The 144,179-nt window shown below is 42.9% G+C and overlaps 4 protein-coding genes across 9 annotated transcripts; 3 read left to right on the forward strand and 1 right to left on the reverse strand.

The window, feature by feature from the left end:
• The first annotated feature begins 1,562 nt into the window (after positions 1 to 1,562).
• On the forward strand, positions 1,563 to 16,446 carry LOC120018134 (protein FAM118B-like). Of its 3 annotated transcripts, none has more exons than XM_038961141.1 (8): positions 1,563 to 1,606; positions 6,875 to 6,979; positions 7,183 to 7,486; positions 11,099 to 11,326; positions 14,167 to 14,295; positions 14,464 to 14,761; positions 15,029 to 15,094; positions 15,421 to 16,446. In XM_038961141.1, the coding sequence occupies exons 2-8, from the start codon at positions 6,882 to 6,884 to the stop codon at positions 15,432 to 15,434; spliced, it is 1,137 nt and encodes a 378-aa protein (XP_038817069.1). In that variant the 5' UTR covers positions 1,563 to 1,606; positions 6,875 to 6,881; the 3' UTR covers positions 15,435 to 16,446. The 3 variants fall into 3 exon arrangements, with proteins under 3 accessions (XP_038817069.1, XP_038817068.1, XP_038817070.1); XM_038961140.1 differs by having other exon boundaries at positions 1,580 to 1,845; XM_038961142.1 differs by having other exon boundaries at positions 1,580 to 1,845; positions 7,234 to 7,486.
• Positions 16,447 to 17,949: 1,503 nt separating this feature from the next.
• On the reverse strand, positions 17,950 to 27,564 carry LOC120018135 (signal recognition particle receptor subunit alpha-like). Of its 2 annotated transcripts, XM_038961144.1 has the most exons (14): positions 27,201 to 27,564; positions 25,872 to 25,955; positions 25,562 to 25,725; positions 25,162 to 25,322; positions 24,821 to 24,983; positions 24,560 to 24,716; positions 24,199 to 24,314; positions 23,959 to 24,077; positions 22,878 to 22,964; positions 22,522 to 22,694; positions 22,052 to 22,265; positions 21,665 to 21,828; positions 20,807 to 20,905; positions 17,950 to 18,966 (listed from the first exon to the last, which is right to left on the reverse strand). In XM_038961144.1, the coding sequence occupies exons 1-14, from the start codon at positions 27,321 to 27,323 to the stop codon at positions 18,838 to 18,840; spliced, it is 1,953 nt and encodes a 650-aa protein (XP_038817072.1). In that variant the 5' UTR covers positions 27,324 to 27,564; the 3' UTR covers positions 17,950 to 18,837. The 2 variants fall into 2 exon arrangements, with proteins under 2 accessions (XP_038817072.1, XP_038817073.1); XM_038961145.1 differs by lacking the exons at positions 17,950 to 18,966; positions 27,201 to 27,564 and having other exon boundaries at positions 20,807 to 20,924; positions 25,872 to 26,000.
• Positions 27,565 to 43,356: 15,792 nt separating this feature from the next.
• On the forward strand, positions 43,357 to 49,112 carry LOC120018510 (toll/interleukin-1 receptor domain-containing adapter protein-like). Its single transcript, XM_038961737.1, has 3 exons — positions 43,357 to 43,525; positions 48,233 to 48,796; positions 48,934 to 49,112. Exons 1-3 carry the CDS (start codon positions 43,357 to 43,359, stop codon positions 49,110 to 49,112), a joined length of 912 nt encoding a protein of 303 aa, XP_038817665.1.
• Positions 49,113 to 61,199: 12,087 nt separating this feature from the next.
• On the forward strand, positions 61,200 to 100,289 carry LOC120018136 (CMP-N-acetylneuraminate-beta-galactosamide-alpha-2,3-sialyltransferase 4-like). Of its 3 annotated transcripts, XM_038961147.1 has the most exons (13): positions 61,200 to 61,504; positions 63,665 to 63,748; positions 74,159 to 74,216; positions 85,813 to 85,884; positions 87,009 to 87,081; positions 87,426 to 87,518; positions 91,281 to 91,378; positions 93,869 to 93,932; positions 94,372 to 94,467; positions 95,586 to 95,775; positions 96,083 to 96,220; positions 99,425 to 99,577; positions 99,742 to 100,289. In XM_038961147.1, the coding sequence occupies exons 4-13, from the start codon at positions 85,863 to 85,865 to the stop codon at positions 99,829 to 99,831; spliced, it is 1,017 nt and encodes a 338-aa protein (XP_038817075.1). In that variant the 5' UTR covers positions 61,200 to 61,504; positions 63,665 to 63,748; positions 74,159 to 74,216; positions 85,813 to 85,862; the 3' UTR covers positions 99,832 to 100,289. The 3 variants fall into 3 exon arrangements, with proteins under 3 accessions (XP_038817075.1, XP_038817074.1, XP_038817076.1); XM_038961146.1 differs by lacking the exon at positions 63,665 to 63,748; XM_038961148.1 differs by lacking the exons at positions 63,665 to 63,748; positions 91,281 to 91,378; positions 93,869 to 93,932 and having other exon boundaries at positions 61,201 to 61,504.
• Positions 100,290 to 144,179: the final 43,890 nt, after the last annotated feature.

Here is a 144,179-nt window from a genome sequence, read left to right on the forward strand (position 1 = left end):
ATATAAAATATATTTTGATTTGTGTAAAAAAAAAAGTGGTTACTACATGATTCCATATGTGTTATTTCATAGTTTTGATGTCTTCACTATTATTCTACATCGTAAAAAATAGTAAAAATAAAGAAAAACCCTTGAATGAGTAGGTGTGTCCAAACTTTTGACTGGTACTGTACATATATCTGTATCTGTTCTTTAGTTTTTTTAAACGGAGTCTTTTTCTACTCAAGTGCAGTTGAGAAATATAAACTACAGAGTCAGAGCATTTGTTCCAAGACCAATGCAGTGTGATTATTGTAAAGCTTTTTGACATTTTTCAAGTTTTTGCAGAAGGGAGAAGCCGAGATGTTCAAGTTGTGGAAAATATTGTATCATGTGTTTTAAAAGTGTTGAAAATGTGACCTTTTGCAATTGTGGTGGGAACCATGAAGCCACGTCTTTGGAATGCCTAACAAGGGTGGAAGAGAATGAGGTGGCCAAAGTCAGGGCTGTCCAGAGCATTTCATATGCAGCTGCTGTTAAAAGGGTTGATGGTTCGATTGGTGCTCCTGAAGAGTCCATGGTGGTGGATAGGCCTTCACTGAAGGCTGCAGGGGTTGCCGTTCAACAGCAGGACCCAGATATGTTAAAAGTTAAGAAGGTGGACTTTGCGGCCTTTATAGCTATGATGATTAATGGTACTGCCATTGTGGAGAGGAAGTCCAGGAAAATAGATATCATTGTGGCTGCGGCGGAATGGTTCCTGGGACTGAAAGACTTCTCGGCGGAGGAGTTGCATGGAGTATTATCACAAGCCGTACCACCCTCTCACGTCATAGAGCCTGAGAAGGGAAATATGGAGATTTGAAGGAAGGAGGAAGTGGGAGTTTTGGTTTTGTCAATATGTTTTTTATTGTTTTATTTTGGGTGGATTAAGTTAGTTTTCTCAGTCACGTATGGGTTTTATTTTTACCTTGTTTTTTTCAACCCTATCCAGTTGGTGGCGGTAATACAATTTTTGTGTTGTAGTCTGCCATAAAACCCACAGAAGAATAAGTGGGATTTACAGTAGTAGCAAAGATTTTTATAACTAAACTAAGACAGACCGCAGTCTGTCGTTTCAAACGGGAATAAATTAGTCATAGTGGGCAGTACAAACAATGAGACGAGCAGAGTCGAGCTAGATCCTAATTGGCGCGTTCATGATCATCTGCATATTTCAGTTAGGGAACGCCTAACTCTTTGAAGTGCGCGTGTGCAATAACTTAATTCACGTTTGTTCTCCTAAACAACGCAATTTTTTTCAAACTTCTGCAAAGGGTAAAGTAAAAAAAACTGTCCAATCTGTTAATAACATATTCTAGTTTAGGGAACAGAAACTGTATTGAAATCAAACGTCTCATCGATGTGCAGAACGTCAGTCAAAATCCATCTCGTTCCATCTTCTCCCACTGCCGGCCAGTGTGCTTCCTCTCACTACCATATTTGGCAATTAGTGGAACTGCCAACCAGAAGCTTCACATTTATACATCCGGTGAAATATCTGTCCCATTGTTCTATCTGTGGTAGTCGCGCACCAAGCACATCCCTTGTCCAACTCATCACGACACACACAGACCTCCAGCAGCATGTGAGTCGACAGGTTGTGTACACAGAGGAAGTAGACAGAAATGTTTATAGCTAAATAGATTTGCTAAGAATAATATCTAGCAGGCAAAGGCACTCAGACTACGCCATGTCAAGTACAACAATTGCAAATACCGGCTTTTAAAGCAGGATATGTCGGTAGACTGATTTTTAACTCGCAGTTGCATGCCAGCTAACTTAACGTTAACAAGACCAAAAAAGCAACCTGTTGGAGTTATCAGGGTAAGTGTAAATACTTGTGTGAATTTAACAAGCCAGTGTGTTATATTTCACAGCAAGCTCAACTTTAACGTAATTCTAGCTAGCCTAATGTACATTGAACTTTTACCTGCTGGTTAGCTAACGTAACGTTAGCCAGTTCTTCCTGACAGCGCACTTCACTTGCTTAGTTAGTAGCTAGCTAGCTATCTAACGTCAGTTGGCCAGTAACGATAAAGACAAAGAAGTATACAGTGTACTGTACAGTCAGCTAACTTTTGCTTATTGTTGTCCATTTTTTAAATTCAAATTTTGCTTTCATAAATGTACACGTCAACAACAAAAAAACATGTTTCCTTAGTTGAAGTTTGTCAGGAAAGGTCTCCAGACGGAGGATATGATCATTCTTATTTAGCACCAAGACTATTATTGCAATAAAGATACAATAAATAAGCCTCAAGCACGACTTTAGCTAGCTACCGAAGATTACGCTGAGACTCAGATGTATTACTATAAAATGCAGCTATACCAAACAAAACACAGATTTCAAAGTTTAACAAACCATAGAACTCTATGCACAATTTGAGGACTACCTTTAATGCTGCAATATGTAACTTTTTGGGCGACCCGATTAAATTCACATAGAAATGTAAGTTATAGATCTATAACCAATTAACGTCGTGACGTTTTTCATTACGCCATACGTCATTTTCACAGAGTCTTGCCCGCCACTGATCAGACAAGTTTTACATGTTTTTATTTAACTAGGCAAATCAGTTAAAGAACAGATTCTTATTTACAATGGTGGCCTAACCTAGCAACACTGGGCCAATTGTGTGCCGCCCTATGGGACTCCCAATCACCGCCGGTTGTGATTCAGCCTGGAATGAAACCAGGGTCTGTAGTGACACCTCTAGCACTTAGACCGCTGCTCCACTGGAGAGCCCCAAAAGTTGTGTATAATTAAACCAATATAGACCACAGCCCATTGTTTCAGGTGGGAACAAATTAGTCATAGTGGGCAGAACTAGCATGGAGGTGTGCAGAGCCAAGCATGAGCTAGCGACATCCTATTGGTGGGTCCAAGCATTTATTCGCACATTTCGGTTAGGGAACGCCTACTCTGAAGTGTGCGTGTGCAATAACTCTGTTTGCCTTTGCACCCCTTCTAAACAACGCCATTTTTAAAAACTGGCAAAGAATAACGTTTACAAAATGTAGTCCACTCTGTTTGTAACATATTTTAGTTTTGGGAACAGAAAATTGTATTGAGATCACAATTTTAATCGATGAGAAAATTTGCAGAATGTCGGCCAAAATATATCTCGTTCCATCTTCTTTTTCACTCACTACCATATTTGGCAGTGAGTGAAAAAGCTAAGCGGATGCTTTCGTGAAATTATCTGTCCCATTGTTCTATCTGTGAGTGTAACGTAAACTCACTCACTTTTGTACATCGCCTTGGTCCGTACAATTGACCTTATTTTAGCGCCCCAAAAACGTAATACTTCCAGATCAACTGTAATTTCAATACCATTTTAAAGCACAATTTCTCCCCTTTCCAACAGAATTCATGCCGAGACCTTCATGCTGCCCGTTTCTGCATAATTCAAGAAGGCAATGAGCTCCTTCGGGTCTTTTTAAAAATGGCGGGTGGGGAAGCAAAACTAATGCGTGATAGTGAGAAGGAGAGGAGATGTGTGAGAAAACGACTTTTTTTTCACTCGATCTGTCCAACTTATCACCTTACCGCCTCTAAAATGTAAATAAAACACTATAAAGAGTTTATATAATGTGTCATTACATACCTATTGGAAGGTTTGTGTCGAATTTGAATTGGGTTTTTAGGGCAGTGCTAAAGTGATCTTCAGAAGTAAACAGTGGCTTTGAAAGTCATGATGCTTGCAGTGATGACGCAAAAAATGCCTAGGTATCCCCCCCTTACCCCGTCACTGTCCATTTCTTGTTTTTAAACGATGAGAGAAGTGCTACACCTGGTGGAGAGAGATTGTAAGACAGAAATATTTGCTTTATGCGTGCTGTACGTTACAGCATGACACGTCACGATGTAACGGAGGGTCAGTTTTCTCTACTTTTCTCCAATACTATAGAGCCATTACCATGTCGATCAACGCTTGAATAGAAACTTAGTTCACACCCCAGATTTTGAAGTCAACACAGTAGCTACAGTCCCATTAGTTTTCTTTGTAGCCTCGTTTGAATGAGGCGCACATTTGTACGGAATGGGGTGAGTTTACGTTAGTGTTTGTAACACAATATTGAGAGCCTGTCTCTTCAGAGAGCATATTTATTTTGGGAGATATTACCTTTTCATTCAAGGATAAATATATTGTTTCAGGTGATAATAGAACATGTTTTGTTTAGTTACTTTTACCTCAACTAATGCAAGTCAAGCTAGCTTGCACTGCAGAGCAGCTAAAAGCTAGGCTAGGTTGAAGATACCGTTGTAGCTAGCAACCTCCACCTAACAATTATAATAAAAAACAAATGTCATTACCATCAAACTTAAATGGGAGGCAACAGTCATAATATAATTGGCTTAACAGCCAAAGTGTATTATCTAACATTACTGTTAAACTAGTACTTACTTATAGAAATGTGTAATTGTTTAGAAATTGCTAGCTATAAAGCCATCACCCGAAAACCACATTTTCATCTATTCAGTTTTTGTAACTTCCTGTTCTCCGACGGACTCTGGCTGGACTGAAGACCAGGCAAAGTAAAAAATAATAATAATAAAAAAAAATCTAAGTATCCACGGAACCTTCAACCGTAAGGGGGTGTTGTGTTTTCACTCCACTGTGGACGTCTCCATTGAAATGCATGACATCCTTTGCAATGTAACAGAGTGCTTATGGGTAATGTGAAAAAGGGTTAAGAAGCAGTAGTAATCTGTTCTATGTGCGCTATTTCTATGCTTCCTGTTCTGAAGTTTCGATTTTGCGTCTTTTACTTCTGGTTTTGTACACCAGCTTCAAACGGACGAAAATGAAATATTTTTGGTTCCTGAAAGTATATTTCACAGCGGTTTAAATGGGTCAGCGGTTTACATGGTACAATGATTCTCTACACTGTACTTGCTTGTTTTGTCACATAAACTAAAATTATGTGAACTATTCGAATTTTAGCAACCAGGAAATGGCGGAGCGATTTCCACATAGTGTGTCTTTAACAATTTCCATTAAAAAAAAAACATTTACAGGAAGAACTGTGCAGATACAAAGTCTGGTCACAGAATAAAATTGAGGGAGATTTTACCATTCTGTTACCAAATGTTGCATCTGCAAAGTTTATACTGTCTAAATTGTTCAAAGTAGTCATGGTGCATAGAGTTGTATGGTTTGTTAAAAATCGAAATCAATATTTTTTTTGTTTGGCGTACATTTTAAAGTGAAAAACCAGAGTGGAATTGCCCATAGTTAGCTATCTCACAGTACTTGGTGATTTAAATCTTCTCTGGGTTATCCCCATGAATGTTCCATTGTGTAAGGCTAGTGTAAGGTGAATCTGATGCCCTGCCTTCGGTAGCAATGGGGACAGTGGGATACTGCCCTGTAAGGGTGCTGTTCTATGTATGTTACAGTAAACCGAGATCATGACTCTCTGTGGTCCCTCCAGATTGCATTGCACTTAAGTTATTGCTTTGATTTGATGGCATTGTATGTACAGTTGAAGTCGGAAGTTTACATACGCTTAGGTTGGAGTCATTAAAACTTGTTTGTCAACCACTCCACAAATGTATTGTAACAAACTATCGCTTTGGCTAGTCGGTTAGGACATCTATTTTGTGCATGACACAAGTAATTTCTCCAACAATTGTTTCCAGACAGATTATTTCACTTATAATTCATTGTATCACAATTCCAGTGGGTCAGACGTTTACATACACTAAATTGACTGTGCCTTTAACTTCTCTAGGGTAGGGTGCAGCATTTGGAATTTTGGATGAAAAGCATGCCCAAATTCAACTGCCAGCTACTCATCCCCAGAAGATAAGATATGCATATTATAAAACACTCTGAAGTTTCTAAAACTGTTTGAATCATGTCTGTGAGTATAACAGAACTTATTTAGCACTCTCTTTTCAATGAGTTTTCATTGGGAAAACAGATTTCTAAGGGACCTGCTTGCAGTTCCTACCGCTTCCACTGGATGTCAACAGTCTTGAGAAATTGGTTGAGGTTATTCCTTTGTGTAATGGGGACAAAGATTGTACTTTTTGAAGAAATGTCCTCTGGTCTGATGAAACAGAAATAGAACTGTTTGGCCATAATGACCATCGTTATGTTTGGAGTGAAATGGGGAGGCTTGCCAGCCGAAGAACACCATCCCAACCGCGTAGCACGGGGGTGGCAGCATCATGTTGTGGGGGTGCTTTGCTGCAGGAGGGACTGGTGCACTTCACAAATAGATGGCTTCACAAGGAAGAAAAATTGTGGATATATTGAAGCAACATCTCAAAACATCAGTCAGGAAGTTAAAGCTTGGTCGCAAATGGGTCTTCCAAATGGACAATGATTCCAAGCATACTTCCAAAGTTGTGGCAAAATGGCTTAAGAACAACAAAGTCAAGGTATTAGAGTGGCCATCACAAAGCCCTGACCTCAATCCAATAGAAAATGTGTGGGCAGAACTGAAAAAGTGTGTGCGAGCAAGGAGTCCTACAGACCTGACAGGAGGAATGGGCCAAAATTCACCCAACTTATTGTGGGAAGCTCGTGGAAGGCTACCCGAAACGTTTGACCCAAGTTAAACAATTTAAGGCAATGCTACCAAATACTAATTGAGTGCATGTAAACTTCTGACCCACTGGGAATGTGATGAAAGAAATAAAAGCTGAAATAAATCACTCTACTATTTCTGACTTTTCACATTCTTAAAATAAAGTGGCGATCCTAACTGACCTAAGACAGGGTATTTTTACTAGGATAAAATGTCAGGAATTGTGAAACTGAGTTTTAAATGTATTTGGCTAAGGTGTATGTAAACTTCCGACTTCAACTGTATATTCAATCTCATGGTTGTCTTACAGGAGCTGAATGGCCTCTGTGGTGGCCTCTGTTGTGACTGTGAAAACCGAGAAGCGACCAGCTCATGCTGATACTCAGGATGTTGACTCCAACACCAAAAAACCCAGGTATCAAAAACTGATATGAGTAGCCTACATTTAGTACTCAGTTCCTCTTTATATGCCAAGGCATTATCAATATAAGACTGGTCAGGAACTTTTTCTCTTAGTTTCTGTTTCTAAACCCATTCTTTACCTTTTCAGCCTAGGTTTGAGTTAAACAGCAGCCAAGTAAACTTGCCATGATTTGTTTAACCTTCATGTTGTCTAAGGATTTGGGAACCATCAATGGAACCATCACTCAATCTCTGCCTGCCCCAAAGGAAACTGCTGCCCAGCCTGAAGACCAAGCGGGCGCCCGAGCTGGTCCTAGTTATTGGTACAGGGGTGAGTTCAGCTGTGGCCCCTCAGGTCCCCGCGTTGCGCTCCTGGAAGGGTTTGATCCAGGCCTTGTTGGATGCGGCCAACGACTTTGACCTCCTCGAGGAAGAGGAGAGTAGGCGTTTTCAGAAGAGCCTGCAGGAGGACAAGAACCTAGTCCACGTGGCTCATGACCTCATCCAGAAGCTCTCTCCGGTAAGGCTTCCCCGCTCCTGTGCGCACACATACAGCCAGATGTGGACAGCACACTGCCAATACACTGTCTCCAGCTGGTTGAGACACACCAGTGACTTTCATTGTAAACTTTCCTTTATTGGGATTTGTAATCATAGTGGGAATGACAGTGGCAAGGAGTCAGCATAGTTCAATGTTTTTATCTAAATTCTAAAACGTTTGATTCAGGTTTTTCAACCTGTGTTCTGTGTAAAAGGTGATGCCCTAACCTTAAGTACAGCACTGATGAATTACTACAACACGTCATCATTCAATTCCTTGTTTTCAAAGCCACACAAGTTGGCTCAACCAGTTCTGGCACTCAGGTTATTAAGGACTTTTAAGGCCTGTTATTTGATTCGCTAGATGAAGAAATCCCCCCAGTGAATAACCTCCCATTGATTTCTCTCAATAAGTCAACGAATCAGTGGACCGAGATTAAATGACGGAGAAATTCAAGGGGAAACATTTTTGGATTTCCGTACCGGCCCGTATCCCCTTCATACCAGGTCAGCTCAAACCATAACCGGTTGATGAGGCCTTAATACCATCTGCCTTCAGTGTTAGTCATGTCTCATCGCTCCTTTCAAATTGCTTAAACATGCTTTGTTTCAGCAGCCTGCCTGTTGTCACAAAAGGAACCAACTGCCCAGTGTGGGTTTATCCATCGCTTTTATTCCAGGTTCACAATCATGCAGATCAGGTGATTACACAGCCATGGACCCTGTGGCAAATATTTTTCTGTTCTTAGCAGGCGGTGGTGCGCATCTGATCAGAACGGGGCACGCAATTGTAGCGGAACATAAAACAATTGAATAGCGAATTATAGATGTATGGCGCTTGCGATATGAAGTAGCCTGAATCTCAAATTCTTTAGAACCTAGTATTAGAGGTCGACCGATTATGATTTTTCAACGACGATACCGATTATTGGAGGACCAAAAAAAGCCGATACCGATTAATCGGCCGATTTTTATATATTTGTAATAATGACAATTACAACAATACTGAATGAACACTTATTTTAACTTAATATAATACATCAATAAAATCAATTTAGTCTCAAATAAATAATGAAATATGTTCAATTTGGTTTAAATAATGCAAAAACAAAGTGTTGGAGAAGAAAGTAAAAGTGCAATATGTGCCATGTAAAAAAGCTAACGTTTAAGTTCCTTGCTCAGAACATATGAAAGCTGGTGGTTCCTTTTAACATGAGTCTTCAATATTCCCAGGTAAGAAGTTTTAGGTTGTAGTTATTATAGGACTATTTCTCTCTATACTATTTGTATTTCATATACCTTTGACTATTGGATGTTCTAATAGGTACTTTAGTATTGCCAGCCTAATCTCGGGAGTTGATAGGCTTGAAGTTATAAACAGCGCAATGCTTGAAGCACAGCGAAGAGCTGCAGGCAAATGTAGGAAAGTGCTGTTTGAATGAATGCTTACGAGCCTGCTGCTTACCACCGCTCAGTCAGACTGCTCTATCAAATCATAGACTTAATTATAATATAATAACACAGAAATACGAGCCTTAGGTCATTAATATGGTCAAATCCGGAAACGATCATTTCGAGAACAAAACGTTTATTCTTTCAGTGAAATACGGAACCGTTCCGTATTTTATCTAACGGGTGGCATCTCTAAGTCTAAATATTGAAGGTTGTGCAATGTAACAGCAATGTTATGTCATAATTATGTACATTTCTGGAAAATTAATTACGGTCTTTGTTAGGAAGAAATGGTCTTCACACAGTTCGCAACGAGCCAGGCGGCCCAAACTGCTGCATATACCCTGACTCTGCTTGCACAGAACGCAAGAGAAGTGACACAATTTCCCTAGTTAAAAGAAATTCATGTTAGCAGGCAATATTAACTCAATTTGCAGGTTTAGAAATACTTGTGTATTGATTTTAAGAAAGGCATTGATGTTTATGGTTAGTTACACATTGGTGCAATGACAGTGCTTTTTTTGCGAATGCGCTTGTTAAATCACCCGTTTGGCGAAGTAGGCTGTGATTCAATGATAAATTAGCAGGCACCGCGTCGATTGTATGCAACGCAGGACAAGCTAGATAAACTAGTAATATCATTACCCTTGTGTAGTTAACTAGTGATTTATGTTAAGATTGATTGTTTTTTATAAGATAAGTTTAATGCTAGCTAGGACCTTACCTTGGCTCCTTGCTGCACTCGCATAACAGGTAGTCAGCCTGCCACGCAGTCTTCTCGTGGAGTGCAATGTAATCGGCCATAATCGGTGTCCAAAAATGCTGATTACCGATTGTTTTGAAAACTTGAAATAGTCCCTAATTAATCGCCCATTCCGATTAATCGGTCGACCTCTACCTAGTATGCTGAAAGTGTAAAGAGAAAGAAACGCATTGAAAAGAGGACTCATGTAGCTTGAGGACTGTCGTAGAGTGTAGAAGGAGAAATTTGTCATGGCTTCACCTTGTTTAGTCTTTTAGTCACATTGTTGCCCACCATGCACAGACGTCAATTCAACGTCTATTCCATGTTGGATCAACGTAATTTCATTCAACCAGTGTGTGCCCACTGGGTGCTTGTTCACAGAACAGCTGAAGAGAACCTAGGCTTCTGCGAGAAGGGAGTGTCCATCTCAAGAAGGGATCAAATACTGGGTGGGACACAGCAGTTTAACCCAATGGTATTGGTGCTATAACGAGAGCAATCTAAACAATGTAAATAACTGTGGATTAGTGCTGTGTTTTGGCCCGTAATGTCAGTTAATGAGTCTAATCTGAAGGTTAGAATCAGCATGTTTGTGACCTAAATCCTTTCATGCTGTCGTTGAATGACCTAGGCAAAATACTAAGGACAATTATTATAACTTTCCCTGTTTAGGACCAGGTTAGTTGAAAACAACTCAACTTTAGTGTCTCATCCTAGGCTATATCAATCTCAGGATCAGAGCATGGTACTACTTTACCTTATTTAGTCATTATGTAAGTCCTCAAACAAAAGGAGAATGCATTCGGTGCAGAAGTCAACAGCAGGGTGAGTGTGTAGCTAGATGCCTGCTCTTGGTGATAATGACTTCCTTCCTGTGAAAAGGGATCCTGTTAGTTAATTAGCCCACTAGATCTCTAATCTCTGGACAGTCCAGCAGTTGGCCAGGCAGCTCGCTTGTGCTGTGTGCGCTAAGCTCGCTTGTGCTGTGTGCGCTATTCATAGCGGGCCAGCCCTTCTCCTTTGTTTTCCTACAGCCACTGCCAGGTAGAGTGTGCGTTCGGTGTAGCTCTGAGTAATGAGATTTATCCATTACAGACGGCCATAATCGCATGGCTACTCAAACAGCCTGCCCTCTAACTCTCTACTCCATAGCAATTGGACTCACCGTGTACAGCAACTGTTTACATGCCCCTGCTACTGATGGAAAAACATTTTCACCTTTCATTTACATGACTATAACAACCAGTCATAAATGCTTTATTGTACCTTTTAAAAACCTGAAAATGCTTTTCTAAATGGTCTTCCTCCTAGTAGTTAAGTACCAGCGGTATAATCTGTATAATCAATACACACCCACTAACCTCTATTAATTGTGCTCCTGCCATATCATTGCAGAGAACAGGCAATGTGCGGTCCACCTTCTTCAAGGACTGCCTGTACGAGGTGTTTGACGATCTGGAGTGTAAGATGGAGAACGCGGGGAAGCACCTTCTCCGCTCCGTACTGCAGTTGATGGAGAGTGGAGCGCTGGTTCTCACCACCAACTTTGACAACCTGCTGGAGATCTACGCAGCCCACCAGGGATCGAAGCTGGAGTCTCTGGACCTAACCGATGAGAAGAAGGTAAAAACGGATCCTTTTCCTTTTGGAAAGATCGCTATAGTCATGGCCTTGTGTGCTCTTTAGGGACAAATTCTAAATTGTGTGTACATAATTTTCACTGCAATAACACATCATGGATGGATGTCAATTGGGGATTTACCAGAAAATACACTATATGGCTAAAAGTATGCTCGTCGAACATCTCATTCCAAAATCATTGGAGGGGCCCCCCTTTGCTGCTATAACAGCCTCCACTCTTCTGAGAAGGCTTTCCACTAGATGTTGGAACATTGCTGCGGAGACTTGCTTCCATTCAGCCACGAGCATTAGTGAGGGTTGGCCGATTAGGCCTGGCTCGCAGTTGGCGTTCCAATTCATCCCAAAGGTGTTCAATGGGGTTGAGTTCAGGGCTCTGTGCAGGCCAGTCAAGTTCTTCCACACCGACCTCACTTTATGGACAGGGGCATTGTCATGCTGAAACAGGAAAGGGCCTTCCCCAAACTGTTGCCACAAAGTTGGAAGCACAGAATCGTCTAGACTGTCTGATTGCCAGATGGTGAAGCGTGATTCATCCCTCCACTGCTCCAGAGTCCAATGTCGGCTAGCTTTACAACACTCCACCCAATGCTTGCCATTGTGCATGGTGATCTTAGGCTTGTGTGCGGCTGCACGGCCAAGGAAACCCATGTCATGAAGCTCCTGACTAACAGTTATTGTGCTCACATTGCTTCCAGAGGCAGTTTGGAACTCAGTAGTGAATGTTGCAACCGAGGAAAGACGATTTTTACGTGCTTCAGCACTCTGCGGTCCCGTTCTGTGAGCTTGTGTGGCTTACCACTTAGCGGCTGAGCCGTTGTTGCTCCTAGACGTTTCCACTTCACAATAACAACTTACAGTTGACAGGGCAGCTCTAGCATGGCAGAAATTTTAAGAACTGACTTGTTGGAATTGTGGCATCCTATGACAGTGCCACATTGAAATTCACTAAGCTCTTCAGTACGGGCCATTCTACTGCCAATGTTTGTCTATGGAGATTGCATGGCTGTGTGCTCGATTTTATGCACCTGTCAGCAGCGGGTGTGGCTGAAATAGTCAATCCACTAATTTGAAGGGGTGTCCACCTAGTTTTGGTCATGTAGTGTATTATTTATGCAATGCAGGTCTAGGCTCTGTTGCAGAAGCCACACTAGCATACCACTTTGCTATGAAGCAGTTGGGTGTGAACATTTCAATTAAATTGGGATTATCGTTTTGGAAAAAATCCCTAACTGAAAAAAAAATCCCCACAAAATTAAAATCACAGTGGAGTTATCACAAAACTACCACTAACAGGTCCCAATCATCATCATCGGAGAGTGAGACAGGGACATGACAACCGTGAAGTCCTGTATGGCAATACTTAGAGAAGTTAAATGAGAAGGTGGTGAAATGCATAGTTTGTGAGGTGGAATTGAGCTGCAGTACAAGTACAATGCTTAACCATTTGAACCGTTGCTGACAGTAGCGCAGGCCCCCAACAGACATTAGACAGGCTCTTCACACCAAAGAAGTGTGATAAGGGACAGTGAGAAAATTATAGCGCTGATTACAGAAATGATTGCAGTTGATATGCAGCCATTGTCAATGCTAGAGGATGTCTGCTTCAATGCCCTGATGGCATAGCTTCAATGCCCTGATGGCATATCTAGAACCAGACTACAAGATGCCATGTCGAAAAACCGTGACGGCCTGGATGGAGAAATTGTACAATGATTGTTCTGCAAGTACAAAGTATGAGATCTAAGACACCCCATAAGTGGCATTAACAACATTGTTGAACATCTATGAACACGCTGTCATACATCACTGCAATGAGCCATCACATTGATGAGAAGTGGGACATGAAGTCCCATGTGCTGACCACTGAGAACATGGAGGAGAGGCACACAGCAGAGAACCTAAAAACGTCATTAACTACCATTTGTTGCTGAGTGGGTTGGGGACAGCAGTAAGATGAGCGCCGTATGGTAGCCGGAACTGCATTGAACCAGATCTGCGTTGTAATTCACGTCATTTAATGATTTTTATTCAGAATGTTTAAAGGATAAAGACAATTGCAGTTTAAACGTTAAATGTTTTAAAATTGTCATCTATTTAATAAGCAATATATTGGGCATGTATTCTAAGTGGTATGCAAGTGTGGGCATTGGAACATAGGCTTTGGCCCCCTGTGACTTTCAGATGCCATCAGAGGAAGTAGTTGATGAAAGACTGAGGGCATGACAGTTTAACTATACTACTGTCACAGGTTTAGGCTCACAACACAGGGAATGCTCTTGCACATAAAACATTTAAGGCTTATTAAAGGTGAATTCAAGGGAAAACGTTTGATTCAAAGACCAACATATGTCTTCTAATAGTGTTGCCCTTCTAATATGGTGTCCTTAAACCAGAGAAAGTGGTCAATGCATTGACCTGTGAAGGTCTTTTGTCTCTGACAGAAGTAGGATGTAGTTAGTATATGGCAAGGTCAAAGTTTCAAACTTCCAACTGTTGTCAACATTTATGGATTAATCAATATTGGTCTTTGATCAGAAATAGGAACTAACATGACAGAGATTTTTCCTTAAGCAGAACTTATAAACGCTCTTACCTTAGCAGGAACCCAACATGGATTGTTATTTATGTAGACTCGTTGAAAATAATTGAGTCTTCTTAAATGATTCACATGTATTAAGCCTGCGATATTGACCTTCAGGTGTGGTATTTATGCCCGGTCTCCATCAGGACTAATATCCCTGTCTGACATTAGCGGTGTCACTCCCTACCCAGTGAGAACAGGATTTGGTGTGACGGACTGTGAAATGTTTGTGTCCGTACAGGTCCTGGAGTGGGCTCAGGGGAAGAGAAGTTTGAGTGTTTTGCACATTCACGGCGTTTACACGAATCCCAGCGGTATTGTACTGCACCCTGCTGGCTACCAGAATGTACTGAGGAACACGGAGGTCATGGTGAGTGAGACAGGCAGCCTTTCTAAATTATACCCTGTAAATGTTTCAGCGCTTAGCAGTTGCCGTTTTACTTTTTTCAACCAATTTAAGACCCATCGTGTTGTTAAATTGTAGTGAAGTTAATTATGTCAGTGTCATAATGCAAACTGAACTCCTTTGGTTTGACAGAGGGAGATCCAGAAACTGTATGAGACCAAGTCGTTTGTGTTCCTGGGCTGCGGGCGCACGGTGGACGACACCACCTTCCAGGCTCTGTTCCTGGAGGCGGTCAAACACAAGTCGGACCTGGAGCACTTCATGCTGGTGCGGCGTGAGGACGTGGGAGAGTTCAAGAAGCTGCGGGACAACATGCTAGACAAGGGCATCAAGGTCATCTCTTACGGCAATGAATATTCCGACCTGCCTGAGTACTTTGAACGGCTGGCCAACGAGATCTGCAACCGCGACGCTGTCACTAACGGCTGGGGTAAAGAAGCCAGTTTCAGTGAAATTACTCACTCACTGTATATTTAGTAATCATACTGTATCCATTTCCTACAATGGATCACTTACTAGTTGGTGGTATGTTACTGAAGTGTAAATCGTAAAACAATTATCTACTTAGGGCTTGGATCTTATCTTACGGTGATGCTACTGAGGAATTCTATTTTAGTGAGCCGAGTTGCACATTAGCCTGTTTAAACATGAGTAGCTACTTTGTTTATTAATTTGTTGATTTCATTGATTTTCATAGGATCTCCCTCCGAAGAAGAAGAACAGGAAACCCAGAATGGCTTTCATTCACAGAAAAGCCTCCAAGGTTAGGATTGTGTGCTTCTCTTTGTCGGTGCTCGCATGCAAGAGGCATTTCCCAAAATCCACTTTTCATTTCATCCTGTTAGAATATACCTGTTTATAAAGCTTATATCCAGGCTTTTAGAATATACCTGTTTATTAAGCTTATATCCAGGCTTTTAGAATATACCTGTTTATTAAGCTTATATCCAGGCATTTCATAAGTGAAAACCTCCTTGGAATTCATACCCCTTTACACACAACTGGCTTACCTGTAATGCATGGCAGTCTGTGGTAATATACAGCTGTTGGTCCTCATATTTTATTTGTTTTCCCTCTCTTTCTGCCCAGACTATCCTTCTTGACAGGCACAAAACAGACAGGAGTATCAGTCATTTTCATCCACAGTTCCTTCAATCCACTTATACTCAGGTTTCATTAGATCTACTACTCCGCCAGGCAAATATGGGCCAGAAGAGACCCATGTTACTACTCTAGTCACCCGCTTATTGTTTTTATTTTCACCTTTACCGGTTGTCATGACAAAAGGAAAGACCCAGCCAAGGAGCTAACAGGAAAGTAAACTGTTAAAGCAGCTGGCAACCCAATCTAAGTGTTTCCCTACACCCTAACATCTGGAATAGGATGTTGGCAAGGGAAATGGAAGACTGATGGATGTGTGAAGTAGGGATGCCGTAAGGACAGGTCCCTGACCTGGATTCTCGCTCAACATAATTTGGAAATGAATCCTGTCCTGAATGAATGGCTGCAGAGTCCTGAGGACCTTGATATGCTAAAGACTCCCTGAATTTGAAGAGAAGCAGGCGTGGCAAAAATGTAGCACAACATATCCACATCAGAGGAGGCTGGTGGAATGCGCTATAGGAGGATGGCTCATTGTAATGGCTTGAATGGAACTGGGTCAAATGTGGTTTTCATATGTTTGATACCGTTCCATTTATTCCAGACATTAATGAGCTTGTCCTATAGCTCTTCCCATCCTCCCCTGTTTAGGATCAACTATGCGGTCCTCTTATGAAACTGTCAAGTCTCAAAGCATATAGCATCAATAGGTGTTAACTATGTAGTCTCTGAAAATAATGCATGACATGCTAACTTGAAAGCAGCTAGTTCAATCTGTGAAGCAGTTAAGGATGGTAACATGTTGAAAGGTTTTTGAGAATCTTGTCTGTAGGTTCAGCAGAGTGACATCCATTGAGTTAGATGAGGCATCTTTAACAATCACTTGGCCACTCGTGCTGAAAAAAAATAGTATACTGTCCTTTATAAGGCTTTTGGATTTTTAATACTGCATGTTTTGTGAAATCTGTAGGTATTTGTGCTATAAAAAAATAAAACATTTGGTATCATACAGTGCATTCGGAAAGTATTCAGACCCTTGACTCTTTCCACATTTTGTTACAGCCTTATTCTACAATGGATTAAATATTATTTCTACACACAATACCCAATGACAAAGCAAAAACAGGTTGACAATTTTGCAAAAGTACAAATAAACTTACATAGGTATTCAGACCCTTTACTCAGTGCTTTGTTAAAGCACCTTTGGCAGCGATTACAGCCTTGAGTCTTCTTGGGTATGACTCTACAAACTTGGCATATCTGTATTTCGGGAGTGTCTCCCATTCTTCTCTGCAGATCCTCAAGCTCTGTCAGGTTGGATGGGGAGTGTCGCTGCACAGCTATTTTCTGGTCTCCAGAGATGTTTGGGCTGGGCCACTCAGAGACTTGTCCCGAAGGCACTCCAACGTTGTCTTGGTGTCATTGGCCTGTTGGAAGGTGAACCTTCGCCCCAGTCTGAGGTCCTGAGCGCTCTGGGGCATGTTTTCATCAAGGATCTCTCTGTACTCTCCTCTGTTCATCTTTCCCTCTATCCTGACTAGTCTCCCAGTTCCTGCCGCTGACAAACATCCCCACAGCATGATGCTGCCCCCACACTTCACCATAGGGATGGTGCCAGGTTTCCCCCAGACGTGATGCTTGGCATTCAGGCCAAAGAGTTCAATTTTGGTTTCATCAGACCAGAAAATCTTGTTTCTCATGGTCAGAGTCCTTCAGCTGCCTTTTGGCGAACTCGAAGCAGGCGGTCATGTGCCTTTACTGAAGAGTGGTTTCTGTCTGGCAACTACCATAAAGGCCTGATTGGTGGAGTGCTTCTGGAAGGTTCTCCCATCTCCACAGAGGAACTCTGCAGCTCTGTCAGTGACCATTGAGTTCTTGGTCACCTCCCTGACCAAGGCCCTTCTCCCCCGATTGGTCAGTTTGGCTGGGCGGCCTGCTCTAGGAAGAGTCTTGGGTGGTTCCAAACTTCTTCCATTTAAGAATGGAGACTGTTTTCTTGGGGACCTTCAATGCTGCAATCCTGTCTGAGCTCTACAGACAATTCCTTTGACCTCATGGCTTGGTTTTTGCTCTGACATATTGTCAACTAGGACCTTATAGACAGGTGTGTGCCTTTCCAAATCATGTCCCATAAATTGAATTTACCACAGGTGGGCTTCAAGTTGTAGAAACAGCTCAAGGATCAGGATGCATCAATTGTCTCATAGTAAAGGGTATGAATAGTTATTCACACAAGGTCTGTTCATCTTTAAATTAGAACATTTCTAAACCTGTTTTTGGGTGTAGATTGAGGGAATTAAATCAATTTTAGAATAGGGCTGTAGAATAAAATGTGGAAAAGGGGTCTGAATACTTCGCGAATGCACTGTACACCAGTTGCCACCCGACTCTTCCTGTTGCAACACTTTTCCATGTTGCCAAGAGATTACATTTTGCCTTTGTTATCCAGACCACACTATCAGCATTTATGTTCCAAGGTTGGAATTGGAAAACGTATAAACACAAGCTGTAAGTTGCTACAGGTTATTATAGCAGCTTTATTTAGAAATGTTTACATTCTCAAATTGACATCTATATAGCACTACTGCAAATTATAGGGACTGGAAAAATGTAAGACTTTTTTTGACCCTTTGTTATTTTGTTTTAAAAATGACAAAGGGGTAGAAAGCTATTGCTCCAGTTGTCCAGAGACCTTTGACGTCTCTGGACTTTTAACCCCAAATGTAATAACCCATGTCTCTTCACCTCTACCAAATTGAAGGGGCATTGAACTCTCCAATTGCGGGGGCATCGGGGGGGTTATAGTGGTCCATCATGGAGAGCAAGAGAAACAAGATAGTTACTGGATGTAGTGCAGGCTTATTGATGTTTTAAGCAGACTGTCACCCCTGCAGTGGTGATGCTTCAGGGAGACGGGATAGGCACTATGATCACTAAGCTTTACTCAGGGACAGGGTGGCTGCTGAAACGTGTCACCTCCAGCAAGCATTCATACCTGACATTTTCTCATTGAAGTGAAGGGGAAAAAAGACACCAAATGCCAGGAAGTGAATTTGACATCCTCTATTTGATCGGATATAAAGTCAGGAAATGTCTTGTTTTACTTCACCACATAATTTTAAAGCTAAACAAAATTGAGGTACTTTTGAATTTGGACCAACAGTTTACAGAGGATGCAAGAGACCTTAAGCAACATTTAGAAAGCGAGAAATTGCACTAAGTCAACAACCGCCCCGTTCCCAGACGGAGCTGGGAGGAAGCCTGTGAGTTTTGCGTTTGGTGCCATGTGGAGGATCATAGTTAGGATGTGAACTGCAGGACAGGGTTAGCAGGACCGGACATCTCAAAGTGCAGTGTTTGGTTGGCTTTGTCACGATGGTGAACACAGATGCAGGCAGCAGCCACTCAGGCCTTCATAAGGGCGCCCACCACAGCGCGGGCATTGAGGCTCCGCAGGTCATTGTAGGTCTGGCCCGTGCCGACAAACACAATGGGTTGCCCTGTGATGTAGGTCATTGAGATAGCAGCGCCAACCTGAAGGGAGGAGTGACGTCAGCTTTGCAACCACAAACCACGCAGACTTCTGTTCCTACACATTCCGATTAGGACGTCATAAACAGCATTTAAAAGCTTTGACTAACATCAAACAATTGTCTCAAAACTCTGACATTTTGTTAACAGCGACTTCTGTTAACCCATAAGTCTAAGCTGGGCGGGGGGGGGTTGTTTATATGGAATTGTTTTAAGATGGTCAGACCAAGGATGAGTTTGAATTTTAAGACCCCTTGAAGTATAAATATATACAGTACCAGTCAAAAGTTGACTCATTCTAGGGTTTATTTTTACTATTTTCTACATTGTAGAATATTAGTTCAGACAAACTAATAACACATATGGAATCATGTGGTAACCAAGTGTTATTTCAGATTCTTCAAAGTAGCCACGCTTGGCATTCTCTCAACCAGCTTCATAAGGTAGTCACCTGGAATGCATTTCAAGTAACAGGTGTACCTTAAGTTTATTTGTGAAATTTCTTTCCTTAATGTGTTTGAGAATCAATTGTGTTGTGACGTTGTAGGGGTGGTATACAGAAGAGAGCCCTATTTGGTAAAAGACCGAGTCCATATTATGGCAAGAACAGCTCAAATAAGCAAAGAAAAACAGTCCATCATTACTTTAAGACATGAAGGTCTATCCATCTGGAAAATTTCTTCAAGTGCAGTCACAAAAACCATTAAGCGCTATGATGAAACTGGTTCTCATGAGGACCGCCACAGGAAAGGAAGACCCAGAGTTACCTCTGCAGCAGAGGACAAGTTAATTACAGTTAACTGCACTTCAGATTGCAGTCCAAATAAATGCTTCAAAGAGTTCAAGTTACAGACATCAACTGCATGAAGTCAGGTCTTCATGGGAAAATTGCTGTAAAGAAACCACTACTAAAAGGACACCAATAATAAAGAAGAGACTTGCTTGGGCCAAGAAACACGCGCAATGGACATTAGACAGGTGGAAATCTGTCCTTTGATCTGACGAGTCCAAATGTTTGGTTCCAACCTCTATCTTTGTGACGCAGAGTATGTGAATGGATGATCTACACATGTGTGGTTCCCACCGTGAAACATGGAGGTGGTGTGATGGTGGTTTGCTGGTTACACTGTCGGATTTATTTAAAATTCAAGGCGCATGGCTACCACAGCATTCTGCAGCACTCACAGTTACGCCATCCTATCATTTGTTTTTCAACAGGACAATGATCCAAAACACACCTCCAGGCTGGGTAAGGGCTATTTGACTAAGAAGGAGAGTGATGAGGACCTGTCCTCCACAATCACCTGACCTTAACACAATTGGGATGAGTTGGACCACAGAGTAAATGAAAAGCAGCCAACAAGTGCTCAGCATATGTGGGAACTCCTTCAAGACTGTTGGAAAAGCATTCCAGGTGACTACATCATGTAGCTGGTTGTGTGTGGAAAGCGCTCATTAAGCCAAAGGGTGGCTACTTCGAAGAAACTCACAATATATTTTGATTAGTTTAACACTTTTTTGGTTACTACATGATTCCATGTGTTATTTTATAGTGTTGATGTCTTCACTATTATTCTACAATGTAGAAAATAGTAAAAATAAAGAAACCCTTAAATGAGTAGATGTGTCCAAACTTTTGCCTGGTACTGTATATATTAGATTATTTTTGGCCTTACTGCTATTAGCCCATACAAATTGATTAAATAACAGACTCACAACATGGAACAGATAGTCCCAACAAAATAGAAAAATGAAGTTTGTTCTGAAGCGTCTGTCCTATATCTGAGGGATAAGAAAGATCAGGAAACTTTTTATTTTTACATGTATTTAATGGCATACAAACCTTGTCATCAATGGTGTCAAACTTGGTGAGAACGATCCCATCAATGAGACGTGGCTTATCAGACATGGAGTGATCAGCCAGCGCCTGGTTAAATTTCACCTGAAAGTAAAGTATCGCACTCGTTGTGGAGTGCAACAGACAGCTAAGCAAATCAACAAACAGTTACAGTAAGTGGCAGGTAGCCTAGCGGTTAAGCAGAGTGGGTGAGTAACGGAAAGGTCGCTGGTTCGAATCCCCGAGCGACTAGGTGATAAATATGTTGATGTGCCCTTGAGCAAGGGACTTGAACCCTAATTGCTCTTGTAAAGCACTCTGTATAAGAGTGTCTGCCAAATGACTTAAATGTAAAATGTGCCATCTGCACAACAACATTGAAAAATATAATCCAATAGCATAGCCCATTTCAACTTTCTAGGGTTGTAAGTACAGCTAAAGCTCACTTTTTTTATGCCATTTTAATCCTTGGATGGTCCGCCTAAGCGTTTTTTTTCAGATCACCTAAATCCAAAGTGTAAAAAAAGCTTTAGAAGTGAAACGTTCTCCACTCCATGACAGAATATGTAGAATTACAATAAATTAGTTTTAAAACTGAATAAAAAAATTCGCTTCGCTCCAATATTCAACAATTTTAGGAAATTGGCTTAGAAAATCTAAAATGTTTCTACACCACCAAGATGGAGTCCTCTTTTTGAGCCAGAAAAAATCTGAAGATATAACATAATCCAAAATATACTCAAGAGTATCCGAAACGGATGCGAATTTATTTGGCAGTCCGTTTTTTTTTTTTATCTTCTAGGGATCTGAGTGTCAGAGGCTGATTAAACAGTAGGATGTTATATGTTCTAAAAGGACTCTTACTAGCTGGTCCACAGCTTCGTTGCCCACTAGAGCCTCCCCCACAAACAGCACCAGGTCAGGCATGTTGACAGCTATCAGCTTGGCCAGGGCTGTCATCAGTGGGGTGTTGTCCTGCATCCGTCCAGCAGTGTCCACCAGCACCACATCAAAGGCCTGGTTACGGGCTGGACAGAGACGGGGAGACAAAGGAGGATTTCTTCACTTGGTTGAATGGATGTCTGGCATGGTCCGTAAACACAGTTTATATGTGATAAATTAAGAAGCATTCGTGAACCCCTCCTGCATATCACCATACAGTTAATTGAGATCAGACAACAGAGCAATTGCATACTATGGGGCTAAAATGATCTAATATATGAATGGCAAGCTGGGGCATGGTATGGTTACCATAGGCGATAGCCTCCATGGCGATGCCAGCGGCGTCCTTCCCGTAGCCTTTCTCATAAAGCTGCACTACAGGCCGTCCCCCGTCGTCCTGAGGGGGGTGCAGGGAGTTAAGGCGGCGCTGGTGGGTACGCAGCTGCTCCACGGCCCCCGCACGGAATGTGTCACAGGCTGCTATCAGCACGGTGAAACCGTTCTCGATTAGCCAGAAAGAGATCTGCACACAGAGGATGGAGGGTTTCAGCAAATAAAACAATATTTTCCCTGCTGGTTTTTCTGTGGTCTGAATGGGGACTTACTAGGTTATCGGTGGCCTATGTATCTAGGTCATAGTACGGCCACGAAAGTCCCAACCAGGACCTGGTTTGGTTAAATGGATGCAACCCAGGTTTAAAATCCCCAGCAATACCAATATTTTCAATATAATGGATTAACAGGAAGAAAAAAAACATTGACACACTGGTGGATCTAACCTTGGCGAGGTTGGTGGACTTGCCAACCCCGTTGACCCCACAGAAGGTAATGACGAAGGGCCTGCGCTGGCTCTGAGCCTCCAAGACGTCTCTCAGGATGTCCACACGCCGCTTGGGTTGCAGGATCTGTACCAGGGAGTCCTGCAGGGCCCCCTTTACTGTTGATGCCACAGCTAGAGAGAGAGGGGAGGGCTTTATCAGAGCAAGACGTATACTCTGAACTGTTGTGCAGTGTCTTCGCATCTCTTTGGGGGAGAGAAGTCCATCTAGTTCACTTCAATCTCTCCACAGGTAAACTCATTCTAATGTGGACTTATTCTATTCTGACTGGCTGGGTGGAAGACAGTTGTACTCACTGGTGAAGGTACCCATGACTTTGCCCTCCAGTTTCTTGGCTACAGAGTCACAGAGTTGGGAGGCAATTTCAGCTGCTACATTCTTAGCTGCAAAAAAAATTGATGACAGAAGTATTCATTGAATACAAGTCGACTGTGAAGCTTTTCCCTCAGGTGAACTAGGACATGAACAAATCAAGGTTGGCTAGTTATGTACACTCCCTTATGTATTTGGACAGTGAAGATAAAACATTTGTCTCTGTACTCCAGCATTTTGGATTTAAGATTAAATGTTTCATATGAGGCGACAGTACAGAATGTCACCTTTTATTTGAGGGTATTTTCATACATATCTGTTTAAGCATATAGAATTGAAAGCACTTTATGCATCTACTCCCCCATTTGAAGTACATGTGGATGCTACCATGATTACAGATAATCATGAATTAATCATTAATAATGATGAGTGAGAAAGTTAGAGGCACAAAGATCATACCCCCAAGGCATGCGGACCTCTCACCATTACCAATAAGGAGGTAGGGAGGTATGATATATATATATATCCCTCTAACTTTCTCACTCATTATTCACAATTCAGGATTATCCGTAGTCATGGTAGCATCCACATTAATGTATAAGTGTTCAAGAACATTATTATTTTCACCATAAGTGACTCCAAAATGACAATACATTATTTACCATTATTTTCTATTGTCAGCAACATAATCTGTAACACAACAAACTTTAAATGCAGCCAACAAGTTTGTAACTTGATGTCATTGCACGCTAGGAATATGGGACCAATACTAAACTTTTGACTACCCCACAAGTTAATTATTTCAAATACGTACGACACCTTCAAATGGAGGGACTAGATATATAGTGCTTTCATTTCTAAACGTTAAAACATATGTATGAAGATACCCTAAAAATAAAAAAAATGACATTCTGTACGGTCACCTGATATGAAACATTTGATCTGAAATCCAAAATGCTGGAGTATAGAGACAAATGTAAAGTTTTAGCTTCCCTGTCTAAATAAATACATAGGGGAGTGCATGTGTTAAACTGATACTGTAGTGTTGAACAGAGGAGTCCATACCAATGAGGTGGTCTCTCATCTTGTCCAGAACTGGCTCCATGTCCTCCTGGCTCAGACTCTTGGAACCCACCAGGCCCTTGAGCATCCCAAACATCCCCCCAAAAGTACCCTTTTTGGGGCTAAAAAAAATAAAATGGATACTTATGTCAGGTGCAACAGGGCACAACGTCCCATTCAAAGCTTCCATTGCTCAGCCATGCTTCTTATTATCTGACACATGTAATAATCTAAGTGTCTCACATTTGTTTGCTTGTGTCAGCAACTACCACCCTCTCCACCGCATCTTCCTCCTCATCCTCGCTGGACTCGTAATCCACAGCGAGCAGGTCTCCCTTCATCGAGCTCAGCTGCATCCCCTGGACAAGACACGACTTTATTAAGATGTGCAATTCCTATAAACTAAGCACTTCTACACCACATGGGCCTTATTTATTAAGGTACCAACAGAGCATCCCTGAAGGCTATTAGCTCTAGTCTGGTTAAACCAGTGACCACTACACTCACAATTGTTTCACTTTCCAAATAATGTGAGCACAGATATTCACTCTGGTACAACCAGGCAATATTAGCTCTGCTGCGCTCAAACCCAACAGGCACATACCGGGTCAGCTTGAGCATCCAGGACATGGTCCCCAGTAGCATGGGCACCGTTGCCATTGCGCTGGCTGTAGTCCAGTTCCTTGGTGCTGCTGCCACCCAAGGTCCACACCCGCTTCTCTTTCCCCTTGGTTTTCTCCTTCGCAGGTTTGGGGGACTTACTGGAAGGCAAGAAACAATGTGACTTTCAGTACTGAAACAACTGTCAGTAACATTCTGAATTAGAACTTTAACCACATTGTGTTCCATTCCTCCCCCTACTCACCTGGGCTTCTCCGCAGGTGCCCACATGCGCTTGCGTATAAACTCCTCTCTCTTCTTCTGAATGATCTCCTCCTGGGTCAAGCCCTGGTTACCATTCTCCACTGTCTTCTGGGCACTGGCTAGAGCCTTGGCTTGTTCCCCTTTCACAGGCTCAGCAGCAGGAGCTGGGGGGAAGATTTCAGAAACTAACCCCTGCCATACAAAACATTATCAATGTCCCCATGAAATTAAAACAAGAACAAAATGTGGGACTGGTTTCAAACCGAAATTGTGTAAGGAAGAACCATGACAAAGTGCTTGTATTCCAACAAAACCTCCATAATAACCACATCAAACCCTTACCTTCTTTTTTGGCATTCTTATTCTTCTTTCCACCCTGTTCCTTGCCCTTATCCCCTCCCTTCGTCTCGATCATGGACTTCACAGTTTTCTGGGATTTCAGGGAAGCATTGAAGCTCCTCATGGAGGTAGGACCTCGAGCTTTGCTGCTCTCCTCCGCCTCACTAGAGCACAACAGGACAGTAACAGAATCAAAGCACGAAGCATTTGACTTGAAGTATTGTGAAATTATATTTCATACAAGTAGCCTACTGGTCCTTGTAGACCTGTGGGCTGACAATTCAACAGCTGGTTGTGTGAGATTCAGCATAGCAAATTAGTTTGAAAGTATAATATTATCTCTTTATGCACCATTAGTTCAGCTCTGTATGCAGTATCAGCCCTAAGATGTAAAACTGCTTACCAAAGAAGCATTTTGAAGTCATCCTCAAATGCAAAACAGCTGCTCAACAGTGTACGGGCCCCCTTTTGCTCCAGCTCATTCTTATAGCGATCCCTGAAGTGGAGCTGTACGTCATCTATGAACTTGTCAACATACGACAGCGTCAGGATTTTTTGAAAACCCACCTGTACAAAAGAAAAGACAAACATGGTCAGTTGAGTCCATACCACAGACTGCATGAGAAGCTAACACTGCTGTATGCTAGTATGGTCTTTTCCTTCAGGAAATAGAACTACAGTGCATTATAATCACATTTCTATATGAAACTTACCACAAAAACCAGCTCAAACTCATTATCGAGTTTGTACTTAAGACTCAAGGCGTCATGAGTATAGGAATTGTTGCCACTGCGTTCCTGAAACAAACAAAAAAATCTGAGAAGCATTAACATTAGGCTACTCAATACTGTAACACAGATCAGAGGTTTCATCACTGATATGTAAACATTTGTCTTGAACATATGTTCTACACCAAACAAAAATATAAATGCAACATGTAAAGTGTTGGTCCCATGTTTCATGAGCTGAAATAAAAGATCCCAGAAATGTTCCATACGCACAAAAAGCTTATTTCTCTCAAATGTTTGGCACAAATTTGTAAATGCTTGTAAGCATTTCACAGTAAGGTCTACACCGGTTGTATTCGGCGCATGTGACAAATAAAATTTGATATCCTGAGGCCCATTGTTGTGTCATTCATTCGCCACCATCACCTCATCTTTCAGCATGATAACGCACAGTACACAATTCCTGGAAGCTGAAAATGTTCCAGTTCTTCCATGGCCTGCATACTCACCAGACATGTCACCCAATGAGCATGTTTGGGATGCTCTGGATCAACATGTACACAGCGTGTTCCAATTTTCGTCAAAATCCAGCAACTTCACACAGCCATTGAAGATGAGTGGGACAACATTCCACAAGCCACAATCAACAGCCTGATCAACTCTATGTGAAGGAATGTTGCACTGCATGGTGTTCACACCAAATACTGACTAGTTTTCTGATCCAGACCACCCCCCTACCTTTCTAAAAAGTATCTGGTACCAAAAGATGTATTCCCAGTCATGTGAAATCCATAGATTAGGGCCTAATTAATTTATTTCAATTGACGGATTTCGTTATATGAACTGTAATGCAGTAACATCTTTGAAATTGTTGCATGTTGCGTTTATATTTTTTGTTCAGTATAAATATTTGACATCTAACGTTAGCTAGCAACGTGGTAATAGCCTTGCATTTTGGGATAATCCCACTATGCTGTGCTATTGTCATGTGGCTGGCAAAATAATTTGTGTGCGTGTAACCCCCAGTTCCCAAATCCTCCATGTCATGTCTGTATTACGCAACCATATAGCTAGCTCACTCCTAGCATTAGGTAGCTAGCTAACAAGTGCGCTAACTTTAAACATAAATCGTATTTAGTTAAGACAAAGAATAATTTACATGTGTATCTACGAAAGCTACCTAGCTAAATTAGCTAGCCAGTTTGTTGACGAAGTGGAGACGCTCTGGTGCATACTGAAAAACAACCATACATACACACGGCTAGGCGGCACGGAAACATGACAGTTGTCACTTGATTTGAAAGCATTTCTCACCTGAAGGATCACGGAGCGGATCAGCGCGTTGACAGGCCCGGTGAAGGATTCTGTAACACCGGTTCCCTGAAAACACCACAACACTATGCCTCCCTTACTGAAGATGGTGAAGAAATCCAGCATCTTGCCACCATGTACACGAGAGAATATACCAAAGTAAAGAAAACAAACACTAACAAAAACGTGAAATGGAGAACCTTTAAAAAAAAAAAAAACGTAATAAATAAGTGAGCCGACGAATCTTTTAAGTGCCTTCCACCTCGAGAAGGAAATCTAATCCGACATACACTATCTAATGAAAAATGTCCTCCCAAGTCTAGCTACCTCCACTAAAACTGTTTTAGACACATCAGATGCAAGACCAGGAAATAGTCTTCTTCTTCGGGAGTTTAACAGCGGTTGGCATCCAAAATGTGGTAATTACTGCCACAAACTGGACTATAATTGAAATCCATTATACTTTGTGATAAAAAAAAATGTGAAAACGTGAAAAGACAATATTTTATAAAACAAATACACCCTTCCAACTAACCCTACAGTCATTAAAAACCCACTATTCCATTACTTTAACCCTATCTGCTCCTGCACCATGCCAACAACCTGGGAGGATGGGACACCACCACTCAACATACCCTTTTGCGCTTCTGAAGTCAAATCTCTTAATAATAATAATAATATCTTCTTCTTCTTGTTTTATGGCGGACTACAACCCCAAAAGGTGTATTGCCGCCACCAACTGGATGGGATGAACCCCCCAAATAAATAAATACAATTTTAAAATTCCATACGTAATAGTGAAACTAACTTAATCCACCCTAATAAAAATAATACATTGCCAAAACAAACAAAACTCCCCCTTCCTTCTTTCAATTCTCCCATATCTCCCTTCTCAGGCTCAAGGACCTGAGAGGGTGGCACGGCTTGTGCCACTATTCCATGTAACTCCTTTGCTGAGAAATCTTTCAGCCCCAGGAACCGATCCGCCACATCCACTATGATTTCTATCTTCATGGACCTTCTCTCCACCTTGTCAGTGCCATTAATTACCATAGCTATAAAGGCCACAATGTCCACCTTCTTAAGCTTTAAAATGTCAGGATCCTGCTGGTGAAAGGCAACCCCTGCAGCCTGCAGTGTAGGCCTATTCAGCACCATGGACTCTTCTGGTGCACCATTCAAACTCTCAACCCTTTTCACAGCTGCTGCATATGAAAAGCTCTGTACAGCCCTGACTTTGGCCACCTCATTCTCTTTCACCCTTGTGGGGCATTCGAAAGACGTGGTTTCATGGTTCCCACCGCAATCCTATGGGATTTAGGTCAGAGGAAGTTATGTGGAGTAGATTACTTTTGGGCACACAGGTTTGAATGCCACCTTGTTGGATGATAGGGAGACATGAAACAGGTCTGTGTCATGAGTGTTTAGTGGAGTAAATGGTGGAGCATGTGTTGATATTATGTGAACTGTATGACATAGATAGGGAGAGATGTGTGAAAGGGTTAGAGAGGCTGGATGGGGTTGGGGTTTGGGTGGTGTAGTGGGGGGAGGAAAGGGGTAGGAAGTGGTGTCTAAGGCTCTATTTCACTTTCTTAGAGGAACAGGACTAATGAAGAGAATTTAATGTAAAGTAGGTTGGCTGTGACTGACCTCACACTCCAGTACAGTAGGTGGTGGTGTATGCACCCTAAAAGTTGGAATGCTATCCAACCCAGTCCTAAAAAAGAAGAACAATGAAAATCGATGTGGTGGCAGCTGCAGAGAAGTATTTGGGTATACGCATCGGATTCGGTCGAATGAACGATGGCGGAAGCGAATGATGAAGTGTATTCTGAATACAATGGCTGTACAATCAAGGAGAATTGGAGTATCGTCCAAAAGAATGGAAAACGGAGCAAAGTAGTGTACAGCTTTGAAAATGACCCTTTGTGTCTAGTAGGAGTACGGTTTGTTAATGAGGAGCAGCTAAGCAGAGTACCAATCTTGAAGAAACCATTTGATACGTGATAAAATTGCCTCCCTTTACTACTAACATCCCACTCCCTTTACCAAAGATTGAGCGCTTTTACCCCGGATCAAGGATTTGTCTTCCCTGTGGCCCAACGGGACCTGAATATCTACCCCCACTCTCCCCACCACACTCTTAGCAACCACATCGGCCTTCTCATTACCCTCCACACCCACATCAGCGGGAACCCAGCAAAAGCTTACCACCACTCCCATCCTCTCCAATCTAGTTAACAGCACCATCATCTCCACAAACAAGTCTCCCCTATCCGACCTGCCCGTCGTCACACTACTCAACACTGCAGCCGAATCAGAGCAGATCACCACTCTGAGTGGTTTCACCTCCTCCACCCATAATCATGGCCATCAACTAGGCCGCATACACTCACACATAATCAGTTAACCTCTTACATACTCTAACATTGAACTCTGGGATATATACCCCTGTCCCCACCCTACCACTGACTGGATCCTTTGAACCATCTGTATATATCCTTAAAAAACAAATAAAACCGATTACCCTCCCCCCAATCATATCCATATCTATACATTGTTTCGGAAAACAGCCACGGAGGAACGTTCCCCAATGCAATTGGTGTCCCTATCTGTCTCCCCCAGTCCATAAGCCTCTCATCAAACCACATACCTAAATACTTAAACTGAGACACCCTACCTATCTCATGACCGTATACAGCCTAACATCTTTAACCTTCCTCATAGAAAACACCAAAAACAGGACTTGGCCACAGACATCCTAAACCCCCATGTTAGAGACCAATCTTCTGTTGGGGGTTACCCTGGGGGTCGGGTGTGGGGTTACACCAATGCCATGATTACTGTATATATGTGATGACCTTTGTATGCTTGCAATGCGCAATGATGGAAAGGTACTGGGTAAATGGAGATGTACTGCTTTAGTTCTCAGGCTGAGAATTGTCTGCACCTGCTGATAGTCACACAGCCTCAAGGCCGAGATAGTAGAGTGAGAAACCACAGTTTTAGATACTTGGTGGTTTTAGAAACCACCATTTTAGATACTTTGTATCTAATCCAATGCACCAATGTTAAGGTATGATTGACGGTAGGTTGTCCAGACCAACTAGTATAAGGAGCGTTGTCTCCTGTTTCGCCACACAGATCTTTACTATAGACTACTGAGGTATTATGTATGTGAATCTCTGTCTGCAATTGCATTTTATTAAAGAGTTTAAAGAGTTTAAAGAGTTTTATACCAAGGCTCCTATGTCTGTGTCATCTATCTGGAAGACTGCTTGTTAAAGGAAACTTACATCACCCCATGCAAAGGACTACCCAACATTTGGCGAGCTTGCCAGGAGTGAGTGACCGCTGTGTCTGGATGATCTTTGTCCCACTGTTCAGCGCATCAAATTACAAAGCAAGCAGACTCCTGTTAAACCAAAAGTCTGAATTTAGAAAAAGCACTGTGTGGTTGACAACTCATTCCAGTATGTAAGTGGCACCTCACTCATGGGGTTGATAATTAAAGGAACAGTCGATACCTACATTTATGTACAAGCCCATATACAATGTATATGTGATAAATGACACAGAATCTCAGGGGTAATAGTTAGAAATTCCTGAGGGACTAACGGAACCTTGTGTGAGGAACTTGGTTAAAGATTAGGATAAACCAAGTCGGTACTGGGTGACAAGTGATTGAAAGTGTTATATGCGCATGGTGTCCTTACCTGAGGGAAGACACGGGTTTTTAAATAATTGTTATGTATGTTGTTCTTACCTGAGGGAAGACACTGGTTTTATGTATGGTGTTCTTACCTGAGGGAAGACACTGGATTTATGTATGGTGTTCTTACCTGAGGGAAGACACTGGTTTTATGTATGGTGTTCTTACCTGAGGGAAGACACTGGATTTTTGTATGGTGTTCTTACCTGAGGGAAGACACTGGATTTATGTATGGTGTTCTTACCTGAGGGAAGACACTGGATTTATGTATGGTGTTCTTACCTGAGGGAAAACACTGGATTTATGTATGGTGTTCTTACCTGAGGGAAAACACTGGATTTATGTATGGTGTTCTTACCTGAGGGAAGGCATTGGTTTTGTTTGGATATATGTATAATTGTTGGGATTATAGATTTAGTGTGGACAATTGTTGTATGAGTTGAGTGCATTCGATAACAGTGAATGGATTTATGCTAGTCAATTTCAATAATTGCTATGTACTGAAATAAATCTAGACTGGTATAGACAACAAGTCTTTAAGACTAGTACAAGAAGGGATACATTTGCGAATTGCGTATTGGAAAAGACATGTTGTGAGTTTACTCTTCCATTACATCCATGAGAGGAGACAGGGAGACCCCCGTACTGAAGTTAAAATACAATTGAAACTAATTGTGGTTATTTACCACACATATGTGGAACCATTTACAGTAGCGTGGTTAGTGATTGAACGTAGTGAAACTAAAGAAGAAGAGGGGTGAGAGAAAATAGAACTGCGTTGAGTATATCATCCTATGTTAGGTTCTACTAACTGTATACGGGCATAGAACTGGGTTTTTCAACATACCTGATTAAAACAAAATCACTGGGCACCATGACAGATTCAACCAAAGGCAGTGCAGAGACAGTGGGTCCCACACCAATGAAACATTAACTCAGCAAAATAAGAAACGTCCCTTTTTCAGGATCCTGTCTTCAAAGATAATTCTAAATATCCAAATAACTTCACAGATCTTCATTGTAAAGGGTTTAACACTCTTTCCCATGCTTGTTCAATGAACCATAAACAATTAATGAACATGCACCTGTGGAACGGTTGTTAAGACACTAACAGCTTACAGATGGTAGGCAATTAAGGTCACAGTTATGACAACTTAGGACACAAAAGAGGCATTTCTACTGACTCTTAAAAACACCAAAAGAAAGACGCCCAGGGTATCTGCTCATCTGCATGAACGTGCCTTAGGCATGCTGCAAGAAGGCATGAGGACTGCAGATGTGGCCAGGGCAATAAATTGCAATGTCCGTACTGTGAGACGCCTAAGACAGTGCTACAGGGAGACAGGATGGACAGCTGATCGTTCTCGCAGTGGCAGACCACGTGTAATAACACCTGCACAGGATCGGTACATTCGAACATCACACCTGCGGGACAGGTACAGGATGGTAACAACAACTGTCCAGACTGCTCAGTGCTCAGACTGTCCGCAATAGGCTGAGAGAGGCTGGACTGAGGGCTTGTAGGCCTGTTATAAGGCAGGTCCTCACCAGAAATCACCGGCAATAACGTTGCCTATGGGCACAAACCCACCGTCGCTGGACCAGACAGGACTGGCAAAAAGTGCTCTTCACTGACGAGTCGGGGTTTTGTCTCACCAGGGGTGATGGTCGGATTCGCACTTATCGTCGAAGGAATGAGCATTACACCGAGGCCTGTACTCTGGAACGGGATTGATTTGGGGGTGGAGGGTCCGTCATGGTCTGGGGCGGAGTGTCACAGCATCCTCAGACTGAGTTTGTCATTGCAGGCAATCTCAACGCTGTGCGTTACAGGGAAGACATCCTCCTCCCTCATGTGGTACTCTTCCTGCAGGCTCATCCTGACATGACCCTCCAGCATGACAATGCCACCAGCCATACTGCTCGTTATGTGAGTGATTTCCTGCATGACAGGAATGTCAGTGTTCTGCCATGGCAAGTGAAGAGCCCGGATCTCAATCCCATTGAGCATGTCTGGGACCTGTTGGATTGGAGGGTGAGGGCTAGGGCCATTCCCCCCAGAAATGTCCGGGAACTTGCAGGTGCCTTGTTGGAATAGTGGGGTAACATCTCACAGCAAAAACGGGCAAATCTGGTGCAGTCCATGAAGAGGAGATGCACTTCAGTACTTAATGCAGCTGGTGGCCACACAAGATATTGACCTTTACTTTTGATTTTGACCCCCCCTTTGTTCCCCACATTATTTCATTATTCCGTTTCTGTTAGTCACGTGTCTGTGGAACATGTTCAGTTTATGTCTCAGTTGTTGAATATTGTTATGTTCATACAAATATTTTCACATGTTTTAAGTTTGATGAAAATAAACGCAGTTGACAGTGAGAGGATGTTTCTTTTTTTGCTGAGTTTATTAGTCCTAAACAATATTTACAGGACAAATATCCCTACTTGAAAACCGACCTGGACTGGATGTTTTGTAAATGGAATAAGTGGACAAAAAATTAAGAAAGGTACAGATATCCAGTCACAGGAACATTTGATAAGACTAAGTGTAATCTGATAAGTGACATAGTCAAGGGAAGGCAAGCCAGTAAGAAGAAGAGTAATAAGAAGGTTACCATACTGTCAGGCACTGGGACAAATTCGGACTGAAGGACAGATGTTTTATGTTCAAAGTCAGTTGAAACAGTTGAAGAGTAAATGGGTGGCAGAGGGAAGGGACAAGGGAAAAAGAGAGACCCAGGATGTGGGCCCCTTCACCCTACAGCTTCCCCACCTTATGAAGATAAAGAAGGAGGTGTGGAAGTGAGAGAAGGTTTATACCCTTTAATAGCTACTGGTACAAAGGTAATTATTAAGGGGGAACTAATGAAAGAAGATGAAGAAGGAGAAGAGGGTGAGAGTCTACAAACGGGAAAAAAAACAATAGAACGAGATGGAGAAAAAGTTTCAGTAATTGGCCAATTGCGGAAATTGTGTCCCCCGGGTCCTTGTCAACCCCACTAGGAAACCCAGCCAAAGACAAAGACAGGAAGATTCCGCATATGGCCAGCAGTTCATATAAGGGCAGTAGTGGACCCTGGGATCCGGAAAAGGACTGGGAAACAGGCAGTAAGAAAAAGATCTCATACAAACCCATGAGAACTACCAGATATATGATGGAAGAACAACGTTTGGAACGAGTAAAAGAATACTGTTTTCGAAGAACAATGGAAAGACTTAAGGCGTAAAGTTCGGGAACACCGAAAATAACTGAGGGAACTACCCATGGACAGTTCACTGATGTAATGATCCGTTGTGGGTTAATGGCTCAACTCGCTGAGCTGGAGTTAAGCCAGTGCAGACAACACCTATGGGACTGCTTGAGAGATATGTTCCCTACCATGCGAGACATGAGTAGACTATCTGACTATAAATTTGGACCCGACTCAGATTTCGGAGATTGGATAGATAACCTGAAACAGAAATGGCTTGAGGAATTGGGAGAGCGCCATGACCATTCTGAAGCCACCAAGAACATATTTTATGACAGAGCCTGCCACAACCTCCCAGAAAAAGTACAGATGCAACTGAGGGATGTCGTGGGCTGGGATAGAAAGGCGGGTGGGGAACACGAGGATTATATGAGACACCACTGCCAAAACTGGCTTCATGATCAACACGCAGAGAAATCAAGAAAACAGGGGCTTGATGGTGCAGTAAAAAAGGTCCAATTGGCTCAATTGGAGAAGGGTAATAAAGGAGGTGAGCCTGACATGGTGATGATGAACACTCCTGCTCCTACAGCGCCCCCAAGTGGACCTGCGCCGCAACCACAGCCCATAGTGCCTTTTGTACAATTTCCCCCACAGAGCTATGGGAACCCACAACCATGGGGCCCACCATCTCCCAGAATGCCACCTATGCAATGCTAGGGGTGTGGACAATTTGGACACATGAGGAACCAATGTCCACATGATCCTCAATATCAAGGATGGGCTACAACACCTGGAGTGAACCGAAGAGGGAGAGGAAATTTCAGAGGAGGAAACAGAGGAGGATACCAACAACAAGGTGGATATCAGCAACAACCCCAAACCAATGGAGGACCTCCCCAGCAGGCACAAAGTGGTTACCAGCCTGGACCTGGCCACCAAGGAGGACGCGGAGGAAATCAACCACAGAGAGGGGGAAGAGGAGGTGTCTGGCCACAAGGAAGTCAGAACACCAACAGTTCCTATTTCCCGTACGATCAGCAATGAATAGGCCCAGACCCTTTCCTCCAGTGTCCCCAGTGCATATTCGAAGATGGAAAATAGGACCCAATAATCAAACTTAGGGTACATGGAAGAACTATCCCATTCTTAATTGACACTGGAGCCCAATGTTCTTGCTTAGGTGCACCAGCCTGACCTCTCTGACACTGCTCTGACTGATGCTGACTTGGAGCTTTCGTTGATGGTTCTGCATATACAGATCAAACTACAGGGAAGAAACATGCAGGGTTTTGTAGTGTGACAATTGATAGAACCACTCACATACAACAACCATTACCAGATACTTTCTCAGCTCAACAGGCTGAACCTTTGACGCTAACCACTGCCTGTAAAATGGGAGAAGGGAAAAGGGTTACAATTTTCTCTGATTCTGCTTATGGAATAGGGGTTTGTCTCTCCTGGTGTGGTGTCTGGGGGATTAGGGGTTTTCACAGTGATTTTGGAAGTCCTATTCGTAATAGATCTATGATTTTAGATATCTTGGAGGCTACAAAGAATAACAAAGAATATCTAGTTAACAGAAGAAAAGAAAGACAAAATAAGGACAGAAGAAAAAGGACATCAAAGTGAAACAGTCCTCTAAAGACACAAGAGACAATAGTACAAGAAACAACGCTTCTATTGCGTTTATATTCTATTTCTATAGCTTCTTCAAGGTTTCCAAGATGGCGTAGCAGTCAGACGCCCTTTGTCCTCGTCTTGTCCCGTGTATATATGTTTTGTATCTTTTTGTCTTTTTCTTCGCATATCTTTTTCTATATTTTTTCTAAAAACTCAACTTCAAAACACTCTCCTGCAACCCGCCTCACCAAATGTGGTGCGGATCTGTTTTTTTTTTTTTAAGTATTTTTCACCTCGTATCCGAAATCCACAACAGAAGCTAACCAGAAGTTAGCCAGCTCTCTAGCTAACGTTAGTATTCAGCTAACCACGGCTAGCGGTCATCAGCTATCCTTTAGCTCGGAAAGCTATCGCCAGTTTTGTACAACGGGATTCAGACCAGAGCATACCGGACCTATTTTCTCTCCATATCCCCGGATTTCTACCGCAAGCTCTGGACATTTACACCTGGATCTTGCAGCTAACTAGCTGCTATCCGAGTGACTATTGGCTAACGTCGATTCCGGAGGAAACACCAATTATCCCGGAGCTAGCCAGCAGAAGAGTTCCATCAGCCACTCCTGGGCTACAATCACCTATCCGGACCCGTTTTACTGCCGATGCGGAGCCCCACCGGGCCTTCACGACTGGAATACCGACGGACGTTATCTGCCCGAGGGAGTTATTCAACTGGCCCCTCCATCGCGACGTAACCTGAACGCCCATATGCTTACTGCAGCCCGCTAATCGTTAGCTGTCTTGAGCATATCGGCTGCTATCTGAACAGGTCTATCGAACAATCTTCTTGGGCCACTATAACTATAACTATTTTGACAACTGGATTGGTCCCCTCTACCACACGTAACCCACTAATCTACCGATGGAAACGCACGGGGTGGCTAAAAACAGACCTCTATCTTCTGCTAGCTTGCTACTCATGGCTCGGCTAGCTGTCTGAATCGCCGTGACCCCAACCAACCTCACTACTCACTGGCCCCTTATGATCACTCGGCTAAGCATGCCTCTCCTTAATGTCAATATGCCTTGTCCATTGCTGTTCTGGTTAGTGTTTATTAGCTTATTTCACTGTAGAGCCTCTAGCCCTGCTCATTATACCTTATCCAACCCTTCAGTTCCACCACCCACACATGCGATGACATCACCTGGTTTCAATTATGTTTCTAGAGACAATATCTCTTTCATCATCACTCAATGCCTAGGTTTACCTCCACTGTATTCACATCCTACCATACCTTTGTCTGTACACTATACCTTGAATCTATTTTATCGCCCCCAGAAACCTGCTCCTTTTACTCTCTGTTCCGGACGTCCTAGACGTCCAATTCTCATGGCTTTTAGTCGTACCCTTATCCTACTCCTCCTCTGTTCCTCTGGCGATGTAGAGGTGAATCCAGGCCCTGCGGTGCCTAGCTCTACTCCTATTCCCCAGGCGCTCTCTTTTGGTGACTTCTGTAACTGTAAAAGCCTTGGTTTCATGCATGTTAACATTAGAAGCCTCCTCCCTAAGTTTGTTTTATTCACTGCTTTAGCACACTCTGCCAACCTGGATGTCTTAGCCGTGTCTGAATCCTGGCTTAGGAAGACCACCAATAACTCTGAAATCTCCATCCCTAACTACAACATTTTCAGACAAGATAGAATGGCCAAAGGGGGCGGTGTTGCAATCTACTGCAGAGATAGCCTGCAGAGTTCTGTCCTATCCAGGTCTGTACCCAAACAATTTGAACTTCTACTTTTAAAAATCCACCTCTCTTAAAACAAGTCTCTCACCGTTGCCGCCTGCTATAGACCACCCTCTGCCCCCAGCTGTGCTCTAGATACCATATGTGAACTGATTGCCCCCCATCTATCTTCAGAGCTCGTGCTGCTAGGTGACCTAAACTGTGACATGCTTAACACCCTGGCCATCCTACAATCTAAGCTTGATGCCCTCAATCTCACACAAATTATCAATGAACCTACCAGGTACAACCCCAAAGCCGTAAACACGGGCAACCTCATAGATATCATCCTAACCAACTTGCCCTCTAAATACACCTCTGCTGTTTTCAACCAAGATCTCAGCGATCACTGCCTCATTGCCTGCATCCGTAATGGGTCAGCGGTCAAACGACCTCCACTCATCACTATCAAACTCTCCCTGAAACACTTCCGTGAGCAGGCCTTTCTAATCGACCTGGCCCGGGTATCCTGGAAGGATATCGACCTCATCCCGTCAGTAGAGGATGCCTGGTGTTTAAAAAAAAGCCTTCCTCACCATCTTAAATAAGCATGCCCCATTCAAGAAGTTTAGAACCAGGAACATATATAGCCCTTGGTTCTCTCCAGACCTGACTGCCCTTAACCAACACAAAAACATCCTGTGGCGTTCTGCATTAGCATCGAACAGCCCCCGTGAAATGCAACTTTTTAGGGAAGTTGGAAACCAAAATACACAGGCAGTTAGAAAAGCCACGGCTAGCTTTTTCAAGCAGAAATTTGCTTCCTGCAACACAAACTCAAAAAAGTTCTGGGACATTGTAAAGTCCATGGAGAATAAGAGCACCTCCTCCCAGCTGCCCACTGCACTGAGGATAGGAAACTCTGTCACCACCGATAAATCCACTATAATTGAGAATTTCAATAAGCATTTTTCTACGGCTGGCCATGCTTACCACCTGGCCACCCCTACCCCGGTCAACAGCTCTGCACCCCCCACAGCAACTCGCCCAAGCCTTCCCCATTTCTCCTTCTCCCAAATCCAGTCAGCTGATGTTCTGAAAGAGCTGCAAAATCTGGACCCCACAAATCAGCCGGGCTAGACAATCTGGACCCTTTCTTTCTAAAATTATCTGCCGAAATTGTTGCAACCCCTATTACTAGCCTGTTCAACTTCTCTTTCGTGTCGTCTGAGATTCCCAAAGATTGGAAAGCAGCTGCAGTCATCCCCCTCTTCAAAGGGGGGGACACTCTTGATCCAAACTGCTACAGACCTATATCTATCCTACCCTGCCTTTCTAAGGTCTTCGAAAGCCAAGTTAACAAACAGATCACCGACCATTTCGAATCCCACCGTACCTTCTCCGCTATGCAATCTGGTTTCAGAGCTGGTCATGGGTGCACCTCAGCCACGCTCAAGGTTCTAAACGATATCTTACTTAACCGCCATCGAAAAGAAACAATACTGTGCAGCCGTATTCATTGACCTGGCCAAGGCTTTCGACTCTGTCAATCATCACATCCTCATCGGCAGACTCAACAGCCTTGGTTTCTCAAATGATTGCCTCGCCTGGTTCACCAACTACTTCTCCGACAGAGTTCAGTGTGTCAAATCTGAGGGCCTGTTGTCCGGGCCTCTGGCAGTCTCTGGCGGTGCCACAGGGTTAAATTTTTGGGCCGACTCTCTTCTCTGTATATACTGTATCAATGATGTCGCTCTTGCTGCTGGTGAGTCTCTGATACAACTCTACGCAGACGACACCATTCTGTATACTTCTGGCCCTTCTTTGGACACTGTGTTAAAAACCCTCCAGACGAGCTTCAATGCCATACAACTCTCCTTCCGTGGCCTCCAACTGCTCTTAAATACAAGTAAAACTAAATGCATGCTCTTCAACCGATCGCTGCCTGCACCTGCCCGCCCGTCCAGCATCACTACTCTGGACGGTTCTGACTTGGAATATGTGGACAACTACAAATACCTAGGTGTCTGGTTAGACTGTAAACTCTCCTTCCAGACTTACCTTAAACATCTCCAATCCAAAGTTAAATCTAGAATTGGCTTCCTATTTCGCAACAAAGCACCGTTCACTCATGCTGCCAAACATACCCTCGTAAAACTGACCATCTTACCGATCCTCGACTTTGGGGATGTCATTTACAAAATAGCCTGCAACACCCTACTCAAATCAAATCAAATCAAATTGTATTTGTCACATACACATGGTTAGCAGATGTTAATGCGAGTGTAGCGAAATGCTTGTGCTTCTAGTTCTGACAATGCATTAATAACCAACGAGTAATCTAACCTAACAATTCCACAACTACTACCTTATACACACAAGTGTAAAGGGATAAAGAATATGTACATAAAGATATATGAATGAGTGATGGTACAGAACGGCATAGGCAAGATGCAGTAGATGGTATAGAGTACAGTATATACATATGAGATGAGTAATGTAGGGTATATAAACATAAAGTGGCTTAGTTTAAAGTGGCTAGTGATACATGTATTACATAAAGATGACAAGATGCAGTAGATGATATAGAGTACAGTATATACATATACATATGAGATGAGTAATGTAGGGTATGTAAACATTATATTAAGTGGCATTGTTTAAAGTGGCTAGTGATACATTTTTACATACATTTCCATCAATTCCCATTATTAAAGTGGCTGGAGTTGAGTCAGTATGTTGGCAGCAGTCACTAAATGTTAGTGGTGGCTGTTTAACAGTCTCATGGCCTTGAGATAGAAGCTGTTTTTCAGTCTCTCGGTCGCTGCTTTGATGCACCTGTACTGACCTCGCCTTCTGGATGATAGTGGGGTGAACAGGCAGTGGCTCGGGTGGTTGTTGTCCTTGATGATCTTTATGGCCTTCCTGTGACATCGGGTAGTGTAGGTGTCCTGGAGGGCAGGTAGTTTGCCCCCGCTGATGCGTTGTGCAGACCTCACTACCCCCTGGAGAGCCTTACGGTTGTGGGCGGAGCAGTTGCCGTACCAGGCGGTGATACAGCCCGACAGGATGCTCTCGATTGTGCATCTGTAGAAGTTTGTGAGTGCTTTTGGTGACAAGCCGAATTTCTTCAGCCTCCTGAGGTTGAAGAGGCGCTGCTGCGGCTTCTTCACAACGCTGTCTGTGTGGATGGACCAATTCAGTTTGTCCGTGATGTGTACGCCAAGGAACTTAAAACGTACTACCCTCTCCACTACTGTCCCGTCGATGTGGATAAGGGGGTGCTCCCTCTGCTGTTTCCTGAAGTCCACAATCATCTCCTTTGTTTTGTTGACGTTGAGTGTGAGGTTATTTTCCTGACACCACACTCCGAGGGCCCTCACCTCCTCCCTGTAGGCCGTCTCGTCGTTGTTGGTAATCAAGCCTACCACTGTAGTGTCATCCGCAAACTTGATGATTGAGTTGGAGGCGTGCATGGCCACGCAGTCGTGGGTGAACAGGGAGTACAGGAGAGGGCTCAGAACCGACCCTTGTGGGGCCCCAGTGTTCAGTGGGGTGGAGAACCGACCCTTGTGGGGCCCCAGTGATCAGTGGGGTGGAGATGTTGTTACCTACCCTCACCACCTGGGGGGCGGCCCGTCAGGAAGTCCAGTACCCAGTTGCACAGGGCGGGGTCGAGACCCAGGGTCTCGAGCTTGATGACGAGTTTGGAGGGTACTATGGTGTTAAATGCTGAGCTGTAGTCGATGAACAGCATTCTCACATAGGTATTCCTCTTGTCCAGATGGGTTAGGGCAGTGTGCAGTGTGGTTGCGATTGCGTCATCTGTGGACCTATTGGGTCGGTAAGCAAATTGGAGTGGGTCTAGGGTGTCAGGCAGGGTGGAGGTGATATGGTCCTTGACTAGTCTCTCAAAGCACTTCATGATTGCCTTGCAATCAACAAATTGGATGCACTCTATCACAGTGCCATCCGTTTTGTCACCAAAGCCCCATATACTACCCACAACTGCAACCTGTACGCTCTCGTTGGCTGGCCCTCGCTTCATACTCGTCGCCAAACCCACTGGCTCCAGGTCATCTACAAGACCCTGCTAGGTAAAGTCCCGCCTTATCTCTGCTCGCTGGTCACCATAGCTGCACCCACCCGTAGCACGCGTTCTAGCAGGTATATCTCACTTGTCATCCCCAAAGCCAATTCCTCCTTTGGCCGCCTCTCCTTCCAGTTCTCTGCTGCCAATGACTGGAACGAACTACAAAAATCTCTGAAACTGGAAATACTTATTTCCCTCACTAGCTTTAAGCACCAGCTGTCAGAGCAGCTCACAGATCACTGCACCTGTACATAGCCCATCTATAAATAGCCCAAACAACTACCGCTTCCCCTACTGTATTTATTTATTTATTTAGCTCCTTTGCACCTCAGTATTTCTACTTTGCACACTCATCTACTGTCAAATCTACCATTCCAGTATTTTAATTGCTATATTGTATTTACTTCGCCACCATGGCCTATTTATTGCCTTTACCTCCCTTATCTCACCTCATTTGCTCACATTGTATATAGACTTATTTTTCTACTGTATTATTGACTGATGTTTGTTTTACTCCATGTGTAACTCTGTGTTGTTATATGTGTCGAACTGCTTTGCTTTATTTTGGCCAGGTCGCAGTTGTAAATGAGAACTTGTTCTCAACTTGCCTACCTGGTTAAATAAAGGTTAAATAAAAAAATAACAAATGATGCTGCCCTCTGCTTTGGATATTGTGAAGGTTGCTGCTCACACTGGGGGGAAATATTTTGTGAGTATGGGTAACACCATGGCAAATGAGGCTGCTAAATTGGCTGCCTCAAACTGTCACAGCCACTCCATGTTCTTCTCTGCTACTGTTGGGAAAGACACTGATGATTTGGCATCTAAACAGGCTTTGGATGTTGGTTCTCATTTGGTATGGCAACAGCGGGGTTGTAAACTTGACACAGTTTCTCAAATTTGGAGACGGACTCTGTCTGGCAGACCGTGTCTGCCAACTTGTCTTATCGCCTCTGTTTGCCAGGTGGCCCATGGTATGGCCCATTTGTCAAGGGGGGATATGATAGAGGCAATTTCTTTGGATTGGTTTTGTCCAAATTTGACTCAGCATGTGAAACAGTTTATGTTTCGATGTGCTACGTGCATGCAATTTAACATTGCCAAAGGGACACCTCTGAAACCAGGTCATTTCTCTACGCCAAGAGGACCATTTGTCCCTCTTGCCATGGATTTTATAGATCTTGCAGAAAGAAAAGAAAGGAAAAGGTACTGTTTAGTCCTTATTGACAGGTTCACCAGGTGGGTGGAGGCATTTCCCACCACACACTGTGATGCTAAGACAGTAGCAAAGCTACTAGTGAGGGAGATAATAGCTACATTTGGTGTTCCTGAGGTTTTATCTGCAGACAATGGTACCCACTTCACTGGTGATGTAGTGAAGCAGGTAGCCATAATGATGGGAGTGAACCAGAAGTTTGTGTCCATCTACCACCTATGGGGTTACCGAGAGAGCTAACTAATCCATTAAACAAGGGTTAGCTAAGGCATGTCACTCCACCAAGAAATCTTGGGTGGATTGTTTACCACTGGTGTTAATGAAAATGTACAGGTGTGTTAATAAAGGCCTGGGGTGTACACCACATTAAATGTTGACAGGAAGACCCATGAATGTTCCCACACACAGACCCATGACTGATAGACACATAGACCTCACTCTAGCTGAAGTAGAACACTTGGAGAACATGAAAGAGCTAACTACTATTGTCAGATCTCTCCACTTTCACACTATGAAAGCTCAGGAGGAGGTATCAGGTGAAGACCCCGATTACCTGCCTGTTGAGGTTGGAGACTGGGTCAAAATCAGGGTCCACAAGAGAAAATGGAACCAGCCAAGATGGATGGGGCCATTCAAGGTAACCATGGCAACACCAACAGCGGTCAGAGTTTTGGAAAGGTCCGGCTGGCACCACCTGTCCCACTGCTAGAAGGTGTTCAGCCCACAGGAGATGATGGAGCCAGACACAGCCTGAAACAAGAGGCAGAAGCAGGTGTGAGTCAAGATCAAAGACTTGAAAAAGATGAAGGGCAAGACCAAAGCCCTGAAGAACCAACTGTTTTACATGATCAGTAAGGTTATGTTGTAAATAAACAAACCATTAGGGGTATATAAGAGAGAGAAGACGACAGCATGTGGTCGTTGGTGGTTGACTGTGTTGGCTCTATCCACACTACTTGTTTGTGTGGGTGAAGCCGGCCCTGTCAACACGTGGGTAAAGTTTGTTTGAGACTTAGGTAGAAAAGTGTCCCCAAACGGGACTGCGGTGTTAATTTGTCTAAACCCAAATCCATGAGAGAGTTGTTTGGTTCAATGAGTAGACGAATGGCAGAGACAGATCAGGCCTGTGGAATGTTGTATTTTATGAGGAGGGCAAAAGACAAGCAGAGCCAGAGTAATTGTACCCTAGGACTCTTTTATGGACATGAGCTAATTGATCAGGGTAATAAGAACGTATAGAAAGGGACTGTGGGATACAAGATCTGGGGAGGGTGTTTGATAAATGGGAATCCAGAAGCTGTGGATAAAATAGGGACTGTAATTTGTGGGTTTTTGCCACGGCATAATCCCCGGGATGATGATAATTGGAAGATAGTTAGGAAAAGTATTGTGTACTCACCCAATGATGTATGGTTGGAGTGAAAACCTGGGGACCACTGTGGCTGAAACAATTTTAGAGAATCTGAAGGAAGAACGTGTTCCGCCATTATGTATCTGTAACAATGGCTCTTTGGCTGTGGGTGTAACAGTGCACTGTAGATCTTATGCAGGCTACCTCCCTGAAGAAGAAGAGCGCAGGCTAAATTGTAGTACACCCTATGGGTGGCATTTTGTGGATATTTAATTACTACAGTGACCTATCTTGCTCTAAATGATGGTATGGGATCACCCTGGGGGTTTATGTGGATTTGCGGCGGTAGAGGTTATCTGGTAATTCCAAATAACTGGCGCGGGTGTTGTTTCCTCAGTGAAACTATCTTACCAATGCTCTCAGTCCCCGCCTAGGCTATACTAACTAACCGTTCTACTGATCCCATTTCCACACATATGAAAAGGTCGATTCCAATTAACAATGAGGCGTATGACCATGTCCTTAAACTAGCTGAGATATTCGGTATCTCCATTATTCCTAGCATTGGTGTATCCATTTTAGGTAAATGGATTAATAATTTGACTTACTCGCTACAAGCTCATATTAATTTGACCTACAAGGGTTTTAGCCAGCTCTCCCTGGATGTCCAGAATCTAAAGGCAGTTACTGCTAGGCACAGTTTGGCTTTGGATTACCTGCTGGCAGCACAGGGAGGCGAGAGTAAGGCCCTGGGACTGGACCTCGATGATGAATGCGTAATGTTACTTCCTGACTCCTCCGATAACATGACCAAAATCCTGCTTGATATGTCTAAGCTCTCTAATACTCTCAGCCCTGGTGACGATGATGTTCTGATCAGGATTGGTAAATGGTTCACTGGTAAATTTGGAAATGTTATGGGACAGATTTTAATGGGTATCTTAACATTTGTAGTTCCTTTGTTGACAGGCTTTTGCTGTGTTTTGATTTTTTGTTGTCTTGGTAAATGGGCAGTGAAGAAGACCATGCCTGGTTGAATGGTATTGGCTTTACCTGCCTCCTATGATGAGTACTATGATGCCACTGGTGTTGACCCCAACGATGACCCTCTTGCTTGCCCAACTGACACAGAGGATGATTTCTATACTACCTATATGTGAATGTTTAAAAGTTCTAGATGTCTAACGTCGATTTCTGTACATGGTTATACGAGACTAGGTAGTCTCAAGGGGGGAAATGTTGGGGGTTACCCTGGAGGTCGTGTGTGGGGCTACACCAATGCCATGATTACTGTATATATGTGATGACCTTTATGCTTGCAATGCGCAATGATGGAAAAGTACTGGGTAAATGGAGATGTACTGCTTTAGTTCTCAGGCTGAGAATTGTCTGCACCTGCTGATAGTCACACAGCCTCAAGGCCGAGATAGTAGAGTGAGAAACCACAGTTTTAGATACTTGGTGGTTTTAGAAACCACCATTTTAGATACTTTGTATCTAATCCAATGCACCAATGTTAAGGTATGATTGACGGTAGGTTGTCCACACCCACTAGCATAAGGAGCGTTGTCTCCTGTTTCGCCACACAGATCTTTACTATAGACTACTGAGGTATTCTGTATGTGAATCTCTGTCTGCAATTGCATTTTATTACTAAAGAGTTTTATACCAAGGTTCCTGTGTCTGTGTCATCTATCTGGAAGACTGATTGTCAAAGGAAACTTACATCACACCATGCAAAGGACTACCCAACACTTCCACAGCTTCTTGCATCTTCCTCATCACATATTTCACATTCCCACCTCTGTTCCATAGAGCCACATCATCAGCATACAAAAACATTGATTTTCTGTGATTGCCACAAAGTCATAAACCCCGCCTATTTCTAAAATGTATCTTCTTAAAGGGCAACTTTACCACTTTTCAACCTCATTTTCATTATCTCTTGGACAATAACAGTGTCAAAATAATTTGAAAATGGCACATTTCTATGTTTTGTTGAAAAAATATAAAGTTAAAAAGTTCTACCCGATGACATCATCTAAAGTTAAAACATTTTTTTAAATTGTTATTTTCAAACACTATTAGTTTTGTGATGACATGGAGAGCAAGAAAATACATTCCCCCTGGCCAAAAAAAAACCCCACCTGGGAGTGGGGTGTTTCGCTTCCTCTTCCATCTGTAAATGAGCTATGTATAATGGAAAACACAAATCTTGTTGCAGATCAGATGGTTCTCTGGTACTAGAATTACTGCTATGGGATCAACTGACATACAATACTGACATGTAGGCCTATCCCTAGCCAAAGAAAGCTCATCCTCTCCCCTTTTCTTTGCTCCAATTGGACAAGGTGCTAAATCCATCTTTCTGATGAGAAGTGTCTGTCATTTATTAAAGGCTTAGGCCATTTTAGAGTTATTTACCAATCACACATGGAAACGTACATTGTTGTTTTGTAATTTTCTCACTTTTCAAAAGTAGGTTGTGTCATATTATGTACTTACTGGTGTGTCAATCTCCTTGAAAGACTGACATTTGGTTGAAAGACAGATGTTCTTAACCACTAAAAGGACACACACTACCTACACACTGTGACTACGAAACACTTCTGCAGATGATATAGGTTTTTGTCTGTATTCATACTTCCTTCAAATAACATAATAGGCTACTATCAATATGGCTTGTGTTGTTAAAATTGAGAAATAAATACAGTAGCCTACATGCATGACAGACCATTAAACAGCTATACATCACACGTAGTGCCACAGCTTGTCTGTGAAAGTTGTGGCTAAAAGGGTTACTGCATGACTTCCTTCCTGTTGCGTACATAGTTCCCTAAAATATTTGATTAGCTACTGAATGATTTGATTCTAACCCAGACAAGAATAATGAATCTGCAGTTCCAGGACTAAGGATGGACGACCAAGTAGCCTACGTTAGAAAACATGCTACAGTTGGATTATTTTTAGTCTGTGGAGGTATAGGCTAGACCTCTCCTGCCCTGCACTATGGACAAAAAAACGGATCTACATTGCAATTTAATGAGAGACATTGTGCCTTGCGGGAATCAAGACATTTAGACAAACAGTGAGCTGCAGCTGCTACAGATTCAGCTTCCTCTTTTTCTGCTGGGAGTATCAGGGAAACCTTTGGTGTGTTATATGACATTTTTTTGTAGTTACTGTATTTCACTTTTCTTTTTTACTTCAATAATGACAATTCATGTTTTATGTGATCAACTCTGTTAAGTGCTTAGTGTGTATACAGAGCAGCACATCTATTAAAAGAAAGAAAGAAATCAAATGTGAAGGATATTACAGTACAGTTTTTCTTATTGGAGGTACCACATTGCAATAGTCTGGAGAATGATGTCAAGAGCATGTACGGTAAGTTGAAATACATTTTTCCTAAACCACATGTACTGTTTGTAGATGAACAACTTAACAAAAAGAACATCTATTTACGAATTGGATATAAACTTGTCTGTTTTGATAAACAGTTATGATGTGAAAGAACCAGTGGTGGAAAAAGTACCCAATTGTCAAACTTAATAGAAAATGGTTCAGGTAAAAGTGAAAGTGACCCAGTAAAATACTATTTGAGTAAAAGTCTAAAAGTATTTGGTTGGAAATATACTTAAATATAAAAAGTAAATGTAATTGCTAAAATTACTTAAGTAGCAAAAGTAAAAGTATAAATCACTTTAAATTTCTTATATCAAGCAAACCAGATGGCACCATTTTCTTGTTATTGTTTAATTTACGGATAGCCAGGGCACACTCAGACATAATTTATAAACGAAGCATGTGTGTTAATGCATTGGCCAGATCAGAGGAAGTAGGGATGATCAGGGATGTTCTCTTGATAACTGCGTGAATTGGACCATTTTTCTGTCCTACTAAGCATTCAAAATGTAACAAGCACTTTTGGCTGTCAGGTAAAATGTATGGAGTAAAAATGACATTATTTTCTTTAGGAATGTAGTGAAGTAAAAGTAAAATATAAAATAGAAATAGTTAAGTAGAATACAAATACCCAAAATAACTACTTATGTAGTACTTTAAAGTATTTTTACTTATGTACTTTGCACCACTGGAAAGAACCCATGTTAAATTCTCTTGTTTCAGGTTGGTTCCGTCGACTCTTAGTGAAAAAAGAGTCTCCACAGAGCAGCTCCTCTCCACATGTACTGGTCAGGACCCCATCCCCTTCTCTCGATGGTGCCTCATCATTGGTTCTCACCTCCACTCCTAACCCACCAGCACCGTTTCTGAGCTCCATGATTCGTTGGAGCCAGACCTACGACTTGTGTGTGTGCCATAGCCCTGTGGACATCGAAGAAGCCATCCGTCTGGCCACTTACCTGGAGAAACCAGCATATGGCCTGCGCTGTTTCCTGCGGCAACGTGACGCCAACGTGGGGGGTGCCATCTCCACCGAGCTATGCCAGGCTGTGCAGAGCAGCCATTGCTGGGCCCTTCTGATCACCCCCAACTTCCTGCTGGATGACTGGTGCCAGTACATGATGCACCAGGCGCTGTCTGAGGGGCCCATGTCCAACCGGATCATTCCCCTGGTCCTCAACCTGTCTTATTCTCAGTACCCAAAGGAGCTACGCTTTTACTACTACAAAGACCTGAGCAAGAACCCAGAGCGAGGCTACACACAGGTGTACAAGACAGTGCTGAAGTGTGAGTAGTAAAAGTCTGGTACAATTCTTCAGCTATTATGAGGCTGTGTGGTTGTTGACAAAGAGTAATCTGTCAACAACAACTAGAGACACGTTCAAATCTATGGCTGAATAACCTCTTTGTGCTTTCCTTTGTAGACTTGGAGGACATGGATGAAAAAGATGCTGCTAAAGTTGATTGCAACATGCACAGTACTAGCAATAGATTGGAAGGGGCATCCTGTTTTCCAAGGACAAAACTGTCATCAAACTATCAGAATTCTGAGCCTCTGCTTTCACTTCAGGAGATTGAGAGGACAGAGGCTGCAGATTCATAGGACTATTGTAAATCACACACTGGAGGCTGCTGAGGTGAGAACAGCTCATAATAATGGATGGAACGGAGCAAATGTAATGGCATCAAGCCCCTGGAAACCATGTGGTTGATGTATTTGATACCATTCATTACCACGAGCTCGTTCTCCCCAATTAAGGTACCACCAACCTCCTGTGAAATCACACGATAGCTAGAATAAAGAAGGGGCTGACTGACTTAGGGAAATCCCCTTACAAAAACAACCAACTGGGCACACACTGGTTGAATCAACGCTGTTTACACATATTTCAATCAAATCAAATAAAATAATGTTGAACCAACGTATAATAGACGTTGAATTGAGGTCTTTGACCAGTGGGACTGCAATGGTTGACTGATCTGACATGACCACAATTAACTTATTTTTTGTATCGAGTTTCTTATCACAAATGTAAATATTAATACATCTAATCCATTTTGTTGTGTGCACACTTGCGATCTTAATGTACACTGATTCACACATGGTGCTCAAAAGCCAGAGTTATGTGCAATAGAAACCTACTTGGACTGGGTTTTCAGTGGAATAATATGTAATCCAACATGGGAGTGTGATGCAAGATAGTAGAACAGAATATCCCTTTGGTACAAATGATGTTGCTCTGATATGTCATAACCAATGATGTGTATTAACCCTGGATGACTAACAGGGGGCACTGTATTAAAGCCACCGGGCAACCATATTGGCACTTCTCCTCAAGCGTAAAAATATTTTGGAAGCTGTAAGAAATGTATTTATTAACGTCTACATTCGTTTTTTTACATGATTATTCTATTACAGACACCTTAATGCATACTTTAAAAATGCATTATGTGAGCTAAACATAAAAAATTTAAATTAAAAACTATATACAAACATTTTCCTTCAAGTATTTTTTCGAGAGTACTAATGTTACTGTCCCCACTACTTTATTTAACTGGGGAGATCAAGCTGATCCTAAATGTTATAAGCCTATTTCTATTTTGCCCTGTTTATCAAAAGTGTTGGAAAAACTTGTCAACAATCAACTGACTGGCTTTCTTGATGTCTATAGTATTCTCTCTGGTATGCAATCTGGTTTCCGCTCAGGTTATGAATGTGTCACTGCAACCTTAAAGGTCCTGTCACCACTGTCACCATTGCCAGGCAATGTCACCATTGCCCTTGATTCTAAGGAATGTTGTGCTGCTATTTTTATTGACTTGGCCAAAGCTTTTGATACAGTGGACCATTCCATTCTTGTGGGCTGGCTAAGGAGTATTGGTCTCTCTGAGGGGTCTTTGGTCTGGTTTGCTAACTACCTCTCTCAAAGAGTGCAGTGTATAAAGTCAGAACATCTGCTGTCTCAGTCACTGCCTGTCAGCAAGAGAGTACCCCAAGGCTCGATCCTAGGCCCCACTCTCTTCTCAAATTACATCAACAACATAGCTCAGGCAGTAGGAAGCTCTCTCATCCATTTATATGCAAATGATACAGTCTTATACTCAGCTGGCCCCTCCCTGGATTTTGTGATAAACGCTCTACAACAAAGCTTTCTTAGTGTAAAAACAAGCTTTCTCTGCCCTTAACCTTATTCTGAACACCTCCAAAACAAAGGTCATTTGGTTTGGTAAAAAGAATGCCCCTCTCCCCACAGGTGTGATTACTACCTCTGAGGGTTTAGAGCTTGAGGTAGTCACTTAATACAAGTACTTGGGAGTATGGCTAGACAGTACACTGTCCTTCTCTCAGCAAATATCAAAGCTGCAGGCTAAAGTTAAATCTAGACGTGGTTTTCTCCATCGTACATTGCTCCTCTTTCACCCCAGCTGCCAAACTAACCCTGATTCGGATAACCATCCTACCCATGCTAGATTACAGTAATTTATAGATCGGCTGGTAAGGGTGGTCTCGAGTGGCTAGATATCCTTTACCATTCGGCCATCAGATTTGCCAGCAATGCTCTTTATAGGACACATCACTGCACTCTATACTCCTCTGTAAAGTGGTCATCTCTGTACACCTGTCGCAAGACCCACTGATTGATGCTTATTTATAAAACCCTCTTAGGCCTCACTCCCCCATATCTGAGATATCTACTGCAGCCCTCATCCTACACATACAACACCCGTTCTGCCAGTCACATTCTGTTAAAGGTCCCCAAAGCACACACATCCCTGGGTCGCTCGTCTTTTCAGTTCGCTGCAGCTAGCGACTTGAACGAGCTGCAACAAACACTCAAACTGGACCGTTTTATCTCAATCTTTTCATTCAAAGACTCAATCATGGACACTCTTACTGGCAGTTGTGGCTGCTTTGCGTGATGTATTGTTGTCTCTACCTTCTTGCCCTTTGTGCTGTTGTCTGTGCCCAATAATGTTTGTACCATGTTCTGTGCTGCTACTATGTTGTGCTGCTGTCATGCTGTGTTGCTACCCTGCTGTGTTGTCATATTTTGTTGCCTTTCTATGTTGTTGTCTTAGGTCTCTCTTTATCTAGTGTTGTGGCATCTCTCGTCATGATTTGTGTTTTGTCCTATATTTCTTTTAAGAGTTGTTTTTTTGCCTCCGTCCCTGCAGGAGGCATTTTACCTTTTGGTTGGCCGTCATTGTAAATAAGAATTTGGTCTTAACTGACTTGCCTAGTTAAATAAAGGTTCAATAAAATACATTTTAAAAATCAACAAAATACTTAAAATACAATTTTGTCAAATACATAACATTTAGTTGAAATACTGTAGAATTCCATTCATTCCTATGGAGGACTGTTCCTACCAAGGAGTGCCAATATGGCCAACCGGTGGCTTCAAAGCCTCTCAATGGCCAATGCATAGCAAATAGCAATCCAGGGTTTATATAAGTCATTGGTCATAACAAGGATGAATAATCAGCTTTCCTACCTTAAAGGGGAAGATCACCCATTTTTACATGTGGCCTTATCTTCACTCTTTCTGTGCTTCTGTTGATCGCCCAAACTGTTTTTTATATATTTAGTTTTGTTAGAGAGAAAATTGGAAATCACATTTTGCTCTCATCACTCGCTAAAGACTACAATGCATTATGAAATTGTGTAGAAAGAAGCATGTTATGAAACGCTTTAAATCAGAATCTTATTCTGGATAATGTCTCTGCACTCAATTTGAGAGAAAAATGTCCACTGTCCCATAAATCCATATTTGCATAATTTTGTTGTTGTAAATAGCATCATTCAAACATGGATTTATTGAACAGTGGGGGAAAAAAACATAAACAGTGTAGAGACATCCAGAATGAGATTGAGTTGGTTTGGAGTGTTTTTGAGCATTTTATAACATACTTTAGACACGTTTTCATAATGCATTGTAGTCAATGTGACAACCAATTTTCTCTCTAACAAAACATATTAAAAAAAATATTTGGAGGGGGATCAACTACAAGCACAGAAAGAGTAAAAATAATGCCACATGTTAAAATGTGTGAACTTCCCCTTTAAGGTAGGAAAGCTGATGATTCATCCTTGTTATGATGAATTACCTATAAATGCTGGATTGCTGATGGTATCCATTGGCCATTGAGAGCGTTTGAAGCCACCGGTCAGCCATATTGCCGTTTAATGCCAACCTGAAATGGAAAGGAAAGAAAAAGGCTTGTTGTTAGTATCTACCACTAGATGACATATGTCTGTCACATTTTATCACTGGAGAATGGTATTTTTTCCAAAAAATAATCAGCAGATTGAAATGTCACAATACTAACCACACCTCACATCAGCACAGACACTGCACATAACATGAAGCATCATCCTTGATCAATTTGTATTGCAGCCTTACATATTCATCTCTATTTGCAAGTACCATCAACATTTTCCTTGGCCAGAGACATTTTTTGTCAGGCTTTTTGTTGGCTTCCCTGCAGTGTTGTAATTCGGGTTCTGAGACAGATGATTTTTGACATTAAGTGACTTTAGCTAAGCTTATATTGGAGTTGGACATTGCAATTTACCTTTGATCAGGCTTTTAGGTAGGATGATGAAATGGCTTTGGCAAGGGCAGGGTCCTGGTAATAACCACACTGACAAACAGGACAGTTTTTCTTTTTTCAAATTAAGTTATTAATGCTTAGTAATCTTATTGAATTAGCCAGATTATATAATATTTTTATAATATCAATTATCTATTTTATTGCTTCCATTGCACCTGTGATACTGTATGTGTGAAAGGCAGGGCTTTTTTCTAACAAATCTGTTAATAATTAATTTTGTTAAATCAATAATCAAGGTGGACATTGATACCAAGTTATACAAATACTTTTCCCCTCCAAAATCTATTTTAATGATGTGATCTCTGCTACGGATTAAAGCAGATTAAAAGGCATTTGAAATTAAGCTCTCTGTAAAAGGCCCTCCACAAAGGTCCCTTTTGTGTTTTTTTGGGGCCAAGCCAACTTTGGCACAAATGAAAACCAGGATTAATCTTTGAAAGGCACAGATACTCTAAGAAGGTTGTGTTGCCTCATAACATTTCCAGAATAAAGCATCGTTCCCTCTATGACAATGCCAATGAGATATGAAAATACACCTTCTACAGAGGCCACCATTTCCCTACTAACTTAGGCTTTTCTCTCTATGATAAGTTCTAAGTACATGCTAGGGAAATGTGCAATAGCAATACCTTTGTAAACCACAGTGAGGGAAAACGTGACACCCTTAAGTTGGTAAAGTTTCACACAGTAGATATGACCTAATTACTATTACCTTAGTCAGGAATGCTTATTGTGTCACGTTCTGACCTTAGTTCCTTTTTTCCCATGTCTTTATTTTAGTTTGGTCAGGGCGTGAGTTGGGGTGGGCATTCTATGTTGTTTTTCTATGTTTTGTTCTGTATTTATATTTCTATGTGTTTGGCCTAGTATGGTTCTCAATCAGAGGCAGGTGTCAGTCGTTGTCTCTGATTGGGAGCCATAATTAGGTAGCCTGTTTTCTATTCTGTTTTGTGGGTGATTGTTTCCTGTTTCCTGTTTCCTGTGTTAGTGTTTGCACCATACGGTACTGTTTCGGTTTTCATTTATTCTCTTGTATTCTCTTATTTTGTATTATTTCTCGATTATATTATGGATACGTACCACGCTGCATTTTGGTCCTCCTCTCCTTCCACCAACGAAAGCCGTTAAATATTGGCTCTAGTAAGAAAGTTTGTTTGATTTGAAATGGAAAATAATACTCGAAGATGCAATACAATGAGATTAGATTTGGATGGTTTGGGATATGTGTTTCTTCCTGGAGAGGTGTTTGGTTTGTTTTAGGGTGCAGCAGTAAAAACCTGATCTGTAGTGGAGCAGGTCGAGAGCTTCAAGTTCCTTGGTGTCCACATCACCAACAAACTAGCATGTTCCAAGCACACCAAGACAGTCGTGAAGAATGCCTGACAATGCCTATTCCCCCTCAGGAGACTGAAAAGATTTGGCATGGGATCCTCAGATCCTCAAAGTTCTACAGCTGCACTATCGAGAGTATCCTGACTGGTTGCATCACCGCCTGGTATGGCAACTGCTCCGTATCTGACCGCAAGGCGCAACAGAGGGTAGTGTGTACAGCCCAGTACATCATTGGGGCCAAGCTTCCTGCCAGCCAGGACCTCTATACCAGGCGGTGTCAGAGGAAGACCCTAAAAATTGTCAGACTCAAGCAACCCTAGCCATAGACTATTCTCTCTGCTACCGCACGGCAAGCGGTACTGGAGCGCCAAGTCTAGGTCGAAAAGGCTCCTTAACAGCTTCTACACCCAAGCCATAATACTGCTGAACAGTTAATGAAATGGCTACACGGACTATTTCATTTAACCCCCCTTTTTACGCTGCTACTACTCGCTGTTTATTATCTATGCATAGTCAGTTTATCCCTACGTAGATGTACATGTTACCTCAATTACCTCAACTAACCTTTATCCTCGCACAGTGACTCGTTACCGGTAACCCCTGTATATAGCCTTGTTATTGTTATTTTATTGTGTTTTTAAATTTTATTACTTTAGTATATTTAGTAAACATTTTATTTTTCTTAAAACTGCATTGTTGGTTAAGGGCGTGTAAGGATGCATTTCACAGTAAGGTCTACACCTGGTGTATTTGGCGCATATGATGTCACGCTTCTTCTACAATTGAACCCAGAAGCAGACTAGGACAAGGAGAGTAAGACGAAGGTGAGTATTTATTTACAAGTTTAAGTGTAGAGATAGAAAGATCCAGGTAGCGGAGCGGGCAGCGGAGTTGAGTTGATGGGATTGAATTGGCAGATCCAAGGGAGTAACAGAAGCCACCGACGACCAGGTAGGGATGGAATGAGTGTTCCGGGGAAATGACTGTAGACAGAGAACAGAGGTAAGTTCAAGGCAAGCAAGACGTACAAAACAACAAAACAAACTCTATCAAAATGGAGGCTGATACGCTGGCACGACATACTGTTCATGGCTAACGATCCGGCAGTGAATGGATGTCAGGTCAGCGCTTATGAAGTGGAGGGGTGATGATCAGGACCAGGTGTGCAGATAGCTGATGGGATACAGGTGCGGGTACTCAGAGATCTTCCAACTAGCTACGTCGCCCGGCAACCAGACAGGGTGCGTTCCAGGACACCGGAAAAAACACTCCAGGACAGAACACAGGCAAAAACAGACTCAGGAAGCGGGATTCGTGACAGTACCCCCCCTCCGACGAACGCCACCGGGCGTACTACCCGGAGCGCCAGGGTGGAGGCGGTAGAAGTCACGAAGCAGGTCAGCATCAACGATCTGACGCCGAGGAATCCAACTCCTCTCCTCAGGACCATATCCTTCCCAATCCACGAGATACTGGAATCCTTGACCCCGCCGTCTGGAGTCCATGATGCGGCGCACCGTGTAGGCAGGACCACCTCCGATCATCCGAGGAGGAGGACGAGGAGGAGGACGAGGAGAAGGACAAGGAGAAGGAGGCAACCCCGTGACCAATTCCAGAGCCAGATGCGACCAAGGTCGCCGGGGAATAGGTAGGGGGTGAAGAAGTCCAGAGCTGGGCCGATTGGTACTCTTATTCTGCGCACAAACAGGACAAGCGGCAACAAACCTCCGGGTATCTTTTCCCATGGCAGGCCACCAAAATCGTCTGCGCAGTAGCGCCATAGTCCGAGCAACGCCAGGGTGACAAGCTATCTTGCTGGCGTGGAACCACTGAAGGACAGCAGGACGGACCGACTCAGGCACGAACAACCGACCAGGTGGACCGTTACCGGGGCCGGGCTGCGTCCGAAGGGCCGCCATCACATCCTCCTCAATCCTCCATGTAACGGCTCCCACGACAAAGTTCTGGGGAAGAATCGTCTCAGTCTTGACCCCACTCTCCTCCGTCTTGGAGAACATCTGGGACAAGGCGTCCGCCTTGCCGTTCTTCGACCCAGGTCGGTGGGGAGGAAGTGAGAGCCTTCTGCTTACTGAACACTTCACCCAAATCGTGATAGGTTTCTGGAACCAGGGACAAATCAGGGGGAGCAGACTCACTGACCTGACTGAGAACAGCATGAGAACAGGCAGTCCTAAGGCAGTTAGCATGACACTCAATGCTCCAACTAGTTACCTTACCCGTCACCCAATCAAACGAGGGATTGTGTTCTCTCAGCCAGGGGTAACCAAGAACCAGAGGAACATGGGGCGAAGGCAAAATGAAAAAAGAAATAACCTCTGAATGATTCCCCGACAACAACATCTTAACCGGTTCAGTCCTCGTAGTGATCCGTGCCAAACTACTGCCGTTCAGAGTGGTTGCTTCAATGGCTTCCGGTAATTGTTCCTTGGAAAGCCCCAGCTGTTCCACCAAGTCGGCATCAATAAAGCTGCCATCGGCACCTGAATCGATAAAAGCGTTCATCGCTAAACTCTGATTCTTATTCATGAGGGTCGCAGGAAAACGGGGTCTGACAGGGTTCTTGGAAGGTTGAAACTGGCTCGCTAAAAGTCCTCCCACACTTAGCGAGCCGGGCAGTTTAACGGACGCTGAGGACAAGCGGAGATGTAATGTCCCGAGCTACCACAGTAGAGGCAGCTGTTGGTCTCACGTCTACGTTGGCGCTCATCCTTAGTTAACCGGTACCGCCCCACTTGCATGGGTTCAGGATCTGGCGGCAAGACACCTCCACTAATCCCGTGTGGAGAATAATGATCCACACGTTCCGGTCCACCTCCTGACCCGAATGGTAACCGAGTAGCTGATTGATTGGACGGACCCCACTGCTTCTCCCTCCTTCTCTCTCGGACTCTATTATCCACCCGAATAGATAATTTGACCAAACTGTCCAGGTCACTAGGCTCTGGATAGGAGATCAGCTCCTCCTTGAGTTGCTCCGACAACCCCTGGTAAAAAGCCGCTTGTAGTGACTCCTCATTCCACCCACTCTCCACAGCCAATGTCCGGAACTCAATCACAAAGTCTGCCACGCGACGAGCTCCTTGGCGAAGAGAGAACAAACACTTATCTGCGTCCTTACCTCGGACTGGATGGTCAAAAAGCTTTCTCATCTCTGCCGTGAACTCCTGGTATGACGCCATGCAGGTGTCCTGTTGTTCCCAAACAGCTGAAGCCCATTCCAGAGCTCTACCACGCAGCAGTTCAATAACAAAAGCTATCCTAGCCTTATCTGTGGCGTAAGAGTAGGGCTGCAGATCAAAAACTAAACCACACTGCATAAGAAATGAACGGCATCCTCCCAAATCCCCTTCGTATTTATCAGGCGTCGGAACATTGGGCTCACGGAAGGAAACAGCTCCAGGAGCGGCAGGTGAGAGGGGTGAAGCAGGTGGTGGATGATCCGCCGGCAAACTGAGCCGAGCCTGGATACTCGTCAGACTAGCAGAGAAGTTCTGAACCGAAAACGCTAACTCCTGTAGCGCCGTACTGTGTTGTCCCAATATCTTCTCCTGATTGGAAATGGCATGGCAAACGGAGTCCAGGTCCGCTGGGTTCATGTTTGGCCGGATCGTTCTGTCACGCTTCTTCTACAATTGAACCCAGAAGCAGACTAGGACAAGGAGAGTAAGACGAAGGTGAGTATTTATTTACAAGTTTAAGTGTAGAGATAGAAAGATCCAGGTAGCGGAGCGGGCAGCGGAGTTGAGTTGAGGGGATTGAATTGGCAGATCCAAGGGAGTAACAGAAGCCACCGACGACCAGGTAGGGATGGAATGAGTGTTCCGGGGAAATGACTGTAGACAGAGAGAACAGAGGTAAGTTCAAGGCAAGCAAGACGTACAAAACAACAAAACAAACTCTATCAAAATGGAGGCTGATACGCTGGCACGACATACTGTTCATGGCTAACGATCCGGCAGTGAATGGATGTCAGGTCAGCGCTTATGAAGTGGAGGGGTGATGATCAGGACCAGGTGTGCAGATAGCTGATGGGATACAGGTGCGGGTACTCAGAGATCTTCCAACTAGCTACGTCGCCCGGCAACCAGACAGGGTGTGTTCCAGGACACCGGAAAAAAACACTCCAGGACAGAACACAGGCAAAAACAGACTCAGGAAGCGGGATTCGTGACATGTGATTTGATTTTGATTTGAGAAGAGTCGGACATGAAAAAAAGCAGGAAAACCCCTCAAATAAGAGACAAGCTGTGTGTGAGCATCTTGAAGCCTGCCACATGAACCAAGCAGAGAGACTACAGCAGCTAGGGCCAGATGATGGCTAGCTGTTTTGTTTGGGACCACTAACAGCATGGAAAAACACTCAGAGCTGTGGTTTAGATGGTGATCATACGGGGTGGAGGGGCAACCTGTACTTTTTTAATTGCAGTGACTGGGCTGGATTCAGGCTCTCTCCCTCTACACAGCCAAAGCAAACAATTGACCTCTAATGGATGAGACTTTAGTTGTGTAGGTGACGGATGAGTGAATGGATCAAGTACTTTCTGATACTTTGAAACCTGGGGCGTGGGGCTTTATGTATCAAGTGTCTCAGACAAACTCAAATCAAATTTTATTAGTCACATTCGCCGAATACCACAGGTGTACGTAGACCTTACAGTGAAATGCTTACTTACGAGCCCCTAACCAACAATGCAGTTTAAAAAAAATACGGATAAGAATAAGAGATAAAAGTAACAAGTAATTAAAGAGCAGCAGTAAAATAACAATAGCAAGACTATATACAGGGGGGTACCGATACAGAGTCAATGTGCATGGGCACCGCTTAGTTGAGGTAGTATGTACATGTAGGTAGAGATATTAAAGTGACTATGCATAGGAGACAACAGAGAGTAGCAGTGGTGTAAAGAGTGGGGTAGGGGGGGCAAATGCAAATAGTCTGGGTAGCCATTTGACTAGATGTTCAGGAGTCTTATGGCTTCTTGGACCTAGACTTGGCGCTCCGGTACCGCTTGCCGTGCAGTAGCAGAGAGAACAGTCTGTGACTAGGGTGGCTGGAGTCTTTGACAATTTTTAGGGCCTTCCTCTGACACCGTCTGGTATAGAGGTACTGGATGGCAGGAAGCTTGGCCACAGTGATGTACTGGGCCGTTCGCACTATCCTCTATAGTGCCTTGCGGTCGGAGGCTGAACAGTTGCCATACCAGGCAGTGATGCAACCAGTCAGGATGCTCTCGATGGTGCAGCTGTAGAACCTTGTGAGGATCTGAGGACCCATGCCAAATCTTAGTGCTGTATTGATGCTTTGCCTGTTTGATGGTTCATCGGAGGGCATAGTGGGATTTCTTATAAGCTTCCGGGTTAGAGTCCCGCTCCTTGAAAGCGGAAGCTCTAGCCTTTAGCTCAGGGCGGACGCTGCCTATAATCCATGGCTTCTGGTTGGGGTATGTACGGTCACTGTGGGGACAACGTCATTCATGCACTTATTGATGAAGCCAATGACTGATGTGGTGTACTCCTTAATGCCATCTGAGGAATCACGGAACATATTCCAGTCTGTGCTAGCAAAACAGTCCTGTAGCTTAGGAATGCTGATCTAGGATCAGGTCTCCCCTGTCCATTCAATCTTGTACATTGTGGTCTAAAAGACTAAACTGATCCTAAATCAGCGCTCCTACTCGGAGACACTTTATACATACAGCCCCAGGAATCTGGTCTGTCCAAGTAAAGAACTGTTTACAATGACGTTCTACCCATTTCAAGGGATGATTCACAGCCAAGCACCTAAAGACGCACACAGATGAGACTGCAAGATGTAGATTTCTGGCACTTCAAATGTGATGTGAAAACTGAAATGGAAAACGGACTTCTCCCACGCAGTTACAACCAAGCAGAGACGGGCGGTTCTCCTGTCTGTTTTTTACAGGGCTTTGACACTGCCCTTGGTCAAAGAATAAGCAAACATTTGCTCTCCATTTGGTTATTGGCTTTCAAAGTTTGTAGTCTAATGTCAGGAATTAGAAGTTCAAAGTCCAGTAAATTTAGGACAGGGGTGGATCCATTTTGTTACATTAGACATCTACAGTATCATAAAATTACAACTTGATACAATACAAGAAGGTAATGATAAATTTATTCTGAAGTTGAGGAACATTTACATATGAAAGAGATATTCCTCTTGAGTATCTCTTTTCCCCTTACAAATAAAAATCCTGTGTGCACACAGCAGGTAATAATACCAACCTGACCTAGCGCTGAAATATTCTCACTTCACTCAAATATGTTGGCATATTGTTCAAGAGCTAAACCTGCTCATGGGTCTCATCCACAAATGAGAGAGTACTGGGTATTTCTTCCCTTTGGGAAGCAGCCTACTCACTCAGGCTCAAGGACAAAAGCTGCCCACTAGTTATATCAGACAAAACAAATCCAATACTGTCAAATGTGGGCGTTGCCATTTTCTCATCACACTAAAATATATATTTTTTGTTGAATAAATATAAAGAAATAGGCTATTATAAAATATGATGACTTGAGAATGTGTGAAACTGTTTGTAGTTCACAGAAAAAAAGCACATTTAATTGTACTTACTTCAGAACTTCTTTAAATACAGACAGCATTCTATCAATAAATTGATGAAACTTTTTCTGTAAGTCAATGGCTCAAGAACTGCATGCGCTGCGCATGTGCCAAAAAGAAACATTTTGAAAAAGGGTAGGCGTTGTACTGACTTCATTCCAATGGACCGTTCACTCTGCCTGCGGAGTTAGCAGCCCGTTAGATTATTGCCAACAAATTATGAATTTGATATGAAAAAGTTTTTGCTTCTTAAATGTGGTATGTGTCCATGTTTTCAAGTCGTGTAGCCCTAATCATTGAAACGGATACCACGGCGCCTCCCACTTGGCGCATAAAAACGCCTATTTCTTGCATCTCAGAGATAGTAACGTTAAACTCTAACGTTCTCTTATATGCCTATGCTATTCTGCTTGTGCTTCGGATTGCCACATTTGTTAACTACATTTCTGGTAAGTGAATTCCCATTTGCTTTTTCAAGTTTTTCTTCTATCAACCACAGCTGTCAAATATTGTGATTTAGCTGGCTCATTTTAATAATTCAGGAAATAGTGGCTGCATGCCCTGCAATCGCATAGAGGCAACTAAAACCTATTTAAATTATAATTTAAAAGTTCTTAAATCAAAATGCTCAATGTATACTTTTCTGAACTTACTTTGACATCCGTTTGCGAATCGATCTGTTTAGCATAGGATTAATACTTTGTAGCTAATAACCAATTTGTCCATTTTATGCTGTTGCTTGGTTGCCAAGTTACAGCACATCAATTGAGACAGAAACAGGGCACACTCAACTTGGTCGTTTTTATGAATGATTAACAAAGTCGTATTTTGTTGGAAATACTTAACAAATGTAAAGTGAAAAACAAGTGCAACATGGCAGTTTGATGGCTTCACAATTGTTTTAGGAAAGTTTGCAAAATGTTTGGAAGTTGTAACATTATGAGTCAGGGATGGTGGAAGATGTTATCCTTTCATTTTCACTTCTCTATAGTCTCCCTAAGCAGTCTGTTAACAGAATCACGAGAACGTCTATTCTGAGTTTGATTCCTCACATGCTGCCTGTCTGTCAGCAGGGACATGTTGTGAGTTGCCCCCTGCTGAAATGAAATCTGGCCCATGAAATGGAGTGCAATGAGGTTGGCCTTGGCAGTTATGACTGTACGCAAACTGTCATGCATGTTGAGCAACATGCAATGTCCATTGTGTTATATTCAGCTAAATCATTGTTTTGTCTGTGAAAGATAACAAACTGGTGAAGCTCCACACAACAGTGAAAATGTAAAACTGTTAAGCTATATTTTTTTCTGACTTTAATTGTAAGAGTGCTGACAGTCTTGTTTTCTATTAATGACTTTAGTGTCCTCAGCATTCTTGGATTAGGCCAAAGCATGATAAAAAAAACACTGATAAATGTATATGCCTATAGTCTTATACAGCAACACACAGTGCATGTTCAGTTTCTTGTAGGTCAGCCCACTAGTGGGTCCTAGTATCGAAAGGTATGACTGGTTATAAAAAGAGTAGCGTAGTTAGTGCATAATGAGATTACCAATGTTAACTTCAATAGATTCAATCCTCTGACCAGTACACCATGGCTGCGTTTACACGGCCTAACTCAATTGGTTGCATTGGCGAGTTTACTCATAAACTAATCAAAAACAGGGGCGTAGGCCTGGGTGGCCCAATCAGGTTAAGCAACAATGTTTTTTTATGCTCTTTACTTGTCAGTGTTCTAAACAGGACATCATTTATATTTTTACCTAAACAAGCGAAGACATATCAGAGAATTCATAGCAAGCAGTGCACTAGGTTAGTCAGATTTGATTAAACATAACAGAACAGATTAACTGGAATGACATTCATTCTCATGGGATGGGTTTCAAAAATAGTTAAATGAAAGTCACACTCCCAATTAGCCAAGAATATGACTGCATGCAACTGATCCATGCCCAGTATATTCACAATACAACTCATTTGGTGTAGGATGGCTATTATCAAATAACATAATACAATACAAGTAGCCATGCCAATTGTCTCAATAGACTGGCAATCACAAGGGGTTCTTGTTTCATAATAGGCATAGGTCAATCTCCTTATCTAGATTAGGTTTCCTCATTCTACAGCCATTATTATAAAATATCCACGTTTTGAGCTATGTATAGCTATGCATAACATTGCTCTGTTTAATTCAATTTGAGGCTTGGTTCAAATTGGTTAACTCATATGGTTTGTCATAACATCGGTGCATCATGTTTGTGCAGATTTGCTTTACTTTCAAAACAGGCCTAATTATACTTTAAAGATAGCGTTGTTGAAAATTTCAAGAGGGTTGGTGCAGCAGTTTGAAGGTTTGTTATAACGTTCTAATAACACAGAAAAAGTAGGCTAAGCACTGTACTGTTCAACACCAGTGTCAGACCAGACTGATACTTAGCCTAGAGATGCAGGTTTGTTCTGTCCTAGGGCTAGGTGGTATACCGTATTTTACTATATACCGGTATTGATGCATGGACCGGTTTGGGTTTTTACTTTACCTTCTATAACGGTATTTGAATGTTTGGTTTGTGAAATGTGATATGCCATGTGTGTAACGTCCCTTTTTTTTATAGTTTACTCCGCTACTTGAATCATCCCTCTCCGCTCTGTCTCTATGCCGCTTTCCACATAGACCTAGTCCCATCCCGTCACTCAAGGTGCGCATTTGTTGTTGCTTGACCATGATACACTTTCGTTCAGTCTGCATGTTAATGCAGCACATACAACGATGTTGTTTCCAATTAGATCTTAATATGAATCCACAGGTGTTCTATAATTACAATATTAGTTTGTGTTTCTTACATCTGCAAACAGCTAGTTTGTATTTTCTTAGCAAGTTAAGCTAAATCGTGTTAGCCACTAATGCTAATCGCTAGTTGGCTGGCTAGCTAAATCAACATGTTTGTGCAACAGTATCTTCTAAATCAAAGAGGAATAGGCGAAGCATGAATATGTTGACTAGAGGTCGACCGATTAATCGGAATGGCCGATTAATTAGGGACGATTTCAAGTTTTCATAACAATCGGAAATCGGTCATTTTGGATGCCGATTTCTTAAATTTATTATTATTTTATATATATTTTTTTTTTACACCTTTATTTAACTAGGCAAGTCAGTTAAGAACACATTCTTATTTTCAATGACGGCCTAGAAATGGTGGGTTAACTGCCTTGTTCAGGGGCAGAACGACAGAATTTTACCTTGTCAGCTCAGGGATTCAATATTGCAACCTTACGGTTAACTAGTCCAACGCTCTAACCACCTGCCTCACGAGGAGCCCGCCTGTTACGCGAATGCAGTAAGAAGCCAAGGTAAGTTGCTAGCTAACATTAAACTTATCTAATAAAAAACAATCAATCAATCATAATCACTAGTTATAACTACACATGTTTGAAGATATTACTAGTTTATCTAGCGTGTCCTGCGTTGCATATAATCGATGCAGTGCGCATTTGCAAAAAAGGACTGTCGTTGCTCCAACGTGTACCTAACCATAAATATCAATGCCTTTCTTAAAATCAATACACAGAAGTATATATTTTTAAACCTGCATATTTAGCTAAAATGAAATCCAGCTTAGCAGGCAATATTAACCAGGGGAAATTGTGTCACTTCTCTTGCGTTCATTGCACGCAGAGTCAGGGTATATGTAACAGTTTTGGCCTCCTGGCTCGTTGCAAACTAATTTGCCAGAATTTTACGTAATTATGACATAACATTGAAGGTTGTGCAATGTGTCACGTTCCTGACCTTATTTTCCTTTGTTTAGCTTTGTTTAGTTGGTCAGGACGTGAGCTGGGTGGGCAGTCTATGTTATTTGTTTCTATGTTTAGGTTCATTGTTATTTAGCCTTATATGGTTCTCAATCAGGGGCAGGTGTTTGACGTTTCCTCTGATTGAGAACCATATTAAGGTAGGCTGTTCACACCGTTTGTTTGTGGGTGATTGTCTTCCGTGTCAGTGTTTGTACCACACGGGACTGTTTCGTTTGTTTAGTCTGTACCTGTTCGTGCGTTCTTCGTTATATGTAAGTTCACATGTTCAGGTCTGTTGACGTTGTTTTGTATAGTTTGTCAGTGTTCTTCATTTCGTCTTCTTTAAAATAAATCAAACATGTATTCTCCACAAGCTGCGTTTTGGTCCGATCCATGCTCCTCAGACGAGGAGGAGAACGAACGCTACACAATGTAACAGGAATATTTAGATTTATGGATGGCACCCGTTCGATAAAATACAGAACAGTTCCGTATTTCACTGAAAGAATAAATGTTTTGTTTTCGAGATGATAGTTTCCGGATTCGACCATATTAATGACCTAAGGCTCGTATTTCAGTGTGTTATTATGTTATAATTAAGTCTATGATTTGATAGAGCAGTCTGACTGAGCGATGGTGGGCACCAGCAGGCTCGTAAGCATTCATTCAAACAGTACTTTTGTGTGTTTTGCCAGCAGCTCTGCTGTTTATGAATTCAAGCCTATCAACTCCCGAGATTAGGCTGGTGTAACCGATGTGAAATGGCTAGCTAGTTAGCGGGGTGCGCGTGTAACGGATGTGAAATGGCTAGCCAGTTAGCGGGTACGCGCTACTAGCGTTTCAATCAGTTACGTCACTTGCTCTGAAACCTAGAAGTAGTGTTGCCCCTTGCTCTGCAAGGGCCGCGGCTTTTGTGGAGCGATGGGTAACGATGCTTCGTGGGTGTCAGTTGTTGATGTGTGCAGAGGGTCCCTGGTTCGCGCCCGTGTCGGGGCGAGGGGACGGTCTAAAGTTATACTGTTACACGCACTAATAGCGTTTCAAACGTCACTCGCTCTGAGACTTGGAGTAGTTGTTTCCCTTGCTCTGCATGGGTAACGCTGCTTCGAGGGTGGCTGTTGTCGATGTGTTCCTGGTTCGAGCCCAGGTAGCAGCGAGGAGAGGGATGGAAGCTATACTGTTACACTGGCAATACTAAAGTGCCTATAAGAACATCCAATAGTCAAAGGTATATGAAATACAAATCGTATAGAGAGAAATAGTCCTATAATTCCTATAACAACTACAACCTAAAACATCTTACCTGGGAATATTGAAGTCTCATGTTAAAAGGAACCACCAGCTTTCATATGTTCTCATGTTCTGAGCAAGGAACTTAAACGTTAGCTTTCTTACATGGCACATATTGCACTTTTACTTTCTTCTCCAACACTTTGTTTTTGCATTATTTAAACCAAATTGAACATGTTTCATTATTTATTTGAGGCTAAATTGATTTTTATGAATGTATTATAATAAAATAAGTGTTAATTCAGTATTGTTGTAGTTGTCATTATTACAAATAAATAAAATAAAAACGGCTTTTTTGGTCCTCCAATAATCGGTATCGGCGTTGAAAAATCATAATCGGTCGACCTCTAATGTTGACTATATGAATAAAGATTTAATGTAGCCAAAGATTATAGGGTCCCCTAGGAAACACTGAACATCACTTTGGTTCCTACCCTGTCACAATAACTCGTCCATGGTATAAAACAGTTGTGAAAGACCCATTGAAATAATTTAGAATGTGTTGCCACCCTAGGGTCACGCGCTACTCATAAAGCAAATTTAGAACGTAATCAAAAACATAAAATACCGTAAAAAAATGTATGATATTTTAGCTCTATCGCCCAGCCCTACTCTGTACAGTAGGCTACATGGGTTTGTCTTTCAAATTTTTTTTTTTTATGTGATGCTAAGTTTGCACAGTGACAAAATGCCACACCACAGAGCCCAGGGAACTGGAGAGAAAATATGCTACCCTGCTGAAACTTTATATTTTCGGTCAGGCTAACAGATGACTCCCTAACTCAAGAACATGATGGCATCACTCTCCAAGCGTCCTCCATTATGTTAGGCCTAATGTAAAGGGAAAGGCTGTTAATGGTGTTGTTGCCTGACCTCATTCTTTACTTTTCTCTGAGGCCCTGAGCACTAATTCCTTGGCTATATTTTTGGAAGCCATCATCCGACGGGGAATGGGTAGCGAGTGACATAATCTAGGATGACCAGAATGTATTGGTGACCTCTAGCGGATTTGGTAGTGGGCCCACTATATCCATCGCTATCCTCTCAAATGGCATTTTGATTATGGGGAGTGGCACTAACGGGCTAACAGCTGGTCGGGGAGCTGTTAACTGGCACTCTCCACATTGTATAGCCACCTCAGCCTGAATTCCTGGCCAGTAAAACCTCCTCACAATCCGGTCTTGTGTTTTATCGATACCAAGGTGTCCCCCCCCAGAATATGCCCATGAGCTAGATCCAGTAATGTTCTCCGGTACCGGATGGGGACCAACAACTTTTCCACCACGTCAACCCCTATTTTTGTTACCCTGTACACCAAACCCTTTTTCATGATAAAGTGGGGGAAGCTCTTAGGACAATGTACCCCCATAAATGATAGGCAATCTACCACCTGCACATCTGCTCTGGCTTGCTGCAGGGTTGGATCCTGGGTCTGGGCTGTCCTGAAATTAGTCAGGGACCCTGCCAGGTCTGTTGGTTCTAGATAGTCACCCTCTGGATTCCGATCGATCCAGGCCCCACTAGTACCGGGCTGCTTGTTATTGACTGGGTCTGCCCCTTCTTCCTCATCCTCCCCGACTAGCACCTGTGAGGTTGGCCCCTGGAAGTCCTTCTCTTTTCTTGGCTTTGGTTGAGGGCTACTTCCTGCTTGGTAAGGGGTGTTGGCTTCTCAAATATGCCGTTCTTCTGGCCTAACCTCGCAAAGTTAGGAAAGTATCTACCCGGTATTACATCATACGGCATCTTCGGGACCACGCCAACCTCATAATCCAGCAGCCATCCTCAGTTTTGCAGGTTTTCCTACTTACAAAGCACGTAGAGTTCTGTAATTCTTATCATAGGTACACTTCAACTGTGAGAGACGGAATCTAAAACAAAAATCCAGAAAATCACATTGTATGATTATTAATTAATTAGCATTTTATTGCATGACATAAGTATTTGCTACATCAGAAAAGCAGAACAAAATATTTGGTACAGAAACCTTTGTTTGCAATTACAGAGATCATACGTTTCCTGTAGTTCTTGACCAGGTTTGCACACACTGCAGCAGGGATTTTGGCTCACTCCTCCATACAGACCTTCTCCAGATCCTTCAGGTTTCGGGGCTGTCGCTGGGCAATACGGACTTTCAGCTCCCTCTAAAGATTTTCTATTGGGTTCAGGTCTGGAGACTGGCTAGGCCCCTCCAAGACCTTGAGATGCTTCTTACGGAGCCACTCCTTAGTTGCCCTGGCTGTGTGTTTCGGGTCGTTGTCATGCTGGAAGACCCAGCCATGACCCATCTTCAATGCTCTTACTGAGGGAAGGAGGTTGTTGGCCAAAATCTCACGATACATGGCCCCATGTAGTTCTTTGAGACTGTGGTCCCAGCTCTCTTCAGGTCATTGACCAGGTCCTGTCGTGTAGTTCTGGGCTGATCCCTCACCTTCCTCATGATCAGTGATGCCCCACGAGGTGAGATCTTGCATGGAGCCCCAGACCGAGGGTGATTGACCGTCATCTTGAACTTCTTCCATTTTCTAATAATTGCGCCAACAGTTGTTGCCTTCTCACCAAGCTGCTTGCCTATTGTCCTGTAGCCCATCCCAGCCTTGTGCAGGTCTACAATTTTATCCCTGATGTCCTTACACAGCTCTCTGGTCTTGGCCATTGTGGAGAGGTTGGAGTCTGTTTGAGTGTGTGGACAGGTGTCTTTTATACAGGTAACGAGTTCAAACAGGTGCAGTTAATACAGATAATGAGTGGAGAACAGGAGGGCTTCTTAAAGAAAAACTAACAGGTCTGTGAGAGCCGGAATTCTTACTGGTTGGTAGGTGATCAAATATTTATGTCATGCAATAAAATGCAAATTGAATTACTTAAAAAGCATACAATGTGATTTTCTGGATTTTTGTTAGATTCCGTCTCTCACAGTTGAAGTGTACCTATGATAAAAATTACAGACCTCTACATGCTTTGTAAGTAGGAAAACCTGCAAAATCGGCAGTGTATCAAATACTTGTTCTCCCCACTGTGTGTGTATATGTATATATATATATATATATATATATATATACACATACACACTGCTCAAAAAAATAAAGGGAACACTTAAACAACACAATGTAACTCCAAGTCAATCACACTTCTGTGAAATCAAACTGTCCACTTAGGAAGCAACACTGATTGACAATAAATTGCACATGCTGTTGTGCAAATGGAATAGACAAAAGGTGGAAATTATAGGCAATTAGCAAGACACCCCCAATAAAGGAGTGATTCTGCAGGTGGTGACCACAGACCACTTCTCAGTTCCTATGCTTCCTGGCTGATGTTTTGGTCACTTTTGAATGCTGGCGGTGCTCTCACTCTAGTGGTAGCATGAGACGGAGTCTACAACCCACACAAGTGGCTCAGGTAGTGCAGCTCATCCAGGATGGCACATCAATGCGAGCTGTGGCAAGAAGGTTTGCTGTGTCTGTCAGCGTAGTGTCCAGAGCATGGAGGCGCTACCAGGAGACAGGCCAGTACATCAGGAGACGTGGAGGAGGCCGTAGGAGGGCAACAACCCAGCAGCAGGACCGCTACCTCCGCCTTTGTGCAAGGAGTAGCACTGCCAGAGCCCTGCAAAATGACCTCCAGCAGGCCACAAATGTGCATGGGTCTGCTCAAACGGTCAGAAACAGACTCCATGAGGGTGGTATGAGGGCCCGACGTCCACAGGTGGGGGTTGTGCTTACAGCCCAACACCATGCAGGACGTTTGGCATTTGCCAGAGAACACCAATATTGGCAAATTCGCCACTAGCGCCCTGTGCTCTTCACAGATGAAAGCAGGTTCACACTGAGCACATGAGCACATGTGACAGACGTGACAGAGTCTGGAGACGCCGTGGAGAATGTTCTGCTGCCTGCAACATCCTCTAGCATGACCGGTTTGGCGGTAGGTCAGTCATGGTGTGGGGTGGCATTTCTTTGTGGGGCCGCACAGCCCTCCATGTGCTCGCCAGAGGTAGCCTGACTGCCATTAGGTACCGAGATGAGATCCTGAGAGCCCTTGTGAGACCATATGCTGACACATGCACATTTGTGGCCTGCTAGAGGTCATTTTGCAGGGCTCTGGCAGTGCTACTCCTTGCACAAAGGCGGAGGTAGCGGTCCTGCTGCTGGGTTGTTGCCCTCCTACGGCCTCCTCCACGTCTCCTGATGTACTGGCCTGTCTCCTGGTAGCGCCTCCATGCTCTGGACACTACGCTGACAGACACAGCAAACCTTCTTGCCACAGCTCGCATTGATGTGCCATCCTGGATGAGCTGCACTACCTGAGCCACTTGTGTGGGTTGTAGACTCCGTCTCATGCTACCACTAGAGTGAAATAACCGCCAGCATTCCAAAGTGACCAAAACATCAGCCAGGAAGCATAGGAACTGAGAAGTGGTCTGTGATCACCACCTGCAGAATCACTCCTTTATTGGGGGTGTCTTGCTAATTGCCTATAATTTCCACCTTTTGTCTATTCCATTTGCACAACAGCATGTGCAATTTATTGTCAATCAGTGTTGCTTCCTAAGTGGACAGTTTGATTTCACAGAAGTGTGATTGACTTGGAGTTACATTGTGTTGTTTAAGTGTTCCCTTTATTTTTTTGAGCAGTGTATATTAATCCATTTTAGAATAAGGCTTTAACAATGTGGGAAAAGTGAAGGGGTCTGAATTCTTTCGAAGACTCTACACACTCCTACTCACATACAATCATCATATATGCTGCTGCTACTCTATCAAATATCCTGATGCCTATTGATCCAGTATCCCTGCACATTGTAAATATGGTACTGGAGATGATCCTGCATATAGTATGCTTACTTTATTGTGTTCTTATTTTTATATCTTGTGTGTTTTTAGTTCAAACTTTAATTAAAAAAATGTTGTACTACGTTGTTTTTGATTACTGCATTGTAAGAGCTGGCAAGAAAGGCATTTCACTGTACTTGTGCATGTCATTGAAACTTTATTTATAATAAGCAGATTTATTATGGTTCTCAAAATGTAGCAGTTATTTTGCCCACAAAATACATTTTTGTCATTTAAAGACTGACTCTCAATTACAATAATATTTGCCTTTCATTTCACATTGCATGACTCCAGGTAGCCTAGTGGTTAGAGTGTTTGGACATTAAAACTGAAAGGTTGCTGGAAGGAATCCCGAGCTGACATGGTAAAAATCTGTCATTCTGCCCCTGAGCAAGGCAGTTAACCCACTGTTCCTCGGGCGCCGATGACGTGGATGTTGATTATGGCAGCCCCCACACCTCTCTGATTCAGAGGTGTTGGGTTAAATGCAGAAGATATGTTCAGTTGTACAACTAACTAGGTATCCCCCTTTCCCTTATTGACATCTTTAGCACTGCTGTGTTTGAGTGCGTCTCAGCCTGGCCAAACAGTTTAGCTCCCGTCCACTGGTAGAGCACTTAAAGTAAAGTCGTAAATAAAATCAGCGGTAGCTGTGTGGTACTTCAGACAGTCCCGGATTGGAACCCATCCACGTATGCTAATGGGCCTAAAGACTTGGGCCTCTGTCAGCCCCACTATATCCGACCCAGCACTTGACCCTCTCTTTGAGCCCACATGTCACACAGACATTGATTGTACTGTCTCTGAGGACCTGTGCCTCCTGCTCAGAGCAGGCATGTGGAGCTGGTTAGAGCTCCCTCAATGAAGTCCTCACACACTGCGTCATGGAAAAGAGCACTGGGGGTGCATGGAGGCAATAGTTGTCAGGTAGTAGTTGGCACTGTTGGTTAGGCCTATACAAAGCGTGTCTTTTTCATTGATTACTCTAGTACTCAATTATGATATCGTCATTGTCGCTCATTTTGTTATGTAATTGTATAAATTGGTGGAATTAGCCACACCAGACTATTCAAAGCCTTTTCAAAATTTCCCCACCAATCATATGCTTACTTCATGCTTAACATTTAGCAGGCTACCCTGCTAATAAATGTGATGTATCCTAAGGTAAAATAGTGGGAAACTTGGAAAACATTGGTCAAATATAGCCTGTTTGCCTTTCTGTTCAGCTATTACATTTAGAGGTCGACCGATTACAATTTTTCAACGCCGATACCGATTATTGGAGGACCAAAAAAGGCCGATACCGATTAATCGTTTTTTATTTTTTTTAAATACATTTAAAATATTTATTTATTTGTAATAATGACAATTACAACAATACTGAATGAACACTTATTTTAACTTAATATAATACATCATAAAAATCAATTTAGCCTCAAAACAATTATGAAACATGTTCAATTTGGTTTAAATAATGCAAAAACAAAGTGTTGGAGAAGAAAGTAAAAGTGCAATATGTGCCATGTAAAAAAGCTAACGTTTTAGTTCCTTGCTTAGAACATGAGAACATATGAAAGCTGGTGGTTCCTTTTAACATGAGACTTCAATATTCCAAGGTAAGAGGTTTTAGGTTGTAGTTAATATAGTATTTATAGGACTATTTCTCTCTCTACCATTTGTATTCCATATACCTTTGAGTTTTGGATGTTCTTATAGGCACTTTAGTATTGCCAGTGTAACAGTATAGCTTCCGTCCCTCTCTTCGCTCCTACCTGAGCTCGAACCAGGAACACATCGACAACAGTCACCCTCGAAGCAGCGTTACCCATGCAGAGCAAGGGGAACAACTACTCCAAGTCTCAGAGCGAGTGATGTTTGAAACGCTATTAGAGCGCACACCGCTAACTAGCTAGCCATTTCACATCGGTTACACCAGCCTAATCTTGGGAGTTGATAGGCTTGAAGTCATAAACAGCGCAATGCTTGAAGCACAGTGAAGAGCTGCTGGCAAAACGCACGAAAGTGCTGTTTGAATGAACGCTTACGAGCCTGCTGCTGCCTACCATCGCTCAATCAGACTGCTATATCAAATCATAGACTTAATTATAACATAATAACACACAGAAATACGAGCCTTTGGTCATTAATATGGTCGAATACAGAAACTATCATTTCGAAAACAAAACGTTTATTATTATCGCATATACCCTGACTGCGTGCAATGAACGCAAAGGAAGTGACAGAATTTCACCTGGTTAATATTGCCTGCTAACCCGGATTTCTTTTAGCTAAATATGCAGGTTTAAAAATATATACTTCTGTGTATTTATTTTAAGAAAGGCATTGATATTTATGGTTAGGTACACGTTGAAGTAACTACAGTCCTTTTTCCGCAAATGCGCACCGCGTCAATTATATGCAACGCAGGACACGCTAGATAAACTTGTAATATCATCAACCATGTGTAGTTAACTAGTGATGATGATTGATTGATTGTTTTTTATAAGATAAGTTTAATGCTAGCTAGCAACTTACCTTGGCTTCTTACTGCATTCGCGTAACAGGCAGGCTCCTCGTGGAGTGCAATGAGAGGCAGGTGATTAGTTCTTAACTGACTTGCCTAGTTAAATAAAGGTGTAAAAAAAAAAAGAAAAAAAAGGCCAAATCGGTGTCCAAAAATACCGATTTCCGATTGTTATGAAAACTTGAAATCGTCCCTAGTTAATCGGTCGACCTCCACTCCTTGTAGGCCTACTCTGTGTCATTTGCTAAAGACACAAGGTGTAGCATGTTACAGAGACTGGTACCCAGACTAGGTCAATTAGGCTATATCTTCATAACTTCCTGTTGGTTGCCTATTAATGATTTGTGAGTCAGAATCCTGTTTTAGAAATACCAATGAAAGATAGTAGGCTGAACGATGCCATCACAGCATGCTGCACTTAAAGTTGAGGAATGATCATGTTCTTGTTCTGGAGATAAAGCAAGCATCATTCTCAAGTATCCTTTCTTACTGGTTTCCACCAGTCATGCACTCGGTTTGACAGTTTCTAATGCTGGTTGCCTTCATTGTATCAGCCACTATTGAGGATATTCTCTTCTTATAGTCATACATTTTATCACATCAGTTAGCACTTGATATCGTTCTCCATTTGTCTTATTTATTATTTATCTCCTTTTGTGTTACAGGGAGGAACCCAGAGTCTCAACACATCCACCCTTTTAAAGGACATGGAGAAAGGCAAAGGTATGGGATTTAGGCTATCGACAGGGCTTTGGTTGCTTATAGGACTGTTTTTATATATTACACTTTTATCCCAAGACACTTAGTCATGCATGCATACATTTTACGTATGGGTGGTCCCAGGAATCGAACTCACTACCCTGGCGTTACAAGCATGTGTCCCTCCCTCCCTTATGTAACAGGGTGTACAAAGGACCAAGATGGACATTAGGGGCTTGTGTTCCTGTGCTTGTTTTCTTCGCTATTTCCTATTACAATAGCTGTGTAATCAAGCACAGTGATGACACACCCTAATCCTGCCCCACCTATCCTCCTTTCAAAATAGTTCCAGTTTATTATGGTGAACTGAAGGAGAGACCGACTCCTCAAAGGAAAAGCCTGTCAGTGCTACTACTGTGAAAGCACAGTTTGGCTGGGCAATCCGTCATGATTCTGGAATGTCGTGATTTTTTTTTTCTCCCTATTTTATTTTTAGTACCCGCAGGAGGCCTTTTGCCTTTTGGTAGGCTGTCATTGTAAATAAGAATTTGTTCTTTTAATTGACTTGCCAAGTTAAATAAAGTGTAAACAATAGGGGTTGTGGTCAGATTATGTCCAGAGACGGGGAGTCCATGGAAGATCTGTGTGTTTGAATAACTAATTTGATTGAATCAGTGACCTATAATCTCATCTAATCCGTAATCTAAACTCTGCTACCCCAAAGCACAATTTTAAAGGCGCAGCTTGCGGTGACCTATATATGATGTTGTGGTATTGAAGATGTCCATGGATGGTGATGAAGAGTCATCACTCCTGTTCATCCTCTTACTGACCCATCTGTCTGTGTCTCAATTCAAAGGGCTTCATTGGCATGGGAAACATATGTTAACATTGCCAAAGCAAGTGAAATAGATAATAAACAGTGAAATAACAATAAAAATGAACAGTGAACATTACACTCTCAGAAGTTCCAAAATAATTTAGACATTACTATTGTCATATGTGTATAAATACAGTGTTGTATCGATGTACAAAAGGGAAAATACATAAATATAGGTTGTATTTAGTGGTGTTTGTTCTTCACTGGTTGACCTTTTATTGTGGCAACAGGTCACAAATCTTGCTGCTGTGATGCACACTGTGGTTTTTCACCCAATAGATATGAGAGTTTATCAAAATGTGATAAAAAAAAAAAAAAAAAAAATTGGGATTCTTTGTGGATCTGTGTAATCTCAGGGAAATATGTGTCTCTATGGTCATACATTGGACAGGAGGTTAGGAAGTGCAGCTCAGTTTCCACATTTTGTGGGCAGTGTCTTCTCTTGAGAGCCAGGTCTGCCTACGGCGGCCTTTCTCAATAGCAAGGCTATGCTCACGGAGTCTGTACATAGTCAAAGTTTTCCCTAAATTTGGGTGTCTCTGTCCTGCGACTGGACCTTTTTTGGAACACCATTATTTTGGTCTTACTGAGATTTACTGTCAGGGCCCAGGTCTGGCAGAATCTGTGCAGAATATCTAGGTGCTGCTGTAGGCCCTCCTTGGTTGGTGACAGAAGCACCAGATTATCAGCAAATAGTAGACGTTTGACTTCAGATTGTAGTAGGGTGAGGCCGGGTGCTGCAGACTTTTCTAGTGCCTGCGCCAATTCGTTGATATATGTTGAAGAGGGTGGGACTTAAGCTGCATCCCTGTCTCACCCCATGGCCCTGTGGGAAGAAATGCGTGTTTTTTGCCTATTTTAACCACACACTTGTTTGTGTACATGGATTTTATAATGTCATATGTTTTACCCCCAACACCACTTTCCATCAATTTGTATAGCAGACCCTCATGCCAAATTGAGTCGAGGGCTTTTTGAAATCATCAAAGCATGAGAGGACTTTGCCTTTTTGTTTTGGTTTGTTTGTTTTTCAATTAGGGTGTGCAGGGTGAATACATGATCTGTTGTACGGTAATTTGGTAAAAAGCCAATTTGACATTCGCGCAATACATTGTTTTCACTGAGGAAATGTACGAGTCTGCTGTTAATGATAATGCAGAGGTTGCTGTTGACTCATATCCCACAGTAGTTATTGGGGTCAAATTTGTCTCCACTTTTGTGGATTGGGGTGATCAGTCCTTGGTTCCAAATATTGGGGAAGATGCCAGAACTAAGGATGATGTAAAAGAGTTTTAGTATAGCCAATTGGAATTTGTTGTCTGTATATTTGATAATTTCATTGAGAATACCATCAACACCACATGCCTGGAGGGTTTTTATTTTGTCCTGTAGTTCATTCAAGGTAATTTGAGAATCCAATGGGTTCTGGTGGTCTTTAATAGTTGATTCTAAGATTTTGTATTTGATCATGTATATGTTTTTGTTATTTGTTATAGAGCCAAAAAGATTGGAGAAGTGGTTTACCCATATATCTCCATTTTGGATAGATAATTCTTCGTGTTTGTTTAGTGTTTTCCAATTTTCCCAGAAGTGGTTAGTCTATGGATTCTTCAATTACATTGAGCTGATTTCTGACGTGCTGTTACTTCTTTTTCTGTAGTGTATTTGTGTATTGTTTTGGTGATTCACCATAGTGAAGGCATAGACTCAGGTTTTCCGGGTCTCTATGTTTTTGGTTGGACAGGTATCTCTCTCTCTATTCAATTCAATTCAAGGGGCTTTATTGGCATGGGAAACATGTGTTAACATTGCCAAAGCAAGTGAGGTAGATATTATACAAAAGTGAAATAAACAATACAAATTAACAGTAAACATTACACATACAGAAGTTTCAAAACAATAAAGACATTACAAATGTTATATTATATATATACAGTGTTGTAACAATGTACAAATGGTTAAAGCACACAAGTTAAAATAAATAAGCATAAATATGGGTTGTATTTACAATGGTGTTTGTTCTTCACTGGTTGCCCTGTTCTTGTGGCAACAGGTCACAAATCTTGCTGCTGTGATGGCACACTGTGGAATTTCTCCCAGTAGATATGGGAGTTTATCAAAATTGGATTTGTTTTCAAATTCTTTGTGGATCTGTGTAATCTGAGGGAAATATGTCTCTCTAATATGGTCATACATTGGGCAGGAGGTTAGGAAGTGCAGCTCAGTTTCCACCTCATTTTGTGGGCAGTGTGCACATAGCCTGTCTTCTCTTGAGAGCCATGTCTGCCTACGGCGGCCTTTCTCAATAGCAAGGCTATGCTCACTGAGTCTGTACATAGTCAAAGCTTTCCTTAAGTTTGGGTCAGTCACAGTGGTCAGGTATTCTGCCACTGTGTACTCTCTGTTTAGGGCCAAATAGCATTCTAGTTTGCTCTGTTTTTTTGTTAATTCTTTCCAATGTGTCAAGTAATTATCTTTTTGTTTTCTCATGATTTGGTTGGGTCTAATTGTGCTGTTGTCCTGGGGCTCTGTGGGGTGTGTTTGTGTTTGTGAACAGAGCCCTAGGACCAGCTTGCTTAGGGGACTCTTCTCCAGGTTCATCTCTCTGTAGGTGATGGCTTTGTTATGGAAGGTTTGGGAATCGCTTCCTTTTAGGTGGTTGTAGAATTTAACGGCTCTTTTCTGGATTTTGATAATTAGTGGGTATCGGCCTAATTCTGCTCTGCATGCATTATTTGGTGTTCTACGTTGTACACGGAGGATATTTTTGCAGAATTCTGCATGCAGAGTCTCAATTTGGTGTTTGTCCCATTTTGTGAAATCTTGGTTGGTGAGCGGACCCCAGACCTCACAACCATAAAGGGCAATGGGCTCTATGACTGATTCAAGTATTTTTAGCCAGATCCTAATTGGTATGTTGAAATTTATGTTCCTTTTGATGGCATAGAAGGCCCTTCTTGCCTTGTCTCTCAGATCGTTCACAGCTTTGTGGAAGTTACCTGTGGTGCTGATGTTTAGGCCGAGGTATGTATAGTTTTTTGTGTGCTCTAGGGCATCTATCTATCTATCTATCTATCTATCTATCTATCTATCTATCTATCTATCTAGACCAACAGCAATAATAATAGTAGTAGTGGACATGGGATTACAATTAACAACAAATACAACAACAATATTAATCAGAACAACAATACATTAAAGCAATGGTAGTAGACCAGTGTCAACATGACTGAGAAGACACATGACATGGTATGAAAGATGGGAAATATTATCGACGTTACATTGCACTTTTCACTGGCTGTCCCTCAGGTTGTGGCAGGAGGACACATATTTGGTTGCCAAAACTGCACATTTTTCACCCAATAAATATTCGATTTTTTTTCTTCATCTTTTATAGTTACAAATTCTTTGTATTGAATTATAATTTTGGGAAAGAAATATTCTCTTAGGTCTGAGTATGTGTCAGTGTAATAGGAAATGCAGCTCTGTCTCTACCTTTCCCCTGGAGCAGAGTGAGCATAGCCTGTCCTCTCTGGGCAGCCAGGTTTGTCTGTGATGACCAGTCTCTATAGCCAGACTGTGCTCACTGAGTCTGTACCTAGTCAGTGTTTTTTATCAGTCACAGTGGTCAGATGTACTGTCTGTTTAGAGCCAAATAGCATTGAAGTTAACTTTGATTTTTTTGTGGTGTCTTTCCAATAAGTGACATATTGTTTTGTTTTGTGATGTGATGATTTGGTTGGGCCAGATTATCTGAATGCTGTCCTGAGGCTCTATGGGGTTGGTTTGGGTTAGTGAACTGAGCCTCAGAACCAGCTGGCTGAGGGGACTCTTCTCTTGTTTCATCTCTTGACATTGTAGAGCTGTGTGATGGACTGTTTTGGGGTCACTTGTTTTTAGATGGTTGTAATATTTGATGGCTATTTTTTCTATTTGAATGAGGGGGTATTGGCCCGGCCCAATTCTGCTCTACATGCGTTATTTTGAGTTTTTCTTTGCACTTGCAATACAGTCTTGGAAAACTCTGCATGCAGTATTTCGATTGGATGTTTGTCCCATTTGGTAAATTCATTTTTAGAGATTGGACCCCATACTTCACTACCATATAGAGCAATTGGTTCTATAACTGATTGGAAAATTGAGCCAGATTCTAATTGGAATTTCGATTTTGATGTTCCATTTAATGGCATAGAATGCTCTTCTTGCTTTGTCTCTCAGCTCATTCACAGCCATTTGAAAGCTACCTGTGTTGCTGATATTTAGTCCTAGATATGTGTCGTTTTTGGTGTGTTCTAATAGAACTGTGTCCAAATAGAATTTATATTTGTCATCCTGATTTCCGTACCCTTTTTGGAATATCATTATATTCGTTTTTTTTTTAGGTTAAACTTCTTATGGCTGCAATCCCGGTAACGGGATGATATGACAACAGCCAGTGAAAGTGCAGGGCGCCAAATTCAAAACAACAGAAATCTCATAATTAAAATTCCTCAGACATACATGTTTCTTATACCATTTTAAAAAGTAATCTTGTTGTTAATCCCACCAAAGTGTCCGATTTTCAAATATGCTTTTCAGCGAACGCACTACAAATTATTATGTTAGGTCACACCAAACCACAATAAGCACAGCCATTTTTCCAGCGAAAGATAGCAGTCACAAAAAGCAGAAATATAGCTAAAGTTAATCACTAACCTTTGATGATCTTCATCAGATGACACTCATAGGACTTCATGTTACACAATACATGCATGTTTTGTTTGATAAAGGTCATATTTATATAAAAATATCTGAGTTTACATTGGCGCATTACATTCACTAGTTCCAAAAACATCCAGTGATAGTGCATAGCCACATCGTTTCAACAGAAATACTCATCATAAATGTAGATGATAATAAAAGTTATACACATGGAATTATAGATATACCTCTCCTTAATGCAACCTCTGTGTCAGATTTTTTTTTTTAATTACGGAAAAAGCAAAACCATGCAATTAATCTGAGACGGAGCTCAGAACAAGAGTCAAATTAGCCGCCATGATGGAGTCAACAGAAACCATAAATTACATGATAAATATTCCCTTACCTTTGATGATCTTCATCAGAATGCACTCCCAGGAATCCCAGGTCCACAATAAATGCTTGATTTGTTCGATAATGTCTGTTATTTATGTCCAATTAGCTACTTTTGTTAGCGCGTTTGGTAAACAATTCCAAAGTCATGAAGCGCGTTCACTAAAACGTGACGAAATGTCCAAAAGTTCTGTAACAGTCAGTAGAAACATGTCAAACGATGTATTGAATCAATCTTTAGAATGTTGTTCAAATAAATCTTGAATAACTTTCCAACCGGAGAATTACATTGACTTCAGATGAGCGACGGAACGGAGCTCCCTCTTATGTGAACGCGCATGGTGAAACAATGGTCACCTCGTGGCAGTGGTGACTCATTCCTGTCTCCTTCGGCCCCCCTTCACAGTAGAGTCATCAGACAAAGTTCTATTGACTGTTGACATCTAGTGGAAGCCGTAGGAAGTGAAAACTCATCCATATCTCGCTGTAATTTCAATGGGAGCTTGGTTGAAAATCTACCAGCCTCAGAAAAAAATCCAAACAGGAAGTGGAACTTCTTTGCCTGCCATATGAGTTCTGTTATACTCACAGACATAATTCAAACAGTTTTAGAAACTTCAGAGTGTTTGCTAAATAATAATAATAATATGCATATATTAGCAACTATGACTGAGGAGCAGGCCGTTTACTCTGGGCACCTCTGTGCACCTTTCATCCAAGCTACTCAATACTGCCCCTGCAGCCATAAGAAGTTAACGGTCAGAGCCCAGGTCTGACAGAACCTGTGAAGACGATCTAGGTGCTGCTGTAACCCCTCTTTAGTGGGAGACAGCAGCACCAGGTCATCTGCGTACAGCAGACACTTGATTTCAGTGTTGTGCAGGGTGATACCAGGTGCTGCCGATTCTTCTAATGTTTGCCAATTCATTAATGTAGATGTTAAATAGTGTTGGACTTATTGGGCAGCCCTGTTTCACTCCCCGTCCCTGAGAGAAGTCTGTTTGCTTGTTGCCAATTTTAACCGCACATTTGTTTTTAGTGTACATTGATTTAATAACATCATATGTTTACCCTCCAGTACCACTTTCTATTAGTTTATAAAAAAGACCTTTGTGCCAAATTGAATCCAATGCTTTCTTGAAATCTACAAAACACGAGTAGATTTTGCCTTTGTTTTGGTTTACTTGTTTGTCAGTTAGAGTGTGGAGGGTGTAAATGTGGTCTGTTGTATGATGATTTTATAGAAATCCAATCTGGCTTCTGCTCAGGACGCTGTGTTCGTCAAGGAAATGGTGTAGTCTGATATTTATAATACTGCAGAGAATTTCCCCCAAGTTGCTGTTAACGCAAATTCCTCTAATTATTTGGGTCAAATTTGTCTCCATTTTTATAGATTGGTGTGATCAATCCCTGGTTCCAAATATCGGGGAAAATACCTGCAGTGAGGATTATGTTGAAGAGTTTGAGTATAGCCAATTTGTGGTCTGTATATTTGATCATTTCATTTAAAATACCATCAGCACCACAGGCCTTTTTGGGTTGGAGAGTGCATAGCTTTTCCAATACTTCTTCTGTAATTGGGGTATCCACAGGATTCTGATAATCTTTGACTGCTGATTCAAGGACTTGTAATTTTTCTTGTATATCTTTTTGTTCTGGGCTCTTTGTTATATTGCTGTAGAGGTTTGCAAAGTGATTTCTCCACATATCCCTGTTATGGATAGCCAATTCCTCCTGATTAGGTTTGTTTAATTTATTCCAATTCTCCCAGAAGTGGTTTGATTCAATGGATTCCTCAATTCCATCCAGTTGATTTCTAATGTGCTGTTCTTTTTTTGTTCTTAGGGTGTGTTTGTATTGCTTCAGTGTTTCCCCATATTGAAGGCGTATATTTTTGTTCTCTGTGTTTTTGATTAGATATATTTCTCAATGACTTTCTTAGATTTTTGCAATCATTATCAAACCATTTTCATTATCTGTTATTTCTGGTTTGCTTTTATGCTTCTTTAGATTAGCCAAATATAAAGTTTATGTTCCAAACGGACAAATTTACACCATTGCTGAAGGAGAATGTTAAGGCTAAAATGTTGTCCAGGAGAGATTGTATTTTTTGGCTACTAATTGCTGTTTGCATTCCATCTATAGGCCTGTTTAGTACCATGTCATTTATTGGGCCGTGATGCTTCATGGTTGGGTTCCGCTCTTCTCAGATTTACTGTGGTCTGAGAGAGGTGTTAGTGGGCTGACTGTGAAGGCTCTGAGAGACTGGGTTTAGGTCAGTGAGGAAGTAGTCTACAGTGCTGCTGCCAAGGGCTGAGCTGTAGGTGTACCTACCAAAAGAGTCCCCTCTCAGCCTACCATTGACTATGTACAGACCCAGTGTTCGACAGAGCTTCATGAGCTGTACTCCATTTTTGTTTTTCACTTTGTCATAGTTGTTTCTGTGGGGAGGGAAAGGTTGTTGCTTCCTGGTAGGTGTTTATCCCCATGACTGTTAATAGTGTCTTGTTCTTCTGCTGTTCTAGCATTCAGGTCTCCACAGACCAGTACGTTGCCTTGGGCCTGAAAGGGACTAATTTCCCCCTCTAGAATGGAGAAACTCTCTTCATTGAAGTAGGGTGACTCTGAGGGGGGAATGTATGTGGAACAGAGGAAGATAGCCTCCTTGTTGATTTTTAACCAGATAAAGAATTCTCCTGTTTGATCAATTCGATTGAATTAATTCGTTCAGATTTATACCATATTAGCATTCCCCCTGAGTCTCTGCCCTGTCTGATTCCTTTTAATTTAGTGGATGGTATGATTATCTCCCTATAACCTAGTGGACAGCCAGTGGAAACATCATCTCTGCACCATGTTTCCTGTAGTACTACAATATCAGCATCAATTTCTTTCAGGAAGTCTGGGTTTCTGCTCTTTAGCCCAAAAGCAGAGGACTTCAATCCTTGTAAATTCCAACATGCAACGTAAAAAGATTTCATTAACTTTTTTTTCTTCTTTACCTTCAAAATGAGACAAACACTCACAATCCAACAAGAACGATTAAATTACGATTTTTCAACTAACGTAAACTCTTATTATGCAAATGTGATTTGTTTATCATTTAAGATAGCATTTGTGTCATGCTACTTGGGTGGATGTAGTGTGAGGGTGGAGTTCTTGTGCTCATCTTACCATGACCCTTGGCCTATCACATGTGAGCATAGTAGACTCAGCATTTGTTTAATGTCACTCATTTCGCTGGTGGGGGCTGGACCAGTTGCTCCTCTCACAGCCTGTGCGTAGCTCTGCCTACTGGGCTGTGGCTCCTCCAAGTGTGGGTCTGTGGTGGGGGGGTGGGAGGCCTCGTCTGGGTGGCTCTGAAGCTGGGCTGGGGTGGTCTTTGCTGCGCTGGCTATGGTGGGCATTGAGGTTGGTGGTGCTGTGGCTGGGGGGTCCAGGGTGCTGGTCCGGGGTGTTGTCTCGGTGATCTCGGAGAAGTGGAGATTGCTCAGCTGTTCCTGGGTGGAGAGGTCGGGCTGCGGTTTAAAGCGACGTCCTTGAGAGTCTCGGCAAGGATGGGGACTGTCTCCCTGTACAGGTGAACATGGTCATAGAGACAGTCCAGATCGATGGTGGGCCAAGTGTACATTGGGTCGCAGGGCACAGTCCCGGGAGAGGCTGGCGTTTACTCTTTGGATTGTGGTAGGGTGGAAGTCCTGCCTCTGTGGAAGGGTTGACACCACGATTCTTGAGTTTGAGAAGGACTCCGCAATCTTCCCCATCACTCACCGTAGTGAAGTCGCCACCCTCTCCTGCTGAGCACGCAGGTCGTTGCTTCCGGTGTGTATGATTTATGTGGCTTGGCGACCGAAGATGGGCCTTATCAAGCAGCTCCATGGCACTCTGCGTTGTTGGGCACCACACCTTTCTCGTTTTGTGTCTAGGGAAAAGTTTCTTCTCCTGAACAAACTTCCCATTTGAGTCCATCAACAGAACGATGTCAGCCAGTGTTTCCTCTGGACTAGGGGGGGCTGGTGGGTGTTGGAGCTGGGGTGTGGCTGGCCGGTGCCGCTGTTCTGTGGGTTGGGGAGGAGAGGTGCAGCAGGCAGGGCTGGGGAAGTCTGGCTGGTTGAGCTGGGCTCCTCTGCTGTGTGAGGGCAGGTCATAGGGCAGGTCATAGGGTGGTGATCTAGCTGCTCCTGCAGCCTGTCCTCTGCTCTCTTTCTCTCCTGCAGCTCCTCTCTTATTGTGGTCAGATCGTTATTACTGTTCTGCCTGTCTTTTTGGAGCTCTCTCACCTCCTTTGTTAGATCAGCCAGCTCTCTCTTGAGTCCGTCTCTCTCTTGCTGAACCTCGTTCAGCTGTGTTGCAAGGCTGCTGTCCTGCTCTGTCCGCATCTTGGTTAGGAGCTCCTCTAAGGTGTGGTTGTCTGGTTGCTGTTTGATCATGCTCTCCCTGAGCAGGACCACCTCCCCCTTCAGTTTGGTGAACTCATCCCTCATGGCATCCATGGTGGTGAGGAGGGCCTGAGCCTGCTCTGCACTGAGGGGGTCGCTCTCCTCCTGGGGTGTGTCCTTCACTATGGTGGGGTGCTGGATGTGCCTGTTACTAGGGGTGGTGCTGGTGGAGTTTGTCTTGTGGGAGGGCATGTCACTGGTGGTATCCTTCTCTCTCGCTCCACTCTCTCCTTAATTGTCTGAAAGTCTGTTTCAAACAGCCTAAGATTACCTTGCACCATGACAGTCCCAGTCTTGTAGAGGTTGATTGTTATCATGGTGCTGTCAGGGGCGTCTGTCTCTCTGATTTTCAGCTTCCACCCAATTACAGATTCCCTCTTTCTTTATGGATATGTAGTGATAGCACACTGCTGAGCGCCATGCATTTGGCTGGTCAGTGAGGAAGATGAGATTACTCACATCACCATTTTTGTAGAGATCTGTGAAAATGGTTTCTGGCCTCCCCTTTAGTAGTGTCTGTTTAAAAGCTTTCCTCGTTGTCATGTTTGGCCTCTGGAGGGTAGAGAATGGATTCAGCGCTGAGGGGGAGTGGGGACATGGTGCCTGTGGGCTCTACTACTACTGCTGCTGCTTCTCTGTCCTGCTGCCCCATTGCCATAGCAACCGATTTGTTTGTCTGCTTGAGGCGCAAAGTTACTTTTTTTCTATTCTGAATGAATAGAGTTGTTGTTCATCACTACTTGTCTGGAATTCTTTTCCGATTAGAGTTTATCTCATTCTAAAAACCAAAAAATATGAAATATATCAGGAGCTCATGTTGCACATGACTCTGTCTCTGTCTCTCTCTGTGTTTGTGTGTGTCTGGCGCTCTGGCTCTCTCTCATGCTCTGTGTCTCGCTCTGTGTGTCTGGCTCTCTTGTTGTGTGTGTGTGTGTGTCTGTCTCTATATATATATATCTATCTGCCACGCTGTCTGGTTACTGGACACAGCTTTCTGGTGGATGGACACTGGACACAGACAATTCCACTTTTTTCACGATGAGCACAGAGTCTACGTATTGCCTTGGTGTTTCATCTCACTTCCAGCTTCTCATTTATCATCCGGAAGGAGAAAGATGTCATTTATGGTGCCGTTCTAAGGCACTTTGTTAATTTAATTGGCTCGCGCCACTGCTGTCCGATTGAGCCAGATGTTTTTGGTGCTAATATGTTATTCCTCCTCCCTCAGGGTAACATCATGCGCAGTACTGAGATGAGAGGGCGACGGAGCATGTGAAGATGTCCCTAAAGACGGCTAAAAGTAAGCTCCCCGCTGCTTCCTTACAGTGGTTGGTTAATAGACCTGTACATAAAATACTTTTATCACACATTGAACCCCTGTCTCTTCATTTGTGGCAGTTGTACATTAAATTTATCTTGTATTTTCTTGTATTTTCTTTTTATCGAAGGATTACAGTATTTGTACAACTCTAGCCCAGTACAGTTTCATTCTTTCAATTCGCTCAAGATTTTGGTGGATGTAGTGTTGCACAATAACATCCTTGTGTTATAGCTCTCACATACTGTGCTTTGTCTTACACATTAATTCAGCCATTGTACATACTCTAAGACACATTCCAAGCCTGTCATGTATAATCCCGATGTTCCTGGATGTGTTATGATCATCATACAGAAACGCACAGCTTGGCGCTGCCTTGATCTAGCCTTTTCATTTTGTCTCCTTTGACAGAAAACACATTGGCCTTGCCTTCAGAGCCGGATGCTTGCTTTTGCAATTTACACCAGCTCATTTTGGTTTGACTATAGCTGCTGTGCTGAAAATGAAAAGCCATTTCAAGGTTTCTCTGGCTCAGTTAATGGGAGTCCCAGAAAGCAGATTCAGCTCGATGGAGACCGTGTTTAGTTTGGCACTACGTGTTTGCCTTTAGCATGTAAGCAGCCATTATGTATTTCTGTAACAAACGTGTGGGAAGTATGTCTTTGAGTTGGAGGACTCCCCTCCCTCCCTTCCAATCCCCTATACATGTAGGGCACTATATGGGCTGGGGAGTGTATCTATGAGATGAGAGAATGGTTGTGGTCTGAGATATGTTGCTCATGTGGAGGTAGAGGGGACTTTTGTTCGGCAGAGTTGTTTGATATGGGAACTAAGAGTTCTAGGGTCTGCTATTTTTTTTTTTTTTTTAAGGCTCAATTAATAGCACTCCTCCGTTCCACTCCAGTTAAGTTAGTGATACTGTACTGTAGGAAGTTAGAATCTGCTTGCAGTCCTGCCTGCCTGCAGATTGGATCTGCCTGCCTGCAGATTGGATCTCCACATTTAGCAGCAATTTGCAATGTCATAAACTAGGATTTGACCACAGGCTATACAAGAAAAGCATGATGTTGGTTTCTAATCTATTCATGTGGTTGTTCTCTCTCCAGCATGGTGCTTTAGACTGATCGCTGTTGTTCTGTTCTTCGTCTCCTACTACTGCTCCCATGTCTTCCTCCAGAGGTAAGGCTGCTCGGCCCTCAGCCCTGGTCTACTGCCTAGAAGCTCCCTCTCTGTGGAGTGGCAGGTAGATCAATCACACAGATACTGATTTATGCTTTACTGAAGGAAAGAGAAACCTTGAAATAAGGCCACTGCTGAGTCACATCACGTTGACAACCCATTCCATTCGCCGAGCATCTAATCTACCTACAGCTGTAAGTGGGTAAACGGCGGTCAATTTTAGGCCTTCAATAGATACCCACACTTGCCATTTAAAAAAAAAACTAGTGTCACTGGACATACTGAGTTAAAAAAAGTAATCAGTTTCTGTTCCAAATGTGGTGATTCGTGTGCTTGTCTTTCAGCTATGGAGGCATCAGCAAGTCTCCTCCAACTCCGAGCAAGTCACTGTGCGGTGGCTGGCTAAAGCAGAAGAAGTGGGAGAGCCTCAATTTTAAGTGAGTAATGGAGTGTCTATCTTTAAAACGAGGAGGGTGGGGATGATGCCAATGCTTTTACTGGAATGCCAGGTGCCAGCTTCTTTGGCCATTTGGGGGCTGTTTTCACCCAGTCACCAGTAAAATTCTGATTTTTTTTGTAAGTAGGAACAATTTTATTATGAAAGGAAAGAATTTTCCTTTTAAAGTACATTTTCTGTAACAATCGTTTAAGTTGAAACTGTTGCTGGATCATCATTGAAAACAGACACCTAAGAGCAAGTCTATTTTTAAAGGAGCTTTCGATTCACACAATTATATGTTTTTCAGGAGGACAATGGACAAATGTATTCCTCTGGCTTGCTGAGTACCTTTGTCCAGGATACTTGAATGGTCCCCCATTTTTTTTTTTTTTACTCTGCTATTATCTGTTTATTCAATTGGCTATGTACTCGAGCTGTTCTGTTTGTGTGCCCTGCTCAAGGGTGCAACAGTGCAATGGCCCATCTGTCCTACTGGCCCAGCAACCTTGGTCAGCCATGTTTCTCTAACCACTAGACCATAGAGTTCAGTTGGCCTCCTCTCAGCTCAGACAGGACTTGTAAATTATAGAGATCAACAATGCTCCATTTTCTCAAGGTCAATACTGTTTGCCAACTGATTGTGATTCATGTGTGTGGCAGTGATGAAGGTCAGGTCATTTTACACATGCAAATCATTCAATAACAATGTCCCTCCTAATTGGAAGCCCCCAAGATGTCCCCTTTCACTGACAACTACAACTGGCACAGCATGGTAATACATGTCTCCACAACTAACAGTCAAAGACTGTTACTTACTCGTAAACAGCTAGCATCTAAAACATAATCCTCCATGTTAAATTCCAACCAGAGAATTAACATGAGGAGACTGTAAGCCAGACATGACTGTTTTCACATACATTTAATTACTAGTGTGGTCATGATGTTCGTCTCACCCCATTCCCTGGAGTCTCAGTACTGCATATCATTGTTTTGTTCTTCTTGGCAGTAAAAATACGTTTTTATTTTATTTTGAACCTTTTATTTAACTAGGCAAGTCAGTTAAGGACAAATTTCTTATTTACAATGACGGCCAAACCCGGATGACGCTGGGGCAATTGTGCGCCGCCCTACGGGACTCCCAATCACGGCCGTTTGTGATAGCTTGGATTCGAACTAGGGTGTCTGTAGTAAAGCCTCTAGCACTGAGATGTAGTGGCTTATACCGCTGCACCAATCGGGAGCCAAAAAGTAGCTTTTAGCAAAGGATGGTTTATGGAGGGTCATGCTTGATGAATGACATCATGTAGACATTACGTGTTGAGGGGAAAAATTTATTGAAATCAGCTTTGCTTATAATGAGTACGATTTGTCTGCCTAACATGCTGACCAAACCGGACGCGTACGGGCACCATCGCGCGCATGATGATTTTGTAGCCCCACACAAGGCATGATCAGGACAAGCAGGTTGAAATATCAAAACAAACTCTGAACCAATTATATTAATTTGGGGACAGGTCGAAAAGCATTAAACATTTATGTCAATTTAGCTAGCTAGCTTGCTGTTGCTAGCTAATTTGTCCAAGGATATAAACATTGGGTTGTTATTTTACCTGAAATGCACAAGGTCCTCTACTCGGACAATTAATCCACAGATAAAACGGTAAACCAAATTCCTTTCTCGTCATCTCTCCTCCTTCAGGCTTCTTCTTTACTTCTTTGGACTTTATATGGCGGTTGGCAACCAACTTTAAGGTGCATTACTACAACCAACTGGAGTGTGGACGTCAGTTCATCTTTCAATCACCCACGTGGGTATATGCTCCTAAAGACCAATGAGGAGATGGGAGAGGCCGGACTTGCAGTGCGTTGAGCGTCACAAATAGAAATGGGTTCTATTTTAGCGCATGGCCACGCAGATGCTCGCTGAGGCGTGCGAGCAGTGCGGGTGCAATGATTGAATAACATGTACAGTTGAAGTCGGAAGTTTACATACTCATAGGTTGGAGTCATTAAAGCTTGTTTTTCAACAACTCCACAAATTTCTTGTTAACAAACTATAGTTTTGGCAAGTCGGTTAGGACATCTACTTTGTGCTTGACACAAGTCATTTTTCCAACAATTGTTTACAGACAGATTATTTCACTTATAATTCACTGTATCACAATTTCAGTGGGTCAGAAGTTTACATACACTAAGTTGACTGTGCCTTTAAACAGCTTGCAAAATTCCAGAAGTGATGTCATGGCTTAAGAAGCTTCTGATAGGCTAATTGACATCATTTGAGTCAATTGGAGGTGTACCTGTGGATTTATTTCAAGGCCTACCTTCAAACTCAGTGCCTCTTTGCTTGACATCAAGGGGAAATCAGCTCAGACCTCAGAGAAAAAATTGTAGACCTCCACAAGTCTGGTTCATCCTTGGGAGCAATTTCCAAATGCCTGAAGGTACCACATTCATCTGTACAAACAATAGTATGCAAGTATAAACACCATGGGACCACGCAGCCGTCATACCTCTCAGGAAGGAGACCCGTTCTGTTTCCTAGAGATGAACGTACTTTGGTGCAAAAGTGCAAATCAATCCCAGAATAACAGAAAAGCACCTTGTGAAGATGCTGGAGGAAACAGTTACAAAGTATCTATATCCACAGTAAAACGAGTCTTATATCGACATAACCTGAATGGCTGCTCAGCAAGGAAGAAGCCACTGCTACAGTTTGCAACTGCAAATGGGGACAAAATTTTACTTTTTGGAGAAATGTCCTCTGGTCTGATGAAACAAAAATAGAACTGGTTGGCCATAATTACCATTGTTGTGTTTGGAGGAAAAAGGGGGTGGCTTGCAAGCCGAAGAACACCCTCCCAACCGTGAAGCACAGGGGTGGCAGCATGTGGGGGTGCTTTGCTGCAGGAGGGACTGGGGCACTTCACAAATAGATGGCTTCATAAGGAAGAAAAATTCTGGATATATTGAAGCAACATCTCAAGACATCAGTCAGGAAGGTAAAGCTTGGTCACGTGTTTCTTCCAAATGGACAATGACCCCAAGCATACTTCCAAAGTTGTTGCAAAATGGCTTAAGGACAACAAAGTCAAGCTATTGGAGTGGCCATCACAAAGCCCTGACCTCAATCCTATAGAATATTTGTGGGCAGAACTGAAAAAGCGTGTGCAAGCAAGGAGGCCTACAGACCGGACTCAGTTACTCCAGCTCTGCCAGGAGGAATGGGCCAAAATTCACCCATCTTATTGTGGGAAGCTTACTGTGGGAATACTAATTGAGTGTATGGAAACTTCTGACCAACTGGGAATGTGATGAAAGAAATTAAATAAATCATTCTCTCCACTATTATTCTGACATTTCACATTCTTAAAATAAAGTGGTTATCCTAACTGATCTAAGACAGGGAATTTTTACTAGGATTAAATGTCAGGAATTGTGAAACACCTTAGCCAAATACATTTAAACTCAGTTTATGTAAACCTCCGACTTCAACTGTATGTGTAAATTTATTTTGCAACGCACGTGATGCAAGCGGTGTGGTCAGCATGTCATAGACATGGGGTTTGATTACATTGAACAATGAGAAGGAATTACGGCCATTAAGGTCATTTCAGTTTAATGACAAACTAAAACTGCCAGGTCAGCAGTGTATACTGTATGCCATTGGCAGTGTGGAATATTTAGTAGGAACTATACAGTATATCTTTGTTTTTCTGTGTTGTAATGTGAAATCTATTCTCCCCTGTTTCTAATACAGCATTAGCAGACAAACACAGCTCTTCTTCAAACTGGATGATTTCTTCTGGCGACATAATCAGTCCACTCTTGCATTACCCTACGGTATTAAAGGCAGTGGTATGTGCTCTCATTTCATTGTGTAATTGCTTTGTTTTTTGTTTTTTTCCCACAAAGCCTTTAATGGAACATGTTTATGAAATTACATTTCATTCTAATTTTGCTTTTATTTCAAGAAATAAGGATGCCATCGTTTTCTCTATCACCCCCAATCTTTGATAAACACAGATATTAAACTTTTTTCCAAAAATGTTGTCGTCTCATGACTTACCCTAATTGATCCACACGGACCAAAGCGGTTTGTTTTAAAAGCGTTTATCCTCGGATAGCCTCTGACTATTACATATCTTAGATGCTTCATCAGAAACAACAGCTTCTTGGGCTGTATTATCTCTTGACGCAGAAAAAGCTTTTGATTGACCAAAATTATCATATCTCTGGTCTGTTTTGGAACATATAGGAATTGGCTCCAATTTCATTCATATTATTGAAATACTATATATCAATCCCTCAGCCATAGTTATAACAGACAATATCTGCTCTGTTCAGAATCACTAGAAGTAGCAGACAAGGTGATCCAATTTCACCTCTGCTATTCTTATTACCCATGGAACCTCTGGCCCAGGCAATTTGTCAATGAAAGGAAATAACACTTCTCTCAAATCTACTGATGTATTCAATCTGACCTCAGTAGGTGGAATTATATCCCCGTTGCTTTAACCAGCAGCATATCTATTGTCAAAATGAATATATTGCCAAGGCTGAATTTCTGTAGTTCAATGCTTCCCGTGGCTCCACCTTCTGGCTATTTAGATACAAATCCATAGTCCTGTTTCAAAATGTATATGGCAATGTAAACAATCCCAGATAAATGAATATATTTACAAAGAGGAAAAGATGTAGGAGGACTATTTGTACCAAACTTTAAATTGTATTTCCAAGCTCTAGCATTTTGCCCCACCTTGAATTTGTTTAGACATGATTATTTTACTGGCTGAGTACAGAGAAAAATATGGTGTCTCCTATGGCCCTGATATAAATCTTCACTGATTTTATATCACTTAAACAATGTAAACTACGCTTTGGTCATTTTATTGCTCACACTATTTCTATTTGGTGCAAAATGTTTAAACAATGTAACTGGGATTCAAAATGTCATGCCTATACTCCAATATTTCACAATAATGCCTTGCGATCTGGAGGTGGCCTTTTTCATCCCCCCAATGGTCCATATGTGGAATCCGTACCCTTGCTGTTATCATGTGCACTAATGGTTTGAGAACATTCCAAGATTTGAAAGATATACACATTACCAGGCAACTCCTTTTTTCTATATTTACAATTTAGGCCAGTATAGCTGCGCAATGTAGTCCCTTGGGAAACCCAACTACCGAAACATCCAATGATGGGATTTATAAATAAATGATCTGGGCTTCTGAAATAACTGATCAGTATAATATATAAACAACTTTTGAAAATCAAATTCTGAGCTAGCCATTAAAATATGGTCCACAGATCTAATTGAATTTGAACCACTGGAACAGAATATTGAAACATTTGACCGTGGCATCCCTTAATCCAAACCATCAATTTATACATTTTTAAGTTTGTTCACAGAATGTATTTAACACCAAGGAAATGTTTTACGATGAAATTGGTCCCAACTCCCAACTACTCCCATTCCTTCGTATGATGTGCCCTGCAGTTAAATGCTTCTGGGACAAAGTTACACAATTTATTTTGAAGTGCAAAGCATTGAATATTTAAATTCATGCATCTAATATGTTACTTGACAATGATAGCCCCACGAATCTCTCGACCAGTCAGAGAAGATGACTGCTGGCAGGCAGCACTGCTGTGAAAAAATGTTGGCTCTAAGATGGCAACCACTTCACTCTCTATACTATTAGAAGTTATTACATTGTAATTATTGACAGCTAGGCTGAATGGTGCTAGTCAAGGAACAATTGAGTCCTTGACTCTGTAAAGAACAATCTCTGCTAAACTCCCACACATTCAAACCAATTGATATACTCTATTTATTTAGACTTTTGTTACTTTCTATGCTTTCAGGCCCATGGGGAAGGGGTGGTACAGGGGGAATCAGAGGATGGATGGGAGGGAGGGGGACTGATAAGCAACCTCAGTTGCTGGGTGGGAGGGATGCGGGAGGTTGGATGGGGACAATTTGGGTCATCTTTGTATGCATTTTTTTTATTGTTTTGTACATGTAAAAAGAAAAATTACAAAACTCAATAAAAAGTAAAAAAAATATTAATGCTCAGTCAAGCTCTACACGCTATTAGCTTACCAAGAGTAATTTGATTGATTGAGAAGCTTTATGGAGTCAATGTCCACTAGGTTTATGCTCCCTTTCCAGAAAACGTGTGTGTGTGTGTGTGACGTGCGTCGAGTTTACGACTAGTATTTGAAAACCGTATTGGGTCATCAGTCCTCTCGATATGGACTTCTCTATGAGAAGACACATTTATCAGAATCTACAGTCAGTCCAAGTGATCACACCTTGTTTAATCCCTCTCTCTTTTCCAGAGTTGCTGCTGCTGAAGGTTTTAGCCATTATTGCCAATTACAAAATGCCAGCCAGCATTGATAGGTAAATGTGATGAGTGATTCTTAGCCATATTAGCAAGAGTTAACCTCTGGTGTGCCGTATGAACCACTTTATTTCTTACAATAATTGTTACGGTCACAAAGAACCACCGATAGCTGATATGTGTCTGAGAGCAATATATGTTGGTGTGTGTGTCTCCTAAATGTAGTGTAAATGCTGTGCTAACATAATGACTCAAATCATCCCTGTGGTGTGTGTATAATGGATGGACAAATGTGCCACAAGGAAGCTGCCTTAGTTCATTAACTTCATTTCAAGCAGTGACCAGTCACTATTACAATGGAAGTGTTGGAAAATGTCCAGTGGTTCTACTGTAGTGTGCAGTTAGTCACCCCTCAAAGTGGCCTTGAACTTTAAAATGATAGAAAAGGCAACACTAAAGTAAATGGATTGTAAAAATTATTTTATTTTATGTCCGCAGTCTAGACTGCAGAACGTGTGCAGTCATAGGAAATGGGTTTTCCATTAAAAACAGCTCCTTGGGCGGCATCATCAATGAGTACGACGTGGTGATCCGGTAAGTATAAAGCTTAATGGTTCCATCCTGTTTTCTACCACACGATCGTCATTAAGTCCATCCTCCCTCTCTCTTCTATTGAACTGTTGCTACAACTCACCACTTCTGTTTCATTTATCAGATCTATCTGATGCACTACGTTTGATGGACTATTTCCTCATTGACCCAATGATGTTCCTGCACAATTAGTGGTATTCCTAATCAATATCAGTACATAGAGTGCAATATATTGCAGTACAGTCAAGAGCCATATAATTTGATATTGAAATATGGCTCAGAGTACAGTCTGTAGCTGCAATAGTGTTTAGCTATTTCCCCAATGGCTTTTTCCATAGCAATTCCTGTAATCCAGTAAAAAACAAACGGATTTTCAATGATGCGTTGTCCTCAAGAGGGATAGTCTAATTAGTATTGCCCGTGAAAGCGTAATGGAGTCAATGTGGCTGTACCATAATGGCCAGCTCAGACTGGTGACCTTGCTTTAATGCCTTTCTCTGTGTAATCAGTATACTGTTGGGTTAACTCAGTCTCTTATTAAAAGGGGGATTTGGTCTACCCTGCAGAAAAATACCCCAGTGCCCTTTCCAAATCTCATTTATAGCCTTGGACTGAACACAGGCATTTTGAGTTTTGTATAAACCTCTTGCCAACAGCCTAGACAATTTTGCCTGGTCATATCGAGGGTTAGGGTTAAGTCATATCCAGCGTTAGGTCATATTCAGGCACAATGCACTCTGTTCTGCTCAGTTCTCACATCTCCCATTCTCAGACGCTAATCTCACAGGCCGAGGAAATCGAGTTCTCCTACCAAGCTTTCTCCTACCTCCATTCTTGTTTTGATACATGGTGGTGAAATAGTGCAGTTAATTCTGTTACATTAGAGGGAGGGTAGAACAGCTCTAAACTAAACTTAAACTTATTATGTAATTATTATGTTAATTGTTATTTTTGTCCAGAGTTGCACTGTTTCATGGCAACCTTGTGTTTTTTGTATTGCTTTTTTTATTCGAATGTAGTACTGTAGTACACACAATGCTATTTAAACTACTACTCTGTTTAATGACTATTTTTATAGAAGGGAATGGCTAAGGTTTCTCTTTCTCTGTATCCCTGTGCAGGCTAAATGACGCCCCCGTCAGAGGTTATGAGGACGACGTGGGGAACAAGACCACTATGCGTCTCTTCTACCCTGAGTCGGCCTCCTACAACCCCAGCATGCACAATGACCCCGCCACCCTCATGGTCCTAGTGCCTTTCAAACAGCAGGACCTCAGCTGGCTCAAGGAGATCCTGTACGACGAGAAGAGGGTACTGGATGTGTGCGTGCCATCCAGCCATGCAGTGACAAAATATACAGAATCAATGGCAGCCTTGCCAAACCTACTTGAAAATTTAAACTGTGGTCTCAGCAGCCCCAACACCCCCACTCTCTGGTTTAGCTCAGGCTGCTACGGTCGCTCTTAGCATGATTAGGAATAGGGTCATTATCCCCTCATTTACACATCGACTAGGTTGCCCTGAGAAACTGAGTAGAATGAGACTAAAACAGGGCCTCAATTGTGTAGACATAGGCTCTGTGTGTGTGCACTCGCTAATCAACGTGTGTGTGTGCCAGGTGAGGAAGGGTTTCTGGAAGCCCCCTCCACAGATCTGGCTAGGCAGTACCAGTCGCATCCGGGTGCTGGACCCTCACTTCCTGCATGGGACGGCCAGCAGTCTGCTACAAATCCCCCTTCACCCAAAGAGAAAACAGGTAAGGGACCAGCTCCGTTTACTCCTAGCTACTTTGGGAACCAGGATATGGGCAGAAAATACATCTGTGAAGTAGACTTAAGTTCTATCAAAAATCTTGAAAGACTGCAGTACTCAAAGGTGCAATATTTGATTAGCTACAGCACTTAAAATGGAATATTATTTAGCTAACAGGCTTTTTGACTTGAGGTCAAGAGTGGTGTTTGTACCACATAACTGCACAAATGAACATTTTGCTCCTCTTGACATTTCATCAAATTCATTAAAAGATAAGTCCTTGATGTTTTTTAGGCTTCTCAGTACATTCTTTAAAAAAAATGGTTGTTGAACAGGGGCCAGTGTTCTGTGCTGTCTGTAAGCATTTCTACCAGCTACAGTTTGGAAAGGTGAAGGTCAGTTTCAAACGCTCTACTGATTACCCAGAAATGGAAGAGCAAGAAAAACAGATGGAAATTCCAGAAAATATCAGTGGAACATATGCAGAATGGAACAACAGAACTAATGGAATCAAGGAAAATGATTGTGGAATAGAATATTGTGACAGATTACATTTTAATAGTAAGCCATTGAGCTGTTTTCTGTTCGCAAATTGGACCACAATTCTCCGTTTGGCTGAGGAATTCTGGGTTTTGAAATACATGATACGTTCAAGAGACCTTGTTCAGTGCATGGTGGAGATGTCTTTGAGATGGAACAAAGCCAGGTTTAGTTTGTTCTCCCAGCGAGCCCCTATGTCAGACTGAGGCTGTGCACCCTTTGGACTGCTGAAACAACATTGAGCCAAGGTAACAGTGGTAAGAAGGGGTACTGCAGGCGATCAGTCCGACAGTAGCCCTCCTCCTCCATCTGCGTGGCCCTATTGGCCACTCCGAGCACTCGGCCCTGACCCCTTTCCCCACTCTCTCCTCTGCCTTGTCTCTTTCCTGGGCCAGAGGAGCCTGTGCGTGCCCCGTCAGCCAGAAGGAGGGTAAGAGGGCCTGACCGCAGACCCACAGCCCCCATGCCTCTCTCTCACCCCTCCCCGTGGGTGCCATGTTGGCAGTCATCCACATGCCCTGTGAGAAGGCAGCAGCAGGCAGTCCCCCTGGTTACAATACAGAGGCTGACTGAGCTGAGGGCTAACTAATGCCCCTGCCAGTCAGACAGTCCCCAACGCCTCTCCCACCCCTTTCCAAAACAAAGATCCCACTCCCACCACTCTGGTCTGGCTGGCGAACAGCAGTGACAATATTCACCCCCTCACCAAAGCTCCATGGGCCCACGTCCAAGCTATGCGAGGCACTACAGAAGTTGGCGTGCTCGTTGACCGACCACATTAGGCTAATGCACCCAGCCCAGCCAGGCTCATTAGGAACCTGTTTTGGAGGAATGTCCCCAACGGTGTGATGAAGAGAAGTATGGGTTTGAGAACTTGACTGGTCCTGTCCAGTTTCTCTCTCCTTAGGGACTGGGGATGGATGTCCACCCCAGACCGCATGCTCGTAAAGCCTTGCGGGCCACACTCTGACAGACACATCCTTTTTCCACGCAGGAAACTGACATGTCTCGCCTCAAACAGGGGAAAGAGATTGAATGCATGGTACTGATAGGAGAAGCAGAATGGAAGTTTTATTCCTGTGTCACAATATTGATGTTTAAAAAGTGCCTCTAACACAGACATTTACTTTGGAAAGGGTCCTGCACCCAGTATTGGCTCTGTCTGCCATTTTGAAGGTTTTGTGTCTTGTTTTATTTTTATTTTATTTGGCTGATTTATACGGCAGACCCTCAGTAGGGGTCTATTGGAAGGAATTGGGAAAGCAGTAGGGTGGAATAATGTACCTGAACAAGAAGCTTCCTTGGAAATGGTGGGTAGTTGCGTAAACCAAGGGTAATGATTACATGGAACAGATAGGGGAGAGCGGGGTTGAGCCACCCTTGTTTCTAGGAAACCATCCACAATTTATAATTTGACCAAATATTTAGGAAGAGGTCTGAAGGAAGAAACCACATGGTAAAAGTTAGGTCCAACTACTTGCTTACCATTTTTAGATACTTTTAAGATTGTTTTATACATGAGTTGGTCTCTACGCTTCAACATGAGCTCCTAAAACTAGCATGAAAGTGTGTCCTTGTAGCTGTGTGGGCTAATATAGTCAAAATGTTTGCCTTGGGTTAAGTTTAGCAAATGGTTGCGCTAATGGCAAGTTGAGCAAATTGAAGTGTTTTCTTCCCAGGCGTAATGCAAGGCATTATTGCTGGGATATGAGGTAACAAAAGGGTCTGGCCTATGTTGAAAGTGTTTTTAAAAGTACAACGTTTTTGTTAGGTGTTAAGCCTGTGTTAAAAGATGCTTAAAATGATTAAAAGACAAAAAGCGATTGTGATTGTATTAAATTGTGTTTGGGAAATAAAGATAGACATGGTTTAAAAAAGGTAGTGGTAATATTTAATTCAGTACAGAAATGTGTAGGTGACTTAACTTACCCTGTCCCACTTTTTTTCAAAACTAATGTTTACATGAATTCGGATCATTTCCAGGGACACACAACATATGAAAAATATGTAAATCTCTTTGTTAGAAAGAATACTATGTTTCCCTTGTTGGGAGTGATGCTGAATATAAACAATGGCTCAATTTATCCCACTCTCTCCTAAAGGACAGATAAGGAAAGGCTACTGGAGAGTGAAACAGAGTGTACCATTTGGAAAAGGGGATTTTATACTCCCTCACTGCTGTCACGTGGAAACAATTCCCCTGTGAACATTAGTAATCATTTAATTTTTTTATTTTATTTCACCTTTATTTAACCAGGTAGGCCAGTTGAGAACAAGTTCTCATTTACAACTGCGACCTGGCCAAGATAAAGCAAAGCAGTGCGACACAAACAACACAGTTACACATGGAATAAACAAACGTACAGTCAATAACACAATAGATTAGTAATAATTGAACAGTCAGCAAAAGCTGAATCAAACCAGGGACACCCCTCACATTGTTCTGGAGACAAAAGTAATAATACCATCTCCCTTTATCCCAGTACACATTAAGAAAAGGGCACACTGCTCTGTAATATACCAGTGATGCCAACTAATGTACTAGACGTGCAGAATTAGAGGACTTATGAGTTTTTACAGGTCCCTGCTACCACCTAGTGTCAAACACGATACTACATGTCTGTTACCATACTATAGGTGTCATTGGTTTTGGTTCTCACTCCTACAGAAACCAGTACACCCCACCACAGGGGTCCTAGCCGTGTTTGTGGCACTCAACTACTGTGACGTGGTGCACATAGCTGGGTTTGGATATCCAGCATCCAAAAACCAGAAGCATCCTATACACTACTACGGATATGACACTATGAAATCCATGAAGGTGAGTGTACATGGGATTTTACTCAACTCCCATGTCAGGGATGAACACTCTTTAAGTGTTATACGCCATGGTAGTATATTTTTCAGTGCACTTGTGTGTATGTTTTCTATTTTTTTCAGGCAAAATAATTGATATGTTTATGCTTTGCTTTCGTTCTGTTCCAGGATTCCTACCATGACCTTACCCACGAAGCAGAAGCCTTAAAAAAACTAGAGGATTCAGGGGCTATCATGTACTTACACCCTCACTCCTGACACACATACTGTACACACATGGGCACGGTCCAGAAACAGCCCCTATCCCTTACCTCCTAGGAACTTCATCAAAATCTGAAAGGAATTTTCACTGCACTGCTAATACCTATACATTTTCCTTTAGATCTACACACAAGCCTAGGTGGTAGAGGCTAGCGTGTGTTTTTGGACTGGGTTACACACTGATGTCAGTTGTGAACTTGACTCCTCTCTGCTGACAATATGGCCCATACAGTCCAAACATCATAATCACACATTTTGCCAGTCTTAATTCACCTCACTCTTATTGAAAATAAATACGTATTTTCCGAAAGAAAAAAAATATAAAAAAAGTTCTGATTTGTTCTGATTTTGATTTTTTTTTTCAATTAACTTTTAAAAAATTCTCTCTTAAATGTTACCACTGGATATTTTATTGTATGTAATACATTTTTATTAAAATGAAATCTAAATGGAAATATCACTGTTCAGTTTACAATTTCTTAGCAAAGACTGATTTCTTTTGTGCCATGGTCAGACATTTTTTCATAATTTATTGATGGTTTTTTAGTTGTGAATATTTTTGTCTGTTATGAGATGTACATTATGAACACCTGCTCTTTCCATGACTCAGACTGACCAGAGGAAAACTATGATCCCTTATTGATGTCACTTGTTAAATCCACTTCAGTGTAGATGAAGGGGAGACAGGTTAACTTCTTGTGGCTGCAGGGGCAGTATTGAGTAGCTTGGATGAAAGGTGCCCAGAGTAAACGGCCTGCTCCTCAGTCATAGTTGCTAATATATACATATTATTATTATTATTGGATAGAAAACACTCTGACGTTTCTAAAACTGTTTGAATTATGTCTGTGAGTATACAGAACTCATATGGCAGGCAAAAACCTAAGAAAAAATCCAAACAGGAAGTGGAAATTATTAGGCTGGTCGATTTTCAACCAAGATCCCATTGAAATCACAGCGAGATATGAATGAGTTTTCACTTCCTACGGCTTCCACTAGATGTCAACAGTCTGTAGAACTTTGTCTGACGCCTCTACTGTGAAGGGGGGCCGAATGAAAGAGGAATTAGTCAAGTCTGCCATGACCTGACCATGCTTTCACCATGCGCGTTCACATAAGAGGGAGCTCCGTTCCATCGCTCATCTGTCAATGTAATTCTCCGGTTGGAACGTTATTCAATATTTATGTTAACAACATTCTAAAGATTGATTCAATACATCATTTGACATGTTTCTACTGACTGTTACTGAACTTTTGGACATTTCGTCAGCTTTAGGGAACGCGCTTTGTGACTTTGGAACAAAAGTAGCTAATTGGACATAAATAACAGACATTATCGAACAAATCAAGGATTTATTGTGGACCTGGGATTCCTGGGAGTGCATTCTGATGAAGATCATCAAAGTTAAGGGAACATTTATCATGTAGTTTCTGTTGACTCCAACATGGCGGCTAATTTGACTATTGTTCTGAACCCCGTCTCAGATTATTGCGCGGTTTGCTTTTTCCGTAAAGTTTTTTTGAAATCTGACACAGCGGTTGCATTAAGGAGAGGTATATCTATAATTCCATGTGTATAACTTGTATTATCATCTACATTTATGATGAGTATTTCTGTTGAAACGATGTGGCTATGCACTATCACCGGATGTTTTTGGAACTAGTGAACGTAACACGCCAATGTAAACTCAGATATTTTGATATAAATATGAACTTTATCAAACAAAACATACATGTATTGTGTAACATGAAGTCCTATGAGTGTCATCTGATGAAGATCATCAAAGGTTAGTGATTCATTTTATCTCGTTCTGCTTTTTGTGACTCCTGTCTTTGGCTGGAAAAATGGCAGAATTTTTCTGTGAATTGGTGGTGACCTAACATAATCGTTTGTGGTGCTTTCGCTGAAAAGCCTATTTGAAATCGGACACTTTGGTGGGATTAACAACAAGATTACATTTAAAATGGTATAAGACACAAGTATGTTTGAGGAATTTTAATTATGAGATTTCTGTTGTTTGAATTTGGCGCCCTTTACTTTCACTGGCTGTTGTCATATCGATCCCGTTACCGGGATTGCAGCCACAAGAAGTTTAAAGAAGGATTTTTAACCCTTGAAACAATTGAGACATTGATTGTGTATGTGTGCCATTGAGGGTGAATGGGCAAGACAGAGATTTTAAGTGCCTTTGAACGGAGTATGGTAGTAGATGCCAGGCACACCGGTTTGTGCAACGCTGCTTGGTTTTTCAGTTTCCCGTGTGTATCAAGAATGGTCCACCACTCATAGGACATCCAGCCAACTTAAGACAACTGTGGGAAGCATTGGAGGCATGGGCCAGCATTCCTGTGCAACACTTTCGACACCTTGTGGAGTCCATGCCCCAATGAATTGATGCTGTTCTGAGGGCAAAAGGGGGTGCAACTCACTATTAGGAAGGCATTGTTGTTTTGTACACTCAGTGTATGTAGCGGAGTTCATTGTAATTTGGTTTATGGGAAAAGCGATAGTTGACCTTTGTTAGCTACACGGAAGTGTATTTACAGTCAAAGTTCTGTCAGCTTTTGGCCACTAGATGGCGAAAAGGCACTCCATAAAGTTGGCAACGGATACAGTAGGTAGCCTCTCCTTTCACAGCCCCCAGAAAACAGACACTTCAGAGATTGAAGCTTGCGGCATTTCCAACAACAGCAGCCAGCCGTACCATGCAGTATATGTGCTAAAGCCAATCCTGAACATCTGGAGCACCAGGAGACCGTGCAAGACTCTTTTTTTCAGTGACTAAATAATGCTGCTAGTGACAGATGCTAATGATGTTTTTTAACCTCTCTAAATGCAGTGCCATCCTTATTAGAGCTGACATTAAGTTCTGCCTGTCACTACATCCTCATTGCCAGCGAGTGGCCAAGCACAGCCTCACTCATAGTGTCTAACCCATGCAGTCAGTAAGTCTTACACACAGGAGCGGACTTAGTGATTTGGAGGCGTCAGGCAGAGGCCAGTTTGAGCCCCCCCACCACCCCCTGCTAAGAAGTAAATAATGGGATTTCTAGTAAATATGTAATTTAACTGTAAACATTTTATTTTAATGTGCCATGACCATAACCTCATGACTGGTTCATGGTCTTCATCTGATTGTCAAACAAATCACTTCAAGAAGTAGGTTACCTCAAATCAAATGTTATTAGTCGAATACACATGTTTAGCAGACGTTATTGCGGGCGTAGCGAAATGCTTGTGTTCCTAGCTCCAACAGTGCAGTAATATCTAACGATGCACAAATCTAAAAATGGAATTAAGAAATATAGAAATATTTGGATGAGCAATGTCGGAGTACCTTCGCACATTCATCCAAAATAATTCCAGCATCGGAACAGTGCACTGTGTACCTGCCAACTTTCCTTCAATTTGCAAGTGGCTTAAACTATCTCACCTGGGAAAGCATCCGAACGAGTGAAACAGTGCCCCTCTGTCTTACTATATGTAGCTGATGCTGTCTGGACAAAAAGAGTAGGACATGCCATAATATTTTTGGCCAGACTGAATCAGATACAGTGCCTATAGATAGTCTACACCCTCCTTGGATTTCTTCACATTTTGTTACAAAAAAATGGATATATACAAAATGTATTTGATGAAACATTGAATTTGGCCTTACTGCTATTAGCCCATAGAAATGCATTGAATAACATATGATTCATACATGGAAAAACAGATAGTAAAAAATGTAATCAAAATGAAGTACGTTTTGAAGTGTCTGTTTTTAGCGTGGCTGTTTTTTTTTGCGTGGAATAACCCGTATATTTTTTACATGGAAATGCCCTATTCAGCCGGTACCGGGTTACCTTCAGAAAAGTATTGTGACGCTTGTGGGGGTAGAGCAAAACGGAGAACATTGTGTTCGTGAGAGTCTCATATTTCCATAGAGGGGTGATATTAGTGTACTCTGACGCTACAAACATTTTCGTGAGAATAATGATTTCTGGGATGCCTCCTGGTCTGACAAAAACCGCTGTAGCTCAGACATCTTCCACTGCAGGTGCAGAAGGCCGATATTGGCAGATGTGGTGGATTGAGACAGAGCCCAGCTCATGAGGTCCCTTGATGATGGAAGGCCTGAGTTAATTTCCTGTTCTGCCTAATGGTAAGTCTGCCAGTGCTTACACATGCCCAAGTAGATTACAATAACAGGGACATTTATTTTCTTCTGTATCAAAGACATGTAAGTGCTGCTCTTTCAACTAATGAGTGAACTGATGATGTGCAAAGGCTGCTCAGGGACACACTGTCACTGCAGATACAGTTGAAGTCGGAAGTTTACATACACTTAGGTTGGAGTCATTAAAACTCGTTTTTCAACCACTCCACAAATTTCTTGTAAACAAACTATAGTTTTGGCAAGTCGGTTAGGACATCTACTTTTGTACATGACACAAGTCATTTTTCCAACAATTTTTTACAGACAGATTATTTCACTTATAATTCACTGTATCACAATTTCAGTTGGTCAGAAGTTTACATATACGAAGTTGAATGTGTCTTTTAAACAACTTGGAAAATTCCAGAAAATGATGTCATGGCTTAAGAAGCTTCTGATAGGCTAATTGACATCATTTGAGTCAATTGGAGGTGTACCTGTGGATGTGTACCTGTGGATGTATTTCAAGGCCTATCTTCAAACCCAGTGCCTCTTTGCTTGACATCATGGGAAACCAAAATAAATCAGCCAAGACCTCAGAAAAGAAATTGTAGACCTCCACAAGTCTGGTTCATCCTTGGGACAAATTTCCAAACGCCTGAAGATACCACGTTCATCTGTACAAACAATAGTACGCAAGTATTAACACCATAGGACCATGCAGCCATCATACCGCTCAGGGAGGAGATGCGTTCTGTCTCCTAGAGATGAACGTACTTTGGTGCGAAAAGTGCAATTCCATCCCAGAACAACAGAAAAGCACCTTGTGAAGATGCTGGAGGAAACGGGTACAAAGTATCTATATCCACAGTAAAACGAGTCCTATATTGACATAACCTTTAAAGGCCGCTCAGCAAGGAAGAAGCCACTGCTCCAAAACCGCCATAAAAAGCCAGACTACGGTTTGCAACTGCACATGGGGACAAAGATCGTACTTTTTAGAGAAATGTCCTCTGGTCTAATGAAACAAAAATAGAACTGTTTGGCCATAATTACCATTGTTTTGATTGGAGGAAAAAGGGGGTGGCTTGCAAGCCGAAGAACACCATCCCAACCGTGAAGCATGGGGGTGGCAGCATCATGTTGTAGGGGTGCTTTGCTGCAGGAGGAGCTGGTGCACTTCACAAAATAGATGGCATCATGAGGAGGTAAATTATGTGGATATATTGAAGCAACATCTCAAGACATCAGTCAGGAAGTTAAAGCTTGGTCGCAAATGGGTCTTCCAAATGGACAATGACCCCAAGCATACTTCCAAAGTTGTGGCAAAATGGCTTAAGGACAACAAAGTCAAGCTATTGGAGTGACCATCACAAAGCCCTGACCTCAATCCTATAGAGTAGTTGTGGGCAGAACTGAAAAAGTGCATGCGAGCAAGGAGGCCTACAGACCTGACTCAGTTACTCCAGCTCTGTCAGGAGGAATGAGCCAGAATTCACCCAACTTATTGTGGGAAGCTTGTGGAAGGCTACCCAAAATGTTTTACCCAAGTTAAACAATTTAAAGGCAATAGTCCCAAATACTAATTGAGTGTATGTAAACTTCTGACCCACTGGGAATGTGATGAAAGAAATAAAAGCTGAAATAAATCATTCTCTCTACTAATATTCTGACATTTCACATTCTTAAAATAAAGTGTTGACCCTAACTGACCCAAGACAGGGAATTTTTACTCTGATTAAATTTCAGGAATTGTGAAAAACTGAGTTTAAATGTATTTGGCTAAGGTGTATGTAAACTTTTGACTTCAACTGTATATTCCTTCTCTCGTCTGTATACAATATCAGCTTTCTAGTCAATACAGGATGTATTAAATCTCTCTCTGTGCTACACAATTTAATGTTATGGGTTATTGTAGAATAGAATTGTAAATGATTTACTGTGCTTACAACCACAGTACTGTACATTAGACAAGCCCAGTGAGCAAAATTGGTTGAAAGATGTCTTTTCAACTAAAAATGTCTTTCTGATATCTTGTGCTCATAGGGAGGTTCAGCTTAGCTCTCAATTACCACAAGGCCAAGCCTTTTAAAGGTTTTCCTGTGGCTCATATCTGTGATGGTTGTAATTGAATGAACTGCTAAATTTAAAAAGACGTGTTTTATTTCAGTTGAAATGGAGCCTGAAATGCATTGCCTTTCGATAAAGGCATGTCCTCTGCGTATCTGTGCCTTGGCCTATCTGTTTACACTGTCAATAATGGTACGGTGCATCCAGGGAAGAGACCTCCCATTCACTGAGGAGACCAGTCTAATCTCACAAAAACAATTGTGAGTTTGATAATGTAGCGTGGCCATTTCATGCAACTTAAAACCAATTTGATACTGCGTGTTGAAACAAATAATTTACTTTATTCATTTAACCATTCAATTTCAGCCTCCAGGGCCCAATTTTTCCAAAGTTATCTATCCGGATTTCAGCTATAGGATTAAATGCAAAGAAATCTACCGAACAAAAATATAAACGCAACAATTTCAAAGATTTTGCTGAGTTACAGTTGATACAAGGAAATCAGTCAATTGAAATGCATTTATTAGTCCCTAATCTATGGATTTCACATGACTGGGCAGGGGTGCAGCCATGGGTGGGCCTAGGAGGGCATAGGCCCATCCATTTGGGGGCCAGGCCCAGCCAATCAGAATTAGTTTTTCCCCACAAGGGCTTTATTACAGACAGAAATACGCCTCCCCACCTCCCCCTTCTGACGATCCCGCAGGTGAAGAAGCCGGATGTGGAGGTCCTGGTCTGGCGTGGTTACACACAGTCTGCGGTTGTGAGGCCGGGTTGGACATACTGCCAAATTCTCTAAAACAATGTTGGAGGTGGCTTATGGTAGAGAAATTAAAATTAAATTATCTGACAAAAGCTCTGGTGGACATTCCTGCAGTCAGCATGCCAATTGCACGCTCCCTCAACTTGAGACATCTGTGGCATAGTGTTGTGACAAAACTGCACATTTTAAAGTGGCCTTGTCCCAGGCACAAGGTGCACCTGTGTAATGTTCATGCTGTTTAATCAGCTTCTTGATATGCCACACCTGTCAGGTGGATGGATTATCTTGACAAAGGATAAAATACTCACTAACGGGGATGTAAACAAATTTGTACACAACATTTGAGAGAAATGTTTTTTTGTGCATATGGAACATTTCTGGGATCTTTTATTTTAGTTCATGAAACATGGGACCAACACTTTACATGTTGCATTTATATTCAACTCAATGATTTGTCTGTTCTATTCATTCTATTAATTTGCATTTAATCCTATCCGATAACTTTGGAAAAACTGGGCCCAGAGCACTACCATTATATGTTGAGGGGATTGACTGATTTTAAAAGCTTATAGTGTAGTTCTTTCCGTTCTCTCTATATTCTGTCCGAGACAACTAGCCACAGCTGAAGACTCAGATGATTGTTGATACACGTAACTGCCGTGGTGTTGATGAGAGGAGCTCACTGTGTCATGCTTGATGGGCTGCTCTCTCACACTCTGTTCTCTTATGCAACTGACTGTTACATAATTGAACAGGACCGTGTGAAACTGTGGGCTGTTTACAAGAGAACTGGAAAGCAGGTTAGTCTGTTGGAGGAGGATGCGTGCACGCACTCCAACCTGGCTGGCTCTAGACATTAGTGTTGTGAGCATTACACTGATGTTTATCTCTGGCTAATTGATTTATGGGTGCAAACAAAGATCCAATTGAGATGTATTTTCTTGCTTTCTCAGATATTTACACAGCAACACTATCATTTTCTAAGCGCCTATTATTCTGAATTTGATTAAACTGTGACTTTAAATGCCCCGTGCAGACAAAAACGTGATTTTCTTGTTTTATATATATTTACACACTGAGGTTGGACTAATACTGTGAAATTGTGAAAATAATTATAATGCCCTTTTAGTGTAAGAGCTGTTTGAAAAAACCTGACATCTCTGCCTGTTTTGGTGGGATGGAGAATGGCCTGCCTGGTTACATCACCAGGTGGTAAATGAGTTAATAGACCAATAAGAAAGGGTTCCAAACCTTTCTGCCAATAACAGTTTATATTCAGTTTTCCCCTCCCCACTCAGACCGCTCCCAGATGGTCTGAACATAATTATTGCTTTAGAAATTGCTCTTTCCCCAAAAGCTTTTTTTGTTTACATTTTAATTGAAAACAATCACAATAAGGTACTAAATTGTTAACCAGAAATAATTTGATATTGAGATTAAAAACGGCTGCATTAGACCTTTTTTAAGAAGTTTTCCCTGACAATAAGAGCCAGTTCAGCCAGAGACTTACCTCATATCTAATTTCACCATATGGTACATATATATGGTCCACCCATTATGATATTTTGCTTTAGCGTTGTCTCGTTTTCATTATTTTCATTTTAGTCATTTAGCAGGCACTCATTGCTTAAGGGCACATCAACATATTGTTTACCCAGTCGGCTCAGGGATTCAAACCAGTGACCATTCGGTTACTGGCCCGATGCTCTTAACCTCTAGGCTACTTGCCACATAACTCCACAAGTCGCACCCTTGTGGCCAATTTGGGTATTTTGTATTGTATACCTCACTCCTCCTGAAGCGGGTGAGAGATGGAGACTCAATGCTGAAGTGTTGGAGCCTGGAGCCCAGAGGAAGGCTTCTCTCTGGATTGTGTGGGATGCAAGGAAGAAGGGGTGTATTCTACCTGGAGAAGGATCTAGCTTTACACACCACTCACTCGCCCACAGTGAGGGGCACTGCAGTGATTCAGGTGCTTCTCCCATAAACCCAAACACCAAAGCTAAATGAAGTAGGGAACTGGGTACATGGGGGAGAATAATGAAAAGAATAAGCTTATTTTTCGTGTGCGTGGGCACTCTTTAGAGATGGGTGTTCAGGTTTGATTTCCTCTCTTTCTACCCGAAGTTCTGCAGTAAGGATGAAGGCTCACAGTTGTAATTAACAATTTCAGTATGGATAAAAAGGACAGGTGAAATGGTTATTTTCACTGATTCAAGGAAAACCTGGCATACCTAATTATTTGTTTTATTTAGCTGGGCAAGTCGGTTAATAACAAATTCTTATTTACAATGACGGCCTACTCCGGCCAAACCCGGACGACGCTGAGCCAGTTGTGCGCCGCCCTATGGGACTCCCAATCACGGCCGGATGTGATACAGCCTTAAAACCTCTAACGCCTACCAAACCCGGATCCGGGATCCCCCCCATCACAAAAGCTGACTAGCATAGCCTAGCCTAAAGCCACAGGGATATCATATAATAAAATGTTCATGAAATCACAAGTCCAAGACACCAAATGAAAGATACACATCTTGTGAATAAAGCCATCATTTCTGATTTTTAAAATGTTTTACAGGGAAGACACAATATGTAAATCTATTAGCTAACCATGTTAGCAAAAGACACCAGTTCCATACTCCACCATTTTTTTACTGCATCAGCAGCTATCACAAATTCGACCAAATAAAGATATAAATAGCCACTAACCAAGAAACAACCTCATCAGATGACAGTCTGATAACATATTTATTGTATAGCATAGGTTTTGTTAGAAAAATTTGCATATTTCAGGTATAAATCATAGTTTACCATTGCAGCCCCCATCACAACTCTCACTAAAACGACTAGAATAACTACAGAGACCATCGTGTATTAGCTAATTACTCATAAAACATTTCTTAAAAATACACAGCGTGCAGCAGATGAAAGACACAGATCTTGTGAATCAAGACAATATTTCAGATTTTCTAAGTGTTTTACAGCGAAAACACAATATAGCGTTATATTAGCTTAGCACAATAGCGAACATCACACCAGCATTGATTCAAGGCAAAAATAGCTATAACGTATAAACCACAAATATATAAATTTTTTCACTAACCTTCTCAGAATTCTTCAGATGACAGTCCTGTAACATCATATTACACAATTCATATAGAGTTTGTTCGAAAATGTGCATATTTAGCGGCACAAATCGTGCTTATACATTGAGAATAGTGTCCAAAATATCAAGCAATCTGTCCGGCGCCATCTTGGAACGGCACCTATTCTTATCGAAAACTATTCATAAACTTGACTAAAAAAATACAGGTTGGACAGCAATTGAAAGACAAATTAGTTCTTAATGCAATCGCTGAATTACATTTTTTTAATTAACCTTACTGCGCAATACAGGCTGCGATAACGCAAGGCTACACTGCCAGAAATGGCGTCTCATGCATTTTACTTTTTTCAACAGAACAATGAATTATCAGCATAAATAGTTCTTACTTTTCGATGAACTCTCATCAGAATCTTGGGATGGGTGTCCTTTGTCCAAAAGAATCGTTGCTAGGTTGGAGAACGTCGTCTTCAGAGTTGCAATTAGCAGTAAACATTAGCACGAAAGAGAGAGATACCCAAATTCCTACAGCGCCAAGGAAATAAATACCCGAAAATCGCAATATACTGACATAAACTGATATAATTCGGTTCAAAATAACAAGATTATGATGTCTTTAAAGCCTATATCGAATAAAAACACAGCCGGAAATGTCAAAGACCTATAACCGATGTTTCCAAAAGAACGTCCCAAGGTCCTTAGTGCGCCAGAGCGAAGGTGAAAAGAAAGAGCCACCTATTTCCCAAGCAATTTATAAACTTTGGGAACTACGTAGAAACTCCATTTCAAGTCTCCCTATTCACTACCAACCAGGGGAAGGCGTATGCAGTGCATCTCAACCAATAGAGGACAGGCAAATTAATACACAGGTCTCAGAACAGCCAGCAAAATTCTGCATTCTGACATACACATAGGAAAATTGCTCTAAGTCGAGTTCTGTTTCACCCACAGATATAATTCAAACGGTTTTAGAAACTAGAGTGTTTTCTATCCAATAGTAATAATAATATGCATATTGTACGAGCAAGAATTGAGTACGAGGCAGTTTAATTTGGAAACGAATTTGTACTATGTCGAAATGGCACCCCCCTAGTGGCAAGAAGTTAAACTACATTCGCTAAAATCCTATTCAAAGTTTATAGTCCAACGTTTTAAGACCATTGCTTCAAGAGACGTTAAACAAATTCGCCCTTCAAGTATGGGTCGCGACGTGTCAGACAATGTTTAATTAATTACTGGAATTGATTTGGCCAAGAGCAACTGCGCTCTCTGTGCAGTGCGCACTCTGCTTAGCAGCGGTGTCTCTGCTCAGTTTGCCAGCTGCGCGAGTGGGAGGGAGATGCCCGTGTGCTGTACCGGATATTTTTCCTGCAGTTTTATTGAAGATCACTCCACGACCCACACACTGCATTGCTGTCGTTCAGAAGTAGATTATGCGCTGTCGGCCACTGTGGTCAGTCCCATTCGCCGCTGTGATCAAATGGACTCAAGGTAGCCACAAGTTCTGACTGCGCTCAATTGTCTTGAAACGCAAATACAGCGATTAGTTTCGCTATCTTGGTTTAATACGAGGAGCACCCACAATATGTTTTGTGCAGGGGAGTGCTTAGTAATGAGTCTCACAAAATTAACAAATTAAAACGTCACGTCCTGACCAAACATTCACAGCATGACGGTAAACCCATGGAGTTATTTCAGAACAGGGCAGAATGCTTCAGGAAACAATGCTTCGACAGTGGAAAAGTAAGTCAGCTAGCAAGGCATTGTTATCATTTAGCAGAAATAAGGGAGTACAGTATAGCGGTCGACCGATTTATGATTCTTCAACGCCGATACCATACCGATTATTGGAGAACTGTAATGCCCGGGGTGTAGTGGATGAAAGGAGTCAAACGCAGGAGACAGAGAGTTCAGAGTAGCGTTCCAAATTTAATTCCCCACACGGGTGAAAACACGAATCTACTCTAAAACTAATGCTTCACCACAAACAAAGTGAGAAACACGAAAATCACAAACCAACGTACACGTACCCTGACACACAAGAATGTACAGACTGTACACACAACAATCAATTGTTGAGTAGTGACACCCAGCAGGCCGGGCTGCTGGGTAATAAAGCCCCACAAATCACCCTAACCACAAACAGGTGTCACTACTCAACAAAAAGGGAGGGGGAGGAAAAGTCAGTAGCAGCTAGTAGGCCGGTGACGACGACCGCCGAGCGCCACCCGAACAGGAAGGGGAGCCACCTTTTGGTGGGAGTCGTTACAAGGACCAAAGAAAGCCGATACCGATTAATCTGTCGATTTTTATTTTATTTATTTGTAATAATGACAATTACAACAATACTGAATGAACACTTATTTTAACTTAATATAATACATAATTAAAATAAATTTAGCCTCAAATAAATAATGAAACATGTTCAATTTGGTTTAAATAATGCAAAAACAAAGTGTTGGAGAAGAAAGTAAAAGTGCAATATGGGCCATGTAAGAAAGCTAACGTTTAAGTTCCTTGCTCAGAACATGAGAACATATGAAAGCTGGTGGTTCCTTTTAACATGAGTCTTCAAAATTCCCAGGTAAGAAGTTTTAGGTTGTAGTTATTATAGGAATTATAGGACTATTTCTCTCTATACGATTTGTATTTCATATACCTTTGACTATTGGATGTTCTTATAGGCACTTTAGTATTGCCAGTGTAATTGCCATAGCCATAGCTTCCATCCCTCTCCTCGCTGCTACCTGGGCTCGAACCAGGAACACATCGACAACAGCCACCCTCGAAGCAGCGTTACCCATGCAGAACAAGGGAAACAACTACTCCAAGTCTCAGAGCGAGTGACGTTTGAAACGCTATTAGCGCACACCCCGCTAACTAGCTAGTCATTTCACATCGGTTACACCAGCTTAATCTTGGGAGTTGATATGCTTGAATTCATAAACAGCAGAGCTACTGGCAAAATGCACGAACGTGCTGTTTGAATGAATGCTTACGAGCCTGCTGGTGCCCACCATCGCTCAGTCAGACTGCTCTATCAAATCATAGACTTAGTTATAACATAATAACACACAGAAATACGAGCCTTAGGTCATTAATATGGTCGAATGCGGAAACTATCATCTCGAAAACAAGACGTTTATTCTTTCAGTGAAATACGTAACCGTTCCGTTTTTTATCGAACGGGTGGCATCCATAAATCTAAATATTCCTGTTACATTGCACAACCTTCAATGTTATGTCATAATTACGTAAAATTCTGTCAAATTAGGCGGCCCAAACTGTTGCATATACACTGACTCTGCGTGCAATGAACGCAAGAGAAGTGACACAATTTCACCTGGTTAATATTGCCTGCTAACCTGGATTTCTTTTAGCTAAATATGCAGGTTTAAAAATATATACTTCTGTGTATTGATTTTAAGAAAGGCATTGATGTTTATGGTTAGGTACACATTGGAGCAACGATACGCACCGCATCGATTATATGCAACGCAGGACACGCTAGATAAACTAGTAATATCATCAACCATGTGTAGTTAACTAGTGATTATGATTGATTGTTTTTTATAAGATAAGTTTAATGCTAGTTAGCAACTTACCTTGGCTTCTACTGCATTCGCATAACAGGCAGGCTCCTCGTGGAGTGCAATGTAATCAGGTGGTTAGAGCGTTGGACTAGTTAACTGTAAGGTTGCAAGATTGAATCTGTCACGATCGTCTTCGTGAGAGAGAGTGGACCAAGGCGCAGCGTGTGCAAAATACATCTTCTTTAATGAAGGAAAAAACAACCACTTACAAAATAAACGATCGTGAAGCTAAACAGAACTAAGTGCACACATGCAACATAGAACATAGACATAGACAACTACCCACAAAAGCCTACTGCCTATGGCTGCCTTAAATATGGCTCCCAATCAGAGACAATGAATGACAGCTGTCTCTGATTGAGAACCAATCTAGGCAGCCATAGACATAACTAGACAACTCCACTCTACTCTGCCCCATAAACATACAACACCCCTAGACACTACAAAACACATACATTCCCCATGTCACACCCTGACCTAACTAAAAAACATAAAGAAAACAAAGAATACTAAGGCCAGGGCGTGACTGTACCCCCCCCCCCCCCAAAGGTGCGGACTCCGACCGCACAACCTGAAATAGAAAGGGGAGGGTACGGGGTGGACCCCATCATGGCGGCGGCTCGGGTGCGGGACGTGGCCCCCACTCCACCATTGTCAATACCCGCTTAGGTAGCCTCCTCCAAATGGCCACCCTCCAAATAAACCCCACCGGACTAAGGGGCAGCACCGGACTGAGGGGCAGCACCGGACTGAGGGGCAGCACCGGACTGAGGGGCAGCACCGGACTGAGGGGCAGCACCGGACTGAGGGGCAGCACCGGAATGAGGGGCAGCACCGGAATGAGGGGCAACACCTGATTGACTGGCGGATCCTGGCTGGCTGGCTCTGGCGGATCCTGGCTGGCTGGCTCTGGCGGATCCTGGCTGGCTGGCTCTGGCGGATCCTGGCTGGCTGGCTCTGGCGGATCCTGGCTGGCTGGCTCTATGCTGGATGACGGCTCTGGCTGGTCATGGCTGGATGACGGCTCTATGCTGGATGACGGCTCTGGCTGGTCATGGCTGGATGACGGCTCTGGCTGGTCATGGCTCGCTGACGGCTCTGGCTGGTCATGGCTCGCTGACGGCTCTGGCTGGTCATGGCTCGCTGACGGCTCTGGCTGGTCATGGCTCGCTGACGGCTCTGGCTGGTCATGGCTCGCTGACGGCTCTGGCTGGTCATGGCTCGCTGACGGCTCTGGCTGGTCATGGCTCGCTGACGGCTCTGGCTGATCCTGTCTGGCGGAAGGCTCTGGCTGATCCTGTCTGGCGGAAGGCTCTGGCTGATCCTGTCTGGCGGAAGGCTCTGGCTGATCCTGTCTGGCGGAAGGCTCTGGCTGATCCTGTCTGGCGGAAGGCTCTAGCGGCTCCTATCTGGCGGAAGGCTCTAGCGGCTCATGGCAGACGGGCGGCTTTGCAGGCTCATGGCAGACGGGCGGCTTTGAAGGCTCAGTACAGACGGGCAGTTCATGCGGCGCTTGGCAGACGGACAGTTCAGACGGCGTTGGGCAGACGGGCAGTTCAGGCGCCGTTGGGCAGACGGGCAGTTCAGGCGCCGCTGGGCAGACGGGCAGTTCAGGCGCCGCTGGGCAGACGGGCAGTTCAGGCGCCGCTGGGCAGACGGCAGACTCTGGCCGGCTGAGACGCACTGTAGGCCTGGTGCGTGGTACCGGAACTGGAGGTACCGGGCTAAAGACACGCACCTTCAGGCTAGTGCGGGGAACAACAACAGGGCACACTGGACTCTCAAAGCGTACTATAGGCCTGGTGCGTGGTACCGGCACTGGTGGTACCGGGCTGAGGGCACGCACATCAGGGCGAGTACGGGGAGAAGGAACAGTGCGTACAGGGCTCTGGAGACGCACATGAGGCTTGGTGCGTGGTGCCGGAACTGGAGGCACTGGGCTGGATACACGCACCACAGGGAGAGTGCGTGGAGAAGGAACAGGGCTCTGGAGAGGCACAGGAGGCTTAGTGCGTGGTGTCAGCACTGGTGGTACTGGGCTGGGGACACGCACCACAGGGCTATTGCGGGGAGCAGTAACAGGACGCACAGGACTCTGGAGACGCACAGGAGGCTTTGTGCGTGCTGTAGGCACTGTCTTAACCAGACGGCTAGCACGCACCTCAGGACGAGTATGAAGAGCTGTTCCCGGTGACATTAACTCACCAACACGTTCATTCGGACGGATGCCGTGCCTCATGCACCAAACCAGTACATCCCTCATAACTCTCTCCTCCAATTTCTCCATTAACTCCTTTACTGTCTCTGCGTCACTCACCTCCAAATCCGCCCTCACCGGCTCCTTACGATAAGCAGGAGGAGTTGGCTCACGTCTCCCGACTGACCCAACTAAACTACCCGAGAGCCCCCCCCCCCAAGAAATTTTTGGGTTTGACTTACGGGCTTCCAGCCTTGTTTCCGTGCTGCCTCATATCGCCGCCTCTCTGCTTTCGCTGCCTCCAGCTCAGCTTTGGGGCGGCGATATTCTCCTGGTTGAGCCCAGGGTCCCTTTCCGTCCAATATCTCCTCCCATGTCCACGAGTCCTGGTTTCTTTGCCGCTGTTGTTGGTTCCTCTCACGCTGCTTGATCCATGGTTGGTGGGTAGTTCTGTCACGATCGTCTTCGTGTGAGAGAGTGGACCAAGGCGCAGCGTGTGCAAAATACATCTTCTTTAATGAAGGAAAAAACAACCACTTACAAAATAAACGATCGTGAAGCTAAACAGAACTAAGTGCACACATGCAACATAGAACATAGACAACTACCCACAAAAGCCTACTGCCTATGGCTGCCTTAAATATGGCTCCCAATCAGAGACAATGAATGACAGCTGTCTCTGATTGAGAACCAATCTAGGCAGCCATAGACATAACTAGACAACTCCACTCTACTCTGCCCCATAAACATACAACACCCCTAGACACTACAAAACACATACATTCCCCTTGTCACACCCTGACCTAACTAAAAAAACATAAAGAAAACAAAGAATACTAAGGCCAGGGCGTGACAGAATCCCCCGAGCTGACAAGGTAAAAATCTGTCGTTCTGCCCCTGAACGAGGCAGTTAACCCACCGTTCCTAGGCCGTCATTGAAAATAAGTATGTGTTCTTAAATTTAAAAAAATCGGCCAAATCTGTGTCAAAAAATACCGATTTCCGATTGTTATGAAAACTTGAAATCAGCCCTAATTAATCGGCCATTCCGATTTAATCGGTCGACCTCTAGTACAGTACTATGTCTCAGAGTAGGTGTGAGTTTATTTTTCAAACAATCCCGTTGCACACAACGAATAGATAGCTAGCTAACGTTAGCCAAAGCAAGCTAGCTAACTACTGATAGTATAACCCTAAGTAACAGTACAGATGAAGTTGAACATTTATCAGGCCGACTACATTTTAATGTAGAAATTATTTTTGAAAACAGTCTAGATTGGAACTGTTACTTTATAAATAAGGTAATTATTTTTATTCTGGAATAAAGCGATTGAAGCAAGATGCAGTTCTAACAGTTCTTGGTTGCGGTTTCCTGTCTGACTGCGAATGCAGTAGATGTTCTGATCCAGTTTGGCACCACATACCTGTACTTATATGAGTCAGGGTTCTCAACAATGGCATACTTAAAAAAACAAGTACAGTAACAGACTCAATGCTAAGCATGACCTCAGGGTTGCACTGTCAAAAACTAAGCCCAGAATAGACATGCTTGTTGAAAACTTCAACCAGCCACACGCTAGGAGTGTGTGTGTGTGTATGTATGTGTGTGTATATATATATATATATATATATATATCTATGTGTATATATATATATATACACTGCTCAAAAAAATAAAGGGAACACTTAAACAACACAATGTAACTCCAAGTCAATCACACTTCTGTGAAATCAAACTGTCCACTTAGGAAGCAACACTGATTGACAATAAATTTCACATGCTGTTGTGCAAATGGAATAGACAAAAGGTGGAAATTATAGGCAATTAGCAAGACACCCCCAATAAAGGAGTGATTCTGCAGGTGGTGACCACAGACCACTTCTCAGTTCCTATGCTTCCTGGCTGATGTTTTGGTCACTTTGGAATGCTGGCGGTGCTTTCACTCTAGTGGTAGCATGAGACGGAGTCTACAACCCACACAAGTGGCTCAGGTAGTGCAGCTCATCCAGGATGGCACATCAATGCGAGCTGTGGCAAGAAGGTTTGCTGTGTCTGTCAGCGTAGTGTCCAGAGCATGGAGGCGCTACCAGGAGACAGGCCAGTACATCAGGAGACGTGGAGGGGGCCGTAGGAGGGCAACAAGCCAGCAGCAGGACCGCTACCTCCGCCTTTGTGCAAGGAGGAGCACTGCCAGAGCCCTGCAAAATGACCTCCAGCAGGCCACAAATGTGCATGTGTCAGCATATGGTCTCACAAGGGCTCTGAGGATCTCATCTCGGTACCTAATGGCAGTCAGGCTACCTCTGGCGAGCACATGGAGGGCTGTGCGGCCCCACAAAGAAATGCCACCCCACACCATGACTGACCCACCGCCAAACCGGTCATGCTGGAGGATGTTGCAGGCAGCAGAACGTTCTCCACGGCGTCTCCAGACTCTGTCACGTCTGTCACATGTGCTCATGTGCTCAGTGTGAACCTGCTTTCATCTGTGAAGAGCACAGGGCGCGAGTGGCGAATTTGCCAATCTTGGTGTTCTCTGGCAAATGCCAAACGTCCTGCACGGTGTTGGGCTGTAAGCACAACCCCCACCTGTGGATGTCGGGCCCTCATACCACCCTCATGGAGTCTGTTTCTGACCGTTTGAGCAGGCACATGCACATTTGTGGCCTGTTGGAGGTCATTTTGCAGGGCTCTGGCCGTGCTCCTCCTTGCACAAAGGCGGAGGTAGCGGTCCTGCTGCTGGGTTGTTGCCCTCCTACGGCCTCCTCCACGTCTCCTGATGTACTGGCCTGTCTCCTGGTAGCGCCTCCATGCTCTGGACACTACGCTGACAGACACAGCAAACCTTCTTGCCACAGCTCGCATTGATGTGCCATCCTGGATGAGCTGCACTACCTGAGCCACTTGTGTGGGTTGTAGACTCCGTCTCATGCTACCACTAGAGTGAGAGCACCGCCAGCATTCCAAAGTGACCAAAACATCAGCCAGGAAGCATAGGAACTGAGAAGTGGTCTGTGGTCACCACCTGCAGAATCACTCCTTTATTGGGGGTGTCTTGCTAATTGCCTATAATTTCCACCTTTTGTCTATTCCATTTGCACAACAGCATGTGAAATTTATTGTCAATCAGTGTTGCTTCCTAAGTGGACAGTTTGATTTCACAGAAGTGTGATTGACTTGGAGTTACATTGTGTTGTTTAAGTGTTCCCTTTATTTTTTGGAGCAGTGTATATTCTTATCTACATTTGTGTGATGTGATCAGTCAGTTTTTTTCCAGTTCAGAATTAGTTGAATTTTTTAATTGTATTTTAACAGCAATCGTTTCAGCCTAGACCTTTTTTTCAACAATACTTTGTACAGTAATATGTACAGTAGGCCTGATCAATTTGTTACCTACAGTTACTTATGGTTTTACTATCAAAAACTGAGCCTGTGTGTGTGTTCTGTTATACATCTGTGTGTTGTGATCAATCAGTTTATTCCATTTCAGAATGAAAAGGATTTCATGTATTTTAACAGCAACAGTTCCAACCTAGACAGATATGTAAGAGTGTTTAATGGGGAAAAATAAACATGAATAGCTATTTATATGAGTATTTTGTTATTTGTCTATATTGCATTTGTTTTAGGCATAAGGGCAATAAAATGTACCGATATTTACGTATAGTTACATGTTTTCATAAGCTTTGGACTCAAGAAAACACAGTAATTCTTATTTGGGTCCCAATCTGGAAAAGTTTAAGAACCCCTAACCTAATTTATTATGGTTTTATGGCAGGAGGAGTAATTCATCTCCCTGACAACCAACAAAGATCAGTTGTCCTGGATGATTTAAAGTCTGGTAGACTGCCATTTTCTCCTAAACTGCGGTTGAAGGTGTTGTGGCCAAAAATTGTTTGTGTTATTGAGCAGCACTACAGTTGCTGGCTGCTATAGGTGGACAGGGTCAGGGGGGAATTGGTATGCTGTGTGCATAATAAACCTTGACTGCTAAGGCTGTGTGTGTGTGTGTGTGTGTGTGTGTGTGTGTGTGTGTGTGTGTGTGTGTGTGTGTGTGTGTGTGTGTGTGTGTGTGTGTGTGGTTTTATCCATGGTCTGATTGCAGATCTCAGGGTTATTTACTCCTGCAGTACACTCAGGGACGCTTGTCTCGCCTCATTCACTGAGACTCTCTGGCCATTTTGTGTGGCATGTGGGTGGGATTTCTGCCAGGCACCACTCTGTCTGTCTGTCTGGCAGCGTGCCCGCTGTCAGTGTTACTGTCAGTCTTATCTGTCCGTCGTCTCCTGTCCTCCAGCATCTAAAGCTAGGACATTGTCACAAGACTGTCTGTGTGTCACCATGCTTCTATAAACAACGCCAGTTTAGTGTTCCATCTGACTGACTAGGGACATGTAAACAAGAGTGACATTCAAATTTGTTCACACAGGACGCCTTAATGCTCAAATTAGTTTTGTTTTTCAAATCCGTATTGGAATACTGACTGTCCAAACAGCAAGTTACAAGTGACCAGATTTGTGTGTTTGCAGACTAGTCATTTGCTGACATGGCTACGCTAGTTGTCATGGTAGTGGTGGGTGTGTGTAGTGGTGTTCTTGCTTTCTATCACTCAGAAGTTATGTAGCAAGCTAAGGTGACAACAGTGCTTGCCATGGAAGTTTCCCAGTAGCTTTGAGTGTTCAAATCATAGTGTAAGAACACTTAAAGCCTCAGGATAAGATGATCCAACTTTCAAAACAAGTCATTTTTGGCTAGCCACAGCAGTCAACTAGCTAGCTAGGTAGCTGTTTAGCATGTTCACTAAACTGTTTGACAAAAACATGTGGTAGCTTGTTAATTGTTTACAAACAGTCAACAGAGTAGCTAGCAAGCAACACAATCTGACCAATAAGTCTCAAACCCACTAGAGGGCAAATAAATCAGATATGACTTTTCAGACAAGTCACATTTCCAGGAATCAGATTTGTAAAGGATTTCAAACCATGAAATATTGAGTTTCATGTGCTTTTTGGCTGTTCAGACTGCAGGAAAAATAACAACTTTTTATTTTTTTTATTTGACTTGTGTCACTTCAAACAGCCAGTGTGAACAAGGCTAAACCCACTTTTTTATTTTTTATTTATTTAACCAGGTAGGCTAGTTGAGAACAAGTTCTCATTTACAACTGCGACCTGGCCAAGATAAAGCATAGCAGTGTGAACAGACAACAACACAGAGTTACACATGGAGTAAACAAGTCAATAACACAGTAGGAAAAAAAACAAAATGAGTCTATATACATTGTGTGCAAAAGGCATGAGGTAGGCAATAAATAGGCCATAGGAGCGAATAATTACAATTTAGCAGATTAACACTGGAGTGATAAATCATCAGATGATCATGAGCAAGTAGAGATACTGGTGTGCAAAAGAGCAGAAAAGTAAATAAATAAAAACAGTAAGGCGATGAGGTAGGTAAATTGAGTGGGCTGTTTACAGATGGACTATGTACAACTGCAGCGATCCGTTAGCTGCTCAGATAGCAGATGTTTAAAGTTGGTGAGGGAAATAAAAGTCTCCAACTTCAGCGATTTTTGCAATTCGTTCCAGTCACAGGCAGCAGAGAACTGGAAGGAAAGGTGGCCAAATGAGGTGTTGGCTTTTGGGATGATCAGTGAGATATACCTGCTGGAGCGCGTGCTACGGGTGGGTGTTGATATCGTGACCAGTGAACTGAGATAAGGCGGAGCTTTACCTAGCATGAACTTATAGATGAATAAACCTTGACTGCTAAGGCTGTGTGTGTGTGTGTGGTTTTATCCATGGTCTGATTGCAGATCTCAGGGTTATTTACTCCTGCAGTACACGGACAATTTCGTTGACCTCATGGCTTGGTTTTTGCACTGACATGCACTGTCAACTGTGGGACTTAATCCCATCAATCATAATAGTAAAAAAGTATTAATTGTACTTTACAGGCTCTAGAGAATTTAAAGTTGTACTTATCAACAAATAAGTCATATATGGTGCATTATTAAGGTGTCTAGTATTTTTCTGAAGTTTCATATGATTTCTCAAAATGGTCACAAGCATACAATTCAAAGGTATAGTTCAGACAAATTTGCCACCAGAAGTCTGTTTTCGACACTTAAAGAACAAATACATTGTTGATTTAAAAAATATATTTTATTTGTAAATATGTAGTCTTATGTAGCAAAATGTACATTGAAGAATGTAAAATATAACATTTTGATTTGTTTAACACATTTTTGGTTACTACATGATTCCATATGTGTTCTTTCATAGTTTTGATGTCTTTACTAGAAAATAGTAAAAAATAATGAAAACCCCTTGAATGAGTAGGTGTGTCAACTTTTGACTGGTACTGTAAGTATTTAGACCCTTTGCTATGAGACTCAAAATTGAGCTTAGGTGCATTCTGTTTCCATTGATTTATCCTTGAGATGTTACTACAACTTGATTGGAGTACACCTGTGGTAAATTGAATTGATTGGACATGATTTGGAAAGGCACACACCTGTTTATATCATGTCCCACAGTTGACAGTGCATGTCAGTGCAAAAACCAAGCCATGAGGTCCGTATAACTCCGAGACAGGATTGTGTCAAGGCACAGATCTGGGGAAGGGTACCAAAACATGTCTGCAGCATTGAAGGTCCCCAAGAACATAGTGGCATCAGTCATTCTTAAATGGAAGACATTTGGAACCACCAAGACTCTTCCTAGAGCTGTCCGCCCGGCCAAACTGAGCAATCGGGGGAGAAGGGCCTTGGTCAGGGAGGTGACCAAGAACCCGATGGTCACTCTGACAGAGCTCTAGAGTTCCTCTGTGGTGGAGATTGGAGAAACTTCCAGAAGGACAACCTTCTCTGCAGCACTCCACCAATCATACCTTTATGGTGACCAGACTAGAGGTCGACCAATTAATTTGGACCGATTTCAAGTTTTCATAACAATTGGTAATCGGCATTTTTGGATGCCGATTACATTGCAGTCCACGAGTGCAGCAAGGAGCCAAGGTAAGTTGCTAGCTAGCATTAAACGTATGTTTATAAAAAGCAATCTACACATAATCACTAGTTAACTACACATTGTTGATGATATTACTAGGTTAACTAGCGTGTCCTGTGTTGCATATAATCAATGCAGTGCCTGTTAATATATCATCGAATCACAGCCAACTTCGCCAAACGGGGGATGATTTAACAAAAGCACATTCACGAAAAAAGCACAATCATTGCACGAATGTACCTAACCATAAACATTAATGCCTTTCTTAAAATCAACACACAGAAGTATATATTTTTAAACCTGCATATTTAGTTAAAATAAATTCATGTTAGCAGGCAATATTAACTAGGGAAATTGTGTCACTTCTCTTGCGTTCATTGCGCGCAGAGTCAGGGTATATGCAACAGTTTGGGCCACCTGGCTCGTTGCGAACTAATTTGCCAGAATTTTACATAATTATGACATAATATTGAAGGTTGTGCAATGTAACAGCAATATTTAGACTGAGGGTGCCACCCGTTCGATAAAATACAGAACGGTTCTGTATTTCACTGAAAGAATAAACATTTTGTTTTCGAAATGATAGTTTCCAGATTTGACCATATCAATGACCAAAGGCTCATATTTCTGTGTAATATAATTAAGTCTATTATTTGATAGAGTAGTCTGAGCGGTGGTAGGCAGCAGCATGCTCGTAAGCATTCATTCAAACTTTACTGCGTTTGCCAGCAGCTCTTATGCTTGAATTGCTTGAATCACAGCGCTGTTTATGACTTCAAGCCTATCAACTCTTGAGATTAGGCTGGCAATACTAAAGTGCCTATTAGAACATCCAATAGTCAAAGGTATATGAAATACAAATGGTATAGAGAGAAATAGTCGACGTGTCATAACTACAACCTAAATCTTCTTAACTGGGAATATTGAAGAACTGGGAATATTGAACCACCAGCTTTCATATGTTCTGAGCAAGGAACTTAAAAGTTAGCTTTTTTACATGGCACATATTGCACTTTTACTTTTTTCTCCAACACTGTTTTTGCATTATTTAAACCAAATTTATCATATTTCATTATTTCTTTGAGACTAAATAGATTTTATTTATGTATTATATTAAGTTAAAATAAGTGTTCATTGTTCATTCATTATTGTTGTAATTGGCATTATTACAAATATATATAAAAATCGTCCGATTTAATCGGTATCAGCTTTTTTTGGTCCTCCAATAATCGGTATTGGCGTTGAAAAATCATAATCGGTCGACCTCTAGACCAGATGGAAGCCAATCCTCAGTAAAAGGCACATGACAGCCTGCTTGGAGTTTGCCAAAAGGCACCTAAAGGACTCAGACCAAGAGAAACAAGATTCTCTGGTCTGATGAAACCAAGACTGAACTCTTTGGCCTGAATGCCAAGCGTCACGTCAGGAGGAAACCTGGCATCATCCCTACGGTGAAGCATGGTGGCAGCATCATGCTGTGGGGATGTTTTTCAGTGGCAGGGACTGGGAGACTAGTCAGGATCGAGGGAAAGATGAACGGAGCATATAGAGACCTTGATGAAAACCTGCTCCAGAGCGCTCAGGACCTCAGACTGGGGCGAAGGTTCACCTTCCAACAGGACAGCGACCCTAAGCACACAGCCAAGACAATGCAGGAGTGGATTCGGGACAAGTTTCTGACTGTCCTTTAGTGGCCCAGCCAGAGCCCAGACTTGGACCCGATCGAACATCTCTGGAGAGACCTGGAAATAGCTGTGTAGCGACGCTCCCCATCCAACCTGACTGTAACGTTGTTCCTCCTCCTCTTCATACGAAGAGGAGGAGTAGTGATTTGACCAAGGCGCAGCGGGTTGTGAATACATAATAATAATATTTATTTAAACAAAACCGGAAAACACGACGAACACTTGAATAGAAACAAAATAACAAAACGAAAGTAGACAGACCTGAACGACGAACTTACATGAAACACGAAGAACTCACGAACAGGAAAATGACTACACAAAATGACGAATGCACGAAACAGTCCCGTATGGTGTAACATAGACACAGACACAGGAGACAACCACCCACAACAAACAATGTGAAACAACCTACCTTAATATGACTCTCAATCAGAGGAAACGCCAAACACCTGCCTCTAATTGAGAGCCATACCAGGCAACCCATAAACCAACATAGAAACAGAAAACATAGACTGCCCACCCAACTCACGTCCTGACCAACTAACACATACAAAAACTAACAGAAAATAGGTCAGGAACGTGACACTGACAGAGCTTGACAGGATCTGCAGAGATGAATGGAAGAAACTCCCCAAATACAGGCGTGCCAAACTTGTAGCATCATACCCAAGAAGACTCGAGGCTGTAATTACTGCCAAAGGTGCTTTAACAAAGTACTGAGTAAAGGGTCTGAATACTTATGTGATGTGATATTTCAGTTTTAAATTAATACATTTTCAAAAATGTCATAACCTCTTTTTGCTTTGTCATTATGGGGTATTGTGTGTAGATTGATGAGGGGAAAAATATATATTTAATCAATTTTAGAATAAGGCTGTAACATAACAAAGTGGGAAAAGTCAAGGGGTCTGAATACTTTCCGAATGCACTGTAGTTGATCAAGATGATCTTACAGATTAATCTACCATTATGCATTAGCCTTTACCTATGTTTAAATAAGTGACTTTGACTTTAAAACATCATATTTTGTTATTTCAGGTGGAGTTGTTCATGTATGAACCCATAATCTGAATTAGTGTAATAATAACTTAACAAATATAACATTTTAATAGGTTTGTTTAGTGTCTCTTGCACAATGCATTTACATTACATTTAAGTAATGGTAGATGGTAGACCTTGTTTATGTGGTGTTTTGCTGGATAGTCACAAGGGTAGACCTGGTTTATCAGGGTATTGGGACATACTGTAGCCACAGGTGTAAACCTGGTTTGTATGGGTATTTGGGTATGGGTATTTGTATGGGTATTTGGGCTGAGGTGCCGGGGTATACCTAGTTTACAGTTTGAGTTTTCAGGCTTTGGCACATTTAGACATGGCTTCGTTGACTTACTGGGTTCAAGCACAGGTGCTGACTTTGTAGGTATGTACATTGGAGGTGAACAGGTGTACAGGTGTAGACCTGGTTTCTATGACAATTGGGACTGAAGTACAAGTATAGATCTGGTTTGTATGAATGTTGAGGCTTGGGCACTAGGGTAGACCTGCAATTATATGAGTATGCTCATGGATTTGTCTGGTTTACATTAGTAATGTAGTGTAGGGATACTCAAGGCTAGTACAGGTAATGTGCCTGGATGGACGTCTATTGCCCATTCAAAACCTTTCTGGCAACACGTTTGTGGTATGAAAAAAGTTAATCGGTCTGGGGCACATTTGTTATACCACTGTACTATGGATTGACTTAGGAAATTATTAGCGTAAACAGGTTAGAGGTCGCATGACTAAGATATGCATATAACAGTGTTGGAATGTGCATCGAATAGCTGAATATAGGTTACTGTTGGTGACTTGGGGAATACAGGGCTAAGGAAAGTGTAACAAGGCAGATCTATGCAAGTAACAGGTGTATTGGCAAAGGATCTAGGATATGGGTGTATCGGTACTTGATTGTACCAATTTTAGGGTGTGTGTGTGTTAACAGGGCTGGGGTGTGTGGGTAATTGAGTTTAGGTGTGTGGGTAAGTGGGCTGAGGTATATAAATAGCCTAGTGGGGCGGCAGGTGGTTAGAGCATTGGACTAGTAACAGAAAGGTTGCAAGATCGAATCCCCGAGCTGACGAAGTAAACATTCGTCATTACGCCCCTGAACAAGGCAGTTAACCCACTGTTCCTAGGTCGTCATTGAAAATAAGAATTTGTTCTTAACTGACTTGCCTAGTTAAATAAAGGTAAAATATTGGGACTGGGGAATGGGGGTACTTGTTTGTTCATTTTATTATAGGCAAACCCAGAGCACATGTCAGAGAACATTAACATATATATTAAGCAATATGGATTACATGTTTGGGTTACTAATGTTATAAAATTTGCATAGTGGCATGTCTGGGAAACAAATGGGTTAAGTGACATGTCACATGGGGGCTTCACCAAGCCCCCTCCCTCTGGCTACCTGCAGGCCTGCTCTGCACGCCTTGCCTGACCCACAACATCCCAGACACATTTTCTGTGTACACCCTTTACTTTTTATTTATTGACTTATTCAGGTCAGGTGAATATCTTTTGCATCACTGTTTAGATTTAGCATAGGTTTTTGTGTAATGTGAAATGATAAGAAACTAAATTTCATTTGTTAGCATTTGAAGATCTGTCAATTCTGATCTCCAAATTACATTTTGTGCAGCATCATGAAACGTGCGCCTTATCACTGAAAATAACAGCTGGTGAGACCAGCAGAAAACAGACACACTCCCTTATGTACGCTGTCCATTTATGGCATCACATGAGGTGTAAAAATATTCCTGGAAATAAGTGTGTTTGCTGACAAATGGTAGCATTTAACTCAATACGCTGTGTTTACTATAAACTCAGAGCACGTCAGAGAACATGAACAGTTCCAGGCCCAGGTGTGGATACAGCCTTTGACATTTGCCTAAAGACAAGAACAGAACCACAATGGAAATGTTGCATTGCAAAGCTAGTTGCTCTCAAACATCTATTTGTTTAAAATAATTTGGCTACCAAGGGAAGTATGGGGTTAGGAATATGCTTGCATAATATTGCAATGTCACTTTTTTTCCAAAATCCCCCCAAAATCATCATGCAATTCAAATGATTTGAGCAAAGTCAAACTCCATGCTCTTGTCGACCAGCTCTTGATGTGGTAACACCCACCCACGCTATGAAGAGGTCAACTTCGTGTCTCTCCGTCTACCCGATACAGAAAGAGTTGAATAAGAATCCTAGAAAACAATGTAAAAATAAAGTAGACTGTTTCATAACCATCAAAGCAGTGTTTTCCCTGCCCTGAGAATATTCATTCCAGCTCTTGGAGAGGAAAGAGGCGTTCTGAAATAATGTTGAGGACTTCTACAGTAGGTTTGTCAGTACTTGTTTACTGTATTTGTCACGTTCCTGACCTGTTTTCTGTTAGTTTTGTATGTGTTAGTTGGTCAGGACGTGAGTTTGGGTGGGCAGTCTATGTTTTCTGTTTCTATGTTGGTTTAAAGGGTGACCTAATATGGCTCTCAATTAGAGGCAGGTGTTTTTCATTTCCTCTGATTGAGAGTCATATTAAGGTGGGTGTTTTCACACTGTTTGTTTGTGGGTGGTTGTCTCCTGTGTCAGTGTCTGTATGTTACGCCACACGGGACTGTTTTCGGTTTTGTTTTGTTCGTTCGTTTTATGTAGTCAGTTTGCCTGTTCATGCGTTCTTCGTGTTACATGTAAGTTCGTCGTCCAGGTCTGTCTACATTCGTTTTGTTGTTTTGTTAGTTTATAGTGAAGTTCGTGTTTTCGTCTTTTCTGTAAATAAATAATGTCAACTTCAGAAGCTGCGTTTTGGTTCAATCCATGCTCCTCCTCTTCGGATGAAGAGGAAGAGGACTACCGTTACAGAACCACCCACCTCTCCAGAACCAAGCAGCGCAAGTTCGAGCAGCGGCCAAGAGATCAGGACTCATGGACTTGGGAGGAAGTATTAGAGGGAAAAGGACACTGGGCGCACATTGGGGAATATCGCCGCGCTCGTGAGGAGATGGAAGCAGCGCGAGCCCAGGAGCGGTGGTATGAGGAGGCAGCAAAGAGACGTGGCTGGAGACCGGAGAATGAAGCGCAAAACCGGATTTATGAAGGTACAAGCACGGAAGCCCGTGAAGAAACCCCAAAAATTTCTTGGGGGGGGGCTAAGAGGTAGTGGGCCAAGGGCAGGTAGGAGACCTGCGCCCACTTCTCAGGCTAACCGTGGAGAGCGGGAGTACGGGCAGACACCGTGTTACGCAGTAGAGCGCACGGTGTCTCCTGTACGTGTGCATAGCCCAGTGCGGGTTATTCCACCTCCCCGCACTGGTAGGGCTAGATTGAGCGTTGAGCCGGATGTCATGAAGCCGACTCTACATATCTGGCCACCAGTAAGTCTCTTTGGGCCGGCTTACATGGCACCAGCCTTACGCATGGTGTCCCCGGTTCGCCTACATAGCCCGGTGCGGGTTATTCCACCTCCCCGCACTGGTCGGGCGACGGGGAGCATTCAACCAGGTAAGGTTGGGCAGGCTCAATGCTCAAGGGAGCCAGTAAGCTTGCACGGTCCGGTATTTCCTGCGCTACCTCCCCGCCCCAGCCCAGTACCACCAGTGCCTACTCCACGCACCAGGCTTCCAGTGCGTTTCCAGAGCCCTGTTCCTCCTCCACGCACTCTCCCTATGGTGCGTGTCTCCAGCCCAGTGCCTCCAGTTCCGGCACCACGCACTAAGCCTCCTGTGCGTCTCCAGAGCCCTGTACGCACTGTTCCTTCTCCCCGTACTCGTCCTGATGTGCGTGCACTCAGCCCGGTGCCACCAGTGCCGGTACCACGCACCAGGCCTATAGTGCGCTTCGAGAGGTCAGTGTGCCCTGTCCCTGCTCCCCGCACTAGGCTTGAAGTGCGTGTCTCCAGTCCGGTGCCTCCAGTTCCGGCACCACGCACCAGGCCTACAGTGCGTCTCAGCCGGCCAGAGTCTGCCGTCTGCCCAACGGCGCCTGAACTGTCCGTCTGCCAAGCGCCGCATGAACTGCCCGTCTGTATTGAGCCTTCAAAGCCGCCCGTCTGCCATGAGCCTACAGAGCCTTCCGCCAGACAGGAGCCGCTAGAGCCTTCCGCCAGACAGGAGCCGCTAGAGCCTTCCGCCAGACAGGAGCAGCCAAAGCCTTCCGCTAGACAGGATCAGTCTGAGCCATCCGTCTCCCCAGCGCCGTCTGAGCCATCCGTCTCCCCAGCGCCGTCTGAGCCATCCGTCTCCCCAGCGCCGTCTGAGCCATCCGTCTCCCCAGCGCCATCTGAGCCATCCGTCTCCCCAGCGCCGTCTGAGCCATCCGTCTCCCCAGCGCCGTCTGAGCCATCCGTCTCCCCAGCGCCGTCTGAGCCATCCGTCTCCCCAGCGCCGTCTGAGCCATCCGTCTCCCCAGCGCCGTCTGAGCCATCCGTCTGTCCCGAGCCATTAGAGCCGCCCGTCTGTCCCGAGCCGTCAGAGCCGTTAGTCAGTCAGGAGCCGCTAGAGCCATTCGTCAGTCAGGATCTGCCAGAGCCGCCAACCAGACAGGATCTGCCAGAGCCGCCAACCAGACAGGATCTGCCAGAGCCGCCAACCAGACAGGATCTGCCAGAGCCGCCAACCAGACAGGATCTGCCAGAGCCGCCAACCAGACAGGATCTGCCAGAGCCGCCAACCAGACAGGATCTGCCAGAGCCGCCAACCAGACAGGATCTGCCAGAGCCGTCAACCAGACAGGATCTGCCAGAGCCGTCAGCCAACCATGAGCGTCCAGAGCCGTCAGCCAGCCATGAGCGTCCAGAGCCGTCAGCCAGCCATGAGCGTCCAGAGCCGTCAGCCAGCCATGAGCGTCCAGAGCCGTCAGCCAGCCATGAGCGTCCAGAGCCGTCAGCTAGCCATGAGCGTCCAGAGCCGTCAGCCAGCCATGAGCGGCCCCTCAGCCCAGAGCTGCCATTGATCCAGAACTGTCCTTCAGTCCGGAGTTGCCCCTCTATCCTGAGCTACCTCTCTATCCTGACCTAGCTCTCTGTCCTGTGCTATATCTCTGTCCTGAACTACCTTATCCCGGTGCTGCCCCTTGTCTCGATGTTACCCAGGAAATTAAGTGGGTGGAATAGGAGGGTGGTCAGTCGTAGGGGGAAACGTAAGCTGGGATTGACTATGGTGGGGTTGGGACCTCGCCCAGAGCCTGAGCCACCACCGTGGTCAGATGCCCACCCTGACCCTCCCCTAGACTTTGTGCTGGTGCGCCCGGAGTTCGCACCTTAAGGGGGGGGTTATGTCACGTTCCTGACCTGTTTTCTGTTAGTTTTGTATGTGTTAGTTGGTCAGGATGTGAGTTTGGGTGGGCAGTCTATGTTTTCTGTTTCTATGTTGGTTTAAAGGGTGACCTAATATGGCTCTCAATTAGAGGCAGGTGTTTTTCATTTCCTCTGATTGAGAGTCATATTAAGGTAGGTGTTTTCACACTGTTTGTTTGTGGGTGGTTGTCTCCTGTGTCAGTGTCTGTATGTTACGCCACACGGGACTGTTTTCGGTTTTGTTTTGTTCGTTCGTTTTATGTAGTCAGTTTGCCTGTTCATGCATTCTTCGTGTTACATGTAAGTTCGTCGTCCAGGTCTGTCTACATTCGTTTTGTTGTTTTGTTAGTTTATAGTGAAGTTCGTGTTTTCGTCTTTTCTGTAAATAAATAATGTCAACTTCAGAAGCTGCGTTTTGGTTCAATCCATGCTCCTCCTCTTCGGATGAAGAGGAAGAGGACTACCGTTACAGTATTGCTCCAAATAGTACTATGATTATTTGTAACAACTTTTGCATGCACTTTTACTAATTTCATGTGTTTGAGATTTATTTTACAACATTAAAATTGATGTATGTCTATCGATGCCACTGAAAACAGGGAGCTGATTGAAAACATGTACAGAATGCCTTCAACTCTGCAGTGTGGAACTGAATTGTATGTGATCCAAGCCTTCTTTTCAATGAGCCCTTAAGTGACATCATCATATGTCATTAGAATCAGTGGAGTTCAACTATGTATGGCCCCACTGACTGGGCACTCTCCCTCCCACTTAACTCCTCCCCAATGAGGCGCTTGGCAGTAAATATGATTACATAAAGAGGCTTTGAGAAAAACATATTTCGCCAAGCATGATTGAGGGAGAGTTGAGGAACAGTGGTCAGCCTAAATGCACTCCGGGCTTGAAGAAGTAATATATTTTCTTCTGTGTGGCTTATTCTTTCAAAATGAGACCACATCTGACAAACCTAAATAGATTTCTCTATGTTCAAAGTGCTTCAATCAGCAAATGAGGTGGACCATGATTATCTGGCCTGCAAAGGGCTCAAGTGCAGACTGTCTGCTTGGCACTTTTATAGGGGACTGTGTGCTGCAAAGTCGGACAAGCAGGATCTATATATCTGAGCCTTATCTCCGAGCACCAAATTGAAGAATACCTTGAGCCAACATAGCTTTACATCTCAGTGGCCACAAAAATAAGCACTCCAGGCTACCAGAGTTCAAAGGATCTCAGTGCAATGTTTCTGGCCCCTGCAACCGGTGTCAAAGGCCTGCAAACAATAAATCATGTTCTGGGTGTCTACCAGTAAACACATTTTGGTTCCCACTACATGGTTAGATGCAATACTCAGCTCACCTCATCTTGCAGTCATGATGTGAGCTTGTTTCAGCCTTATGCTTCACATGGAGCAAATAGCTGTAAGTATAAGTAACCTCCTCTTGTCCATTTTCTTTTCAGTGTTCTAAGAATGTTTGTTCCAAAGGAACTGTCAAGCCATGTTCCCAGAACTCCAGGGGCCATTCCTTGATCTAATTATGACATGAATAAAAGCTTTTCCTTGGACTCTGATAATTTCTGAAAGGTTGTGCTTGACTGAGCATTTTAGGACAATCCTGGCAAACATTGCACTTTACGGTTATCTCACACAAATGGGCACCAGACAAAATAAATCCCCTTGTATTCTAGCATCTGGTTAGCTGGACTTGCAGAGTTGCGTGTGTCTACAAACAACTAACTGAAGTGCCACTTGTAGGTTTAAGCATATTGACACTAGTGATTCAAGCATTGTGTTATAACTGTATTCTGAGAAAAAGGTGCCAGCGCGATAGATTCTCAATAAGACTGTGACAGGCACCAGGCTGGTCTGTCAGGTGCTCATTTAGCCTCTTCTAACCCCAAACACTCTCTCCCCCCTTCAGCCATGTTGTGAAACTGAGGTAGCTGGATGTGTTCTGTGTGGTGATGTCCCAGAGGAGAGGGATAACCCTGGGGTACAGAGGCAGGCTGGGAGGAGCAGCTGGAGAGAAATTCTCCCTTGGCTCCTGTCCCAGTTAGCGTGGTCTCACACAGCACGCGTGCGGGCACACACACACACACACACAAGATTGAATAGCCTCTGGATCGCATTAAGGCCTGTGTGGCCAGAATGCCAGTTACTGGAAAGAAAAGCATGCAACCCTAGTTTGACATTTAGACAACTCTAGTAAATATCTAGCTCACAAACACATTTTTATTTTCTCTGCCTTTAAAATGTTCCACCAGTTAATTTATATTCTGGAGTGACATTTGATTTCTGTCTTCCCCATTAGCATGCTGGTCTTTAGAAACCATTACATGATATAGCAAGGCATCAGGACAGGAGTTAAGACCAGGACACATCGCTGTGGTAATGGACATGTTGGCTCGAACCATCAAACGACCCTCCTTTCTGTGGTGACTCAGCTCCTAGCTTTTCTTGGGGTAGGTTCATTGTTCCTTGTCAATCATTGGCTTATTGGTGAAATCAGCAATCAGACAATATCTTTAAGTACATCAATCAATCAAACCTTTATTAATGCAATTGCAGACAGAAGTTGACAACGAGAACATAGCACGCATATTTCCGAGTAAGTTCTGCAAAATAAAAAAGGTCAAAGTTGCTTTAATATGCTTGCAGTCAACCCCTAGTGATGTAACTGCCTACGTCAACACCTTCTACTCATGAGACCAAGCCCATGCATATACAGTAATGCAAACTTGCAGGAGAAAACAGTAGTCCAGTGTTTTCTAAGGGCTCAGCAGTAATTTTCAATTCCCGTGTGGCTTACAGTGGTATGTCTGACTTGTCTCTTATCTCTTTACTCCCCTTGTCACGACCTGACCTTAGAGAGCTTTTATGGCACTATTTTGGTTTGGTCAGGGTGTGATTTGGGTGGGCATTCTATGTTCATTTTTCTATGTTTTGGTATTTCTTTGTTTTGGCCGGGTATGGTTCTCAATCAGGAACAGCTGTCTATCGTTGTCTCTGACTGGGAACCATACTTAGGTAGCATTTTCCCACCCGTGTTTTGTGGGTAGTTATTTTCTGTTTAGTGTTTTCTGCACCTGACAGGACTGTTTCGGTTTCGTTTATTCTCTTTGTTATTTTGTTCCAGTGTTCAGTTCAATAAAAGTCATGAACACTTACCACGCTGCGCTTTGGTCCGATTCTTCCTCTTCAGACGACGACACCCGTTACACCCCTGCAGGGTTCTGTGTCTATGTATCTCTTTTAGCCTTGAGGTGCTTTCTCACAGACACCCTGTTTTGACTGCAATAACTCACACATCTCTCAGACCGTTTCTTATAAGAAGCAGAGACTAGAAAATAACTGTGGAACAATATTAAACCTTATAATGCATATATTGCTAATCTGTTGTCCAGGACCCTATAAATGTAGTGGGGGAGGGTCTTATAGCCCTTCCCCTTCTATTAATACAACATAAGCGTAATCAATTATTGTAATACATCAATCATCATCATGACCCCATCACTTTCACTTGGCACTTCCCTCTCAGACTGACAATCTGTATACAAGTGGTGTCCTACCAGTTTTTTTTTACATCTCTGGCAGCAATGCAACAGTTTCTGTCCTGTGAAAAAAGCTGTATGAAGCCATAGATCAGCAGAATATTTGCCAGACAATTCTCTGCTCCTTGGACCTGACCAAGCTCTTCTTGGCAGTGAAAGATGGTAATGCAAAAACTGGGAATGAATTTTCATCTTCATTCCACACTGATTCCAACTGTGCCCGTTGCATCTCATTCACCCGCCCCTACGCCCCACTTTAATATTCCAGCTTCTCCTAGTATGCAGATTTAAAAGGAGGCTTACTGCGACTGGGAGGGACATTTAACGGCTGCACAATTTTGAGTCCCAGTCTTGTTGTCTGAGCTTATTATACTGTTTCCACAGGTGACTGACAGCTGTTCTCTGGAGCTCTGCACCACTATAAGGGATGATGGGAAAGTGATGCAGAGAGGGAGACAGAAAAGGGTGGAAAAGGAGGAAATGAGCAGCCATTAAAAGATGAAATATTGAAGATTAGGGATGGAAGGAAAGTGGAGACAGCTGTTAGACTGACTCCCTGTGGAGGGAGGAGGCCACAGAGGAGCCTCGCTGCTGCAGCATGGATGAATATAGCCCAAGATTAGGCTCAATTAGAACATTAACTGTAATTGTTTATGCACAACATTGCAGTAACACTGCTAATTGTTTACGACAACACTAACCTAATACGACACCTCATGGTGGATCCATAGTACTACAGTTTATGGTAGTCAGTCAATCCCCGAACGTGAGTGTGTGAGCCAATCAACACTTCTAAATAAATGACCATCAACTGGATCTGTGTCTGGACATTACTTTATTATTGATATTAAACATAAGGAATATTACATTAACCAATCAAAACTCCACCACAGGAACATATTAGGTGGTTTATTAGACCCTGATCACACCCAATCAATGATAACAACCACAGGAGCAAATGAGATGGTTGCGCCAAGCGATCACAAGAGCTGAATCTAATAAAGTGAATTTATTTATCAATCTACATATGTTGTTTATTGTCCAGAGATGGTAGGTGTGGGCACAAGTCCCAAAATGGTGTGCTATTTGAAATGTTCAGACACTTCTTGTTTCCCTTCCCTTTGTGGGAGCAAATTGAAGCTATAGTGTTGAGACATCGCCACATTTTCAAGTGTAAAACAAGGAGAGCCAATGGGCTCAGGTTTAGCTATTGATATCGTCATAGGGATTTAGCTCCCTTGATTGGCCTGTGGAAGAGAGGTGTCAGGAGGAGTGGATCTGATCGGACACTGAAGTGGTCCTGACTCCTGGGCCATGATGAGAACGGACGGGACAGAGTGGGGATCGGGGATGAGTTGACAGCACTTCTGTTTGCAAGGGGGTACTAAGTTGAAACTGAGCCAAGGAACCAATTGTCTGTGAAACAAAAGTCAGCAGTCACATAATGTGAAGGATGTGAGAGAAAATGGAATGGAATGTCTGGGAGCAGACACAGCAGACTGAGGTGGACTGTATTGAGGGCTCAGGGCTCTTGGAATGGGAAAATGCTTTGCCACTGTGAGAGTTGCTGGTGTCAAGGCTCCTGGCCAGAAGTCAGTGTACATCTTCTACAATGGCTGTGTCAGCAGTGGTTTCATACACATATCTTGGCGTGTTATCTCCTCCACTCCTCCTTAACCAGTTTATGAAGAAACCAAATTAAATAAAAATACAATTGGTAATTTGCAGAGTAAATAAATGTGTATTTAAGCACTACTCATCCAAAAACATAGGTGGTTTCTGTCAAACCCAGTTGATGTATGTGGCACAATGTGTCCTAGTCACCAGGCTTCCACATGATCTCATCCCCTGACATTAGGATTTTGTCATGCTGCAGGTGGCTCGCTGTGTCGTGGCCCATATAATAACACATGACAGGAAGCTCCCCACTGTGAATATTCTTGGATTAAGAATGACACAGACATGAATTGGAGCATTGATATACTATACATTAGTAGGGTAACACACTATACATTGATATACTACACATTAGTAGGGTAACACACTGTACATTGATTGCAAGATATCAATATCAATCCCTGATATCAATCCCTGGTTATCAAATAGTAATGTTTTCACCTTCACCACCTTGATAAATTACACAAGCCAAAAGCAGTACTTTGGAGCAGATAATTTCTAATTGAAAAATCATCATATCTTATTGTTCTTTCTTGTAGTAATGCAAGCTCTTTAAAATGTCCTTAGAAATAAAATACACACTTTAATGAATGACTTGAACTGGGCCATCTCCCTCAAAGGATTTAGCAAACTAAAAACATAATTGAACAACCCAATAGTCAAATGTTCCTCCATCTCAACTCTTCAGCCTTCCTGTACCTTGGTTGTGTCTCTGAGGAGAGAGAAGAAGTACTAGCAGAGAACAGCCAGCCAGCATACAGGGAGTCATCCAACTGTAATTAAAGAGGCCTTATAAGCTCATTCCTCCTCAGTCACCTGAGAAGGAAACTCACTGGTCAAGTCCAGTGGGTAACAAGTATTGTACATTCAGAGACATACTTAACTCCCAAAGAACTTGTGATGTGTAAAACGGTGGGCATAAAGTAAATAATACATTATAAAATAGCCTTTTGGGTTACAGTGATGTCCTAACACTGAGTGGTGGAAGTGAGTCACAATGAGTGATAACAGCAAGAGATTAAATAGTCAGTTGTGACTGAAGAGTGACGTCAAAGTACTTGGTTTTCAAATTCACATGGACAAATTGAACTGGGGTCTTCTATGGTTTCAAATGTGGCTAGGAGGTTCTTTTGAATCTTTTGTAAAAAATGTTTTTAAGGAATTGATTAACTAAACGTTATCTTGTATAAGTCATTATATTGTATAATAGGCATCACATTCTTCATAATCAATAACAACAAAACAAACTACTTTTTGGAGAGAACTTTCCCTTAGCCACCACCTCATGGTATAAATATTAATGCACTGCCAAATTAGAGATGGTTTTTCATTTTTCAGAAAAACCTATTATGAGTTCTCACCTCCAGTGTGGTGTGGTACAGTACTTGGGGGGGGGGGGGGGGGGGGGGGCTGGGGTAAGGTGCCCTGCCTGCTTGGGAAAGAGAGCTAATATTAGTCATCAACAAGAGTTGGACTATATCAGGGAAACCACAGCATAACATGCACATATAATACATTTTATGTCTACCCCAGTGTCTTATTGTTTTGTTTCTGAAATTATATTTGTTCAAGTAAAGGCTCTATGGGACCATTAATTTTATAAAACACATATACTGCATTTCAATTAATATATATAAATAGCAAAAAATACTGCATACTGTGTTGAGCAGATTCAAGCAGTCATTACAGTCATCTGCGTAAATTAATCCAAATAGCTACAGTTCCAATTATCTATGGCATGTACTGTAGTCAATGTGGGAGATTTAAAAGAAAGCCATTGAAAACGATCCTGTCAAACATGAATGGACCGTAACAATGCTAAACTAAGCCCCTCTGCATATGGTTGCATAACTGAACACACACTCTCCATACATACTAGGTTAGGTCAGGACAGCACAGTACCAAAACATCCCAAGAGGGTCTGCCTCTGTCTTCCTCATGGAGCACAATTATACAAGTGCCTCGCTATATGTCTTGAGAGGCCTGGGTTTCAATTAGATGATGCTACAGCACTATGTGTGCACTACGTCTTAACAGAGCTTACCTTTCAAACCCAAGTCCATGTTAATCAGGCGTCCAGTGTTGTCTGATCCTAGAGCACGTAGGCTAAACAATAGGATCACAACACAACGGGAAGCTAAAGTGAAGTGGATGTGGGTGTTGTGTTGGAAGAATAAGACTTTAACAACGACACAAGTTCATTAGCTATCACTCTTACATGCCCACTTCCCTGAGCTCACATATCAACAACATTTTGCCAAAGTATGGTGGCCCTTCAGGATAACAATACGATGAGTCAAAAGACCCACACAACAAACTCACAGGAGCTAAATAACAAACATAACATTTGGCATTTGGAAATTGCTCCCAAGGATGAACCAGACTTGTGGAGGTCAAAATAAATAAATCTGAGGTCTTGGCTGATTTCTTTTGATTTTCCCATGATGTCAAGCAAAGAGACACTGAGTTTGAAGGTAGGCCTTGAAATACATCCACAGGTACACCTCCAATTGACTCAAATGATGTCAATTAGCCTATCAGAAGCTTCTAAAGCCATGACATAATTTTCTGGTATTTTCCAAGCTGTTTAAAAGCACAGTAAACTTGGTGTATGTAATCTTCTGACCCACTGGAATTGTGATACAGTGAATTGTAAGTGAAATAATTTGTCTGTAAACAATTGTTGGAAAAATTACTTGTGTCATGCACAAAGTAGATGTCCTAACCAACTTGCCAAATCTATAGTTTGTTAACGAGACATTTGTGGAGTGGTTGAAAAACGAGTTTTAATGACTCCAACCTAAGTGTATGTTAACTTCCGACTTCAACTGTAGTATCAAAATCCTGAAAATGCCCAGGGGGTGCACGAGCCCACGAGCCCTGATGTCTGGACTCAGGAGAAGACATAGCTGGCTGTTGTTCAGGAGGCTGAGCAGGTTGCATGGCAATGGGAATGTCCTCCCTGACCACTGGAGCAGTGGCCACGTTTACTGTGTTCATGGGAGCAGGAACCCTGAGTAGACAGCTGGCATGCCAACGAGATCCATCTGCCAGTTGAAATGTCACTGGGCCCAGTTGACGACTGACCTGACTTGGAGAGGACCAGAATGTGCTCAGTTTGTTGGCCCGATGTGGTCGACATGCTCGGATTCAGATACCTCGATGATTGGCGGCTGAGCTCTGGGCTTTTTGTCGAACCTGTGCTTCATGTCATGCTGATGCTTCCGCACTGAAGACCCAACTGGTGGGCGAGGTCTGGTGAGGGGTAGCACAAGCTCACGCCCCAACATGAGTGAGGCGGGGGAGACTCCTGTAGTGGAATGACAAGCTGAGCGGTAGTGGAGAAGGCTCTTGAAGAGTGCAGTCCCCAGAGAGCAACCTCTGGCCATGTGCATGCGCAGTCCATTTTTTAGGCACTGATTAAATCTATCCACCCCCTCTGTTTGCCTGTGGGTGATAGAAAGCAGTGCGGATGTGTGTGACACCTTTGGTTGCTAGGTAAGAGGTGAAGTGGTTTCAATAAGATCTTGGGTCCCTTGTCTGTGGTAATGGCCCGTGGCAGGCCCCACTGAGCGAAGAGCTGATCCAGAAAATTGACTATGGTCTCCACTGTGACTGTGCCCATTGGGGTGACTTCGGGCCATTTAGAGTGAAGGTCATACAGCACAATGTGGAACCTTTGATGGTGTGGGTTATTGTGTAGCTCCCCACAGACGTCGAGCTGTAGGTGCTCCCAAGGCCCAGATGGGTAGTCCAGGGCCTGTAGAGGGGAAGGAGCAGGTGGGCCAGTCTTCCCACTGATGAGGCATGACGTGCAGAACCTGACGAGCTCTTCAAGGTCACGATCTATGCCAGGCCACCACACCATGTCACGACACCGCTGTTTCATTTTGACAATGCCAAGATGACCTTCATGTGCCATTGTTATTTCGCGACCCCTGAGGACAGAAAGGTTCACTGCACAGTAACCGCGTGCAATGCAGGCATCACCTCAGCATGACAGTTCATTTTCACATGTGAGAATAACTTCAGTTCTGATGGGTCATGGAAAGACCATCCATTCCCGATGTTCTCAAATAGTGTGCCAAATCATGCTTCTGCAGTCGACGCGTCCTTGAGTTCCTGCAGGGACACCACGTTCTGTAGAGGAGAGTAGGCAAGATGCACCAACTCCTCTTTACCATCTGTCACCATCTGAGTAGATGAGCTCTGTGTGCTGATGGGGCGGGACAGGGAGTCTGCTACAACATTATTTTCCTGGCGTGAACTGTACTTGGAAATCGTACTGTTGTAGGCGATCTGACCACCTATGGAGACAGAGGGGCCTGTGTCCCCTGCCAGTGGTGGACATCAGGGCTGTCAGGCATGATGGTCTGTTCAGAGGGTGAAGGAGCAACCATAAAGGTGGCTATGCCACCGTTCACAAGCCCAGATGCAAGCGAGAATCTCTACTGAGTACCTTTGCCCTGTCGGACTGAGAGTGCTGCTGAGGCGTCACAGGTCACCAGCGTGGGGCAGATCAAGTGGAAATGAGCCAGGGTCGGAGATGTGGTGAGAAGGTGTTTTAGCTCATTGATTGCTGCCTGACAGGCCAGTTCCAAGGAGTGTCCTGCTTAAGAAGCTGTCACAGCGGTGATGTGATGAAGGAGTATTCTGGTAGAAACCACAGTAGTAGTTGGTGGTCATACCTAGGAATGATGCCAACTGTGAAGCTGATGTGAGGGCGGGCGGGCACTTCGAAGATTGGATACACATTCGACTGCAGCGGAGAGATACCTTTGGATGACACCGGAACCCCACAAAGTCTATGGCTGACGCTGAGAACTCACACTTGTCAGTGTGAGGTGTGAGGTGTGAGGTGATGGTGGTTGAGGCTGGTGAACACCTGCCATAGGCGCTCATCATGAGTGGCAATGTGTGACCCATGCACCACGATGTCATCTTGGTAGACCACAACACCAGGGCAGCTGGCGAGGACAGTGGTCATGATCTTCTGAAAGAAACTTGGTGCTGAGCTCAGGCCAAAAGCCATGCGCTTGTAGCGATACAGTCTGGTGTGAGTGATGAAGGCCGTTAAGTTCCTGCTCTCCAGATGAAGAGGAACCTGCATATAGCCCTGTCGAAAGGTTGAGCTTGGAGAAGACGTGGGAGCCATGGAAGTGTTTTGTGAGCTCCTCCATGGTGGGTAGTGGATATCTGTCAGGCACTATTGCTTTGTTGGCTGCTCGCATGTCAACACAGGTTCTGATGCCCCCTGTTTTCTTCTGAACAATCACCAGGTTCCAAACCCAGGGAGAGGCGTCAATGGGTTCGATTAGATCCTCAGCCACGATTGGAGATCCTCCTTGTTGTCTTTGTGGAGGCCCAGGGGAATCCGACTCAGCGGTGGTTGAATGCAGTCAGACATCCCAAACCACTAAACAGCTCTGGATACCGTTGATGCCACGAAGAAGACACATGAAGTATCTTGGCCCCACTGTTGTCCTGTAGAGAGAATCCGAGACTGACAAAAAGGTCCAGGCCTATGTTGTTTGCACCCTGGCATGTGATGTGAAGCTGGAAGGAGTCTAAGGCCTGGGAGGTGGAGGAGGCCGACGACATCTATCTTGCTCTGACCGTAGCCACAGAGTGTGGTGGACAGAGGTAGCAGCGGTACGTGTTGGAAGAACTGGTTGTATGTTGTTGCATTTAGCAAAGACACCTTGGCACCGGTGTCAAGGAGAGCGGGAACGCAGCTCTCTTCCAGGGCACATTTTAAAGTTCTCTGAGTGGGGCCCCACTGTATGGATCACTGCCTGTGTGTTGTGGCTGTCGTAGGCACGTGGTTTCGCTGATGCTTTGGCGGGAGTGGAGCGGCCACTTTCCAAAATGGTGCAACTTTTGACATTATCTGCATGTCTGGCCCGTAGCGGGGCAATCTGGAGACCTTGAAGTGTGACAGGTAGATCCAGAAAATATTACATTTGTAGAGCAAGTGTGTGAATTAGCAAGGGTTAAATTAGCATCTTCACATGACAGTCTTTCTTGTACCCGGAGGTTGGAAGTTTTTCAAATTTCCTGATCTCTTATCAGGTGGTCTTGTATTCCTCCAAAATTACGACTATGCTAGTGCTTTCAAATGAGCTACAGACTGGCTAGCTGACTTACCAGCTCGCTGACGTCGTTGTTTGAACAGAAGCCGTCTCAGTAGAACGTTTTGAGAGTGTCTGTTAAGAGCTGCTATTGTTTCTTAGTATGAGACTACTAAGAAACAATAGTGCTGAAAATGCGGCGCCCCTCTTCTCCGTGGCAGTGTAGGAGGATAGCACGTTTCCTGGCGCCGGCAAAAGTATCTAGTCCTATGGCTAGAAGGTACGTTTCAAGCAAGCCTTTCCATTGCTCCCAGGGAATGACAGGATCAGAAATGGGGCCGGAGGAGGCAGAGAGATGGTGGAGATGATGGGTGCGGTATCAGCCATCCTCGTCGCCAAGGTTGTGTTGGAAGAACGAGACTTTGTTCTTTATCAATGACACAAGTTTATTAGCTCTCACTCTTACATGCCCACTTCCCTGAGCTCGCATGACAACAACATTTTGCAAAGTATGCTGGCCCTTCAGGATAACAGTACGGTGAGTCAAAATACCAATAACAAACATAACAGTGGGGATAAGACTGTGGACTTGGCAAGGATCAGTGGAAGCTATCACTAACACAAATGCATTCCAGTAGCAAGGTGCTCATTACAATGACCGAAAGGGCTAAATATAGTCTTAATCCAATTCCGAAGGGTAGACAAACGAATCACAGTGCACAGCACAGTTAAAGATGCACTTATACGTACAACGTTTAATTATTACTACTAAAACATTACCTATCGACATTACATCCAAGACGTTTATTTTTTTATATGTATATATATATTTTTGGGGGGGTATAAAAAGGCGTTTCTGTCACTTAAATATGACTCTGTGAGAAGCGTTAAGTATGCTGCAGTGAGGCTGAGGAGAGAACTGAGTAAGAACTATGGCTGCAGGCTGGAGGATGTCAGGGGAATCTGCGGAAAGGTCACAAGCATGTACTTTCTCTGTTTGAGACAAACAGCAATGGAGAAGAAACTCACGTTATAGAACAATAAAGTGTGGTTGAGACTGAGGCTTGCAAACTCTTTTGTTTAGTTGTATAGAGCAGTGACAATTGTGTGAGCAATTTGTCTTTCATCTTAGCTTTGTATGTGTAAGTACAATGCACTATACTATTGCTGACGATTTAAGGATGACTCATCCAGCGGGATCTTGCAGCATGCTTCTTTCTATACAAGAGTATTTACGCAAAGGCACAGGCAGTACACATACGCAGTCAATACAGTACATACGTACAGTAAATCTATAAATTGCAGAGGCTAAGGAAAAGGATGGTTCTGGTTGCTATGAATTTGTTCCTTGTCATCCAGCGCTTCCCTCATAATCCTAATGCAATTTACGGCTAAAGGTTCACAGCCAGAGGGGTCAGCCAGGGTTCACTCACTGAGGATTTCAATTGGATCACATGAGTAATCACTGAACTTTCACTAGAGTTTTTCCCCCTTGGCCACACTCATTTTTATCTATCTTCAATACCCTTTACCCTGGCCTGACTTAACCCACCAAATATTCCAGAAGTCAATATACCCTGCAACTACAGTATGTAATAATGGTATGAAAATCCATTGAACATAAAGGGACAATTTTAGTCCTGGAATTGTCAGAGTCCGCGAACTGGTCCAGAATAGCTGTAACCCTAAAAGCTAAGAAGAATAACGCAGCAGTATGGATATGTGCCCCAATACAGCGTTGTAAGTAGACAAGATATTCCGCTTAATAAAATAACTAATGGGGTGTTTTTTGCCTTACGCGGAATCTATCAAACTTAATGTTGCAGTTTAAATTAAATATATTCTATTTATGAGGGACAATAGGTGTCATTTTGTACAGGTGAGCAGAAAAATGTATACTGTTAAACTCCTGCAGTAGTGAGGAGTGTGAGTCAGTAGGAGGAAAAACTGTTTAGTCATCCAGTTATGCGTCACGACTGTAGTGAGAGTGAGGACAGAATACCGCTTGTGTTTTACACTGTGTTTTAGTGTGTAGGTGGAAGTGGGGAACACATAGTCAAGGTGAAGAACTCTAGTAAACAAATAATAGAGAAAAAAAAATGTGGCTCAAATGTCATTTGGTCCCTACTGTTATTCAATACCAATAAGTAGCAAATTGCAAA

This window comes from Salvelinus namaycush, chromosome 23, assembly GCF_016432855.1.
Source record: "Salvelinus namaycush isolate Seneca chromosome 23, SaNama_1.0, whole genome shotgun sequence".
Lineage (NCBI taxonomy): Eukaryota > Metazoa > Chordata > Actinopteri > Salmoniformes > Salmonidae > Salvelinus > Salvelinus namaycush.

Bases quoted from the DNA above. Each gene is read 5' to 3' on its own strand.
- LOC120018134 (XM_038961141.1), top strand. From the start codon at position 6,882: ATGGCCTCTGTGGTGGCCTCTGTTGTGACTGTGAAAACCGAGAAGCGA. The intron at 6,980-7,182 runs GTATCAAAAACT...ATGTTGTCTAAG, and splicing joins TCCAACACCAAAAAACCCAG to GATTTGGGAACCATCAATGG. The intron at 11,327-14,166 runs GTAAAAACGGAT...GTGTCCGTACAG, and splicing joins ACCTAACCGATGAGAAGAAG to GTCCTGGAGTGGGCTCAGGG.
- LOC120018135 (XM_038961144.1), bottom strand. From the start codon at position 27,323: ATGCTGGATTTCTTCACCATCTTCAGTAAGGGAGGCATAGTGTTGTGG. The intron at 24,315-24,559 runs GTATGTGCCTGT...TGTCTTGTCCAG, and splicing joins TGGATGCTCAAGCTGACCCG to GGGATGCAGCTGAGCTCGAT. The intron at 22,266-22,521 runs GTTAGATCCACC...CTCTGTGTGCAG, and splicing joins AGTCCACCAACCTCGCCAAG to ATCTCTTTCTGGCTAATCGA.
- LOC120018510 (XM_038961737.1), top strand. From the start codon at position 43,357: ATGGAACCAGCCAAGATGGATGGGGCCATTCAAGGTAACCATGGCAAC. The intron at 43,526-48,232 runs GTGTGAGTCAAG...CTCTTGTTTCAG, and splicing joins GAAACAAGAGGCAGAAGCAG to GTTGGTTCCGTCGACTCTTA. The intron at 48,797-48,933 runs GTGAGTAGTAAA...TTTCCTTTGTAG, and splicing joins GTACAAGACAGTGCTGAAGT to ACTTGGAGGACATGGATGAA.
- LOC120018136 (XM_038961147.1), top strand. From the start codon at position 85,863: ATGTCCCTAAAGACGGCTAAAA. The intron at 87,082-87,425 runs GTAAGGCTGCTC...CTTGTCTTTCAG, and splicing joins TCCCATGTCTTCCTCCAGAG to CTATGGAGGCATCAGCAAGT. The intron at 91,379-93,868 runs GTATGTGCTCTC...TCTCTTTTCCAG, and splicing joins CTACGGTATTAAAGGCAGTG to AGTTGCTGCTGCTGAAGGTT.